Source organism: Eleginops maclovinus, chromosome 5 (genome assembly GCF_036324505.1).
Source record: "Eleginops maclovinus isolate JMC-PN-2008 ecotype Puerto Natales chromosome 5, JC_Emac_rtc_rv5, whole genome shotgun sequence".
NCBI classification, from domain to species: Eukaryota; Metazoa; Chordata; class Actinopteri; order Perciformes; family Eleginopidae; genus Eleginops; species Eleginops maclovinus.
The window spans coordinates 9,546,966-9,672,317 of NC_086353.1; the positions used below are offsets into that span (position 1 = coordinate 9,546,966).

General features: G+C 38.2%; 11 protein-coding genes across 16 annotated transcripts; 6 read left to right on the plus strand and 5 right to left on the minus strand.

The window, feature by feature from the left end:
* Positions 1–229: 229 nt before the first annotated feature.
* Positions 230–2,016, plus strand: helt (helt bHLH transcription factor). Its single transcript, XM_063884598.1, is given in 5 exon segments — positions 230–333; positions 933–1,037; positions 1,209–1,305; positions 1,542–1,661; positions 1,664–2,016. Coding segments are annotated over 5 exon segments (702 nt in total). The 5' UTR covers positions 230–306.
* A 23,383-nt stretch (positions 2,017–25,399) lies between these two features.
* On the plus strand, positions 25,400–27,620 carry slc25a4 (solute carrier family 25 member 4). The gene is made up of 4 exons (XM_063883697.1): positions 25,400–25,632; positions 26,312–26,798; positions 26,889–27,029; positions 27,143–27,620. The coding sequence occupies exons 1-4, from the start codon at positions 25,522–25,524 to the stop codon at positions 27,298–27,300; spliced, it is 897 nt and encodes a 298-aa protein (XP_063739767.1). The 5' UTR covers positions 25,400–25,521; the 3' UTR covers positions 27,301–27,620.
* A 557-nt stretch (positions 27,621–28,177) lies between these two features.
* cfap97 (cilia and flagella associated protein 97) lies at positions 28,178–35,007 on the minus strand. Of its 3 annotated transcripts, XM_063883695.1 has the most exons (6): positions 34,817–35,007; positions 34,271–34,333; positions 33,329–34,188; positions 32,331–32,611; positions 29,345–29,507; positions 28,178–28,437 (listed from the first exon to the last, which is right to left on the minus strand). In XM_063883695.1, exons 3-6 carry the CDS (start codon positions 34,161–34,163, stop codon positions 28,310–28,312), a joined length of 1,407 nt encoding a protein of 468 aa, XP_063739765.1. In that variant the 5' UTR covers positions 34,164–34,188; positions 34,271–34,333; positions 34,817–35,007; the 3' UTR covers positions 28,178–28,309. The 3 variants fall into 3 exon arrangements, with proteins under 3 accessions (XP_063739765.1, XP_063739766.1, XP_063739763.1); XM_063883696.1 differs by lacking the exon at positions 34,271–34,333 and having other exon boundaries at positions 33,341–34,188; positions 34,817–35,004; XM_063883693.1 differs by lacking the exon at positions 34,271–34,333 and having other exon boundaries at positions 34,817–35,004.
* A 1,776-nt stretch (positions 35,008–36,783) lies between these two features.
* On the minus strand, positions 36,784–40,933 carry ufsp2 (ufm1-specific peptidase 2). The gene is given in 13 exon segments (XM_063883692.1): positions 36,784–37,430; positions 37,524–37,648; positions 38,040–38,116; positions 38,216–38,340; positions 38,427–38,591; positions 38,684–38,830; positions 38,964–39,014; positions 39,016–39,157; positions 39,299–39,453; positions 39,750–39,816; positions 39,913–40,096; positions 40,554–40,638; positions 40,820–40,933. Coding segments are annotated over 13 exon segments (1,413 nt in total). The 5' UTR covers positions 40,823–40,933; the 3' UTR covers positions 36,784–37,343.
* A 5,369-nt stretch (positions 40,934–46,302) lies between these two features.
* gucy1a1 (guanylate cyclase 1 soluble subunit alpha 1) lies at positions 46,303–54,289 on the plus strand. The gene is given in 9 exon segments (XM_063884506.1): positions 46,303–46,657; positions 46,660–46,754; positions 47,025–47,092; positions 47,737–47,822; positions 47,934–48,649; positions 49,844–50,329; positions 51,523–51,666; positions 52,682–52,836; positions 53,120–54,289. Coding segments are annotated over 9 exon segments (2,022 nt in total). The 5' UTR covers positions 46,303–46,509; the 3' UTR covers positions 53,244–54,289.
* Positions 54,290–55,169: 880 nt separating this feature from the next.
* Positions 55,170–68,355, plus strand: gucy1b1 (guanylate cyclase 1 soluble subunit beta 1). Its single transcript, XM_063884507.1, has 13 exons — positions 55,170–55,297; positions 55,600–55,673; positions 57,813–57,913; positions 58,030–58,148; positions 58,652–58,849; positions 59,952–60,182; positions 60,395–60,511; positions 61,131–61,264; positions 62,343–62,540; positions 64,015–64,252; positions 64,973–65,113; positions 66,484–66,638; positions 66,978–68,355. Exons 1-13 carry the CDS (start codon positions 55,295–55,297, stop codon positions 67,120–67,122), a joined length of 1,854 nt encoding a protein of 617 aa, XP_063740577.1. The 5' UTR covers positions 55,170–55,294; the 3' UTR covers positions 67,123–68,355.
* A 4,280-nt stretch (positions 68,356–72,635) lies between these two features.
* On the plus strand, positions 72,636–74,439 carry fabp2 (fatty acid binding protein 2, intestinal). Its single transcript, XM_063884444.1, has 4 exons — positions 72,636–72,848; positions 73,365–73,537; positions 73,912–74,019; positions 74,195–74,439. The coding sequence occupies exons 1-4, from the start codon at positions 72,782–72,784 to the stop codon at positions 74,243–74,245; spliced, it is 399 nt and encodes a 132-aa protein (XP_063740514.1). The 5' UTR covers positions 72,636–72,781; the 3' UTR covers positions 74,246–74,439.
* Positions 74,440–74,548: 109 nt separating this feature from the next.
* usp53b (ubiquitin specific peptidase 53b) lies at positions 74,549–93,792 on the minus strand. 2 transcript variants are annotated; one of them, XM_063884441.1, is made up of 18 exons: positions 93,384–93,792; positions 91,694–91,890; positions 91,226–91,386; positions 90,489–90,581; positions 90,147–90,281; positions 89,479–89,592; positions 89,223–89,305; positions 87,945–88,050; positions 87,060–87,206; positions 86,456–86,605; positions 86,181–86,349; positions 83,168–83,290; positions 82,306–83,032; positions 81,266–81,327; positions 79,814–79,892; positions 78,881–79,710; positions 78,364–78,384; positions 74,549–77,938 (listed from the first exon to the last, which is right to left on the minus strand). In XM_063884441.1, exons 2-18 carry the CDS (start codon positions 91,785–91,787, stop codon positions 77,862–77,864), a joined length of 3,171 nt encoding a protein of 1,056 aa, XP_063740511.1. In that variant the 5' UTR covers positions 91,788–91,890; positions 93,384–93,792; the 3' UTR covers positions 74,549–77,861. The 2 variants fall into 2 exon arrangements, with proteins under 2 accessions (XP_063740511.1, XP_063740513.1); XM_063884443.1 differs by lacking the exon at positions 78,364–78,384.
* A 2,276-nt stretch (positions 93,793–96,068) lies between these two features.
* On the minus strand, positions 96,069–101,306 carry myoz2b (myozenin 2b). Of its 2 annotated transcripts, XM_063883815.1 has the most exons (6): positions 100,622–101,306; positions 99,452–99,569; positions 98,256–98,422; positions 97,635–97,728; positions 96,735–96,897; positions 96,069–96,658 (listed from the first exon to the last, which is right to left on the minus strand). In XM_063883815.1, exons 2-6 carry the CDS (start codon positions 99,531–99,533, stop codon positions 96,433–96,435), a joined length of 732 nt encoding a protein of 243 aa, XP_063739885.1. In that variant the 5' UTR covers positions 99,534–99,569; positions 100,622–101,306; the 3' UTR covers positions 96,069–96,432. The 2 variants fall into 2 exon arrangements, with proteins under 2 accessions (XP_063739885.1, XP_063739886.1); XM_063883816.1 differs by lacking the exon at positions 99,452–99,569.
* A 151-nt stretch (positions 101,307–101,457) lies between these two features.
* On the minus strand, positions 101,458–109,292 carry synpo2b (synaptopodin 2b). Its single transcript, XM_063883814.1, has 3 exons — positions 108,617–109,292; positions 105,794–107,889; positions 101,458–103,101 (listed from the first exon to the last, which is right to left on the minus strand). Exons 1-3 carry the CDS (start codon positions 109,290–109,292, stop codon positions 102,619–102,621), a joined length of 3,255 nt encoding a protein of 1,084 aa, XP_063739884.1. The 3' UTR covers positions 101,458–102,618.
* A 4,835-nt stretch (positions 109,293–114,127) lies between these two features.
* Positions 114,128–119,495, plus strand: LOC134864244 (solute carrier family 22 member 7-like). 2 transcript variants are annotated; one of them, XM_063883072.1, is made up of 10 exons: positions 114,128–114,578; positions 114,662–114,765; positions 115,982–116,136; positions 116,456–116,624; positions 116,849–116,972; positions 117,058–117,167; positions 117,781–117,995; positions 118,463–118,571; positions 118,687–118,893; positions 118,978–119,495. In XM_063883072.1, the coding sequence occupies exons 1-10, from the start codon at positions 114,204–114,206 to the stop codon at positions 119,015–119,017; spliced, it is 1,608 nt and encodes a 535-aa protein (XP_063739142.1). In that variant the 5' UTR covers positions 114,128–114,203; the 3' UTR covers positions 119,018–119,495. The 2 variants fall into 2 exon arrangements, with proteins under 2 accessions (XP_063739142.1, XP_063739140.1); XM_063883070.1 differs by having other exon boundaries at positions 114,130–114,578; positions 118,975–119,495.
* Positions 119,496–125,352: the final 5,857 nt, after the last annotated feature.

Sequence of the window (125,352 nt, forward strand, 5' to 3'; positions counted from 1 at the left end):
CAAAAGTAATCACGTGTCTTTTGAACAGCCACGTGGATTAACAAAGCAGGTTTGCCCCCCTGCTAGCCCATGGCTTTAGATTTTAACTATTTCTTTAACTGATCCTAAATGCACACATTTACCAAATGCATGGCTCTAATCCCATGGAATAATTTACACCATGAATGCCAGAGTCCCTTGGATGATCCCTTTATAAGGAACATCTTTCCCCTCAAACCTCAGTCTGCATCATCTCCTTCCAGAGCAACACATCTCTCCAACCTCCAGCTGCACTGATTATTGAAGAAGTTGGTTGGACATTTGTCGATGGCATCTAAAATGAAAGACAGAAAGGTACGCACTGCCTGTGTGCGCACTGCTTTAGGACTGAACTATTTTGGCGATGCTGCACTTTTAACACTTTTGGGTCACTTTATGGAATTTTGTATTTTTATATTTACCTCAAAAATGGTTCAAGTACAACTTGATAGAGTCATTTTGATGCTCCTGGAGGGAAAATATCTTCCACCACCTTTGTGGCACGTATTACTAAGCGCGCAAAACGGACTCAAACTAGCTTATCAGACTTATACTGGTTATTAAGGAATCCTAGTGTTAATATTTGGATTACAAAAAAGTTTGGTTTGCTTAATTTGCTAATTGAGATTTCAAATAGTTCCTATAGGACGTTATAGTCAAAAAAAGAAACGTATTGGAGCGCAGATGTCCTTTGCGCGCTCTGGAGCTGCAAAGCGCGCGGCGCGCAACACTCTGAGGGAGTTATAGTGTAGATCTCAACCTTAAACCTCTAAATATACCTCTTTGCTCCTCTCCTTTGTATACAGATCTTCCACACTGCTTCATTTGTGTCTATTTTTGGTAGAAACTAGCTGTAAATTGTATGTTTTATATCATCTTTGAATGCTCATGTTGTCTCTCCCTGTTTTTTACAGAAAACTCCCATCTCTCACAAAGTCATCGAGAAACGCAGACGGGACCGCATCAACCGGTGCCTTAACGAATTAGGAAAAACTGTACCAATGGCACTAGCAAAACAGGTATTGTAAAATGTCTGATATATATTTTCTTTGAGAGCTATCTTACATATTTTGCAACATTGATACTTTAGCAAGAACATATGCGTTAGTCAATCTTTCACGAAGGATCTGGGCATGTGAGTTTTGTTGTTAACATTTTCTTATCTTGGATTTTTGAAAATATTTTGGTAGAACTCTGGAAAATTGGAGAAAGCTGAAATCTTGGAAATGACAGTTCAGTACCTCCGAGCGCTCCACTCAGCAGATTTCCCCCGTGGGAGAGAAAAAGGTGAGCACTCTTTTCACGGAGCTCCGTCACATTACGCATCCCAACCTCACATTTCTGTTAACAGACTGTGTGGAAATGTTTACAATGCTGATTAGATATATCGCTCACTTATTTGTGTAGTTAAGTATTTTTTGTTTAATCCTATTTATATTCGTAAAATCGTGTTGCAAGTCCAGTTTTACGCACACAGACTATCTTCGGGGTTGTAATCGCTTTCTCGCTCTGATTCATTCCAGGTGAATTGCTGGCTGAGTTTGCAAACTACTTCCACTACGGATACCACGAGTGTATGAAGAACCTGGTGCACTACCTGACCACAGAAGACAGGGCTGAAACCAAAGACATCAAGTACGCACGGATCTCGCCTTCTTACAGTCTAAATCTCGTGTGGTCACCGAGCCTATGTTCGGCTCAGTCGCCTCGATGCCTGAACCGTGCGACTTTCTGAGCCAGCTGCACTCCTCTCCGGATCACCAAAGCCACAGTCCGTCTGACTCCGTGTACCAGCAGAGTCCACCGGGACACTTCTCCTGGCACAGCTCTACCCGCAGCCCGGGCATTTCGTACCCAACAGTTCCACTCTCTGCGCACACACAGCAGCACGGTGGATACTTGTCACCGGTGCAGGGACTCGATCACCACTATTTCAACTTCATTGGCCACACACACGCAAACACGTTTAGTTTGCACAGCGCGCAACACGCCATGTAAATAGTTTTGCTTAAGTTTTTATTTATATATTTGTGAATGATGGAAATGGATTCTGTACATGTTGTGAATAAATATTTCATACTAAAACTCAACTTTCTCTGTCATTCTTTAGACTCAGTTTAGTGGTTACATGTCGGTTTAAGAGCTTAAATCCTGAGATCAGCATGATACACAAAATCCTGTTGTTTTCTTGTAGTAAAAGTGACTAGAAAAGCATAGAGAGAGTGAGAAAATATTTTAAACCTCAACTTAACGTAAATTATCTGAAATGTTCTGAAATTGTGGCTTTACTGACGAATGGAAATATACAGAAAAGAAGTTAATGATACAGGTGCTTAAAGAGGGTTAACTATAGACTACATTTAAAAAACGTGGAGTCATTTTTTATTTTAAATTTGCTTGAGACAAACACTAGTTTCTTGAGTCTGGTCCGCAGACCTGTTTACGGGCTGATCTGTGGGTTTAATGGGTGTCACAGCAGGTTTCCAGGGGGCAGACATGAGCTTGATTCCCACTGATTACCATCCGCTCCTGACTTAAACAAACCTGCAGTTAACTAAACCATTGAGTCACCCAACACTCCCCCTTATTGACATTCAAAACTCTGATTGAATACAAAAAGGAGTTGAATTTATAGATTTGACAGTAAGAGAAATGGTCAAAATAAGACAAAAGTTGTATTTTGTTTTAACTTTAACCAAGTTGTATCTGTTTAAGCTTTAAGTTTTATAATTTATCAAGAGGGATGTTATGCAGGGATGACAGATATACCCATGCTAAATGTTGCTTTTTTATATGTAAATCTGTAGGTCCTTCATTAAAACATGTCTACAGAGCAGCATCAGAATCAGAATCAGAAGTACTTTATTTATACCAAACTGGGAAATGTTTGCGTTGCAGCAGCGAAATACAAACAGAAAAAAAACCAAATACAAATAATGAGAACATTAAAAAGTAAAGTCAAAATAAAAATGAATCAAAATGAATCAAAATGAAATACACAAATGTACAAAAAGGCAATAATAATACAGTGTAAATCATTACATCAAATCTGTGAGATCTGTGGGATCATAAACCTTTTAAAACGATCTCTTTCTCTCTAAAGGAAAGCCATATTGGTAGTTACTGATAGAAAGGGCACTTTGCCTTCAACTGAATCAGAAATTACTCTGATCAAAAGAGAGTTGTTTTTGCCAAGCTTGTGTGGGACCACAAAGTCTCAATGAATGTATTAAACTGCTTCCAGGCTCCTTCTGTCTTTCTTTAAGTAAGTTGTATAGTGTTGGAGAAGTTAAAAAAGGGATCAGGGTGTTTTTTTTTTAACCAAGGAGCCCCATTGTTGTGTATCTGAAAAGGGAACAATCTCTTCGTCTCTTGTGGTTTATCCTTGAGTGATTGCGAAGAAAAATCATCAACACCATGAAATCCAAGTTTCTCTCTGAGAGGAATTCAAGAAAACACCTTTTCCTCCTAGTTTTCTTTCAGAAGCATCTAAATCATTTCTTATACTTCTCCTGGGTCAACCTAAGTGATAATACCTTACCTTTCTACAAGACAACCTGAAAGGTGTGCTGTAGGTGTCCTCGGGTTGTCACGTAGGGACAGATATGATGGGTGGAGGAATCGTCTCTGGGTGGATGGGTACAGATGCATGGATTAGCCCACATTAATCGCCTGGGTGGTTGGATAAACCCACATTAACCAGCCCCTGACCAAAAAGACAAGCAACAAGAGAGCAAATGAAAGAAATGAAAGACAAGTGTCCACGCAGATGGAAAAGTGACAATACAATAAAAGAGAAAAGCCTTTCAGGGAATACTCAGGTCCCTGCAACTCCAATATTGGTTTAAATCCTGACTCTAAACAGGGGAAAAAAGACTCATGTTCAGCCAGATGAGAAAGATTTAGCTGCAGCACATCACATGAATAATAATAAATTGGGCACGGATAAAAAAGAGGACTATAAAGCACATTTATTGTCATGTAAACTGAGCCGCTGTGGTAAGGCTTCACTTTGAGAATGTTTATCTTACGCATTAATATCACATGGTGAACATTAACAATCCGCTCCTTTGATTATTATTAAATTATTCATCACTATAATGTCAAAGGAAACGCAATTTATACTCACAGTCTATACTTCATCTTTGATGAGCGTGAAGTCTGGAAAGTTGTGAGAAAAAAGACAAGTTTCCGCACCGTGTGAAAGAGGGACAACAATGTTTTCTTATAAATGTAAATTAATTCTCAGTGATGAACCCAAATCAGCTGCATTTTTCTTTATTTAAAGCTGCACTTCTATCTGCAGACACAATGCATTTTATACTGCCTGCCAACTTTGTTCAGTTTATAGAATATTTGTAATTATTTCTTCATTAAAACTTTAAACTTTTCAATATTTATATAGAACATTTTCATGAAGTTTATAGTTTTCTAAAGTTTAATAATAGTAGAAGTTTTCTTTTCCTCTGTTGTTGCGCTTACTGAAACACTAACTTTTTTTCTTAAACGGCTCTGAAGGAAGAGGATTTTTTTAGTAAACTAAAATGAAATTTAATGCAAAACCAATTTTGCCTCCATAACGTTTTTAAGTTATGAGACAGTGGTCAAAAGTAAGTAAGCGTACTTACTCAATAAGACATTTAAGGTGCATTCATTTTTACTCTCCATTTCCTTTTAATGTACTAAATGACAGAGGTATTGCACTTATTAATGCACTACATTACAGAGGTATTGTACTTATTAATGCACTACATTACAGAGGTATTGCACTTATTAATGCACTACATTACAGAGGTATTGTACTTATTAATGCACTACATTACAGAGGTATTGCACTTATTAATGCACTACATTACAGAGGTATTGCACTTATTAATGCACTACATTAATGTGACAATATCTGTAATCAAAATGAAATGTTAAAATAAATACCAATGTTAATGGTTCACGTTTCATAAAGAAAATACTTCAATATATTCTCAGTCATATAAAGTATAGATATAAAAAAGAAATCTGAGGACAAAGTCACACATTTACAAGAAAAAAATCATAAAATAATGAGGTTTTCTTTTGTCAAGGAACCAGATCGCTTCACTTTGTAAGGTTGGATAGGCCTCATCACACCATAGAGGCAGCCTTTTACTGTGTCTTATGCCTGCAGTGGAAGACCAAAGCTAGTTGCTATTGGATTTGGCAATAAAAGAAGTGATTTTAGCCTACAACCACTGCTTCCAGTCTTTTATGCTAAGCTAAACACCTGATGGCTGTAGTTTCAATGGACAGACATTATAGTGGCATCAGTCGTCTCATTTATCTCTGATGAAATTAAGAAAGTAGGGGTCAGTAGTCCAACGATTGACTGCTGTCTCCTAAAGGGACACCAAAAAGTGCCCTGTAGGCGTCTGATAGGTGCTGTTCTGATCTTTGCTCCCGCATGAGCCTCAAAGTCAGGCTCAGACAGTTTGCTAAGCTTCTGAGAGTGGAACAGCAAATCTCCTATCATGGTGTAGTGTGTTTGTAGTGTCAGTGTGTGTCTTTGTGTGTGTCTGTGTGTGTGAAGGGGGTACAGTCAAGCTTTGGGATTGGAGCCAAAGAAGAAGTACCCAAGCTGTGAGAAATCCAACAGTCAGAGTCCGTTGGTAATTTAAAGTCCTCCAGTGGCATCAGATCTCTGCCGGCTCACCTCAGGATGGTCGTCTGATCTCGAGCATGAAAAGAGATAGAGAGCAGGGGGGGGAGAGAGACAGAAGAAGAGAGTGAGAGAAACAGAAACAGTGAGCGATAGAGGGAGTGTTAAGAAAAGGGGGTAAAGGGATGAAGATCATTCCCACAACAGATACCACTATCTCACAGGGTTTAAAGGGCCCCCTTTCTGTACACCTCCCCCCACCTCTGCCTCCTCCTCCTCCTCCTCCTCCTCCTCCTCCTCTGTCTTCCCCCTCCCCCCCCTTTCCTCTTACCAATAATGCCAAAACTTGGCAGCCAACCCAGAGCAAATGAGCAACAGTTTCCCATCAGAGAGAGGCAGCCATCCCTCTGCCTTGGCACCAGCGATGTCTGAAGAAAGAAGGGCACTGTAAGAAGAGAGACATGAATGGAGTCTGTTAGGAGAAAGAAAACAGCACATATCAATGCCTTCTGATTGTCTGGGGGTGATTCTGGTGAGAGCACATCACAGAGCTGAGAGTAAACGGGGACAATATTTGACATGATGATGAGCATTTATCAAAGAGAAAGGTATGTTTCTGGACAAAATCACACAAAATAAATATATTTAAATCATCATTTTCAAGACAATTTCGAATTTTGATTTGAAGACAACTTTTGATTTTGTTTTTTGCTCTGACACTCAAATACTGTATGTTAGGCCCAATATAAGAGATGGATATGGAACCTGTCTAAGTTGCATCTTTACAGTGTTTTGCCCCCTGCTAAGCGATGAGGGCTTCACCTTTCTGCACTTGGCACAACCCTCGATGTGCTCACCAGCAATGCCATCAGATTATGCAAATCCATGGTGATGTCCCATTCAACCCTTCTCCATTTAGAACTGAGATTTTTGAGCCAGAAATGAATAGAGTGATAAAAGAAGCAGTGTTTTTAAAAACGAGGGTCAAAGACATCTACGATACAAATGAAAACATAATGAATACTGTACAGAATTCCCCACTGTGGACCATCATTTCTGTCACACCCTCGCTCTTTGTCTTCTTCTGTTGTTTTGTCAACTTTTTCTGTCAAGGGCACAGCCGCCTAAGACAATCTGAGAAATATGGAGGCAGAGAGAGCAGCATGGGAACAGTCCAACAAGCGTGCAACAACACACCATAGAAAAGAGTTAAAGAAACAAAAACAACAAACAAAAAGAAACAAACTGGGACCAAACTCTTTGTTATTCATGGGAAAAAAGAGCAAGCTTGTTAACTTGCACAATTAAGGTATCATTTGCCAAGTTCTTTGTTTTTGGGGGACAAAAGGTTGAGTGAGCGTGTTTTAGATGTGGTGCTGTGAGTTCCAGGGTGGGTTTGGTTATCTGGTGTGCCACAACAAGGGGCACTTTTGTCACGAGCACAGACAGTGTGACATCGGAAAGTGCTCGAGATAAATCAGGTAATTTTGCATGGTGGTTAGACAAAGAGCGCCATACATTCCAGTTCCTGTGAGCGTTTATAAAAGGGAGTATGTGTTAAGAGGAGGCAAATTTAACAATAACACCATGTGAGTAATTTCACAAGACGTCTCCAATAGAGTGGCATAATTTATGATTTAAGGCCTTTTTGTTAAAGACTAATGGCATTAAGTTGGACAACATCAATAAATTATTCATATTTGGAGAACCCTTAATAAAGATATCAGCCTAATATTGCATTCCCTTCCATGTCAAGAAATCAACTCTCGGTGGTTTAACTTTGAGAACACACACAGTAACACGTTGCACAACTCTTCTACAGTTTATCAAGCTTCATTATTGGGTAATGTCTGACATTTATCTATAAATGGAATATTCAATGAATAGAAACATACCATATTGCAACTTCCTTTTCAGATATTTCTTTATATGTTTTTTTATATCAACCCATTGATGGCCTAAGATTGTCTCTTATTTTTCAAAAACAACACTTTTTTATTTCTTCACATTTATTAATAACTACAGTATGTCTTCTTATAGACTAAGATGGCGCAAAGGACGGCTGCGCTCTGTTTTTTCTTGTTTTGTGTGTTAATTTATTACATTTTTAGTTTTTTTCTTTCTTTAACTTTGTTTATGTATGCACCACATAAACCAAGACAAGTTCCTTGTATGTGTTAACCTACTTGACAATAAACCTGTTTCTGATTCTGATATCAATTTGGGATTTATCTGAAACCATACATTTCCTTTAATTCTCAAAGTTTTGAGACACAATTAAAAAGCTTTAAGGAACACAATTAACCCTTTAAACAAATAACGCAGACTGGGTTTTCACTGGAAAGAGATTCAAAGAAAATCGTAAACGTCGGAAGCTAAAAATATTTCTTCTAGTAAAGTTATTCAAGAAAGTTTTGAAATGTTCAATTCAATTTTATGGTACTCATTCTTCCCCTTGAAGAAAATAAACATACATATTTACTAGAAAAGACTAGAACAGAGAGCAGGTGGAGCAGATAAAACCTAAAATATCTTCATTGTTGGACACCACCAGAGTACATGAAAAAATCGGCTTGTTTTTTTTAATGTGAATCTGTACTTTAAAAGATGTAACAAGTGTTCAAAAAATCTGAATTTATATTCCTGATCAAGCATAATTTGAGTGAAGCTGTGCAAGAAGCAAAAGTTTTGTCTTTGCTTCAAAAGGGAAATAATTAAATCATCCTGTTGAGTTGTAAACTGCTCTCGTGTCTGTTGTCAGTTCACTTTTCATTTCCCAGCATCAAACACTCAAGTCCCCTCTTTCTCCTCCATTCTGCAAGTTGAGCTCAAGATCTCCAGCAGAATTCCCGTCTTGGGATTCAATGAGGAGAGCCGTCCTTTCAGCTTCAATCACTCTCGTGCTTGTGAGGCTGCATTCACGTGTGAAGGTTTCTTTTTGAAAACCTTTAGGTTGTACTCCGGCCGGTTTATTCCTGCTAGAAATCTTTCTCAAGCATAACGCTTCAGTGGCGATCGGAGAGTATGAAAACCGACAACATGAATCAGGAGAATGCATCATGAAGCTCTTTGGGAATGTGAAAGACCGTGTGTTTGCGTGATGTGGTCAGACGGTCACAGCTGAGGCACCTGACAAACTTGACGCCCCAGTCGACTCTTTGCAGGGCCAAAAAGAAAGGGTAAATAAAACCCAGAGGTCCTAATGTGCTCCCTGTGCGCTTGGCTGGACTCATGAGGGGCGAGCATGGTATGTTTGCCCTTTTGTCCGGCTAGATGACGGACGTTCCTCTGTATTTATCTGTGTCCGGGGCCAGCGTAGGGCCAGCGAGAGGGGACCCCAGGGCGCCACAGGTCACCCTCTGAGGTCACAATCTGAGTAACCAATCCAAAGAAAGAAGTAAAGCAGAAACAAGATTGGCAGGCAGTGAGGGTCGAAGACGTCATCTCAAGTGACTGCATGTATTAAACTGAATGAGTTGAAGTACATTTTCTCATGTGAATGTTGGTAGTGGGGCTCAATGCTTTATAATTGAGCTTAAAGAGCTTTTTTTTTAAAGGTAAATGAAGATGAATCAGTACCAAAGAAAGACATTCAAACACTGAGAGGAGAGATAATGGCAACATATTTTTGAACTAAGATCAATTTGATAGATTTGAAAAGTGTTTCCTTATGGTTTTACAGTGTTTTAAACAGTCTGATTGGTTGGTATGGCAGTGGTCATTGTGCTGCTGGCCGAAGCGGTCATACCCTAAGTGACCTCAGTGTGACCTTCACAGCAGGGCACCCATGTCGGACACCAAGAACACGATGAAGCACAACACACACCATGGAAAAACAACCACATAAGGCAGAAAATCAGTTTGAAATAATAAAAGAAATTGATCAAATGAGACAGGGGCTTTGAATGATCATTGACGTTTGATTTGTATGTATATATATAGTATACTGCAGGAGTATATACACATACTCTAGAAACCTCACATTGGTTTGTGATCGTTTTAGTATACACATGTTTGTTAAAAGCAGTAAATAAAAAAATAAAAGCAGTTTATGGATGTGAGAGTTTCAGTGTGTTGAGTCAGTTCTCATGCGTCTGAAATGTCTATAAAAAAATGTGAATATTGTTGGACTTCTGTTGACTTTTAGATAACATTAGAGAGATTACATGAAATTAGCAGAGGGAGGGAGTAACATGCAACAAATGTCACCATCCGGACCCAGATAAAATGAGGACAGAAGACTACCTAAACTACTGGGACCCTGGGCTGCAAAAGAATTTCTCCAACCAGAAACTGATATCCATCAGTTGCTACGGTATGTAGACTTCAATTTCAGTGAGATAAGTGCTTGTTGGAGTTTACGTAGTTCAAAAGGTTAATTATAACCTGCATTTGTTTTTGTAGGTTCAAATATTGTTATAATATTATTTTTTTCTTACAACCAACATTTTATTCTCAACAGTGACTGAGATTTTGGTTCATGTTTTCTTCATGTCATCACCTACAATAATAATCTGCAGGGGTTTTTTTTTTTTCATTGAAATTGTTCATTTACTATGGGAATATTAGTATGACAAAATAATATTAATTTTAAAGATCTGAATATTAGCTTTTAATTTGTAACCTAACCCACATAATTAAATACTCCAATTTCCATTTACTGAGAGAGTGAGATGCAGTTGAAAACTCGAGTTAAGCTAATTTTGTCAAACATTGTTTCTATGTGTTGATATATGCCTTTTACAAATCTCACTCCACACTGCTGCCCCTTCTGAACTCGCGCTATCAGCACAGAGCCAACATTCACACAAAGGAGGGTTTTACCCCCCCAACATTAACACCCATTAGGAAAACAAACAACGGCTTGAGAGTGCATTATTCAGAGGTATCTGCAGCACACACAGTTGGCAGCTCTGCCCGACAACATGCCAACATCGGGCTGACTCCCAGGCTCCCGAGGCGGGGTGGGGATCCATTCAAACACTGATAAAACAAACTGCCTCTGTGATTCTCTGACGGACACAGACACATTTAATGTTGTTAGATATCAGACAAAGATCCAGAAAAAGTCAATATAATATCACAACTATTTAGAAGGAAATTAGATCATGTCTGTATGTTAGCTTAGTTCTTATAGCAACGTTTTAATACCTATAAATTAACTTTCGTTTGAGATATTCTCATGTCTGCCCTGTGAATAATATTACATTTCAAGAGGCTCCCATTACATTAAAAGTCTCGAAGACAAATGTTTGATTTCTTAATTATTGCAGCTGATTTTATCATTTGACCCGTTAATGCAGTCAACTTTTACAAGTCTTCATAAATTTATAAAATCCTCGTAAAGTCAGAACAAAGTATAGGAATTTTAACGTTACACATTACTGAGAGAGTGTCTTATTTTTTCATTCTGAATAGTGTTGACAAAAAGGCGTACAGATACATCCATAATATCTACTAAAGGCTGAGCTGAATGCCTGTGGAAACCCCTATCTATAGGGTTGAGTATTCTCTGCTAGAATCCAGCGGTAGAGAGAGAAAAAGGAGGATTAAAAACAGCCACAGAACAAGTCAGCGTTTGTCAGGAGAAGACACCCACAGATAACTTTCTGAATGGCCGCTTACGCTTCTCCTTTTCTCTCCCCATCATAAGATAGGACAGGAGAGAAAAAGGACTAACAAGATGCACATTTTACATTGAAAACTGTTATTGTTCCCCTCCTAATCTGGCCCACCATCTGAGAGGAGGGCTGCGCTAAAGAGCGGGGGCTTTAACGGGAGGACGAGAGCCAACTCAGGGACAGGAGAGGAGAAGGGGAGAGAAAGGGGGGAGGCAGGGGGTTGGTCTTTGGCTTTAAGGAGGGGATCAGTTGGGAAGTGTAGAATGGATGTTTCTTTTTCTCTATGGGGGGAACTTTGTATTTGACTGTTGTTTGTATCTGTCTTTCAGGGGCCTGATCCCCGTGGGCCTGGACAGAGAGATGCCTCTATATGTGTTAGCATGTGTGGAGTAGTGAGTGTGTCTTCACTATGTGTGTGTGTGTGTGTGTGTGTGTGTGTGAGGCAGAGAGAGACTGATGGTGGGATCTACCCCTCTTCTTTCCTACAGCTGCAGCTCAGCGGATTAGCCGTCATCCACAAGGCAACATTACACAACTAGCCTTTGAACAAAAGTCATGGATACTATTAATGATATGGTAATCCGTAATGGAGCTACCTCCCAGTAGTGATTATACTGACATGGGAAGAATGTCCAAGAGTCCTGGACGCAACTACCCAAACAACACTGTGGCTATTGTTGGCAGGCCTGGTCTGAGGCCTGCACCTACATCCACTGGCATCAGCGGACCAACAATCCCTTCCTCTTGCACACACACACACACACACACACACACACACACACACACACACACACACACACACACACACACACACACACACACACACACACACACACACACACACACACACACACACACACACACACACACACACACACATACTGCCTAACACGCACACACACACTGCCCCCTGCTTCTTGACACCCTTCCCTCCACCCCGATCACCCTATGAATAAAAATGAAAACCCAAAAATGGATGGAGCGAAAGAGAGGGAGTGAAGGGGGTGGAAGCGGAGGGGAGAAAAACAAAGTGTCTTGGCCAGGATCAGCCAGGGATTTCTCCCTATGTGGTTCCCACACATTGACTCCCTCTCTCTACCCGCTCCATCTTTTCTCGTCACAGCCAGGGAAGACCACACAAACACTAAATGATTCCATGATTTAATCTCGGACAGTGGTGCAGGGATGAGATGCATGAGAGCTGAGTCTGCTTGTCTTTTTTTGCCACCACAGTGGGTGTGTTTGGGTGGAGGTGGAGATGCGGGGGCTTGGGGAGAGGCCACTGTTTGCCTGGGTAAATGTTCTCCGTAGGGCAGGCTGGGCCACAGCAGGGGTGTTTAACCCTCAAAACTTGTCTCTTTTAAATACAATTACCAGTTTCTCTGTTCACTGCGGTCTCTAATCCACTCTGATGTTAGTCCAGTTCCCGAGGTGACTAGGTAACACTCTGCAGATGAAGTGTGTATGATGTAACAACTGTAATGAATACAAATACAAAACATACCTACGGATTTCTTTTGTAGCTCAATAACTTTTGACATTTTCTAATGTCATAAGAATCCATGCATTGCTTTTAATGGTTCCTAACAGAGTATAAGTTAATTCATTAGGGGAAGTATTGTTCACACTAAGCTCGTGTCAACTGTCCATCACAGGGCTAACTCATTAATAATGGTATATTGTTACCATGGGGAAGTTTGTTCTGTGTTTAAAAAGCATCAATAATAAATGGTTTTAAAAAAGTAAATACTGTCTATGCCTACATGGTAGATCGGTGGTTGAGTAAGTCCAGTATGGACCTGAGAGGGAGTTGAATGCAAATCATTTAACATTGCATTAAGTTTGGAGACTCACAACAGAGTAAGGGTCTAGATCTAAAATATGCATTGTCCACACTTCCTAGATTGCAAACAACAACATTGTTTTGTCAGATCCATGCCGCGAGTCTGCCATGCCAAAGCAAAGACTATAAAAGTCTACAGAGGACATTTACTGTCTTTCACTTGCTGAGCAGTACTCCCTATGATGAAAAAACTGACCTATTGCAAAGGAAATCTTAAATACAACAATTACAAACACATTAATCCTCTATGTGGTGACTCAGAAACTGAGCTTAAAAGAGTTTCACAAAATGAAGCTTTGTAAAGTTATAGAAACGTAGCGTGGAAAAATCGTTTTTTTTTTGCTCAGAATTTGAAGTTACAGAGGCGTACAAGTCTGGTGTGAGGATGTGTGGCCACAACATGTGAGCGCCGCCCACTGAGATAAACCATGCAGATATTATGCCTCCCAAATGCCACACACAGAACACCCCCCACACATCTACACAGACAGACCAGACCAGACAAGATAAGATAAAACAGACTGACAGATTATCAGACTAATAACCACATTTCCACATTAGTGTTTCACTAAGTGTTTAAATGAAACTAAAGGATTTAGTCAAAAAAGAATTATTGAAAGATTGTCGGATATTATTTTTGTGTTGTAAATTAAGTTTGTTAAAGCTGGGGTATGTAACATGTTTTTGTCGACACATGACACAAAGAAATGTCTGTTTTGATTTTTTAGTTGTTTTTCAACGTAGGCAATTGTTGCCATTACTGGAACAGCATCTTTCCATGCTTTTTTTTCAACGTTACATCGGATGTGAATAGCATGCACAACTTGCATTTTTAGAAACGCGTGGGCCCTCTTTCTGAAAAGACCTGTGATTGGCCAAAGCTGAAATTGTAATTTATTTTGATGTACTGTATGTATGTGGCACAGTTTGCAATTTAAACTAAATCTATTGAACTGAAAGTTTAAGATTAATGCTTTGTTCAAAATGCAATCAACAAGTGTTGCCATCTACACTGTCACTGATATGCTGTTTGAAAGTTGCTCAGTCGCTTGTTGTTATGGTTATGTTGTTAAATAGCAATTGGAACTGACTGAAAAGGATTTTTCTTTCATGCAATTGGTTAACACTTCATTGAGCCTTGGATAACTTTAAAATGAGTTCTCAACTAAACTGATTCTCAACTTCCATTCAATTTAAATGTAGGCCTTTGCTTCCTCACTTCTAGTGTGATCATAATTTAGTTAACTGTGTGCATTGTAAACAAATGAAATATAAGTTAGTGTGTAAAGAGTGGCATAAGTGCAATTTCAACATTGAATGAGAATAGGAAATGTTATCAGGTATTAAACAGTTGGTAGAATGGTTGAATTATGTGTTGCTACACGCCCTTAATCCTAACACTGTACCAGTTTTGATAATATGACACACAGTGTTAAAGTGCTGTTTCAGAAACAATAGACACAAAAATATCGTATTAATCCTCAAAAAGGTTTCGCAAAACGTTCTTTAGACAAAGCAAATTTGAAGCCGTTCTTTTCAGGAGGGCCTGTTAATTTATGCAAATTTGCAAACAACATTTAAAATGCCACTTCTTAACCATTAGGCTTACTCTGGATCAGTATTCTTTGCAACAGCCCTCTCCTTACTTGACTGATATGTCAAAGTTGAGGACATGGCGGAAAGAAGAGAATAAAAATGCCACACAAGCACTGACATAGGGATCAATCCGATTGGAATGATTTTGCATTTCTACGTTTTGAATAAAAATGAGTGCGCTAGACGGTGGAGCAGTTTGATTAGTGGGATCCTTAAGTCCCTCGAAGCCTTCACGGCCCTTTCTCTATTCCGTCACTGCAAGAAGAAAAGTCGTCTTTCTCTCTTTTCAGAAGTCCCTTGGTACCCTGGCTTTTTCCTCACTGTTGGTATAACAAAATCCCCATTGAAAACAACCCTTGTCACCTGTCAACTAAGCCAGGCTGGTTTGCTAGGTCTTTATCCCCAGCACATACACTCACACGTACACAGAGGCTGACTCCCAGCCCCCACCCCATTTATGCACATATCCCCTACATTCATAGAAAATACATAGACACAGACACAACTGCAAATCCCTACCACACACACGCACACACACACAAACACACACACACACGCACATACACACACACACACACACACACACACACACACACACACACACACACACACACACACACACACACACACACACACACACACACACACACACACACACACACACACACACACACACACACACACACACACACACACACTCACCCATGCTCACACACTAAAACGACATGTCTGAGAGCTGTTACTATAGCAGTTTAACATTCATTACCCTGTTCACTTTAACAAACGTCCACACTGGGATGGGCTACTTTCAGCTGCTGCCCGGGGCTTCACATGCTCCAAGCAAAGAGCCTGTTGCATCGCCGGCTAGCTGCTGACTGGATAAGACAAATTCATGCAATCAGGAAAAAATTACAAATAAATGGTAAACATTTCTGTGAACTGGTGTGAACTTCCTGATGACAGAGAACACCTTGTTGTGTTAAAAGATAATAATATTATTATAATGCACCTTATTTAATATATTTTCAGGGTTGATTTGTGGTCGTACTTAAATGATATAGGTGTTCATAATAGTTCTTTGTTGTTTGTTCAGAGCTGTTTTATTTTATTGGTTGTTAGGACTCTTTTCTTATTATTTTTTATATATTGTTTTTTTCCCCTTCAATAATTGATTAGGTGACTAAGTTTAAGTGTTAATAAGAAGAAGTAATTTATCTTTAAGGAGGACTGGATTTTTAATGATCATGTGAGCACATTTTTTTAAACCATCCATCAACCTACAAACTATAATGAAGCAGGTCTAAAGATGTTTTAAGTGCTTGAATTCTAATGTGTGCACAAATTACAATATGTTAAGATTCTCACCTGTGAAAATGTTTTATAACTGTTAATATATGTTTTACAGCACATTGTAAATAGTTGTTCATGTGTATTCTGTTGTCAGAATTACAGCCATGATAAACTGTGTAATCAAGTATTGATTAACAGTTTGTGCACATGTAATGAGTTTTTCATAGAAAGAATATATGTTTACATGGACAATATGCATTAGGTGTAAACAGATATATTATGTGTTTGAATACTGCTTTAATGCAAACAAAATGAACTGTTACCGCATGACTGAATACTTAACATTGTGTACTTCAAAAATCCATAGAGTCAGTGATTTAGCATGGCAGTGAAGTTTCATTTTCAAAGGTTGTATTAATTGATTGAGGTTCGTTTTTTTTTTAAATGTGACGTGGTTGTGTGTGTGTGTGTGTGTGTGTGTGTGTGTGTGTGTGTGTGTGTGTGTGTGTGTGTGTGTGTGTGTGTGTGTGTGTGTGTGTGTGTGTGTGCCTGTGTAGGAAGGGGCATTGCTTCATCCCAAACTACCATGATGATGAGGTAGTGAGCGTTTCCGTTGTTGACCTGTGAGAGCTTGTGCAGCAGCTGTACAAACCTGAGCTTAAGTCCTGAGCTTCACTCTGGGAGGGGGAGGAAGGGGGAGGCAGAAGAAACATGGGTGTTGGGTGGTGGTGTCCGAGGGGATGTGTAACTGATGGCCGTAGAGAGACGTAAGGGTCAGAGCAGAGGGTGGTCATCCGGCCCGGTCACTTAGTCGTGGCCCAGCGTGCCCCGAGCAGCCGCCGCTGATTAATCCGCTGACAGGAGCTCGGACATCGAGGAGCTTCGCCCCACACAGAAAGGTCACAGGGTCAATCAGCCCTCTCTCCGGCCATCAAATCAAGATGGACCCACAAGCAGCGACTGATCCCCCAATCAAAGGGTCAGTGCTGCATTGTAACCACATTAACACACACACACACACACAGCCAAACACATACACACACTGACACAGAAACACACATCAAAACAAATTGATTTATCAAAGGTGTTAAGGCTTTTTTAAGTCTAATCTACTTTTAGGGTTTTCAGATTATCTTTCACCGTGTTTTAAGAGAGACAACAAGAATATGACGGTGTAACCTTTGGCTTAATGCGTATGACATTTATAGGGAGGTTTTGTATTTTGAATAATTTAACAGCAGAGGGTGAAACTGTGAAGCCCAATGGAACAGAAATGTAATACTAAAGTTTCCACTCACCTTTGGAAGTTAACATTTCTGGAAAACAAAATCACATTCCAGTTTAATTAGCATTTTATCAGTGTTTGGGAGAATGTACAAGCTGTAAATACTAAAAGTTCCTTACCTGATTTGGGAAACCCAGTCTCGGGCTGCAACTAAACATTATTTGTAGTAATTGGTCAATACTATTGTTGATTCTTCAAATTATACATGTATAAATTCCTTTTACATGTGGCCACAACAAAAAAAAGGGAAATGTTTTTTATTACTTGAGGTTTTAAACAGTTTCAAACCCAAAAACTATTAATAATAATTACAGGCTTTCCTGTTGTTTAATTGTAGAGAATTCCCCTCGCCTGGAAAACACCCAAAGAAATCCTTAATATTGTTATTACTATTTTCTTCAGGATGAAAAGAGATGAGAAGCAAATGCAACACATTATTTTTGAGAGCAGATCGTGTTTAAGCCGTCAGTCACTACAGTTACCAGCAAGATGCTCAAAATCTGGGGGGCTTTCATGGGCTACACTATTTCCCAGGGGAACAGTACATTTATTGATAATTAGCTAATCTATTAACTGACAAATTGTTTCCAGATATGCATTATATTAAATCCTCCAAATAATAACACCGAGGATGAATACAGCAGCGTGTTTTTACCTGCAACCAAGTGGAGTTTTAAAACAAGTTATTTTAAGCATGCACATTACATTTTCTTTATATCTATCTCATAAAATAGTGTCAGGCTTTTCGTCTTTTCTCAATTGCTGCAAGTTTTGAGTAGAAAAGGCGTCTCCTGTTTAGCATCCACTTGGCATACCATTATGGAGGGGTGAACCAGAAAACACATTGCAACTCATTGCAAGCAAAAACAAAAAAGCTGTGTTAAATGTAACTGAAGCTTAGACTATAGGTATCACTGTTTGTTGATTTATCAAAGAAGTATTGATACAAATGTTTAATGTCAAATCTGGAGTCATTGTTACTTGTTTGTATTATTTTGTTGCTTTACTAGCATCCAATTAGCAACTGTTTTCACTTCCTGCCTATTTAAACTCTGTTCAAAAGATGTGTGAAGAATACAACAACCTACATGAATGATTTTTTTTTTCAGGTAATACGTTGTAAAGATAAAAAGAAAACCTGCAACACAGAATTAAACATTTCTGAAGCCTTCCGGTTTAATTGGGTGAAGTCATTCTTTTTTGCTTTTGGTTTGAAGTTTTACTCTGAATACAGGATGAACATAAAAGATGTTCTCTCCACAAGAACAACCTCTCCAAAACATAATGTGCATGATAAAACCAATACATTTACATACCAGCACTTCTACACCAGAGACACTCTACAGGTTAAACTCTTGACAAGCTGTGTGACAAAGTCTTCCTCATTACATACTCCAATTCCAGATGAGATTATTTCACAGCTAAAATGACCCCTCTAATTTGGGACTAAGGGCCTTTAAGAGGGTTTCGAAATCTGTTTTAAATGGACCTTGGGTTTGAAGAGGTTCTTGTATTTCTGAGCAGAAGGAAGAATGAATGAATGGAGTTCACACCCTTATGTAAAAGGGACCATCATCTTGAGGGTGCTACAAATATATTGCTCCTCTGAATTGATTAGCTTTCTTGAGCACCCGCCAGTCCAAGTGGAATTCTTTTATTGTGAGATAAGAGATGAGTGTTGCTATTTAAAATGCTCTATACATTGGTGCAAAGAAAACAAGTTAGAGGAAGGTAATGGGGGACTGAAACACTTCAGCAAAGAAATTAGAGTTTTTGTTCTGTCTTCACATTGTGTTGTGTGGCTTGTTACGAAATCCCAAGGGTGCACTGACATTAATGCACCGGATGCTAATATTAAGTGTTGGCACCATACATTCATTTATATTATTTAATAGTTAAACATCTATGTTCTTGCCTATTTGTTTATAGTTCATTTACTATTATTAAGTGTAATTATTGTAGTTGATACATCAAAGAAGTTATTTATGCTTTTATTCTTAAGGCGGTTATGGGCACCGGATAATTTGGGGCAACTGGTGGTTATGTATATATTGGACAGAGGTGGTTTTGGGATGAGTGCAGCAGAATAAGCAAACGGTTTTTTTCACCAGGAGAAGCCACAGGTAGAAACCATTGTTCTTTATGTGTTAGATTAATGGAATACAAAAAAATAAATGCACAAAAGGATATTCTTGTCTGGACATTGAATACTTTCCTGTGTATGTTTCGCTTACTGGTGCCCCAGCTGCAGTTTCATTGAGAGTGAATTACATTAAGGATAAACAAAATGTATTACCAAACTATAATTCTCAAAGTATTTTGGATCAAGGATTCTTGAAGCACTATCCTATACACTGCATTGAACAATTTAAGCAAAGATCATGTTTTTTCTCAACAGGCTGGATGAAACTTTCCTTAAAAAATTTGAAAAAACTAAACTATAGCGAACTGCAAATATGTTTGTGACTGTTAAAATAACACCATGAATAAATAATGGAGATTACATGTCTGAATTTACCTTATCACATAAACACACAAAGACTCCCCCTCCTAATCCTAATCGTACTCATCCTTTAGACTTGCTAAACCCAGAAAATAGACTGTGAGCAAAGTTTACTTTGTCTAATTTATCCAATTTAGGGAAGTTAATCTGTAAAGGGGCTGTGTGCACTGCTGCTTCTCTTTCCCAACAACACAGCTGAAGAATAAACAGTGTGAACCTGGCTAGTATCAAAACTGAATAGTCCCAAAACCTTAACAACAAAGGCAACTGCAACACTTAGAATAGTGTATGTAATAGTACATGATGTTGATACACAGCTAAAGTTAGATATGATACTGTGTTGACCCTGCAATTTATAAGTAAGAAATAAACACCTTGAAAAAGCTATAATGAGATATACATGGTACATTTAGACTGTATATTTTCTGAGGTGTTGGCTGTAGGTACCTCAAACTGGCTGAAGCAGACACTGTCATGTGATTTGTACGAAGTGAATTGCAAGAAAGATATTGTGTAGTAACAAGGCGGTAAACATGGCCCTGCAACATGGGGGACTCTGTATAAAAGGCTGTGCTTCCCACAGTATATAGAAGGGCTCATATTAAAGTAAGTACAACAAAATAGTTCTTAGTTTCAGGTTATTTAAGCTAAATACCACTATATTGAAGCCTTTGTTATAATATGCTGAACCTTGGCACCACAGTGACCAATTTTGTTGTTAAGAAATAATTAGCTATGATTTCAGAATCCAGTCATATTGGTGAATACTGGTTTTGGACCAGCAGACTGCACTGTGACAAGTCTTGCCCGACGACGAATATTGTTAGATGTAAAAATGATTAATTACAAGGAAAACTGTTGGCTCACATCTGAATAAGGCCCCTGGCAACCCTAGACCTACCATCTCTCCATCTCTCCACCCCAGCACCGGATCTGCTCTCATATTCTCCCAGTCTTAATTTTCACCCCACCCCTCTTTCTCATGAACCTCGCTCCCTCAGCTTCTGAGTCTCTCACCCTCCACCCCCACTCCCGCCATGTCCATCCCTTCGTCCCCCACTGACTGTGTGTCTCCAGGTTTTCCTGATTGGTCATGGGGATTTCCCATCATACTGCATTGCAGTCTGTTTATGTGCGAGTCTGTGTGTGTGACTGTTCACCTTGGCTGCTCTGCCATTGGCTGCGGGTGAGAAATGTCAGCTGCATGACACTGTCTGTCTCTGTTACTTGTTTTTACACACAGACTGACACACATGTGTTTTTCACTCATATTGTCAGCCTGAGCCGTGGAGAGCTCAGTGTCTAAGTCTGCTCAGAAACACTCAGTGTGCATCCCAGCCTGTTGGATTTCAGGCAAAAGGATTGTATTAACATTTGACTTCAAACAGGAGAGCCTTGGGATCTAGCTTTGTGAGAGAATAAACTGCCAACATGATCCTCTTTTAGGAGGGAACTAAGCTTATGTTGCTGCAGAGCCTTGTTGTTATGTGCTTGATAATACTGCTAGCATTATTGTTTATATCACAAAAACACAACGTAATGTTTAATGTTTTGTTTATTTGATTTATATTACTACCAAAAGTCCACATTTCTATTGAGGTTAGTGCTGGCATTTGCAAATCAATAAGTAGTAATAAGTATTGTTTGTGGAGTCTCTGCGGCATAGAGTTCAATTGTTGGCTAAAAATAATACAGATTCTAAAAAACACCAATGCCAAATGTTGGATCGGGTGAGATGTTTTTTCTATATGATGGACATTGGCACTGTGGTTTATAAGTCCCTCATTCACTATCCTGCCGACATAAATACTCAATAAAAAAAATCAAATGTGTATTAGCGGGAAATAGTCCCCTTGTTTTCTAAAAACTTTTTTAAATTACCAAATGTTTTAGGATGTTAGTCAGCATTTTAAATAAATGGAACTACTAAGCTGTTAGCCATTTTTAAACATTAACGTCCTCAGTATGGACAAACAAATTGTTGTTTTAGGTCTGTATGGGCTTTGTTGGCAATACAACAAATATAAAATAACACCAGCCTTTGTTACGCAGCATCTAACTGATGAAAAAAAGAAATAAAAATAGGATATCAAAATAAAGACATTATGGACTATGATCAGTATTCAGAGACAAATCCTAAAGCAAATGATGTAGTATTAAGTATTTGTATTGATCAGACTTGTATTTTAAATGTATTATAAGATGCTGTGCTACATCAATGCAAACTTACTTGATTTAAGTCATTTCTGTGTTTTAACATCAACATTTTTCCGAGTGTGTCTTTTTTTGCAATAATAACAAAGTAGCAGTTTCTCTAATTAATTGTAAGAATTAGTTTAAAGGAAAAATGTAGTCTGAATCACATGCTTGAGTCAGAAGCAACCAGTGGTTCCATGCTGGTGAGTTTTGACCCTAATATCTGCGGTTTTAACCCTTTCTGACACTCATAATCTCCATTATCTTTGAGGCTCTACTGGTCTAAGATCTGAGGTCTAGGACGGCAGGGGTCCAGGGTATAAAATATGCTCGCCACAGTTGCCTCTTAACAGATAAAATCAGTGACTGTATTGGTGTTCGAGCTGTGCGTAACGGCTTTGCATATGCGTTTGTGCATGTTTATGTGTGTGGTGGGGGGGTCTAACTGTCTGACACCTGCAGCTCTTCATACTCAAAATGCAAATCCAAGCCAGCACCCCCTCTACGACCCCTCCTTCAATCTCCGAGATCCAAGGTTACTGAGCAACGACTTTCCACAAATCTAGATCAGATTTAAATAAAAGCACACAAAGAGTTTCAACAGCAATAAACAAGGAGTTAAGTTGTTGTTTTAAAGTAATACGAGAGGCACATTTTGTGATGTGTCTAACATACTGTTCTAATTCACCACCAAGAAAAAAAAGACTATTTGTTGTTGCTTTTTTATGTGTTTTGGAAATAATGTATGAGGCACATTTGCTGATAGAAAACTCCCTTCGACTTAAGTGTTACACTCTTTCTACTTGGTCAAAGTATGTTTTGTTTGTGACAAGTAATGTAATTGGTGTTTAATTAGACATTGCCAACAAAAGAAAGGTTTAAATAATAAATGTAAATTCAACCACAATTTAAAAATTGTTCAAACCAGCTAGAAAGAAAACCGTTTTCTTCTTTTTTTGTTTTCTGGGCACATGGCACTATTTTAATTTATAATTTGTTATATTTTAGTATTTCCATTTGATAAAGACTTAATATTGTATGATACAAAATGTCTGTTACAAGTTCAATATCAAAGTTAATTCATGTGCAGTGTAAAGATTTATTTAATAAGGAAGACGTTTCATAAAACAAGATTTCTCGTGATTTTATCCTGACTTTGACAATTGGTAAATATGTGATGTCTCATGTGACTTTAAAAAGTCAAAGTTTTACTGTTAGATATTTGCCTATTGAAAGTCTGTACAAGATTGTGAGAAATCTGAGAATTAAAATGCTTTAGAGAAAAAAAGACGCGTCTCAGATAAGTCTATGTGCTGCGCAACTCCAACAAAAACTACGACTTTTGCTCGCCCCTAAAGCAGGTGCAAGCCCCCGTTTCAGCAAGCATCTGCCTGACTGAAGTGCTGAAGTGAACAAGATGCTAAATCCCTAACCAGCTCCAAGGGTGCAGCTGAGCATGGCCTTTGACCTGGCTGGTGGGAGCTAAATAAGAATATTTCAGAGTGGGGAACAAGTAAAGTGATGCATTATTTCTATTGTTGTGAATGGAGTGTGGAGTAAATGAGGAGAAGCACCTGTCTGACTGGGTACCACATGCACTCTGGGGTTGTGAGCGATGCCCTTTAAAAGGTACCCAGCTCTCTGGTGCCACCCCCTGATTAAAAAGCACAACACAGCAGCATTGGGATGAAAGAGTAGAACTGCAGGGAATAAAGTTCCAGATAAGAAATTAACCAGTTTTCTTTCAGATTATCAAGTTTAAGTTTGTGATTTTACATCTATGCAAAACAAATTAAGATCCAATGTGTATGAAACCAAGTCTGAGTGTTTTGTTTTATTTCAACCCTGTTAGTGACAGGGTCACCATGCAATTCCACCCACCTCCCTTGGCAAAATGATATATAAAAACAAGGTACAATATTTTTTGCGAATAATTAACGAGATTATACTCATTAGTGACTGATACCACAGAAACGCCAGGTGTGCCTTTAAATAGATCAATAGATGTCTGTAACATATCATAATCACCATTTTTCAAAAGTCTCAACATTGTTTTTTAAATTATTATCATTGTGATTAAGGTTTTATCAATGGTGCTGCTAGTTCAATATTATGCTGTTAAGAAATATTTTGAAACTCTAGGTTTGCCTGTGAATCAACACAGTCAGGCAGCGCCACCAAGTGGTCATGAAGTGGCAGTTAGAATCATGAAGAAGAAATAAAGGCAGAGGAAACTCAAAAACAGTTATTGCATTTTCATTTTAGTTTAATTTAATACATATTTGAGACTTTCTTGAGTTAAATATTTGTCTGGTAGTATTCTAGCTCATGTGTCATTGAAAGCCATACAAGTGATTATATGAATGAAGAAGTCTCGGAGACAAATCCCACTGTAGGAGGCTGTTATTTCTAACGCGTCTCCAGCCAACTTGGCTTCGTTTTGTATCATATGACTTTGGATCATATTGCGTTTTCGTGTCCGATGTGCGTGCACGGGGCGGGACACTGATGAACTCCCTCATGTCAAGTCACTGAGAGTTAGATTTTCGCTACGATATTTCAAATCAAAACTGACAAAGCAAGTGTGTTGCTTTTTGGGGGGTACTGGTGGCATCTTATTTTGAAAGAATATTAGTGTTTTCTGTTTTTGATTCCTGCTTTACCTAATGCTGAATTGACGCCGGTTTTTAACAGGTGCACAAAATGAATGTGCAGCAAAACTGTCACCGAGTGGGAAACATTTTTTTTTTTATTCAAAATAAATTTGATTTTAATAAATGCTTTCTTTCTTTTTCTCTGGGGAACTATTACATACATCCGAACTCTGAAGTAGAATCAAAAAGCTGTATTTGAAGTTACATTCCCACTAGTTTGATACAAATTAGCTTTATATTTTGTATTGGCTGTAATAAAATTAATGCATGTTTAGGTATGGGAATAGTTAGAAAGGAAAGCACTATCCATATGTCTCTGTATTTGTCAGTGACTTATCACACCTTATTGAATGAAATGAATGTCAAAAAAGGATCTGTACTCTGTAGGATGAATGTAAACAGTTTTCAATAGTTAATCCAATCCAAGAGCACTATAAATAGAGCTCATTTATTTATTTTAAGGCTTCTAGAAACCAAACTGACCCATAAGTGTACGATTGGATGGATTAAAATGATGTGGCCAGCAGGACTTACATTATAATACTTTACGTTCATTAGGATACAATTAGATAACTCAAACATCTATGTTTTAAGAATAAACAAATTCCACATATTGTGTCCTTTAAATGTCCCCAGATTGGCCATCCCTTAATTTAGGCAACATGGCGCACGTCTTGATCTTTAACCTCGGAAATGTATTCAGCCTCGTCCAACTATTTGACTAAATGCAAATCCATCACTCAAAATTCTCGCGATAAATGGCCCCCATATATAAAGGGAAGATGGGGGGGCTTCGTCCACTTTGAGGGGCGTTGGGTTTCCTTGAGGACCTCGAGGAAGTTTCAAGCAGTCAGGGGTTGCATATCTGCCCAGCAAAGATCCAACCATGTCGGAAGGTGCGATAAGTTTCCTGAAGGACTTTTTGGCCGGTGGAGTGGCCGCTGCCATCTCCAAAACAGCTGTAGCTCCCATTGAGAGAGTCAAGTTGTTGCTGCAGGTAAAATAATTCGACCAAAAGATGCCCAAAGCATGCCCGCATCCTCATTCTTGTGTGCGTAAAGTGTGCGTAAATATTACATTACTGATAAAGCAAACGTGAAAAAAGTACATTAAGAAGAAGTTTAATAGAAAAAAGTCCAGCTGTGCACTTTGAAATTGGATCTGGTCTGGTGCGTAAAGTTAAGGGGCACGTGAGAGCCTCTGGGTCAGTGTGAAGATGGTTTTAAGCACACGACTTCGCAATGTTGCTGCGTGATATTATAGCGATGACCACACAGACATAAATCATTAAATGTGTCAATAAAAATGACTATAATAGTAGTTTATGAGTTATTGGTGCATTTATTAAGGTAGTCATTGCTTTAATCTAACAGACAACCTCAGCAATATTTAGTTAAATTGTATTGCTAAATTTAACTTGAACTATGTAATGTAATACACAGCTGATTCTCAAATGACAGGAGCATGCATTCATGTAGGCTTCTAGACATACAACTACAATCATTAAAGCCTGGCCAACTAAGATTATGTAAATACAATAAAGTATTTTGATTGGAATACAATACTATTTATTGTATAGTGTCACATTGTCCCGTTTCACACGTCTAAACAAGGTAATCAATCAGATTTCAAAACGGAATGTTTTTTTAATGTGCTTTCATTGTCTTTGCCTTTAGGTCCAACATGCCAGCAAACAGATTACCGTCGACATGCAGTACAAGGGGATCATGGACTGTGTGACAAGGATCCCAAAGGAACAAGGCTTCATTTCCTTCTGGAGAGGCAACCTGGCCAACGTCATCCGTTACTTCCCCACCCAAGCCCTGAACTTCGCCTTCAAAGACAAGTACAAGAAGGTCTTTCTCGGTGGTGTGGATCAGAAAACACAGTTCTGGCGCTACTTCGCTGGCAATCTGGCATCTGGCGGTGCCGCCGGCGCGACTTCGCTCTGCTTCGTCTACCCTCTGGACTTCGCCAGAACAAGACTCGCTGCCGACATCGGCAAGGGTTCGGCTGAGAGAGAGTTTTCCGGTCTTGGAAACTGCCTCACCAAGATCTTCAAAACCGATGGCCTAAAGGGTCTTTACCTCGGATTCAACGTGTCAGTGCAGGGCATTATCATCTACAGAGCCGCATACTTCGGATGCTTCGACACAGCTAAAGGTGTGAAAATCTGCACAATGTGAATTTAATAAGTTTTAAACGATTGTATATTTTGGAACAAGTATGTAACTTAAATCTCCCCTCAAACAGGTATGCTGCCAGATCCCAAGAACACGCACATCGTGATCACCTGGATGATCGCCCAGACTGTCACCGCTGCAGCTGGCATCATCTCATACCCCTTCGACACCGTCAGACGTCGTATGATGATGCAGTCTGGACGTAAAGGAGGTGAGTGTCACTCGTAGAACAATGCCCTCATAGAGATGGATGTGGTTAGTGTGCCACAATTACGCAATTTACGCATGCACCCGCATTGTTTAACCATGTATCTATTTCCACAGCTGACATCATGTACACGGGCACAATCGACTGCTGGAAGAAGATATCGAAGGATGAGGGAGGAAAAGCCTTCTTTAAGGGCGCCTGGTCCAACGTGATCAGAGGCATGGGTGGTGCCTTTGTGTTGGTGCTGTACGATGAGATCAAGAAGCGCACATAAGAGACTTTCTAATCTCCAAGTCCCCAAGGAAACCCTTCACTTTGTTAAGGTCTTATTTCTTGTAACAACTGACAACAGCTTGTGGTGAATTACAATGTGGGCATGTACAGGTATACTATTGACCTGGGTTAACATGCCTCCTCAGAAATCCGTATATATCCCATCTCCAACGCACAGACTGCCTTTCAGTGTGACAAAAGTCAAGCCAGTGTTTCAGTTACTGAGGTCCATGTATTGTTATGTTGTGACCACTCTGACCCATGAATTCAACCTCACTTAATATTTTATTAATAATAAAGATTTCTTAGTCTAATAATCCAGTAGTTGTGATGCTTGTTCTGTTTAACACACCATCTGCAGTTAAATAGGATTCTTTGTAGAGCAGGCCACTGGACATTTAGCCGAATAAGAACCTTAATTAATAACAATAACAATGGATCTGTGTCATAGGACTCAATAAGCCGTGACAGTGTGCCATCATGTAGAACCCTGAGAATAAGACAGCTAAATACAATATAGCCATCATCATGTCAACATTTATTCAGTAAAAAAAACATCCAATCTTTAAATTGGAAGGTCATTGAAGTAATTGCACCCTGATTTACTTTTGGTAGAGAAAGCACAAATCTGCTCATACATCACCACAACAAAACATTAACCACCTGAGAGGTTCGTACCAAAGCATTTTTGTATTTTTGAAGAACTTTTTTATAATATCTAGAGAACCACAGACATATTTTGAGTAGGTTCATGTACAACCAATCTCAAAACATATTGTTTGTGCCAATTTTCTACTGGGTGGGATCAGTTGGTAAAGGTACATCTTTTAAACTAATTGCTGGATCAACCAATTAACAGAATATACATAACACCAAAATAATATTTCAAATAAATATTTAATTATTTTTGAGTGTGCAAATATGAGAAAAAGGGGAAAACAATGAAATACAGATTACATGGCACCATCCCTCACTGGAAAACAAGTTTATTTTTCATCAAGGCTGTGTTCTCAGCTCCACGCTGGTTTGACTGCAGTCGTTCTTTTTGTTCCTGGGTGCGGGTGTTTTACCAGGGTCAGGTGTGCTGGAAACAGGCCGGAACTGTGATGGGCCGAACTCGCCGGCCTGGGTCCTGCTGCTGTGAAGTGCAGAAACATATTTTCAGATTTACCAATTCATATAGAAATCAGAAGACATTTTTATACCAAATTTTTGTTGAGAAAAAATAAAACCTTTTTAATATTTGACCATTTCATCCATAAAGGGCCAGTTCAGTACAGGTAAAGACGCACAAGCACATATATGTTTATCAGAGTCTGTAAAGTAAGCAAGCTGATGATGATTTGAAGTTTAACACATGAACCCAACCAGGATTTATTTATTTTTTTGTCAATTTGACCAAACAAGAAAAAGTTAACAAATATTCAACCAGTACGTTAACTTAAAATACAGAAATATGTTTGATATGAGAAGAGCATTATCAATGAATCTGTAATTAGAGATGTATAAATGGCTTACCAGCGTCACTCATCAGCTGCTTTTTAATGTCTGAGAGTCTTCTTCTGTTAATTACATTTCAGCAGCCATCTGAAGGCAGCAGCACAGACATGCGCCATGAATCTGCAGCTTTCATTCTAGGAGAAGCCTCGCAGCGCAGTGCCACATGCTGATCCTCTTTGTTTACCTTGATTAGTTCATCACATGCAAACACCAGCAGGCTGCTACAAAATCACTCCTGCTGGTGTCAAACTGCCCTTGTGGGATCAAAACACTCAGTGGCAGCAAAGATGTGTCTATGGTGTGCAGCTTCCTCATGAGTATGTCTGTCTTTAAGTGATGAAAAACACCCCCTGTGTTTTAATCCTAGCTACTGTATGATAATCCTAATATGACCAATAAGGCACATCCTTTTTACTGAACAGTTTCAAAGCTGTTTGGCTGCAGAACTTGCATGAGCAGGTACTCAATCACCATGTTCTTATCCTGTTTAAGGTATCTAACATATCATAAAAGCAGTAAAAGCGGCAGATCTGAACATTATCTACCTGAGGGCGTTGTGCTGGTAGACCTCTCTTTCTTGTTGGTGGACGTACATATTGGGTATGATGGAGCTCCCAAGTATGCAGCTTGTCGCTGGAAGTCCTGCAGTTGTTCTGAGCGTTTCAGGCCAGTTGTCGGCTTGGCGGACTGCAGCCTCTTCAGGAAAGCCTGAATCAAAGCACAATGACATTAGTTACCTGGAAAGTGGTGATTCATACATACAGTAACATTTTATTATTTGAGCGAACTGGTAAAACTAAACTAAAATATATTTTATTTATCTCAAATTGGGAAATGTTTTCGTTAATTGCGTTAACCGTGATGGCATATTCAATTAAATATAAATATAAATTGTACAGTAGGAAGTTGTGAAGTTATTAGGTTTAACATGACTATTTCTGGGTATGGGAGAAAAAGATTTTGGCATATTTAAATGTGGCTGTTTTTTTGTGGGGAATTTATTAATGAATGTTTATTTAAAAAAGTGCTTCATTATACATAATTAAACACATTTACATTTTGAAGGATGAAGGGTCCCTCTAAGTTTTGTGCTAGACATAGGCATAAAACGCAGCAGGAGTTTTATGTGAACGATAAAGCCTTTTCTAGCGTTTGATATATTGAGTCACTTGCTCTAATTTAATCACTTTTTTTTTTTCTCTTTCACCTCCCAACATAGATCACTTCAAACAACATTTATGAAGGGTTTAGACCCATCCCAAAAAAAAGTATTTGACTCAGAAATGAAGAACACAATCCTTGTTTTCAAAATCCCAAGCATAATATGAACATATCTGGTGCTTCACAACAACACAACCAAACAGCATGATGCAAAACAGTGTAGGCAAGTGGCTGAATGTCATGCGGGCAGTCACCCTCCCACATGAATGCTGTGCAGAAATCTCCCAGTAAGCAAAAACTCCACATAAAGCAACACACCTAACAATTAGCTCAACACTCAAGAAAATGTTTTTCAAACTTTATAAAGTCCACCTGAGGTGATAAAAAGACACAGAAGTGAAGCCAGACTGGTCCCCTTGTGTATTTGTATGAATTGTTTAAAATCTCCTCAAACTAAATCAATCAACTCTTTTAAAACAAATGAGGAAATATTGTGAATTTGACCAAACTTATACTAGTTTGAGTTGTGCAGGACAAACGTGGTGTCTTACTTGTGTGATGTGTGGGGTAGGGTGGATACACTTATTACAGTGCAGATTTAGTTACTTCACTCTAAGAATAGAGAAGGTGAAAAGCACTTCTGACAACTTTGAGACATGTTGCAAGGGAAAGAACAGTCTGTCCTGAAAATGACTCGAACACATTCCCTGATAAAACATCAATCAGCAACTTTTAATTACTATTTTAATAATAAGATAATAATAGCATGAACCATACGTGAAGAATATAATGGTAGTCTTCTGCCTACACTTGTTAGAGCAGACGATAACACTGTGCTTGATTGTCAATTATAATTCTCAGAATAATCTGAACACTGCAGCTAGTTTGCTTCTATCACAATGTGGTTAAGGAGGTCATTTATGGGGTGAGAGCACAGACTGTCTCGTGAAAGGCCAAAGCTGCAGAGGCTGAACTGTCTTTTAATGTCACTCTGAGGCGCTGCTGCCCTGCCACCTGCTGCCGTCTGTCCATTCCATCAGTGTCTTCTTTCAGGGGGGTGGCACTCTTACTCTGACACTAACTCAACCTAACTTAACTACAATCTATACAATTATATAAACTTCAGGAGAATAGTTTATATTAACAATGTTAAGTGATATAACACATCCACTTAAGCTAAAGGTACAAAAACATGATACTCAAGTGTATGCTTGTGAATAATGACTTAAACTACCGTAATTTCCGGACTATAAGCCGCTACTTTTTGCACAAGCTTTGAACCCTGGGCTTATAGTCCGGTGCGGCTTTTCTATGGATTTTTCATGATTTTTGTGATATCGTAAGAGGTTTTGTTTTGTTTTGTTCCGCTGTTGTACGGCACTACTTTGCCTGGCGGAAGGGCATGTGATCAGACACACAGTCACGGGGGAAAAGAGTGGTATGCTGGTCACATGTCCGTCCGCCAGGCAAAGTAGTGCCGTACGAATTAGCGCGAAAAAGAGACTAGATTAGCAAGAGCAAGACGAGTACTGTAATTTCCGGACTATAAGCCGCTACTTTTTGCACAAGTTTTGAACCCTGCTGCTTATAGTCCGGTGCGGCTAATGTATGAACAAAACTGGATTTCCCCCTAATTTTAGCTTGTGCGGCTAATATTCAGGTGCGCCTTGCAGTCCGGAAAGTACTAAAATGGTTTCCTTTCTGCTTCTACAGTAGTTTAGAATAAACCTTTAGGATATTTCATTACAATTAGTGTATCAGGTAGAGTTGATTCTTACAAAATATGTAAAGAGGCTTTTATAGATTCATTGTGGGGTGTTATGGAAATGAACAACAGACAATTTAAGAAATAACCAGCATTATATTCTCACTGACAGAGGCGAGTGAACAGTTCGGAACAGGAGCTATACGTGTTTCAGCCACTTTAGATAGACGTTATTTTCTAAATGAGAAATTTGGAATTCCTTTCAAGAAACACAACAGTGCCAATGTAACTTACCTAGAGATACTAAAGCACTTTTATTTTCAGAGTTTTTTAAATTCAATAGATTTGTTTTAATTCTTTACTTCAAACTGCTCCAGATTTGACAAAAGCAATAGTGTACACAGTGAATGAGGTTGTAAGCAACTTTAAAACATATCAAGCTACTCAACTGGTACATGAGAATCTGATAAACCATCAACCTCACTGATCTACAGCTAAACCTAAACAAAAACGTTCTTTCAAAACTAACATTATTTTAAAGAGCACTGAATGATGTATCTTGAAAAGCAAAAAGAAGAGGCTTGCCTTATATATTTACATTTACACTAATGCTTAGGGTTGTTTACATTTTGAAATGAGTATTTCTCCACAGAAGCAAAACTCACCAGGTTCTCCCTCTCGATGCGCTGCTGCTCCCGCTCCCTGTTGAGTGCGCTGTGAGAGAGTCGGATAATAGGCGACTTGCTGGCCGTATGGGTGTTCTTCCTCGCGCTGCTTCCTGGTCTTGGTGCTGGAGAATGGCGCGAAATCACCCGAAGAAGTCGATGGTTCTCCCGTTCTATCCGTTGAGCCTCATCATTGCTGAATGAGTAGTTCTTCCTGTTTCTCCTTCCAGGACAGTGGAAGACCAGTTCACCTCCAAGCTTGCTGTCAGACCTGAGGGAGCCTGATCGGTCAAAAGAACTATTGTTACAGTTTTTAATCTGCATTTTAAAATGTTTTATAAATGATTTCAATGTTAAGTTTTATGCAATCTTTTAATAGTAGTGTTACTCAAAGGTGAACAAAGTGTGATGGGTTTGGATTACTAATAAATTACACTGAAAAATCAAATATACCAACGTTTTAAAAAAGACATAATTCAAAGGCTTGCATAGATATGTCTTATGATTAAAGTACAATAACAGGAAATACAGTATAATACTAAGCATGTTTAGTGCAAATTGTTCCAGATGTTACGTTTGGGGAAATATAGTCTTTTGATGTTTAATATAAAACCTATTTCTGTTATGTTATAAGTAGCATAATTACAACAATTTAAGAGTAGCAACAATTTTGTCATACACGGTTCACCACTTTGGTCTTTTAAACTCATCTGAATCAAACTATTTGAGAAATAATATTCAATTATTTTACGAACTGTTCCAAAATCCTTTCCACACTGAGATACTTATTAGCAATACGTTGTCACTTGAAGTGTTATTTAAGGTCTTTGTCATTTGTCAAAAATGTCAGATACTGTGGTTTTTAATCTCTCAAAAGATGACTTTCCTGATGTTCCTGTTTTATAGCATATTAAACTGAACACATTTTTTACAGCTTAATTTAAAAAAGGGAAAAGACAAACACAAAAGCCAGAGCAGTGTGAAAGAGCATAGCAAACCTGATAACTCACACTCGTCTACATCCTGATCTGAGTCCCCATCTTGATGCATGTCGCTGAGGCCACTGGAGGGCACACTCTCCTCCTGCTGCTGCACTTTAAGGCCTCCCTCTTCAACCTCTGTGTTATTCAGGTCCAACGACTGGAGAGGGCTGATGTCAGGAGAGGAAAGAGGGCTAACATCTGTCACTGTATCCTCTGAATCCTCTGTACGGAAAATAGGAACATCCTCAGATTCTGCTGAGCTCACTCGGGTCCCTCTTACTCCAGGGGCTTTGTTGGGCCTGGAAAGGGTGGGGGAATTTGTACTGCTTCTCCCACTGCAACTTCTAGAGGAGCTCTCAGAGTCCGCATCCACACTGCCTTCACTGGAAGTAGGGGATGTATAACCTTTTGAGTGATTGGATGGCGATGCTTCTTCTTCAGACTCATTCGGACTCTGTTTGTACTCCTTGTGATCTTGATTTCTGGCCTCAGCCAACGTAGCCATAATCGTTCCAATGGGCTTTTTTGACAGCGAGGTAGAGCCTTCCTCACTACTCCTGCTATCATTCAGGACTTTATCCAATGTAACAGATGATATGCTGGATTCCCTGCTCCTCTCCTCTCCCATTAAATGAGAGCTGTTGTCTTTTGTTTCATCTCGGCTGGCACCCACTTTTGTATTTTCTATCGGTTTCGGTTGTAGCCTCTCCTGTGCTGGTGGACCCTCCTTCTCAGCCTTGACGCCTTTCTTCAACTTTTCCTCTCCATCTTTGCTGGTACTGTTATCATCACAATCACTGTCGAAAAATGAATGATCCACTTCCCCGTCTAGTTCACCGGGGCTAAACATTGTAGTCCTCCCCAACAAGCTGAACCTGTAAGGTAGTGCAAAATGTTAATAATGAATGTATTGCATTGTATTTGTTGATTTTATGTCAAGCTGCCAAGGGACTTGGCAATGAGCTAGCTGCTAAATCTGGTACATCGCATCTCCTCTCTTTATGATGTTGGAAGTAGCCCCTGAAAAATAAAAACAATAATAAACTAAACTGACTTTGGAAAAAAAGGCCATTCAGGAATGATGCTATTTTTCTTGCAGTGGATTGTATATCACCAACGGGTTTCAATTGCTTTCTTATTGACAAACCATAAATGCAAAACAATGGATGTAGGAATAATACATCTTAGAGCAAACCCCTCCTAACGATGCATCAGCAACAAACAAAAAGAAGAGAAAAACACTACTCACGACTTGTAGGTAAGGTTGTAGCTAAAACTTGCAAACACATGTGCAAGTTACTTCCATGGTGTAGTATATTTGGAGACACACTGAGGTAAAAGTACTGTGACATTCTACACGTTACACCGTAAATCTATTATACTTGGAAACGCATGTTTTAAACCTGCAACACATAACGATATGTTGTGATGCTAACTAATGTAGCTATAGCCCAACTACGGGTAGGTTAGCTAACTTTAACTGTATGACAAACGGCAACTTACCTGGAGAAGGGTCACCCGGTTAACAGGGTTCCGTTTTACAATTGTATTAACCTCGTAAGAGAGGGTGTATTCATATGAGAAGACAAACAAATGACACGCAAAACCCCGTTAAAAACAAATCTTCGTTAGCGGGTTGGCTTTCGTCAGCGTGACATGGTGCCCAGTAACCAGGCAACGTCACTTCCTGGCAACGGCTGCATTGTTGTTGTTTTTTTAATGTGTTTATTTTATGTAATTACTAATTACTTAATATGTATATGTAATATATAAACCACTGACGTGATAGAAAATATATGAAGTTCGTATATCTTCATAAATAAATAAAGGGGAAAAAAAAGGTATAGTCTTTTTAAAACAGATTTCTTACACAGAATATATATTTAATGTAGAAACTAAATATACAAGTATGATGGAATTAATCCCAATGGGCACAATTACTAAACCTGTATATGTATTAGGTTGGAATAATGTGTTTATTGGTATAAAAAAGTATAGTAATGATCTATTAGGCAGTTCAAAAAAGGGGTAGACATTGCACAGGTTTTATCCAGTTAAATGAAAAAAATACAGGCTAAATGTCAAACCTCTTTTTACTTCTTTCACCACAGATGAAAAGACAACTCTTTCAGCGAGCGTAATTTTAAATACTTTGGTTTGTTTGTTTTTGGTGACGAAACGCCTGTTAAGAAAATGTTTTCAAACTTGTTTCCTTTTTAGCAAAATACTATACAATCCAGCAAATTTTAAAAGGAGAAACCGAACCCATACAGTTTTATTTGTAATGATATCCAAACACAATTTTATATTTGAACTATTAGTATGTTCTTATGTTTCTTCATTTTGCTGATTATTTGAAAAGTTTTTCAAAAGTTTACTTGGCAATCAAATGTTTAAGTTATTAATTAAAACGTAAGCAACTTGTAAGCACAGAGTACACTATCTAAAGATACAACACACCCACAGCAGTGATTTGTCTTTGTCAGCTAAAGGTTTAAACTACTTAAACATATCTAGAATCAGACCTAGTAGAGGAACAGACAAGAGGTCATTTAGTTTTTCCTTGGAGATCTATTATGCCAAAGTAACTGCTCCCCCTAGTGCATACCCATTAACAAGAAAGGGGATTATCTGAAGGCGCGTCCCCTGACATTATAATTTGTCACGGGTTTCTCTTAATAACATTGTTAGACCTAGAAGTGACAAACACTAATGAAATTCCAATATCCTAGCACAAAAGGACTTGGGTGAATCTATCGTATAAACCTGTGTCTCGTCACTGTCATATAATTTACATGCCTATGCAGGATGGCTAGAGATGGGAATTGAATGGGGGTTAATTCTGTGGCGTCCCAAACTACAATCAGGCCATGGAAAATAAATCACAAAGACTGACAATACGTCTCTGAAAAATTAACTGTCTGGTCTACGCTCCACAGATTTTAAAGAAAAATTCAACATTTTATTATGTACTGTTGAGAAGAGGAAAGCATCCATTTGACTCTGACAACTGGCTGGTTATGAAAACTCAATTACAGGGACTGATTGTTTTCTAATAATGGGCTGTGTCAGACAAGCTGCATTCAGGCACAGCTTCTTCTCTACTCAAGTAGTTCTTAGAATAACACCAAGGGCGCCTGGGGGTCCTTAATGTTTCCAGAACACAGCTAAATGAGGATTAGTGTAATTTCATTATAATATATTGACTAGAATATATATAATTTATTATACTAATTAATATAAAACAATAATTCTTCAATGTAGGTGTCCATAGAAAAACTGATGTTGGTCAAATTAATGTTTGGGGCTTGCATTATTTGGTTGTCTGTAATAGGGCTGACAAATCACTATTATCTTATGTTGATAAAATACAAAAATAAGTAGAGAATCTTCACAGTATCAAATGTGAAGCTAGAATCAAAGAAAAGTTGTAATTTTGTTGCTTTGAAAAGATAGCCAAAACAATAAAATAGATATATACATTAGCTTCTGATACATTTATTGTTCGATTGATTGGTTCATCATCTCTTGTTTTTACTTTAAAACAACTAAACAATTAAGGAAAATGTAGGACATAATTTAATGTACAGGTAAAATATTCATAAAATCTGTCATTTGTCTACTGTTTTATGCACTGGTACGAAATGATACAACTTTTTTGATCTAAGTTAATTGTATTCCTGAATTAAATGAGTATAGTTACTCAAATACTCCATTATATATTTTACAAGCCTTTTCCATATAATGGCAAGTACAGAAAGTAGAGTACATGATATGATCAATTTGTTGTTTCAATACTCAATAACATCCATCTTAATTTCTGCCATTCGTGATAAGACAATAGTGTATGTAGGATATGAGCCCAAGCCATTAAAGTAAATGACATTACAATTTAACATCATTACAGAAATGGCTCAGACTTGCAAAGCTGGACACATTTCTATAAAACTAGTAGTCTAAAGTGTCACTCTAAAGTTTTGCAGATGCTTTACCAATGTTGGATGATGCCTGTATGAAAAGCTATGACAGGTCAGATGACCTTTGGCCTCTGAGGCAGACACAGATTATAATAAGCAGTTTGATCCCAAAAGTCTGGTCCTTTCCAGCCACACCAGCCCTGGGAAAGATAACATACATACCAAAATTAATACAGCACAGTTTGTGAAATATGTACTTGACAGAGAGGAATGCAGCCAGTGCAGATACTTACCTTGTCAGTGATAACCTGTAAATTCTCCGCTCCTGTGTAATGGGGATCGAGGATAAGATAGCGGATCTGCCCAGTGGTCTCACTCCATGCCACACCTAGAATAGTGTGAGCTAACACTCCCCCTCCTGCAATACAGGAAAAAGAATGTGAAAATATACATTGCAGTTATCTCATGAAAAACAAGATCAGACATAATTTGCATTTCTTGTAACCGGGTATAAAATGTATGTTGCTGAAGAGTAGGAGTTATTATTGTTTAAAAAAGGTAAAAATTCTCTTATTTAAATGAAGTATACAGAAAGTTGTGTAACGGTTTTAAGTTTACATTTAATCAGCCATATAATTCGCTTTTGAGGGTCGATTATTTCTTTATTTCACCAGCTATGAACTCTATGTCGCTAAAGAGTAAGTGTTATAATTGTTAAAGATTCAATTATCTGCCTTTATATGGAAATATATACACAAATTATTTTATGGTTTTCAGTTTTAATAAGCATTATCAGATATACAGCTTACCAATCATGATGGGAGTCCCTTCAGTAAGGAAGTGGTTGGCCAGTTCTCTGCCTTTGGATGCCAATTCAGAGCCTTGACTAGAGAGTACAAACATTTATCATCAGATAAATCCAGTTACGAAGTGAATACAGTATATCATCAAACAAAGGGTTATCCATAGGAAACACACAACACACCTCACAAACATGATCTTGGACGTGACCTCAAGCAGCTGGTTCAGAACAGCCTGAACTTCAATGGAGCCGATCCACTGGCGTGATCCAACGAAGGAGCCCTGTTTGTCTCCAACATCCACTAAAGCCTTGAAAGTTAAAAGCCAATTAAAAGCAGCCATTTAGGACCCTTCAAATATTTTGTGTGTATTATTTAAAAGCCCCACTACAGTACCTTTTGGATTTCCCTGTGGGTGGGCACGGCTCGCTCTACGTAGCCTTGCTGCTGGAACCAGGAGCAGATAGTCTGGAGGGAGCGATAAGCGCAGCCCCAACCATTGTCATCCACATGATCCTGCATGTAGTGGTGATAGCTGTAGATCCCCTGCACCAAGTACACCTTGAGGAAACACACACGAAAGAAAAAGAATATGTTTCAGTATCCATCTTCAAAAGGGGTAGTAACAGATTTTAGTTTCTAATGCGCCTCACCTTTCCATTGTCCAGGGTGGGATGTGTGAGGACCATATGAGGATTTCGGAGGTAGCCATCTTTGTAGAGCTCGTTGGGAAAGTGGAAAGCATTCGCTCTTCTAAAATAGGGCCAGTCACCTTGTAGCTCAAACTGCTGATGCAGTTCCTATTATGACAGGGATATTGTGTCCAATAAAAAACACTCCTGAATTGCAGCCCTATGCTAGAGGGGTTAATATTATAAGCCAGAGAAACAACATTTCACTGTTTGTTTGTATTTTAAAGAATCTCAGTCTTACCTTACGATGTGTCTCTAGTTGGCTGTCAGGCACTCCCGTAGGGTACACCACAGGTCACCAGTCCTTTGGGTTCTGGAAGGAGGAAGTGCAGTGGTTCAGGTACCAGCAGTGTGGTCCCCTTAATGTGTTGCAGGGTCACTTTCTCCATCTCACACAGCTGATGAGTCAGCGCCTCCATCAGGCACTCAAAGGCACTGCAATACCAGAGGAAATATGTTCACAGTGGGCAGAACTATTCATGGTTTGTCAAGTGTCTGATGGTGGGTTTAAGTCTAGTGGCACTGACTGTTTCAAAATTGTTCTATCAAATCAAAGGATTTTAGAATAATGCATACTCTTTGATTGTGTCGCTGCAGGTGATACGGACCACACAGTCCATGGGAAGAGTTGTAGACAGGAAGTGGGATTTCTGCAGTGTTCTCCTGAGGATTGGTGCTGAAAGAGGGCCTGTCTTAGTCGCCTCCATCATCAGGCTAAGGTTAATGACACTCTGAATGACAAGAGTGAAGTCCCATTTGTGCACACACAGACATACAAACAATAAATCAGCATTATTAATTACGCTCATGCAAGCATTTTTACACACCCAACTGAAAATCAACCAAAGACTGTTGGTCAGAAAATACAGGACATGTGTGGTGGTGTCAAAAAAACAGCGCACTTGTCACCTTTTTCAGGCATTTAACAAACACAAAAATAAGAGTGAGTCCCAATTACCCCAATAAGTTGAGTTGATGCTGCAGATCTAAACATACAACTATCTCTATAAATGTAAGGGTTACATACCGCTGCTGAACTTTTTTTGCTTTTCTTTTTAGAAGATCTCTTGCCAGCGCTCTCTTGTTCATCTGTCCTGAAATAAATAAATACATTAAACCACAATTCAGTCAAACAAAAAAAATTAACTTTTCAGATGATAATGAAAGTAAAATGTAAAAAGGGAACTTACTGAATCCATTGATGTATATCTTCACAAAGCGTGTTTGGAGTTATTTCTTCAGGTGTAACATAAACACCTTTATTCGGCCAAATAATAACAGGGCTTTCACAGACTGTCAGAACACAGGATTCAGATTTCACCTGAGAGTGAAGCGTCGCAAATGTTCTTGAGATGACTTTGTGCATGAGCAGTGCTGAAAAATAACACATACACAATATTATCCAATTACTACACTGTTTACATATTCCACTGTGCTGGTCATTTAATATTCTTCCTGCCATATGTATTGTTCATGAGTTTTAAAACACCTTTCAAATGTTGTGCAATATATATATAATATTATATATTGCCAAAATTATAATCTGGCAGTATCTGTATATGGGACAAATTTGTTTTGGGGCCTATTCAGTATTTTAAGGCATGGTTGTAGTCCTGCTTGTTGTGTTAATAACATGGGCTGTGGAGACTTGGAGACAAATTATTGTCAGGGTAGAACGACACAGCAACATCAAGTGCACATTGTAAATACATGTAGGTACGGAATTCATGCTTAATGTTGCTTAGGACCCAATTAACCCTTATGGTATCTAACTTTGATAGCGATTACGTTTTTTTTTTTTAAATGTGCAGTAAAATCTCCATGAATTTACCATCTGTGCTGTCCAGCTGACATCTAAACTCCAGCGGCCCTCTGACACGAAGGATAGTCCCGGAGTCGGAAGAATCTGTAACAACCTGAGGTTAAACCAAGAGAAGTAAATAACCTGAGAGAGAGCCAGCTGACAAGAATTAACAACATGTTGGTGTATGACTGGCAACCACGAAGAGAAGGGTCACTGCCAGCTGACAGTGATATTATAGGATAAAAAGAACAGATGAACCGAAGGGAATATTAAAAATATGTTTGTAAACTTACCATCTTGCTCGAATTGAATCCAGTTCTGTAAAATTACGAAGATATCTACGCGATGGAGGCAGACATGTCTGTTTGTAGGAAGTGTTCAACGTGTCTGTGACTGCTGCATTCTATTGGACAACACTGACCCCGCCCACTTGTGTTGCATTCACGACAACTCGTAATTAGAAGACTTCGCAGGATAACAAAGTGGTTCCAAACATTTTGTATCTGAAGCATCAAGTGATTTCTTTTCTATTACAAAAGAAGGACTTAAATGTCCTGAATAGGTGAACGTATGTGAAAAATCACATTATATCTGAGATAAACAAAAACAAAAAAACATAATTTTGTGTAATTTTCTGGAAACATTGAAGTATAAAAGTAAACTCATTATGAAAACAAAATTGGGCTCTGTCTATTCTAATAATGGTAATACACTAATTAAAGATGCTTTACAAAACAATATACAAAAAAAAAGATGACGTAGTGAATTGGAAACGTTACAAAGAAAGAGATATTTGATATATTTGCAAGTGGGAATTGGTTGAGTTTGCATTATGGGCAAATTCTTAATAAACATATAACAAAGAACACCCTCCTACAGGCACTATAACTTTATCCAGTCTATTGTACTGGTCACTGCTAATGAGCGCACTATAAAGCACTCATGCTGTTTTAAATTATTATATGCATCTCTGATACTGGTTCTGCTTTACTAGGAATGAGTCAGGCATAGTATATCTGATTATCCCAGCATCAGTGCCCATGTCACCCATCTTATGCAACATTTAAATACATGCGTCAACATTTTTATATTTTTGTTACCCTTTTTGTATAGAATTTAAACTGCATTTCTTTGTTCAAGGATAAAGACTGCAATGACAGTGTAAAGAGTCACAAGTAATACATTAAACCCTCCTTATCTGTGTTTTGCTTGTTTACCTCAGGCTATTACATGGCAGCCATGCAGTGCTAGGCCAGGCGGGGTAAGCGTACACAGGGTCAGAGATGCTTTATGCAGTTAATATGTATATCATAGTGGGAGCTTCCATTCTATTATGTATTGCAGCAAATATGACCATGAAACAAATATTTAAACATAACAGAACAAAAAATCATCATCAAAGGCTACACTCCTTTCCCCCAAGCAGAGGAACATTTTTGGTAATCTATGTGAAAACATGCATAAAAAAAGACCTGCTGAAACTGATTCACATGATAGCCCCCTTACACTTAATGCCTCTAAAACTATTAAGTATTATTCATCATTAAACCAAGTCAAATAAAGCACATGCCTGGAAGCAGAGTTGAAAATGGGGTCAGTTTTAGGTCAGTCGTGTTTTGCTCTAACATTGCCTCTGGATAAAATCATCAAGGGTTTGTTAGGAGTACTGGGAGCTGAAATGGCCCATCTCATACACACATTCAGACATCAAATGTCTAAATGCAGCAAATTGTCAGTAAAATGTAATAAACACACTTAACAGGCCTAGTGCACAGGGCTGGTGTGTAGTGTTAGCACTTATGAGCATGCAGACAAAGTGGATGCTTTGTGGAGTACCTTTTTGAAAAGTAACATTTAGGGAAACAACACTTATTTTTAAATTGTGGAAAAGAAAACACAATGTGTTCATTAGATTGGTGGAAATCAAAAATGTCAGCTGTTATATTCACTGCATAAATGCAACATTACAAAATATGTACTGCAAGTATCTTTTAAAGAGCTTTATGTGCCTAGATAGTTGCATTGCACTTCAGTATCTTGTTTTACTGAATGCATCCAAAGTATATACATTGTTACCATCTAGAGTAATGACTGTTGAGTTCCTGTGGACTTGCTGGGCTTGATTTGTGAGTGTGTGCAGGGACTAAATATATGGCAGGCACTATGGAAACTCACATTACAAACAAAGATTCATCATATGGAGATAAGGAATTCATTTGGTTATGTAATATAACCAAATGTAATAAAGCAAAGATGAAAATGTTTTATTGCTTTATCTCTCCTTCCAGCTCATGAGCTCAACACTGGTATTTGTTGTTCCTTAAGAGCAGTTTAACATTTGGGATCATGACAAATGTTTCTACTGCTAACTGTATGTGCACAGGTCTTTCTCAGCAAAAAAACAAAACAATAAACTCTAATAACAATGCTTTTTGTACTTCATACAGCTTGTCTACTGTTTGCAAATAATTATTTACATTTAAAATTAAAATAAATGTAATTCTCTCCACAAACAGGACAATTTACTGCAAAAAGAGGATCAGGCCAGCCCGTGGAAATATCTTGACAAAACGTGCTGTACACATCTTTTGCCTCTGGATATCTAATGACTTCAGCTCCACGTCATTGATCTCCAACTGAGGCAGGAGCTCTGGGTGGTGGTCTGCGGTCATCTCCAATCGCTTACCGATTCACCCCAGGCCAACATCTGAGGGAAAAATAAATGAAAAAATTAGAAAAGAAAACTTTCCAAGACTAGGCCTGATACCTTTGGTCGAATTAAAATAAATATTACTGAAGGATGATTACCTTCAGTAATAAAAACAATCTGAATCAGAAATCCTGTATTTGTGCAAGAGTAGGGAAATGTACAATAATGAGAATAATGTAATGTATAATATTACAAGAGTAAGGGGAAATTATGCAGCATAATGAATGCTTAATACTTTTGAATTCAGCTGAAAAAACTTTTTTACTTTCCATTTAAGACATTGATTTAGAATGCATGGCGTTTAGTTGTAACACTTTTTTTATTTTTTGTTATAGACTTCTATTTATATTTAGATCTATACTTCTCTTACTGTAATTTGGCCTTGAAAGCCTGGTTGAAAGATTCCTCATCATTACCGACATTTCAACATTTAAACTGCAATGGCACAGGCAACCAAATCAAACATCAAGAGCAAAAGTGCAAGGAAATCATGTGCATGACTTCAGCTAAATTCTATAATCAGTAAGCTAATATGGTAAATATTACTCAGAATCAATTGTCTTCTCCTTCGGCTCTCCTCTACAGCTCTGAAAAAACACAACAATGAGACACATAGCAACACATAGCAAACACCTTGTTTATTTGCCATGAAACTTAATTCACTGTCCCATCTTGGCATAAAGCAGAAGGTCCATGTTGTAGATGATCATGAAAAAGAGGTTTGTTCATGCCAGTGCAGCTGGTGCTATCTCCTCTGGGTCCTAATGAGAGGCGGCAGCAACAGCTGCACACTCAGGAGCAGATGGGTCACTCAGACCTGGGGATTGCCTGCAAGATCTGCAATAAGACGTCACTGAAGATTAATTTGCATTAACCTCTAGAATGGCAAAGCACTGTCAGAGGAAATCTCAAGTCTTTACGTCACATAGAATAATTTGTTTGACATGTTGTCGTGCAGCGAAATCATGATTTCATTTTCTAATTCGAATAACCATGCATTTTAAAACTAAATACAAAACTAATTCCAACATAAAATTTAACTTGTCATGACTAAGAATATAGCAACTACATGGTGCCTCTTTAATTTGGCTTGAGAATTAAGAGCATGTGAGCATTTTTAACAACCTCAATTACTGTAAGATCTTAAAGTACAGCTTAGTCATGATTATCTTCCCCTTAATCCCCCCTTCAAAGAAGAATGAACAATGAGGCTACATACAGTAGAGTATATGAATAAGCTTAAAACAGATTAAGCCAGAAGTCAGCAGGTTCAACCAATCTTTTTTTTCAGGTATCTTTTATTAAAGGAGACCTTCTTTCAATTATTGGCATGTTTTGCTTTTTAATATCATCATAAAATAAATGTTGACGGACTATTGTCATGTCTCTCTCTCATTCATTTATTATTAGATGTTACAAAGTCGTATTTACATAATCGAGATTCATATGACCCTTGTATTTACACTGTTGTATAACAGACTTCTGAAAACTAATCTTCATCAAGGGGCCAAATATTTCAGTTTAATGGACAGATTTAGTCATTTGCTTACCATAAGCCGTCCTTTTTCAGACTTTATTGTAATGACCACAATATCTTTATGTAACACATTATGCACCATAAAAGCTTTACTGATTAAATAAGGTGCACATTTCAACATGGCCAGTTAAATGAATTGCATTGAGGGTGGTCACTCTGTAGCCAAAATTAAAGCATTCCCCCTTTAATCTCCAACCTATAAAACTTTTGTCATGTAGCAGAAACATCCCGGCCTTGTGGTTGAAAGAGTGCCAATGTAAGCAGTATGCTTATCCAGTTATCCTTAGAGAAATGAGAAGGCTCCCGAATGACACAGTTGTCCATTATTCAAGCTCTGAAATGGATTTATTATGTTACACTAAGAAAATGCTTTTTTCCGACCAAACAAGGCCAACAAGCAGTGCTGCAGTCGTGATCATGGCCAATGAAATCTATTTTCAACATGAATTTGATTAATGATCACCAAACATGTTTAATCAGCACTGGAACGTTCCTTAATCAAACAAATGGGATTTACAAGTTGCACACATTGCAGTGTTGTCTGTGACATAACAACACACTGATACTAACAGCGACTGTTGTACTGTAGATTTGGAGGTGTTGTGTTAGTAGAAGATGATGTAGCCTCGAGCTACATAGGTTTTTTAACGCCACACTCCTAGACTTATTTCCTTTTTCAAAATGTTTCTTCTGACTCAACCGAAGTGACTTCAGATTTTGCACAGATCCCTCTCAGGCTTCATACTATATCCACATAAGTCCTCCAAACAGATGTGTAAATTGGTTAAATTCGCCTTTAAGTAATTTTAAAGGAAATGTACCCAAACAATTGCTGTTCCTTATTAGCAAATATAATATGTGGATTAGGGGTGTTCGTGTGTCTTATTGTTCACAAGTCAAGAGTTGAGACTATTTGAGAAGCTCTTGAACAGAAAAGCAAGATTGAAAGAGCTGGTCCTGCAGGTGATTGACACAGAGTCCATGTGGATGTTTCTTGAGCTTAAATAAAAGCATTATTCGGTGAAGGAACCTTGCTATTTATAATCTGACACATCAGACAGGCGTCCATTCACAGGTATTTCACAGGGGAAATACAGCAGGGGTTTCCAATACAGGGATATGTGTGTAAGTGTCTGTATGTGTGTAAGGGAAAAACATTAACAAGTTAAGTAGGCTATAAAATATTAGTTAAATTATTACATTAAATTGTAGCAAATAAGGTACAACTATTCTGCAAGAATATAGTTGCAATATCACCATAAACACCACCACTTAGCACTTGAAGCACAATGCGAATACCATAGAAATATGATGAGTCGTTTATGGTCTGGTACGGTGGAAGCCACTCTATACGCTGATCTAAATAAAAAAGTGCACTGCATGAGAGTAAGTCGCCTGGAAATCATTTCTCATTGCTGATAGGTTGTTCAACTACACCAGCCCCACTTGCTCATGGATTGGCCTAGTGCTCTTTTGTCTCCAGTTTCTCATTGGCTTTTGGTAGCGATAGTTCCCTGCCATCATTTGCCCGTGCTGTTCTCAATTAATATTGTATGTGGTCTCTGGCTTTGGTGCTGATCATTTGAATGAGCGCGTCGCGAAGAGGAAGGGATCTTGGATGAGCACGCACACCAGATGATGGAATTTCTCCCAGAGACCGCAGCTGCACGACCAGGACTGTCTCCCTCCGAGATGAGATAAGAAGAGCAGAGACAGCAGATCATACAGCGGGGAAGATGTTCTGCACGAAGCTGAAAGAGCTGAAGATATCAGGAGAGTGTCCGTTCTCCAGCAGCAGCGGTGCCCAAAATAATGAGCTCGGAGACTTTGAGGAACGCTCAACTGACGCTGCGGATTTAATGCCTATTTCTAAGGACGTGCACGGAAAATAGCTGGGGATCTACCTAAACAGAAGACAAGCCGAGGCAAAGTTAACCTGCATACACTTGGGGAGAGCATCCGAAAATTGGCATGTCCCGAGGTGAGTTATCAAAATAATGTATTCATATTCACATCATGCAACTTCTACAATATGTTTTATGATGGAGGAAAAAAGCATCTTGACCTGTTTTGTGTTTTCACATTTCTGCCTTAACACACATAAACATCATTAATACTTAGTTAAAGATATGTTTTTATTTAGCTTTAAACAAATTAATATATATTCTTTTGTGGGCGTTCCTGCAATTAAAGCTGCTGTTTAGCCTTGCCAGACGATGACCTTTAACTCGCTTAACACTTTGTCATACAGTTTCAAAGGCTGCACACTGCCCTCCAACGAATGATGAGACTATCAGAGCAAACCAGGGGCTCTCAAAGGTAACACGTGTGTTGTTTAAATACAGCTGCTATCAATAACAACAGCACTGATCCTCCTATCCTCCTACAATTAACACAACTACTTCTGTAAATTATAGGCATTTACTACCAAAGATTAAAATGAAAACTGTTCGTCAGCGATCGGCTCTCTGTTTACCTCAAAATCCTTTACTAATCTTTATTGCTGCTCTCACTAGACTGATATTTATGGTGATAACAACAATGAGGTGTGGTGCAGGCTGCTATGGATACCAGGAGGTAGAGAGACATCCCTTACAAATCTGCTGAAAGACACATTATTATCGAAAATGGCAAGGAGATAATGACTCATTCTCCAAAAATGTCAAGCATTAGTTGGTTGCAGCTTTCAAATGTGAGAATTTGCAGCTTTTGGGGGGCATATATGGTAGTAAACAGAATATATTTTTGTTCTGGTCTGATAGTCAGACAAGCAAGATAAGATATTAAAGCTTTTGGAAAATGGAACTGCCCTCTTTCACTTTCTTTCTGATAATGAAGAATACGCTAGAATAGAGTTTAACTACCACTTGGGTAGTTAAAACTCTATTCTAGCGTATTGATTTTAAAAAATATGGTCCAGTGAGTAGAATTAGTGTCTGACTTTAATATTTTTCCCCTTGCAGCCCAATAATATGCTGCACAGACTATCAGAGCTGCAGTGAACCAGAGCATTTAGTGGAAATGATGAACTTGTACTCAACCAAAACAGGTAATAATACATCTAACTCTCAGGCTGTAAAACAAAATATAAATTCTATTTTACAATCTGTGTATTCAGGGCATCACAACTTCACCTATTTCCCTTAATTTGTCCTGACAGCAATCCAGATGGAAGCTTTAAAAGTTGCTCTTGGCGAGGAGCTCTTCAACATGTGTTATGAGGAGGACGGACACATTTTGAGGGTGGTTGGGGGTGCTCTCCACGACTTCCTCAACAGCTTCAATGTCTTGTTGAAACAGAGCAGTGTGCCTCCCAACCCGGACAGAGAGGATTGTGTAAACGAACCTTCGGTGCTGTGCTTAGACAAGGATGCAGGTCTGCTAACTGTCTATTTCTTCAACCCCCGTCCGACCACTGAGCTCTTCTTCCCTGGAGTCATCAAAGCTGCTGCCCGCCTTCTGTATCACACCACTGTGGAAGTGTTGATGGACCCCCCCTGTGTTAAAGACAGCATATTGCAGTCCAGCCCGCAGCCTAGTCTTCTGTACACAGTTGTGGTTAAGGATGCTAAAAGTCTGAGCCCCAGTCCGCTGCGGGCTAACTCAGCTGGGACCCTTCCTACCTCTCTGTTCTCCACCATCTTCCCTTTCCATCTTATCCTGGACCAAGACCTGGTTTTGGTACAAATAGGACACGGGCTCAGGAAGAGACTGTTCAGGAAAGATGGGCCGAGGTGGTCTTCTACCTTCCAAGAACACTTCTCTATTATCTCTCCCCAAATCAAATGTACCTTTCAGGGTATTCTGACCATGCTAAACACACAGTTCCTTATTCGGATCGCACATGGAGTCTCCATCGCAGATAACACTGGGAAGGTATGTCGACATGCCTGGGAAATATAACTTGAAAAGTGACGTCAATGACTAATGAGGCAAAAAAGGTCTTTGGGTCATTGTCTTCTTGTTAAGATAGGCAGAAAAATCATGCTATTTATAAGCAGTCCTGCTTATTAGTGTTGTGTACTCTGGTGCGCCTGAGGTAGAGATCAACATTAGACCCCCAACGGAGATCAGAAGCAAATGTCAAACCATTTTATAAATCACAGGCACAGCCATGCTTGTGCTATTTATGTGGGGCTGCAGAGCATTGGACGCCATGACAAGATTTTTCTTATCAGTGAGTAAACATGGCGGTGGTTTAAAGACATTCAGCCAGAGATGATTACTATAACTATAACACTAGTTGCCTGATGGTAGCTTAACTGTTGGTAAAGTCAAATTAAAAAAGGGTTAAAATCCATAAGTGGCTATAAATATTCTTTCTGTTTCCACCCCAAAAAATGCTCCAATAGCTGTATTTTTTATTGATAGGTATATTGTTGTTACAACAGTCAAGAAGACATGTCTAAACTTAGAAATAAAAGCTGAGGTCCAAAGATATTGTTTGATCTTTTGGCAGTCATGGTATAGTAAATGTAAAAAGGGGCAAAAGGGGGGTGTCTATAATATTTATTTAATATAAGTTAGAAGATGATTAGCATCTGCTTCTACGAACATAACTGAAGGCAAAATTAGTGTTGATGCTGTTGTAAAGGTCTTCATTAATCCTATTTTGTAATAAACCACAGTTCTAGATAAATTAAAGGGGTGACTTCATGATGGCAGTCAATAAAAGTCAGTCATTGTTTACTGTTGTGGGTGAAGGTCTGCAGCACCTTCGCGAATACCACACAGGCATGTTGGCTTGTATTTATTTTAAACGTTTAAATGTCTATGTATGTTTACATAGGGGGTTTATGTATGTGTATATTGTATATTTTCAAGGGCACCGGTGTCACATACTGTAGATAAGTAACATTATTGTTCCTTGTTTGGCTGTGGGAATTGTGTACTCTAATAAGAACTCCTTGTACTGATAATAAGAGACTGTTGCTGCAGTATGTGGCCTTCACAGTTATCGTTATTATCAAATTTAGTCATTCGGCCAGAAAGAAAGTCAGGCCCAAATGGTACAGTTTAGCAAATTTCACAAAAATATTACTTTTCTGAACATCTGATTTTTCCTTTCAGCCTATGGACCTTAAAGGTCAGATGATCTACGTTTCAGAGTCAAATGTCATCTTGTTCTTGGGATCTCCATGTGTGGACAAACTGGAGGAGCTAACTGGCCGCGGCCTCTACCTGTCTGACATCCCGATACATAACGCACTGCGTGATGTGGTGCTGGTTGGGGAACAGGCCAAAGCTCAGGACGGTTTGAAGAAGCGTCTGGGGAAGGCCAAGGCAGCCCTGGAGCACGCTCACCAGGCACTGGAGGAGGAGAAGAAGAAGACAGTGGACCTCCTCTTCTCCATCTTCCCTGGCACTGTGGCGCAGCAGCTGTGGCAGGGCCAGACAGTGCAGGCCAAGAAGTTTGACCGCGTGACGATGCTCTTCTCTGACATCGTGGGCTTCACGGCTGTTTGCTCACGCTGTACGCCAATGCAAGTGATAACCATGCTCAGTGAGCTATACACCAGGTTTGACCACGAGTGTGGGGAGCTTGACATCTATAAGGTGGGTAAATGTCATATAAGTGTGTACTGTTGAGCATTACAGTATGTTAAGTTGCATGAGACAAAGACAGGGCTGACACTTTAGACTACACCTGTTTTGATCAATTACAACGGCTGAGCCCAGAATACATTATTATTCAAAGAGATCTCATCTAGATTTAGTTACACTGCTAGCCAATTTGCGTTTCTTTGTTTATGATGGATTTTGATAATAAAAGCCATCAAAATATTCCAAAATGCATTATTAAGGGCCTAACCTCTGTGTCCTCAATGGTACAGTTGTTTTTGTCCTTCCTGTTAATCAGTCGTTGTTCTAAGGGGGAGCTGCAGCTGCTGATATTGGTCGATAAATTTAATTTAATATGTACATTTAAAACTTACAGTGGCACACAGATTGAAAAAAGCATGCAATTTTCTGTATATACTACTACTACTACTACTACTACTACTACTACTACTACTACTACTACTACTACTACTACTACTACTACTACTACTACTACTACTACTACTACTATTACTACTACTACTACTACTACTACTACTACTACTACTGTTTATACCAATAATAACAATAATAACAGGTACTTAAAACATCAGAAACTAGCAGAGGGTGTATGAAGCTAAATATGTGCCTATGTTTCATAGAAATTGTGTTTTACATTTCACAAGATAACGCACTATTCCTCAACAGGTTCAAAAGACAGACTGAGAGTTTAGCTCAACAAACTACCCAGTGTCTGCCAGGGGCTGCTAATCTCCAGGGAGGTTGGATAATGTAATCAAAGTGTCATGAAAGCATAACACAGAGAGCAGCATGTTTGACAAATATCTCGTAAAACGCAAGGAAGTCAGAGGTTCCTTCAGGACCCTGTTTCCACTCCACATGTATGAGTCTAAAAATAGTTTCACTTTGTCTGTGCCACATAGCCGTTGAGTGCTCTCCGGTCCAGAATTACTTGTTCCAAGAAGCTGAAAAAAAAATCCTTGTCGACTTGTTAATATGCTCAGGGATCAAGTACTATTAAAATGTAAGTTTTATTACGCCTGAGTTTTCGGCCCTTTGTCTTCTACTGCAGGATGGAGAGCAAGTCAGATTGTGAAGTGACTTTTATGAATATCCACTTCACATTGTCATTTTGCTAAAGGTTTATGGTTTTCTCTATTATTTTGTTGATCCTCGGCTGTTTTCAGGTGGAGACCATTGGTGATGCGTACTGTGTAGCTGGTGGCTTACACAAAGAGAGCGAGACTCACGCTGTTCAAATTGCACTAATGGCCTTAAGGATGATGGGGCTCTCAGACGAAGTTATGACGCCAACTGGAGAACAAATACAGGTGAGGGTCAAGTATTGATTAGTTGCATACTGATTTTTCAACTGGATGATATATCTTTTAACAATCTATAACAACACGTAGCTGACATTAAAATTGAAATTCTTTCATGTCTTATATTTACCATAATAAACCAGTGAATACATTAAGAAAGCAACTACCTAGGATGTGACTGTTATATGATAAATACAAATCATTAATTAGATGGGAAGTATTAAGATATGTTGACTATATCAAAGGAAAATGAAAAATGGCAAATCCTATTCCATTCAAATATCCAGCTGTACTTATTATAGTGCCTTGGGTTTGGATGTTTGATTCAAATATTTCAAAGCGAAACAAATAATACGTGGCATTTCTTTTGTCACATATTAAGAAGTTTCTCCTCTTCATGTCAGAACGCCTCTAATTCACAGAAGTATTACAATCTACAGTAGCTCCCGTAAATCGGTCAGTAAATTCAGCAGGGTCTAACAAATATTGCGATTGCATTTCTTTCCGAATCAAACATTTACAAAGCTTTCTTTTGTTAGTTTTTGTATTGCTTGTGGTCTTTTCCTTTGTCTTTGTTGGAACATTGCTTAGCTTCTTTGCACCTGACAGCCATCCAATTGACGATGAGTATAAAGCGTAAACTGAAAGGCAGAAATATGCATGTGCAGTTAAATGTGCATGTTCATGTGCGTGCATGATATAAGCAAAACATTATCTAACAAATAATACCACATCTACATAGTGCTATAGTTGTCTCCTTTTAAAATTAGAAAGTCAGGGACAATTTTCAGCCTCAGAATTTGGCACTAGCGAGTACAGCAGTAGGATGGTGCGTATGTGGGATTGCTTGAAGAATCAATATTTTTACTTTTCCTGAAACAATAAGGAAAAAAGTATTTGCCTATGCCTGAATCAGGATCAGTATTCATTCCAGGACCAAAACTATGAGAATATATGGTTAAAAAGTGGAGCAACTTTGATGAACAAAAGCCTGAATCTTACTGAGTGTTGTATTTTCCTACAGATGCGTATTGGCGTGCACACTGGTTCAGTACTGGCTGGTGTAGTTGGAGTGAGAATGCCACGCTACTGTCTTTTCGGAAACAATGTCTCACTGGCTAATAAGTTTGAATCCTGCAGCCTGCCTAGCAAAATCAACATCAGCCCCACAACCCACAGGTGAGGTAACAGGTTGTAAACCACACTTGCATTTACAATTAAAAGTATAATGCTCACTTATAACCCCCCTCTTGGATGACATTTTACTAAAAGTACTGTAAATGAAAGTACTGTTTGAAGTTGTTACTGTAGTTACCAGAACAGATTTTTGTAGAGAGAAAAAACACAAAGTGCTCTGAACAGGAAACCTACATTTTAAAAGAGCACTGTGTTTCCTCTTGTGTCAAATAATTTGCCACATTGTTTTTAGATTCATGTTTTATTTGTGTTCTCTTTGTCTCAGATTGCTGAAGGACCGGCCAGAGTTTGTCTTTGTTCCCAGGAGCAGACAGGAGCTTCCTGCCGACTTCCCAGAAGACATCCCTGGTGTTTGTTACTTTTTGGAGGAGTCCTTCAAAACTTCATAACTGACTATGAAATAAAGTCAAGATGCTGCAGAGCCCAAACATGTTATATTTGACTAAATATAAATGTATCCAGTGAACACAGTGTGAACACATTGTATATTTTGTTTAGGTTTGTTTAGATATTGATGATATTGTCTATTAGTCAAACTCTTGCAGCTGTTAAAACTGACATGTCAGTTTGCTGTCCAACATGAGTCCTGTCTCTGTAAAATGATCCATAGGTAGAGTGTAGCGCAGAGAAAAACTCACTTCCTTCATTTTTCTTCCAGAATGAGTAATATCTGCAAATATGACATATAAAAGTGGCTTTCTTTGACTGTTGTTCATTTCAGAATTTGGGCATACAATCTTTTAAGTCAGTAGCTGCTTCTGGACTGCTGTAAAAAAGTTAAACATATCGCCTTTCATCATATGATATTACATTTTGGATGTTTATTCTCAATGTGAACATATTTCTTTTTTTATCAATATGGTTTTCTGTAAATATCTGATCTTATCCATTCAGATCTGTCCATTAAGCACGTGCTAAACGTTTCTTGGCCTTTTGGTATGGCAGAAAACTTAAGATTAAAACTGTTTAGGTTTTGTGAGTTTCATGGGAGAATTTATTTCCAAATAATTACGAAAAATGTAGGACATTATAATGTTGTCAAATATTAAGGAGACCCCCTTGACTTTTTTAACTGAGATTCAGAGCAGATTCAGGTGCCTTATGGGAAATATACAGGCAGGATCTTATATTTTTCATTTCATTTAACCTGTTTTTCTTTATTTGGATATGGCTCAATATGAATTTACATGTTCATAATTCCTTCCAGAGGTTTATTATTTAAACTAAGTATATATTTGTTATAACATGTAACATAGACTTCCATTTATTAGAGAGAAAGTATTCTAATATAGAGTTTCCTGATATTATTAATGTAACTTGTATTTTTTACCTTTTCCCCACTGCACACATGTTTATACAATATTTATTACATTGGGTTCACAGTCCTCCTTTCCTTTACAGGGGGAATACAAGACAACACAAATACAATGAATGTTCTGCTGTATCCCTTATAATGATGTGCTTTAATCATTCATGTAATGTAATGTTGACAAAGCGCAATAAATATTGAAATTCAAACATGTGACTTTACAGTGTATAAAACATAGAATTCTGTAATCTAAAAATGTGTGATGCTTAATGAGCATTAAGATATAATGTACAATGGTGTGAAGTAGCGAAGTACTTATTTCTAAAGTAATATAAGCCTATTTATATCTGTAATTACACATTTCAGGTACTGGAACATTACTAATGAACTTTTATTTTATACTATACTTCTGCTTCACTACCCTGCAATGAAATGCAACAACTCATTATCTTACAGCTGTAATTAGTTGTTCATTTGGAGATTAACATTTAATAAAAAAACAGCTCAATATACAGACTATAGAGTAATGTAGAGATTGAACAATTCATAAAGAACATAAAGTTGTTAGACATAGCTTCCTTTTAATATTTTACAAAATAGATGTTCTTTAGATGTTCAATCATCAATTATAGTAGTGTCATAATAAAGTTTGCCTATATATTAATGTTGCCTTCTGAAAGGAGTCATTATAAAATAAATATTCCGGTTTTGTCACCTTTTATTGTGGAAGTAGGCCTACTTTTCTAGAAAGTTATATATTTTATCATACATCTTTATACGCTTTTAATGTTATCTATCTATGTTTTGTTTGTGCTACAGTACGCAGATATGATCAATTGTAAAGTTCATAGTGTAAAACATGATGTTTAATGTCAGAAACTATGTAGCTGCCTGCGGTGAATTCAGGTTCACTAGCGTCAATTGGACAACGCAGCTGCATTCTAATTGGTCAGGAGCAGTTTACGTAATCCCGGTTCTGATCTGCTATTGGACAGATTTGCTGTCTGTTACCAGCTGAGGGAAAAAGGGGAATGGACGCAGAGGCACTCAGCATCTGTACCAAACGATGAATGTTGAGTCACATTCTACGGATTTGCTTAAAAATAAGGGAAAAGAACAGCTACTGTCATCATGGTATGTTTACTAGGATTTTGTATTATGTATTATTGCTGGTAAAATAATGTGTTCGTCGCTCGACGTGGTGTGTTTGCTTTTGACATTTCCTGATAGAGACCGCTATGTAGCAGTCATAGCCTACTATAATTTTGTTGATTATACTGAACATACACATGTATTTAAGCTTAAGGTATAGTTTTAGGATACAATATATTGGGTAAAACCATGCATGTATGATTCTAGTTAAGTGACTTTCCATTAGATAATATTGACGTTGCTCGTGGATTTCCATTTATTTCCATTTGTTTATACATTTACAGTATGGTTTTGTGAATCACGCCTTGGAGCTCCTCGTTTTGAGGAATTACGGCCCGGAAATATGGGAAGACATCAAGTGAGTTTCTGGATTGTGTGTTTACTATTCGGCCCTGTTGGTATCATAGGTTACACTGTGGCCAACCAGACCACAACAGGGAGACAACACAGAGCTACTGTACAGTCAGCCCACTGATTCACTGTAATGATTAACCTCCATCCTCTGCAGGCTCACTGAGACTCAGATAAAGTTGGTAAACATCACATTCTGACCCATAAAAACTCTGCTTTTAGTCAAGAGCTTCAGTTAAAGTAGGAAGTTAAATTATGGCCAAACCCAAAATGTTTGATAGTGAACAAAAGGGTTCCAAAATATATGAAAATATATCTTTCGTTTGTAAAAACTATGCAAAAATCATCAGCATAAATACGCACAAGTATCCAAATCAAAAGTACACACTATGCAGAATATGCCCCTGTTAGTGCTATATTATATTATCAATTACAGATATCTTAAAGTTGTTGTTAACATTTTATTGTTGTACCTGGTTGAAGTTAAAACTCAACTGTTTGGCTTTATTTATTTATTCTGGGTCGGTCCACTGAAAAAATGTGTGATATATTTGTATGTAAAAAAAAAGAGAACTTCTAAGTACTAACTCAAGCTGTCAAATAAATGCAGTGGAGTACCGTTGGAAGTACAAAGCAAAATAGAAGCACTCCAGTAAAGTACAAGTACCTCGTAACAGGGCCGTAGACAGGGTTCTATAAATATTGAGGTCATGTGTCAGAAACCTGCCATTCCCCCCAAAAATTTAACCAGGCACCTAAATTAAAAGTTATAATATTTTTAATATTTTATATATGGAATTTAAAATGTTTATTTATACATACAAAAAGTTTTGATAAAATAACTTTTATTCACCAAAAATGACCCCCAGGAAAGATTCATTTGAACTCTTTTATTAAAAACTTGGTGGGTTTTGGAGAACTTTATCAACATGTTTAATAAGTAAATTCTTGTGCTTATGAAAAAATTGAAATCACTTTATTAGGAGACACTGGATAGGGCTGCCAGGATTACAATTCTGGTGGGAAAAAGACAGATCCTATATTTATTCTTTATTTGTCGGACTACAATTATATAAACAATATCCCCAGATGCAGAATGTAAACTCCATCCAAGTCGCAGAAAACCCAAATTCCCAGAAGAAATACAGAGGGCATGACCTCGATGACAGCTGTGTTCCTACTTCAAAGTTTAACTTCAGTTCAATGTTTGAAAAAATCTAACAATGTCCTTACATTCCAACATTGTAAGGCTGTTTATCAACTGCATTCTTCAAACCTTTTGTATAATATAGGAAGCATATGGTACACCCCATTACAACATTTAGATGTACTGTAGGATGAATGTCTTCCACTAAATAGTAACATGTCATTTTTCAGCATGTTGAAATGTTTGGTTATAACTGCCCCAGATGTGACCCTGCCTAAAAAAAAAGGAGAATTAGAAAAAACATTACAAAAAACAGTGGCAGCTGTCTTGTGTAAATGTTTTTAAAATGGTCATTCTTCAGCCATCCAAAAAACACAGGATCTCTCTGCTGCATCTTGTGTTATCTTTGAAAATGTTACTCGTTGTTTTTTAATGCACAATTGATCATTTATGGTCTGTTTTTGGACCTTTGATGAGCTGGATCATTTAAAAATAAAATCTTATTTTCTTTAGAAAAGCTTCCAAGGCTTGGTATGTTTGTTCAGCTGAACACATCCTGATAACATGGAGGCTGCTGCTCAGGCCTGTAAATCACGTTTGTTTTCTCAGTTAAACAGTACTAATCAGAACATCATTAAGTGTACGGACAATTTTGTAAGAAATGGGTTGTAAGATGTATAAATAGCAGATGCACTCTGCGCGCTGAGCAGCATTAGATCGAAACCTTAAAATCTGCACTTGTTCAAAAGTTGAGCTTAACAACCACTTCAAATCAATATGGAAACTTTATTTTATTACGGTAAAACAAATAAAGAAGACTCGTACTGTCCGGCCACACACAAAACAAAAAAGTTGTTATTGTATTATTCCCGTAAAAATACTGTAAGTTCCTCTGGGATATAAGCAACAATATAAAAGCTCTTCTGAAAAGGCAAATGCATGAGTTCAAGGTTTGTTTCTTCTTAGATATTTGCTAATGACTGAATTCTTCATTTTCAGGAGGGAGGCTCAGCTTGATATTGAGGGTCAGTTCCTCGTTAGAATAATTTACGAAGACGGCAAAACATACGATCTTGTTGCTGCTGCAAGTAAAGTTCTCAGTAAGTGACAGCACGGTTGTTGAGTATACAAAATGATATATATGTGAGGTATTAGAACACAATAAAGAATTTGTATTATCTGCCAAGATACTGATGGGATCCTTTATGTATTTCAGAGATCGATGCAGGAGACATCTTGCAGATGTTTGGAAAGATGTTTTTTGAATTTTGCCAAGAGTCGGGATATGACACCATCCTGCGAGTGTTGGGATCCAATGTTCGTGAATTCCTGCAGGTAGGCTCTCTCCTCTTTGCATGTAGAAAAAGTGGATGGTGATACTAGCTTAATGGTTTGTAAATAAGCAATCTTGAAAGGGACACTTCACTGATTTTGGACATGGGAGTCTGTTAACATATCTCCAAGAGTGCTGCTCAGCCAATGGAGAAAATAACCTTTGATGATGTCCTTGGGGTCATCTTAGTTTAGCCGTGAGACTTTGATTTTTTTCACATAAAGCCCTTGTTTATAACTGGGGATGAAAAACATGAAAGACATAAAGATTGACCAGGAAGGTCGAGTGTTGCATTATGGGAATTTAAGGCTCTAGCTTTTTCACCCAAACTCAGGACAAAAGTCATGATGTCTCAACCTCTCCCGCATCATTTTGAACATTCATTAGTCCCATATGTCTTTAATATTTCATGTTTAATGTACCGCCTTCTCATCTAACTTATTATATCTCAGCCAAGCTTTAATCAACTCTGATTGAAAGTTGAATAATTCATCTACATTTTCAGAATTTGGACGCTCTACATGACCACCTGGGTACCATTTATCCTGGTATGAGGGCTCCCTCGTTCCGCTGCACCGACGCAGAGAAGGGGAACAATCTGATTCTTCACTACTACTCTGAGAGAGAAGGCCTGCAAGACATTGTGATTGGCATCATTAAAACTGTCGCTCAACAAATCCATGGGACAGAGATAGAGATGAAGGTGTGCTTGGCTGTTTTCGTTCTCTTCTCTTTGTGCAATGAATCACTTTACTGACGATGATGAAAGAGGATGACTTTATGTTTTTCCTTTTTCCTCTGTTAATTTATGGTTCAACATTTATTGAAGCCTTTTAGTCGTTCTAATTCATTATGTCAGAATGTGTGTTTGTGTCTCAGAGTGTAATTGAAGAGGTTATAATGTCAGGATTAAATAACAGAAACTTCCAAAACAGCCAAACAGGAACAGTGCTGCGCAACTGAGGCTCAGCAGAGAGTTTTTGGCTAATGTCTGTGAGTCAGAGGATATTTTTAGATCCAAGTTATAGAGTGTCTAGCTCGGGAGTCTTTCAGGGAGTTTGTTTCTTTCACAGTTTTATTGTTACACTGTCAAATTGTGGATTAATTCAAATTGGCCATTGACTCCACATTTATTAGACAATTCATCCTGAGGGGAGTTATATGTTTCAGCTCATTTTCTCGACCATGCTAATCAGATTTGGTGAAGCTCCATATCGTAAACTGTCATTGGTACTTCTATTTGTTTGTTATGTGGAGGCCATAAATCACAGCCTGTAATCTATGCCAATATATGCAGCAGGTTATTATCCTCAAACACCCCCTGTACTTTGACTGGAGATTTCTCCTTGTTTCATAAGTGAGTGACATTTTATCCCAAGCCTAATCATATGGTTCAGGCAGTATCATATTTTTCAGCAGTTGTGTGTGTAATGAAAGAACACAAAATGGCAGACGCTCCAAATGTGACACCCAATTTCTGGAAATATTAGCCACTGTTGCTGTGGCAACAGGGTGCAGAGACAGCAGCTTGACGTCATCAGGCCTTATGCCCATAAACCCACTGAATAATGTCACTTTACAATGTCTTCCTTCTATAATAATAGACTTCAGGTCGATGACATCATGAATGATATAGTATAAGTGGCACTAATATTGACCTGGTGAAATACTGAATTGAAAACCTTTAATTGCTGTAACCATTTGCAACAATATAGGCATGTTTAATTGTATTTTAACTTATATATGTCAGTCTTTGCTAGAAGAACGTCCATATTCAACCTATAATTGAACTCCATCTAATGCAGATGATCCAACCAAAAAGTGCAGAGTGTGACCACATCAAGTTTCTGATCGAGGAGAAGGACTCTGAGGAGGAGGCTTTCTACGAGGACCTCGACGGCTTTGAGGAGAACGGCACACAGGAGACGCGGATCAGCCCGTACACATTCTGCAAAGCCTTCCCGTTCCACCTGATGTTTGACAGAGACCTGATGCTCACACAGTGTGGGAACGCCATCTACCGAGTCCTGCCTCAGGTGTGGATTCACATCCAATCATGTTAAAGTCTGTTTCTCTCGCAGCAAACAGTGTTTCATCAAGTGAGCACCTGATTATGTTTAGGTTTTACATGGATTAGTCTCTCTATTAGGTCAGGATTCCCAGCCTGAAGCAGTAATTTATTTTATGGATGAAGCAATAACTTATTATCTCATGTAACTAAATATGCATATTTCATTTTATTCCCCAGCTCCAGCCCGGTACCTGTATCCTCCCTTCAGTTTTTTCTTTGGTCCGTCCTCACATTGACTTCAGCTTTCATGGCATTCTTTCCCACATCAACACCGTCTTCGTTCTGCGAAGCAAGGTACATATGCCACACAATTAGGTTTTTTGTGATCAATCACATCAATAAATCTTATTATATTAGAATACTTTTTACTGAGAAAAAAGCCGAAATCCAATTGATCAAAACAGATGACAGAAGGTGTTTATATTACACAGCATTGAAAATCAAACTGTGCAGAACTTTAAATTGCAGTTTAATGCATGGAGCAAAGATTGAACTAATAACTGGTCTTTTACTCATTACTCAAGCATGCAATGTAGATATTTTTGGTAATTTAGAGAAATGTGAAGCCAAATATATTAAGTAGCAAAGTAAAAGTGTGAGAAATCCTAATTGAAATAAAACAGTTGACATTTTGGTATTAAAATACTAGTTGAAAATGCATGTAGATTGTACTAATTGTGAAAGGACTGCCCCTCCTGAGATGCAGTTCCTTTAGCCATGATTTTTCTTTATATACAGTACATAAGATCTGAACTAATTCTCTCCAATGGAGGAAGATGCATGTGACACTTCAGGCAAAAAGCCCCATACAGATTTAGAACTAAAGAGTGAGCTGAACTGGTGCCCAGTTTTGAAGCAGATTTAGAGGAGAACACATAATGCAATATTCATAAGTGTGATGTAATCCTGACAGGAGGGCCTCCTGAATGTAGAGACTGTGGAGAACGAGGACGAGCTGACGGGGGTGGAGATCAGCTGTCTGAGATTGAAAGGACAGATGATTTACTTGCCTGAGGCGGAGAACATCCTTTTTCTTTGCTCACCCAGGTAAATCCAGTCTGCCCTGACTACACGCATCAAGAAAACGCTGGTTTCCTTTCACCCACTGAATGGGAACACTACAATTTTCGCAAAGATGAAAGACCTGGGATTTAATATTCCAATTGCGAAAATGAATTTTAAAGAATAGCATTACTGTCTAAGCCATTGAAATAAAAACCCACTATATAAACCAGAATTTTAAGTATTTTACCAATGAGCTGGAGGGTGACTTACATGTTTTGGTCCTTCGTTTTATACTTTTAATTCTCTTTTTCTTTTTAATAGTGTTCTGTAGGGACTAATGGCCTTCTGGCTGAAGATTGAAATATAAAAAAGTTGGTCACAAAGAAATTATAAAGTGGGAATAAAAAAGAAGGGGAAAATAGTACATTTGAGAAGGTATATTTTTGATAGACAGATTGATATGTGATAAGAAGTATTTTGGGCAGCAAAGCAGTTTATATGTACTTTACTCAAATTAAAACTACAGTGCACATGTTAATAACATATGTGTTTTAAAAAAAGATATTTCAGGGTATTTTATTAAGCTCAATTTTGCTTCCAAGCTTTCCTAAACAATACATGTTTAGGTTCATGGTCAGAAACCAAACCTGTGAGCATTGGTTCCTCCTTTGTGACCTCCATTAGCCTCTGTAGCGCTTGTATAACCAATCAGACATTTCTAGTTGAATATTGGACGCAGGAGAGCAGGGTTCAATATCTCCTGCCCTCACAGATCATGGACACTTTGCCAAAGAGGTTGCTGCGTAGGTTAGGACAAAAAAGGGGATGAGACATAAAAGCGTGCTTCCTTACCTGACCAAATAAGACTCATACATCACTGACCTCCCCCTCAACAACAGAGACATTTATCTGGACAGGAGGCTCGGCCCTGAAGGAGGATAATGATCTCACTGCCCATCGTCTGTTTAATTTACAGTTATTGAGTTGATGAGCAAGATTCAGAAAAAATAGTGGTTTTCCTTCTTCCCACAGATAGAAATGAGACCTTTTCTGTCATTTTGTTGTAGCGATAACACCGGCAGAGAATATCACTGTGTTCCCCTTTCCATCTTTCATCTAGTGTCATGAACCTGGATGATCTGACACGAAGGGGGCTTTACCTGAGCGACATCCCGCTACATGACGCCACGCGTGACCTGGTGCTGCTGGGTGAGCAGTTTCGCGAGGAGTACAAGCTGACCCAGGAGCTGGAAATATTGACAGATCGTCTGCAGCACACCCTCCGGGCCCTGGAGGACGAGAAGAAAAAGACAGACAGGTTAGGCTATTATTCTCAGGTGTAAACTGCAGCTTTAGGTTTTAGCTAATGGGTTACCAACTTTGGATTTTCACTAGAATAACAGTAGAGGAACGTTTACACTAATGTGTTATGAGAATAGTTTTAGTAATGATTCTCTACATATTTCAAGGTATACTGTTATAGCACTCTAACGATGGCCTTTGTGGTTCTAAAACATTTTGGCTGTTGACTCAGAGGGACTTGATCAAGGAAAGCGTTTTTTATCATGTGAAATAGTTTAATTTAAATCATTTTAGAAGACAAAAGAGGTAAAAAAGATACCTAGAGGCACCACGGAAAATGTAGAATAAGGTCCTGTAAATGTCATAAATATGTATTTTTATTTTCCCCCTTATTTGTTCATTATGTAGATATCCCTTTAACTTAAATCAATGATGTGTCATTTGTGAGTCAAAATCAAATCACACTAGAATAATAGTGCCGTCAGTCTTCACTTTTCTTAAATAAGTGGCAAACATTGTTTATAATTCAGTATTTTAGAGAGATAAAATAGAAGCCTCTCGACTATTCCCTTTTAAGGAAGATTTTGAGACAAAAAACACAGAAGATACAGCAGGGCACTAACAGATGTCACTCCCGTACAGCTATGTTGGGTTTACATGACAGTTGGATGACAGGGGTCAAAATCTATTGTTATACAGAAGTGGATATTTGCCTAAGCTACTTTTCAGTTCCTGTTATGGTGAAGACAGTCGGTGTTGACTCTGGGTTTCAGACAAGGGGCCTGTCATAGTAATAGTATTCAGCACAGCAGTGGGTGACAGCTGGAGGAGCATAGAGGTGCCGCAATGTAAAGCCCTATCTTCTTATAGAAAAATAATTTCACTGCCTCTTTCATCCCTATATTATTATTCTCGCCATTCTCCTGTCTCGAAATGCCTTGGGCCTCCAGCATTGATTCGAAATCATGGCTCCCCTCTAAATATTAAAGGGAACTGCTGCTGCACTGGCGTTGCCTTTTACAAGCTTTAACACACTGTTTTCTGATAATGAAAACATGCATTTATGTTGTTTTAGTTTCTGTTCAGGCATGTACAAAAACAAAGTCTGCCTTTGTATGTCACATGTAAGGGTGAAGAAAATGTAAATATGAATCTGTATAGCTTTGTTTCCTGGGTAAATATACTCCTATTTCCATCTATAGATTTTTGTGTGCTGACCGTTATTTGTTCTGCATGTGTCATGTGTCCACATATCATGATCTATCATGGAAGGTATTTTGCTTTTAACAGGCAGCCATGATCGAAGCAGTTACCATAGAAACACCACCCTCCCATCTGAGAGCAGCTTGTATAGCGAAATGGCCAAAAGGTGGTGGGTGAGCAAATAAAATGCTGATCCACAGGATCAACTCGGTCTGGCAGTCCAAGCTTATTCTGCTGCTCGAGTACACTGCAATTTTGCTCAAAAGAATTCCCTTCTTCCCTTTTAGATTGCTCTATTCTGTTCTGCCACCGTCTGTTGCCAACGAGCTGCGACACAAGCGGCCTGTCCCGGCAAAACGCTACGACAACCTGACCATCCTCTTCAGCGGCATTGTGGGATTCAATGCCTTCTGCAGCAAGCATGCCTCGGCCGAGGGAGCCATCAAGATAGTCAACCTGCTCAACGATGTTTACACACGTTTTGACATCTTGACAGACTCTCGGAATAACCCTTATGTATACAAGGTCGGAAGCAAGAATTTTACCATGACAGTATATCATGCATTTGTGTACATTTCTCTCAGTAAAGGCATGGGAAGAGAGGGATCTATGCAGCAGAGAGACAATAATCCAAGTCTACAGTCTGAAATGAAGAATTTGATGGCTTTTAACTGTGTTCTGTGCTGGTCCTTCAGCTTAAACGCACCAGTGAAGCACATCGACCACTTGTTGAATAATGTTACACAATTAGAGAACACAGTAAGAGTATTTATATCAATTGACATGAGTTTTTCCCCATAAGAAGAGTAGTACTAACTTCTAAACAAAGTATAGTTTTACAGAGACACTGCAGCATTTTATAGGCCTCATGCAGCAGATTTACACTCTAGGCTTTCAGACAAGAATGCACTTTAAGAAGTCAAACAGACCTCGGCACTTCCAGGCGATCGGCTTCAGGCACTGGGTCACCAAAAGAAGTAATATTTACTCTACAAGCAGAATGGCTAGGTGGTCCTCTGGTTTTAGCAGGGCTTAAAGAGGCCCTGCATGTCTTAAAGATGATGTAAGTGTTTAAGTGTTTATTTCAGGGTGTTTCAGTTTATTTCTAGCTGTACAGTGCATTAAAAAAAGAAAGCAATCTTTGTAGTACGGTGGGAAAATATCATTTGTCACAGACTTAAAGGGAAACAAAGCTTAATTGGTTATGATCAAATTCAGAATGACCAAATGTGTGTCTTTATACAGGTGGAAACAGTGGGCGATAAATACATGACAGTGAGCGGCCTCCCAGAGCCGTGCATACACCACGCCAAGTCAATCTGCCACCTCGCTCTTGATATGTTGGAGATTGCTGGACAAGTCAAAGTGGACGATCAACCAGTTCAGGTGAGCCATAATCCTGATGTTTCAGACAGGTTTATGGTGAAATACTTATTCTGTTCTGTATGATGAATGTTCAACTGCTACATTTAGTAATGTGTGTGTATTGTATGCAAGCTAAGCTACACTGAGCACACACCAAAGGAGTTTTATATAGAGTATTTTATACTTCTATAATAAATAAGTCTACTATTCATCGTAGACTCTGATCATTTTGCTGCAAAATTCTCACAATAATATTTTTGGATTGGATGGTTTGTGTGTGCGAATGATCAGGATACCAATTAAAAATATTTCTAATCCTCTATCTTATTCTTCAGGCATTTAATATTTAACCATTTGTTCTTAGCAAAGCATCTGTTGTCGCACAAATACCTTGGGCATTTTTAGAGCTTGTTTTTTCAATACTGTGTATCAGACCTGACAAATACGGCTCACTGGAATTCAAGCAAATTCAACCAAAAATGTTCCACCAATAATATTTAATTGATTTGAACAAAAATGTATATCTGCATGTTTTCACGCTGAAGTAATGCTCTGTGAAAAGTTGGATAAAAAACAGCAGACTTTTGTTTAACGGACTGTTGGAGATTGTTATTGTATCAATGACTGTTGAAACTTAGCTTTGGAAAATCATGTCTGGTTAACAAAAGGCTGTTTATTTCGGGACATGGCACTTGCAGAAGAGGAGTGCGGTTTAGCAGCAGAAACAGACTCAAATCATCTCACGATCCTGTGTCTAAAAATACATTCTCATTTGTCTCAGACGCTCAGAGTGTTCATGCTCTGAAGACAACAGGCACTGAAGTGCAGACAAGTTCAAGTGTAAATATTAGGCTGTAAATTGCCTCAGGCTACTTTTGGAATGGCTAGTGTGCTGCACACCTTAAAGAAATAGATATCTTATCTTGTGCATGGAATGATTTCTGGCAAAGTTACCCTTATATCCACCCACCAAATATTGCACCTTCACAGTTGATAGCTTTAGTAATTTGTTCCAACAAACTAAGAGAAGCATTAGGCTGAATATTTGCTTGACTTCTTTATGTTCCTGTCTGTGGAGCACAGGTCATTTACCTCCTTTATCTAACATTTAGTTTTTTTCAAATGCTTGGAAAGATTTTACACACATAATACAGAAATTGTGCATTTTTGTTAATAAATCAGGTGTCATGCAGTGCTATACGTAATGAATTGCCCGCAGATAACTAATGATCAGCGCTCTTATCATATTATAAACATTTAAGCTTGGTTTTGCCAGTATTTGACAGGAAAAAATGATAACTTGGTCATACGATTTACTGTGATTAAATTATAACTGACATTGTTATTGGAGAGAATGAAGAGTCTCCTTCATCATTCTCCTGTCTTTCCAGATTACTATTGGGATCCACACAGGAGAGGTGGTGACTGGGGTGATCGGCCAGAGGATGCCCAGATACTGCCTTTTTGGAAACACGGTCAACCTCACTAGTCGTACAGAAACTACTGGTGAAAAGGGAAAAATAAATGTCTCAGAATATACCTACCGGTTAGTACAACTACCTCCTCATTTCATACTACTGGCTTTTTGCCATCTGTTTTTTTAGTTGTGTGAAGTTAGGATTTTATCACTGCCAGTAGAGAAACTATGTGGTTCTAAAGGAGCTTTGCAACTTGGTATGTCAGTATTAAAAAATGTAATTTGTTGAGAAAATATAATTATTAGACTTGGAAGTGCAAGCTGGACCCATTTAAATCCTAAACCTGTCTGTTTTGGTCAGTGGATTTCATGTTTTTTGCTGTCAACATGTTATCATAAAGGGAAATTGAGAATCCCCCGGACCATAGAGCATGTGTGATTTATGATGGTATTGATGTTTTTCTCCAGGTGTTTGCAGTCTGCTGAGAACGCTGACCCTCAGTTTAATTTGGAGTATCGAGGCCCCATCACCATGAAAGGAAAGAAGGACCCGATGAAGGTGTGGTTTCTGTCCAGGAAGCCCACCGGCACAGAGTCCTCCACAGCTAGTTAGAGCTTAACAATCTAGATTCAACAATACAACACCACAAGGGTCATCTTACAGAAGCTTCTGTTTGGTGCTGTGAAGTCAAAAAGGTCTTTATAAATGGCACATTTTCAGGGTAGGACTAAGATGGATCAGCTCAGATAGAAAAATCATCTTTCCAAACAGATATTTTAAATATGATGAATCTGAAGAGTTGCTCCTCGTGCTCGGTTCTGCTTGACCATGAGCTGTCATGTCCTCATATATTTTTTTAGCATAGACACAATAGTGAAGTGTTTCATGAATAGTAGCCGTTACTGATATTCAAGTTTGATACATTTTTAGAAAATATTCTCACATTGTTATTGTATATGAAATCACTAAGGGATTTGATAAGAAACACTGTTTTCATCTACCCTAAACATTAAGGTGATCATGTTGTCATATTCTGTATTTCTGTGTTAAGAATTGAAAGTATAACTCTATCAGACCAGTTAGCCAATGTGAGTAAAACCAACTATAGCTGGATATCATGTTTGTGCCAAATCATTACTGTCATTTTTCGAGAGATCCTTTTTTCATTTGCTGTGAGAGTTTTACACTGAATATGAAACACTGGCTTTAAAACCATACAACTAAATAGATATATTAGATATTATAGCTGTTGTATTTTATAGATATATATATATATATATCACCACTTTCACTAGTTCTTGTGCACAAAAGCTGACCGCGAGTCATATATTATAGAAATGTATCCATCACTGATAGTGAAATAAATGATACACTACATTATTTAATTATATTGATTGCACCTCTTTTGTCTAATTCTATAATATTGAGTAATATTTTCAGTTCTACTAAATGTTTAGATGTTCTTAATGATCCTCATATTTATTGTTAACGTGTCATGTATTTATTTAACTGTTTTCATAAAGGACTAACTAAGTATTTTTATTTTAGGTGAAACTGCTGTTGTGCCTCTAGAAGTTAAAATATGTGCTACTGTATACGGTATGCGTTGGAATAATTTCACAGGAGCAAATGTGTCGCACCTTTTTCACCCTATTTTTCCAAAGTCATTCTTATTACTATTAAACTTTATGTTATGTCCTTGCAAGCATCCTCTCCAACCATGCATTTCCTGTGTAATTAACAACCAGATGCCTCTTGTACTGTTAATTGTAATTGTAGGACACGATTGTTATATTTGAACAATGTTTCTGTTTTGAGGTAACTAATAAAATAATTGGTACTTGACAGTTTTTGTGGTCAAGCTTTGTTTTCAACAGCTGATTGTGGATCTGAAATACTTAAATAAACAGATAGAGAAAGTAATGGATGTTTCTTTTCAGTGAAGGTCTTTAATAACAGTGGAGCTCTCTCTGGTGGCCAGTGAGAAGATTACGATCCTGACGAAAAAACATCCATAAATTGGAAGCCTACACCTTGAAAAGTACATTTCTAACAGCTTCTGCTTCATGGTACGCTCAACACTTATTTATATTCCGGGAAATAAGCAGAAAAAGTAGAAAGGCTGAAACTAAAGTCTGTGTGTCCATGTAAATTAAAAATATGTTACGGATTTAGGAGTGATTGTAGACTGATCTTAATTTTACTAGGAATTTTAAAAACTGATTTGCAAAAACATGATGTGAACTGTCTGAAATCGGGGAACAGGGTTACATGATTTAATAGGGTCAGACTGCACTGTTTGGTCAAGCAGTCTATCCTATAATTAAATATTGTATGTGTAAACATCTTGCACATCTTGAATACATTGTCTCTGATGGTTGTAATGATAAATGTATGTATCCTTGTGTTCAGTGTTTGTCTTTGCTGATGTTGCAAATAGAGCAGCTGTGATGCAACAGAAAAATCTTATTTGATTGGGTCATAAAATATCATCATAATTCATGCCACGTCATCTTATCAATATCTGCAAGGGTCTTAAAACAGGTGTTTAATTGCTAGTGTCAACAATATGGTAAGTGAATGAATGACTGAATATTGCTTTTAGTACCTAAGCTTGTTCTTCAAGAGCACAAGCGTTTGTTAATAAGGCTAGTCTTAAAAGGTTATTATTAAGCACAGTCCTTATTTATCGCATTATTGAACCATGAGACTGGTTGAAGTGTACTTTATAGCTACAGCCGGCTGCATTGTAACCAATAAAATCCATAAAACTAATAATCTAAATCTGAAAAATAACTTCTAAAGTAACTAAAACTTTTTAAAAAGGTAGTGGAGAAAGAATTACAATATTTGCCTCAAAAATGTGTTGAAGCTAAAGGTTGAAGTCGCACAAATGGAAATAACGTTACCTAGGTGAAGTACAAGTATCTCAATATTATAAACAGAGTTGGAAAAAGTACTCCGATCTCGTAAAGTAGAAGTACTGTACCAGAGAGTAGGAATACTTTGTTACAAGTAAACGTCCTGTATCAGAATGTTACTCAAGTAAAAGTAGAAAAGTATTGGCATCAAAATATACTTCAAGTACCAGAAGTAAAAGTCCTCATTACAAGCTTGCTTCTATCTTAAACAAAAACCGTATTGTTTGGATCAGTGCTCCAAAGAAACCTTCTAAGTGTGTTAAATGTTTGATCTGCATAGTGCAGGAGCTTTCATAGGCATAGAGCAAATACCAAAACAGTTCATGTGCATGTACTTTTGCGGTTTACACTACAACAAAGTTAAAACATTGTGGGAGATAATTCCGCCAAAGATTAGTTTGACAGAGCTTTCTGAAGTTTTTCTTAAACTCCGGTGTCAATTACATCACACTAAAGGTCTTTAGTTTGATAAGAGGAAGATTCATTCAGTATTAAAGGTCAGGCAAATGTCTCTTTAGCGACATAGTAAGATTAGTTGAGACTGAGATAAGAAAGATAGTTTCCATGTTGTGCATGTTTTATTGATCTCTTTATTGGACTTGACTAGGGTGTTGAAGAAGTACATTTCAATGTTCCTGTTCTTCCTTCTAAGAGTTAAAGAGAACATGATTCTGTACATTCACATTATGTTTCTAAACTGCAAAAAACACACACCCTTAAATTTGCATATGATTTATGTTTACTCAGAACGACCAAAAAGACATCATGTTCAGTTTAGTTTATCTTAATGACAAGCAATAGGTTTGATTATTATTTAATATGAACTTTGAATATCAAAGGTCTCGTTTATACACTTGGCAGTCAAAGAAAGTTCAAAGATTTCTAACTCATTATCAACATTGATCACCGCTGTATTTGTACAAAGCAATAAAATTTTGTGAAGTAGTATCTTGGCTGAGCGATAAGAGGTTTGGAAAGATTACGTCAGAGCACATTTAAAATTGTGGAAAAATTGCCTTCCTCTATTGCTCAATCATGTTTGCCTAGTCTTTTTGTTTTGTCTCAGCTTGGCGTACAGTGAACAAAAAACAGACATAAGTACAGTGGGGCAAAAAAGTATTTAGTCAGCCACCAATTGTGCAAGTTCTCCCATTTAAAAAGATGAGAGAGGCCTGTAATTTTCATCATAGGTATACCTCAACTATGAGAGACAGAATGAGAAAAGAAAATCCAGAAAATCACATTGTAGGATTTTTAAAGAATTTATTTTCTAATTATTGTGGAAAATAAGTATTTGGTCAATAACAAAAGTTCACCTCAATACTTTGTTATGTACCCTTTGTTGGCAATGACAGAGGTCAAACGTTTTCTGTCAGTCTTCACAAGGTTTCCACACACTGTTGCTGGTATTTTGGCCCATTCCTCCATGCAGATCTCCTCTAAAGCAGTGATGTTTTGGGGCTGTCGCTGGGCAACACGGACTTTCAACTCCCTCCAAAGATTTTCTATGGGGTTGAGATCTGGAGACTGGCTAGGCCACTCCAGGACCTTGAAATGCTTCTTACGAAGCCACTCTTTTGTTGCCCTGGCTGCGTTTGGGATCATTGTCATGCTGAAAGACCCAGCCACGCTTCATCTTCAGTGCCCTTGCTGATGGAAGGAGGTTTTCACTCAAAATCTCACGATACATGGCCCCATTCATTCTTTCCTTTACACGGATCAGTCGTTTCAAGGTTTTATTGGTCATATGCACAGCAGATACAGCGTATATGTTGGCAATGAAAATCTTATGTCTTATGTCGTCCTGGTCCCTTTGCAGAAAAACAGCCCCAAAGCATGATGTTTCCACCCCCATGCTTCACAGTAGGTATGGTGTTCTTTGGATGCAACTCTGCATTCTTTCTCCTCCAAACACGACGAGTTGAGTTTTTACCAAAAAGTTCTATTCTGGTTTCATCTGACCATATGACATTCTCCCAATCCTCTTCTGGATCATCCAAATGCCCTCTAGCAAACTTCAGACGGGCCTGGACATGTACTGGCTTAAGCACGGGGACACGTCTGGAACTGCAGGATTTAGCGGATTTAAGCGGTGGTGGCAAAGTCCATAAGGGCTTGGCCTGGGAACTGGAAGGTCACCAGTTCAAGTCCCCGAAAGACCAAGTGCCACCGTGGTGTCCCTGAGCAAGACACTGGTTACCTACACTGCTCCCCGGGCGCCGTACATAATGGCAGCCCACTGCTCCTAACACTAGGATGGGTCAAATGCAGAGACCGCATTTCGTTGTCCTAGTACTTGTACTCTGTGCAATGACAATAAAAGTTGAATCTTAATCTTAATTTAAGTCCCTGGCGACGTAGTGTGTTACTGATGGTAGCCTCTGTTACTTTGGTCCCAGCTCTCTGCAGGTCATTCACTAGGTCCCCCCGTGTGGTTCTGGGATTTTTGCTCACCGTTCTTGTGATCATTTTGACCCCACGGGGTGAGATCTTGCGTGGAGCCCCAGATCGAGGGAGATTAGCAGTGGTCTTGTATGTCTTCCATTTTCTAATAATTGCTCCCACAGTTGATTTCTTCACACCAAGCTGCTTACCTATTGCAGATTCAGTTTTCCCAGCCTGGTGCAGGTCTACAATTTTGTCTCTGGTCTCCTTTGACAGCTCTTTGGTCTTGGCCATAGTGGAGTTTGGAGTATGACTGTTTGAGGTTGTGGACAGGTGTCTTTTATACTGATAACGAGTTCAAAAAGGTGCCATTAATACAGGTAACGAGTGGAGGACAGAGGAGCCTCTTAAAGAAGAATTTACAGGTCTGTGAGAGCCAGAAATCTTGCTTGTTTGTAGGTGACCAAATACTTATTTTACCGAGGAATTTACCAATTCATTCATTAAAAATCCTACAATGTGATTTCCTGGATGTTTTTCCCTATTCTGTCTCTCGTAGTTGAAGTGTACCTATGATGAAAATTACAGGCATCTCTCATCTTTTTAAATGGGAGAACTTGCACAATTGGTGGGTGACTAAATACTTTTTTGCCCCACTGTATATTTCAATTGAAATTTTCAAAATATATTTCAATTCAAATTGTTGCATGCTAAGTTTCTGCAGTTCTGCACTGATGAACTACATATGACATATGGTTCGGTTCAATAGGTGTGGCATGGTTCTGTTCAGCTTGTCCAATCAGCTAGAGTGGGTATAACCTTAAAGAAAATTGAGCTTTAAACAGCCACATCAGCAATGAGATTAGATGATGAGATAAAGCGGGGAGCTCAGTTTAAAAGGAGTGGCAGACTTTGAGTAAGACATTCCTTGCTGCAGAGTTCTCCAGCTCACCCTCAAAGCAACCATGACTTTCAATGGCAACTGGAAAATTGAACGCAATGACAACTATGAGAAATTCATGGAAAAAATGGGTAAGTTATATCAAACCATGCTGATACATTTTATATAATTCAAGCCAATAATTTGAAATATGTGGAATTTGATGCATTTTTTTTTTTTTAAGTCACATGACCGTGTACTCTCTGTGATATGAGATATAATATAATCAAGATCTGATAAAATCAACAAAGCACTGATAATGTTTTAATTTAATCAAGATCGTAGTGTTTCCTTGTGAAAAATGTCAGTTGTGCATCAAACTGTTAGTCATGCATGTGTTTTTTTTATAACATTTAATCACACAAAAAGCAGAAATTATTTGTTAAAGCCTGTCCTTAACTGCTTTAATAAATAAATGGTTAAATACTTGAGCTTAAGTTTTGCATGGAACACATTGTGACCTAATGAACATGTTTGTGGTTTACCCTCTACCCTCTAAATACACAATCAAAGGAACTACATGTGCTTGAAAAGTAATTAAATCCTGACAAACTTCCTCTGATTGTTCAGAGCCCATTGAACATATTTCCATGTGTGTGTGTTTATAGGAATTAACATGGTGAAGAGGAAGCTGGCCGCTCATGACAACCTCAAGATAACCCTCGAACAGACTGGGGACAATTTTCATGTCAAGGAGAGCAGCGCCTTCCGCAACCTGGAATTAGACTTCACCCTGGGTGTCACCTTTGAGTACAGCCTGGCAGATGGAACAGAGCTATCAGTAAGAAAAAGAGGCACCGAGGCAGTGGATGCACCTTTAACACCATTGCACTTCATAGTTAATATAGAAACTGACCATTATAAGAAAATACTTAAATTTGTCTCCTATTACATACGTTTTAGTCATTAAGTCTAATCATTGGTTGAGTTCTTAATACTATAACATACACTTGGTATTCCAATCAATTTGAACTCTTGAGATACAAGTAGGAGTGCATTTGTCAGCTTAAAGCTTGACTTTCATTGTGCAACCCTTGTGCCCTGTTGGTTTTTACTCACTACCGCAAACAGTCCCAGTTATAAAACTGTCAACCCTCTGCAATACTTTTTACACCTAATATTCGTTATGAATAATTTATATGTTTCACCCCGCAGGGTTCATGGACCATGGAGGGAGACATGTTGAAGGGGGTCTTCCTCAGAAAGGACAACGGAAAGCAACTGACAACAACCAGAATCGTCCAAGGAGATGAACTCATACAGGTGGGGTCAATTTATATTATGCATGCAAACTATGACAGAAATCCATATTATTTTACAAAAACTTTGATCAGAAGGGATACCTGTCAGAATCTGATTCTATATATGTTAAACCGATTCCCATGTTATGGATAAGGACCGTTAAATAACAGTATCTGACCTGATCTTTTCTCACCAGAGCTACCACTACGAAGGCGTGGACGCAAAGAGGATTTTCAAGAAGTGTTAGTTCTGATCAACAAACCTTGAAAATGAGATGTTTGACATCAGGATTACATACAGCACTGTGTTGAATTATTATTTTCCTATACCAACACATCCTGTAAAACATGCACTGCTTGTAATACCCAGAAAGTTTATGAAACATATTTAAATGTCATGTGATTTTGATACTTGCAGTAATAAAGCACGACTGTAACTGCCTTTTCTGTGTATTTGTTTTTCCTTCAGTTTTATGTTGAAGTTATAATTATTAGTGGAAAATCTGTGGATGTGTGGAGATGAAAAAGCATAGACAGTGAAGTGACTAATCTGACACAATAATTTAAACTTTATTCAACAACGAATAAAAATAAATATATATTATCTACAAAAATATAAAGTGTAGAGAGATTGTATGTTTCCTTAAAATGATCTGTACGTACACAGGTAATGAAGCATTCACTGAAGCACCAACAACTCAATTTAACACTATGCCATAAATAAGGACTGTGTCAGGCCAAATCCGAACCACACTCAGAGGTATGACACCAGGATTCAGTGATGAATAGTTCTAACACATTAGCTGGTAACTTATTGGATAAAATCAGTGATATGCTGGGCAAAGTTGGCCTTTGTTCTTGAGTGTTGATGCAATACAGCCTAATTAGGTTCTGTCCCTGTGTATTAGATAAAGGAAATGCTTTGATGCAATGCCAACTGTGACGTTATGTGACACAGGACAAAAAAGCTCTCTGCCCCTCGATTATATAACCCTTACTTTGACTGACGACTATGAATCATGGATGCATGAGGAGAAACGATTATCAGCTTCTTTTTCTAAGTTCGCACACAATCAGACACAAACTGACGCAACCCTGGTATACATTGAGGCTCTTTTAAGCGTACAAGCACAGCTTTCCCATTTTCTGCAGCTGCATTTCAACATGTCAAAGTTTTGCTTATTGCACCTGGATGCAGAGTGAACAGTGGGTTTACAGCTGTAGTTGTAGCTTCCAAGTCTAAAAGGGCTTTGAGGAATACTGTAACTGGAACACATCCCTCCCCCCTTCCTTATACTCAAACACACACAGGCACACACAGTACAATGGTGCACACGGAGGGCTGTCATCAGATATGTCACTGTCAGCATTGCATATTTAAAAAGTTTTGCATGAAACCCTTCATCCCTTTCAAAAATCCCCTTCAGTCCCCAACTATGGTTTCACTCACAAATCACATGAAAAATGTCAAGGCACTCTTGATACAACTGACAGACTGTTCGAAATGTAAAATAAAACTTTTGTGAAAACAATCCTAATTATAACTAATATAATCAAAAGTCACATGTGGATAGTAAAATGATTAGTGGACTAATCATTTAGTTTGTTTAAAGAAAAGTAAGTGCCAACTATTTGTTTTAAATGCAAAAATAACAGAAAATGTATTTAGCTTCTCAAATATTGATATTATGTCCTTTCTGTTTTAAATCATATTAAAATGGTTATCTTGAGTGTTTGGCTGTCAAAACCAGACATTTAAAGATGCCACCTTTGACGTTTAAAAACTGGGATTTGTATTTTCGATTATTTCAGATATTTTCCCAAATTATTAGTCTAAAAATGAATCAGCAAAATAAATCATATTAAATTAATCGCTTGTAGAAGCATATACAAAACACATAAAAACACTTGCATGCAAGACAACATATATTCTAATTGAAATTGATCTAAATCAATAGTTTAGCGGTTTCTTTGCCATTGAATGTATTAGATCTGTTATTATAACAGTAAGATCTGTGATTTATTACTACTACAACACTATTTTGTGTAAAGGCATTCTTAAACTGTGTTATTTTATATAAATTGCGGGTGAAGGTGTGGATATACACACCGTCCTTTAGTTTCAGACGGCACTAACTAAACACAAACAAACAGAAGATTTAGTGACCAAATGTGTGGCTGGAATAGTTGAAAATATCTGGACAAAGGTTGTTACGGATAGACAAAAATGCAAAGTTAAAGAATATGCATAAATGGCAGGATGTTGAGGAAAAGACTTGGCAATCTAGTCCGTAAAAAATATATAGATATTAATATCCTAACATTTAACAACACTTGCATTCTCGGGAATGTCAAATGAACAGAATACAAAGCCTAAAAATGCATAATTCTTCAAACGTTATTGGTAATTCTTTAGTGAACGCATACTATGCCTTGATCTGGTAGTTTCCCGATGTATTGTCTTAATATGTTCATATTTACAAGTATGTGTCGTTGCATGAGCAAGAGAGGGGAACAACGTTCAAAGGTTGAAAAAAGTTTTCAAATCCACTGTAGTTACAAATAGGTATTTAATGAATTGATTTTATTACAATTAAATAAAATCCAATAGAATTGATGTTTGTTGGACTTAAAGTCCATTATTATCATGCTCATGCTTATGCTGTACACACAGCTGGTAAGACTTTGTAAAGGCCACATGCAGGTTTCAGAACATTAGTCTTACGAACAAGAATCATTGATGTGTATTATGGTCAATATCAGATAGGCATATTAGTTATAATGGCATCATTATGAAAATACCTGCAAATACAGACCTGTTTAAATCCGTCTACTTTAAAAGGAAGACTGAAAAAATACAATTTGACATCACTGTGAATTACAAAAAAGGATTACAAGAATCAGCACAATTGAAGGTAGAACACACAAGGTGACGTGGTGGTACAGTATACAGTGACCTACTGAATAACACAAAGGCTGCCCCAACTTCAGTACATCAGTCATCAAACTTTAGGATTTGTAGGCTGCAAGAAACTGAACATAGCCACGCATAATCACATGTCAAGAAAAGATGTATACATACTCATGAATGGAGGCAGAAGAAATCTTAAAAGTGACTGCAGTTGGGCAACCTCCAGCCATTCATTAACACAAAAAACGTTGCAAATAACTGACAAAGATAACCATTACAAACAATCAGTAACTGAAGAAACACAAGTGTTGCAATGTCTGTTCCCTGGTGACCTAAAGCCCTCATGTGCATATAACAGGTGATCTACCCAGATATTTCTCCTTACACCCTAAAGCTGCTGCCGATGATGCAAACCTTTGACCTGCAGGTTTTATTTCATTGTGTAGAAGACATCATATTCATATTTTTATTCTTTAACACTTTGCTCGTCAACATGCTGTAATCATCACACATCTTTCACCTGCACAGACCATAATCTCTCAAGCCTTTCTGTAAATACATTAATATATCTGCAGCACGGAAATACTAAACAAATAAAAAAATAAACATTTTAAACTTGACAGAAAATGATTTTAAAGAGTAATAAAGGCTCAAGAACCCTTTGTGCAAACTCAAAACAGTCCAGATTTTGGTTAAAACAAAATCTTCTTGCAGCAATACTGCGGGACAATGGAAGACAGTACTGTATATGTGATAGTTGACAATCCATCACACTATACGCAACAGCATCAAAATTAGGTTTTACTTATGTGACAAGCTTGCATAAATAAATTCCACTCAATTTGGAGAAGACGCACTGCAGGACATGTTTTCATTCTGTAAACTCTTTGGCATCCAGTTAGTACTCTACTGACCACTGTCCATCCTTGTAAACAAACCTTACCAAGTAACACTCATAAAAAACCACGTTCATCCAGTCCTTTGGCTGTCACTGGGTTCCATTTTGCAGTGGGCTTATTGCTATTATGGCCTGTAAAGAAAAAAAAAAGAATAATCTTGTTTAAAAAATGTTTTATGATTCCCCCTGTTCGTACAATAACACCACAACAAAGAAAACAACTGAATACTTTAGGTGGGAGAGGGTTATGTAGATAAAACCTTTTGTCATTTTATATGTTGTTTCATATTGTGGATATATAGTGAAATAGTGCATTTTCTTGAAAATCAATTAAGAAACAGTGAATGGATTCAAAATAACCAGACAGGAATCAAGGTACTTGCTTACATTTAGGGATGCAAAATATATATTAGGCCAATAAATGATCAGCCAGTAATGGAAAATGATATTGTTATGTAATATTTGCATATCAAAATTAAAGCAGCTAAATTATTGGCCTATTAAACAAAGCCACATTGATTTCATTGAATTAACAATAGCAGCGTGGCGGTACGCACCCATAACAGTCGGTTTGTGATCTGCCAATTAAACACAGAGAGGATCAACAAACAAACAGAGCCAGACATGTCGTTACCAATATGGACATTTTTCACAGTTTCAGAGGAGGCGACACAAGTGAAATCTGGAATATGAATTTATCCATCCTCTCCAACTAAATATGTGGCTTGTGCAAAAATGACAGGTTATGAATAAAAAACTAAAACATATTTTATCAATGATGGTCATAAGAAGCCATAAGTAATTAATCATTGGTATTGGCAGAAAAAAATCAATATTGTGCATCCCTAATTACATTGATGCAGAAATCCTAAAAAAAAATCTATATCTGGCCATACAATAGTCCTGATTATTGAATTGCAACATTGTCCTCAATGGCCTGAAATAACCACATATTAAGGGAACAGCTTCTACAGCTGCTAACGGTTGACTGATATAGATATATCTAATCTCACAGTATATACAGTGTATTGTCATAGGGTTAGCCAGTCAGGTTTGCATATTAGAGAGGCTTACTTGTTTCAGGTCTGGCTTTTGGCACATCTTGTGAGTATGTGTCAGTGGGGAGTGTGTGGCTGGTATCTCTGCGCTCAGTCACAACCACTGTCCGCGGCACCGTGGCTGAGAGGACAAGAGGCCTCTGGTTGTGGTACTTGAGACGGTATGTTTCCGTCATACAGTTATCCACAGTGAAGTATGTTGTCAGAGAAACCTCTTGAGCTGGCGTTGCTTGTTCCAATCTGCATCCGGTCAGTCTTTCCTCACTTTCACATGACGATGGTGTACTCCTCTCTGGGTCAGAGCCCGACTTGGAGCTTGCATCTGAGAAGGTTCTGAGGCCTGAAATGTCGGGCCTCCTGTGAAGACTAACAAAAGACGTGGATGAAAGACGAGGACTCGATGGAAAGGGTTCTTGAAGCATCCTTGGACGAAACACTGCGTGGCTTGTTTCTCCCTGGTGAGCAGTGATCCGTGGAGTCGTCCGAAGGTGAGGGGACCCTGTTATGCCGAGCTGGCGCTGAGAGTTCAGTTGGAGAGGTTCAGCAGTCACATTGCTGGGAGGGTGGTAGGGCAGTGTCATGGGAGGACACTGAGATTCAGAGGCCTCGCTGTTGCTGGAGCGATATGAGTTTTCTCTGTCCTCGGGCTCAGAGAGAGCCAGATCATCGGAGCTGTTCCATTCGGAGCTGCTGGTTTTTGTAAAGTGCCTCTGGGCTGTACTTTCTCCAGAGTGCCCTCGACAGTTTGTCAGATCCTGCTGCTCACTCTGCCTGTTATCTGAACCAGCGGAGTCCCTCTCTGAGGATACTGCTTTTCTGGAGGTACTAGTGTTCTTTGATTTCCGTCTACAAGAGAAGGATGGAAATTATAGATCAGGGAAAATGGAAATCCAATTAATGATGTACATATTAGAACAAGTTATATTTCATTTATATCAAAGGGCACTACCTCGAACTTGGACTGCACTTTAGATGTGAATGTGAAACTTGGTCATGGTTCTTTCCCTGAGGTTTGGGTTGATGTTTACCTATAAAATATAAAACAAAAGTGATAAAAAAAACATAGTGACAGAAAAAGAAAAAGAAACAAAGGAAAGGAAAGGTCTGCTTTTGTGGCAAAGTAAACTTTTCACATACTTTGATTTATACAAAAGATAATGTATTTGTATCTTCTGACCTTTCCTACTCTTTTGAGTAACATTTATCAAGACAAAATTAGATGTCAGAAGATAAAAATATCAAATGTACAACAAATGAGAACACATTTGCCTTAAAAAAAGAGTGAAACAGATTTCAGTGCTGAGATTAATGACTCGTTTAACCAGAATTTAGAAAATGATTTTCATATTCTGCCATAAGCAGATTTTAGACTTTAGTATCATCGTTCATATTTTTTTGCTCAGAATAACAAGATTACTGTCAGAGCTCAAACAATTGTATATACTTTTTCCTAACCTTCTTTCCTACTACTTGAACTATGCAGTTAAGTACACACTCAATCAAAATAATATTATAAATCAAAAGTAGAGACCAAGCACAAAATCGTCTGACTTTGAAAACATTATGCTCAGGACACAAGGTGGCAGCAACAGAGCGTAAATCACACTCCTCGACTTTCTCCCAGCTGCAGCTGGATCAGCCATCAGCGAGAGGCAGCATAGTGCTGAATTCCTGCCCTTTAAAAATAGATGTGTCATTTTTTTTCCTTTGCTGTTGCCCTGGAGAGGCCCATGCAAGGATAAAAGCTTTAGCTGTCTGTTGGAAACACTGGCTCTAGATGCACATAGTCTCGATAATGTATCAAGTGCAGCACACTCTAAGAACAGCACGAAACCGAAAAATATTCATGACAATGCCAGCAGCCACGTCCAGCTGTGCTATCAGAGTGAGCTTTGTGGGATTATCATCAGATTAATGCCTGCGCAGGGCTGCCTGGGTGAAGGGGTTAGAGAAGCCAGTCCATGCTCAGAAACCAATCTTCAATTACTCTCACATTATCAGCTCATCTTATCTTCATTCAGTACGAAAGTATTACAATAATTTTGCTTCACAATTACACAGTTTGCACTGACAGAAAACTTGTATATCTTATATTTACAAATGTGATTTACTGAAAAAAAATTCTCATGAAAATTGTTTTCTCAAATTATTGCAGATTATTGAGATCTACCCGACTCTGATTTATATACTCTCAATCAAAGTTTTACTTTTCAACTCATGCTTCTTTTTTCTGCTTTTGGTCTTTTAGCTTTTTGACCAATCTTTTTTTTTTCCTAGCGTTGACTTGATGTGAAGTTTTTGCCAAATATTAATTTAACATTTGGCCAGACACATTGTTAGGCGTCAACAGTGCATTAATCACACATTTATTCCACTCATTATACTCAAATGAGTAACTTACCATTGTGTGAAGGTGAGGACGTTGAACTTGATTTAGCATCGCCTCCTTTTTGGTGCAGCTGACTGAAAATTAAAGACTTAAATTATACTACACCCGTTCTCCAATCAACCATGTTTTCATGATTAGACAGTTAGTATTTTGAACCACAATAAACAAAGAAACATTTGTGGTCTTTTCAGGAAACAAATATTGCAAAGCATCTTAAGAAAGTGACTGGCAGTGACAGAAACAAAGTGTTCACTTTATTCCTTGTACAGAGTCACATGTATTGGTTGATAGTCATTCAGTGATTGATTTAGTGAAAGTTTCATAATTTCAAGAATATAATTTCCATAAAAAATAGTTAAGATATCTCATTGGGCATATTTTTATATTCACCACTAGTGTATTTTCTCCAGTACTTCAGGAACACAATTGAAATAAAAAGTGCCTCTAGCAGGAAGGATGAAACAAACTGGATCATGAATTACATGTCAAAGTTTGCATTAAATGTGAAGTTTTATATGTCTATTTAATGAACAAATATATTTATAGAACAACTTATTTATAACCTTTAGCGGTTCAGTTTTAGTCTTGTTTTCAAAGAAATCATAAGTATTTCTGAGTGATGATGCAAACGGCATTATGGCCCAAAATGAATCTCAGAATAATAACAAACCACTGAAACAAGTGAACTGGGAATTGTTGGAAAAGGACTTAGTATGTTTATCTTTTTTCCATTATGAATGACATAAGAATATTTCATTATTTCCATCTGATGTAGCCAATAACTTATAACTTATCTGTTTAAGGAAATAAGCTGTTAAACTGCTTCACAGCATTCACAAATATTTTAAAAGCAATAGTTAGGCGCCCATATTTACACTAAAACAGTTTTTTCCTCATTTGCATTTTTACACGTAACATTTTGTTCCCAATCACTTCCATTGAAAGTGAAAGTCAAATTTAAAAGGCAAGTGTGAACAGGAGAAATTATTACAGCCAGCATCACCTGTTTTAAGGTTGATACAAAATATCCATTGAACACAGTTGTTTCCTACCTTTGCGACTGTGCCTCTGATGTTGATCTCTGGTCTTTAACCACAAAGCCATCGACGCCAGGTGAGTCGGGATTGGTGGAGCCACTGCTGAGTCTATCGCTGCTCTCATAGCCAGACTCCGTCCTTTGGAATGTCCAGGTGTCGCTACGCAGCAGCGTCTTGGGGCCCCCTTTGAGTCTGCTGCCCCTCTGTTGGTTGGCCCTGCTCTCTGACTCTACAGAGCTGTGGCTCTCAGTCTCATGCCGCTGCTCGTCCTCATATATAGTCATTAAGCACTTCTGCTTCCGCTCTTCTCTGGTTCGCACGTATTCCCGCTCGTGGTCTCTGCTTTGTTCCGTGTGCGCTTTTTCCTGGGATGAAGGCTTGCTGTGTCGCGGGCTGTCGTGCTGCTGCAGACGCCGCTGCTCCAGTTCGTTTAGCACAGTGTCCACATTTAACACCTCCCGGATGGGTCTCCAAGTGGACTTGGACTTATTGCGGGTTCCTTCACCTCCACCTTTTTCCCATTGCTCATGGCAGCCATCCTGATCATTGCGACTTGGGGAGGTGTTGTTCCTGTGGCCATGCCCTCCACCCTGCGTACCGAAGGACTGACCACGCTGCTCCTGAGGTCCTCTGCTTGAATGGTTCGATAACTTTTCAGCTCGTGGATAGCTTTTACATTTTTGGTCCACAGGTGGCCTGGGTCCACTCTCTGGAGGAGATAGAGATCTTGCATGTGCCATCTCTAGAGAGAGTGCATACAAGGATTATTAACCAACATGCTCTGACGTACAGTAGTTATCTACACTAACTTCCTTGCGTGGCTTATCTATTAGCATTGTTTCTTTAAAAGGCATTGCTTCCTATGCAGAAACTCTACCTTTGTGTTGTGATGAGTCTGTTTTCCGATGCCCTCGATCCTTTTTGGACGTTTCACTTGGCCTCTGCAAATGCTCCATGATGGGATCCTGAAGTTTGTTCGGACTGTCAAGGGGATGTTTCGCTGGGGGAAAGAAATATTGAAATGGCATATGAGTGGTTGGTCTTGGATGTTTTTAAGCCAGGTTCCAACAAAAGCACACTGAGCTGTGCACTGGAGGTATTTCGTTTTTAGCAGGATCCACTAACCTACCAGGTCATTTTTTAAATCATTTTTTGGTCATTAATAATACATTTAAATGCAGCTACAATTCTTGTAATTTGATTTGTCTTTCATCTTTGAGCCAAGAGACAAAAACAAAAAACACCAAAGAACAGATGCTAGTGCATCATTAGCAATTTTAAAATACTCTTCTTCTGCCACATTTGCCAACCCTGTGGGGTGTTTCTTTGTTCTGCAGCAAGCAGGTCACTGAAAGAAACAAGAGATGCTGTGAACTGTGAACATCTGCCTCCAAATCATCCCATTCGCCCAACAGCTGCACTGTCTTCCACATTTACCTCTCAATTCCTCCTGTCTGCATGTAGGCATTGTCTCCTCCTAAACTTAGTATTTTTTGTGCTTGGAAAATATGGTCCATATATTTATGCAGATATAGAGTATAACATAGCAGTATAAGAGTCTCTCTGAAACATGAGGTAAAAAAGAAGGAAAGCAAAATGCTGTGTTCATGGCTGCTGGATGTTACCACAGCAGTGAGTAACAGCAGTGAGTAAGCTGTAGAATTATGACTCTCCATATTTGTTCACATAACCATAATGCTGAGATTTGGGTAGTCACACTGAAAACAGATACTAGATTTTAGGAGTACACTCTAACACCCTAAGTAATTAAACAGTCCACACTTCATCATGCTGCCTGAAGTTATACAGAGACTCTTACTCTTAGTGTTAGTAATGCACGTACAGTTAAACACTGAAGTTGTGTGGAGCGAATAAACCCCTCCACCATCTACTGCAGATAAATATACATTAATATAGACTAATTTAACAAAAGACACATCAGGTAATAAGGCATACAAAGCGTATAATAATGAAGAAAAGCTGAGCCATATCTCACACTCAAACTAAAATAATCCATTACTTACGCTTTTCATAAAAACAAGAATCCAGTCCCATGCCAGTCAAAGTCTCTGGGCACGACACTAAAGCAAAACTATCTATCTAAACAAGCAAGGCACCACTGCCAAAATAAGCAAGCAGATAAATGGATGGATGCAAACATCGGAAATGTCTAGGGGAGGAGTGAGAAGCATGGAGCAGGAGTGCGCTGGGCCACAGGAGCAGGGATTAGGGAGGGAGGCGTGGGTGGTAATCTGTGTGCAACAGAGGCATCATCCTCATGTCAAGTTCAAGCCAGCACACAGGGCAGGACAATCTTTCTGCCTGCGGTTTAACAGCACTCTCTCAATCCCAATGCAAACTATATCTGTCATTTGCAGACGAAAATATCATAATGCCTATGGGTATTGACATGGTTTCACGATTAATTTTGCTTAGTGATAAAAAATGTTCCACTGTGCAAACAGTTTGGGACTTATGGAAGTTAAATGATTGGACACATTGAAATTGATGATCATCATGATCCCTATAATGATCTCTTATCGTGGTCAATGGACTGTATTTTACAAAGCTTTGTCTTTATGACCCATTAAAGCACTATTTTATGAACAAGTCGGCATTCACCTATTCACACACATTCATACAAAGGCAGAGACTGCCATACAAGGTGCCTTCTGCTCAGGGAGCACAAACATTCACTTACTTTTGGCCACATCGACCCATCATCTACCCCTAGCCTCAACAGCACCATTGCTATTCATCAATACAAAATACACAATAAATACAGAGCTTTCTGGAAACAACTAATTCGCTTCTCAGGAAAAAAATCTCATTGTATACATTTCAGTGGACAGTACAGTCAGATAATCAAAATAACTTGTATGTTTAGAGAAATTCTAGAAGACAGTAAATACTGCATTTAAGAAAAAGCTAAGGCATGCTCCTTTTAAGGAAAGCATTTGTGAACATGTCGCAAATTTAGTTGCATTCAAAGGCCATTTTTTTGGGAACATAAGGTATTAGGTATTGACTCTTTTTTCTGCTTGCAGACTTTTATGGCCTTTTACAAAGTGTGTAGGAGAACTAAGGTGATAATGCTGGAGTAATGACAATTACTATAACTCTGTTAATGGTAGTGGTTTTCATGATGGTATGGTATCATTGCTAGGTAAATCTTTAATAGCCCTATACCCCGCTGAGGTAAATATCTCTGTCCTAAATGAAATACTTGAAGGTTCATTCTTCATTTGTTTCTAGACTGTAGGTTTTCTACTTGTTAGAGTGTGAAGTAATATTTATTCAGGGCATGAACCTGACACAAAGGCTTAATTATTAATGGGACGTTTTCAGGCTTGTGTCCATCTTGGCTCAGCTCAAATTCTAAATTAATGAATCAATTCCTTGATAAACATTATGCGAGTCTTTGATTTCGGTTGTTAATGTTGTCATGTCATGCATGCAGTCAAAACTATTTGATAAATGGTAGTGAGGGATATTTCTAAAAGATGTTCTTTCTTTTTTAGCAGCTGTCTGTGTGTGAAAACATCATCTTGGATAGTTGGCTTTTCAACAACAAAGCACAACGTTTCACCCCTTGGATTGAATCTCAACCTACAGTCTATCATTGTATCAGAAAGATATAAATATTAATAACTCACTAAAAATAACAGCTTTGTTTGCAGGACTGAAATTGTTTTTAGCAAATGTTAATGACGACATCTCAAAATCTTAACAACTTAATGCCAAAAAAAGCTAAGTTGGCATTTTTACAGATAGATCTAAGAAGGATGATCCATGGTTTAGGTTTAGTAATCACTGATGCCTGATGTTGAGAAAATAATGCATGTGAAAAGTGCAGAGTAGGTATGCTGTTAACTAGAGGATTGTCTTACCTGTCATGTCACCATTTATCTGAGTTTTGTACCGAGGACACATAGTGGTTTGTCTTGGGGCATCTTCATTAGACACTGGAGATCCTTCAGGATTAGTGTAAAATAACAGAAGAGGCTGGAAATGTCCCCTGATACATTTAGAGGCAACATCTTTCCATTTGGATCCAATCTGTAAAAAATGGAAAGTGTGATATAAGAGCATGTAACACACAGTAAGAGCTAGCAGGCTTTTGAAAAGGGATAAAGCAGATCAATAGAATAGTGTATTTCCTAACCTCCTTTACAGTAGCATCATCGAAAAACATCCATTTTGAAGATTTGGTGTGATAGGCGAAGGCTGAGTAATGTTTACTTGAAAAACAGATCATCCCCACCAGATGAAGCTCGCTGCGTTTGGCGTTTTCATCAGTGACACGGTTGAAAAGCTGAAATAGAGCACGTTGAGACAAGTTTGATCTCCACATGTTGCCCTCTGGCAGATGCTAAATCCTACGTGTGTGTATTTGATACACTGTTGGAGATTAAAGCACACTGACCTCATCATTACTATTTTCTGGATAACAAATAAACAGTAACTCAAACACATTTTAGCACAAAAAATATTTCTATACATGTAATATCTTTATAAACATGATGCAGATAAACACTGGATCAGGAATACGCAGTTTATAAACTAAGAGAAGAGGATATCTATCATTCATTGGTCAAATTACAGTTTTTTATGTGAAGCAGGTGTGAATATTTTTATATTTTTTCAAAATAAGTCAAAATGTGACTTTGTAATCGCAAATGTCGTCATTAGGTTAGAAAAATAAAAAAATGCAGGATGCAGACATTCCATTTCTAATTTCAATCTGGTCAATTATCTTCTGCTCTTACCCCACACAGATTCAATCGTGGGCCAAGTGACCGAATGACATCGTCCGTGAGATCAGACTGCTCAGCATCCCATACAAATCCAATGGTGACGATCTCTGGACAGTTCATGAGCACACGGCGGATCTTGATACTTTGACCACAGTTACTCTGCAAAAAAACAATGAACATAGAATCATTATAAATACATAAAAAACTAAATCAAGATTTTAATCTCCATTTAAATTTTGGGTCAAGTTTCAACACAAAAAGAAATACGTGTTTGAAATGAAAGAGGCAAAAACCAATCCTCAACAGTGCATTACTCTACACGTAGAGAAGTAAATCTGGCGACTTATCACTAGAAAATGTTAAAATAAGGATTAAAGATGGAAAAAGAGACAGACTGTATTATCTGCACATCCGTATCATCAAGTCATTTCTGGAGCTTTGATTTGTCTGGAAGAATAATGGGTTAAGGGAACAGAGCACTCAGGTTCACCCGACTGATGCACACTGAAGAGGGAGAAAGCGGTAGCAAATACAGATGAGAGAAAACGTGGATATAAACCCTTACTTCTATTTATATCCTAACACTAGTCTGGCACTGTCTCCTTCCGGCCGCTTCAAGTGCAGAGTCACAGCAGAAAGCACAGAGTGTACTCTGCATAGCTGCAAGAATCATCCTTGTGTCCATGTTACCGTAACATGAGAACTGTTCAGCTGAACGTATAAATTATTCATTAAGAACTTTCTGTAACAAATCAGCATTTACTTTAATTATGGCTGAATTATGATGCTTTCACAAAACAGCAGAGCGGGAAAAGTTATTGAGCTATGACTTCAAGATGTCCGAGCTGTTGAGAAAACCATCACATTAAAAAGAAACAACGATAGTACGTGACATACCGGGCAGCTTCGGAGGTCACCTGTGTTGTTTGCTGCCTGCAGCAATTCTCCAAACATGTCTGACCTGAGTCGCTCGTTCTTCCCCAACATGCGATCAACCTGTTGGCTGTGCATAAAAACATAAACGGTATGAATTGTAGTTGATAACAAGTATTATATTTTTCATTTAAAATTCAATAATTACAGCTGTTGGATGTCTTTTTGTTTGTCTTTTATTAAAAAAAACGTTTTCTTTGCCATTTCTACAGTAGTTGACTATGAATGCTCTTATATCATATTTGTATCTTTTGCATTTATGTATATAATGTGAAAAATGGAATACAAATGTTAATGACAAAAAACAATAACCACAACTATTGTGTATCTTGAACACTCAAAAACACTGTTCTAGTAATTAACGTGAAATCCTTTAGATTGGGATATACATTTATCAGGTACACCTACTGCAAACAATCAATGCAATCCATTACAAAAGATCTGCCACAGGTTTTATAATATTCTGTTTTTGTTGACGCTGTCGAAGAACTGTTCAATCAACTGTGTGTTTAGAGTTGAGCTCGTAGTTATACACTGTCCCCCTCCCCCCTATCTGTGTGAATGAAGTAAAACATTAAAAGCAACTCATAGTAAAAGGAAGTTAAGTTCAATACCACTGAAAACTTCCACTTCTATAAATTAAACAGATACTTAAATGAATACCACTACGACGGTGTCAATAAAGAGTAAACATTATCTTCTCCGTGAAGGTAGAATTTATGGCTGAGACGTAAAGTATATTAATAATTCATTTATCCATAACAAACAATGTAATTAGTCTGAAAGCACAGCCCTTTAAAATAAAGAATACTTTAAACATTAATAGGGTTGTTCCTGTTAACACTCCTTAATTATTGATAACGAACTTTGATACACAAGTACTTTTCTGCAGATTGTGGATTTTTCTAATTGCTCTACTTCTCGAGTTGACAGGACTCAAACATACCAGCAGACAGTGAGGTGAGGAGTAATTGTGCACTTGTTGCATAAATAAAGAGAATAAACCTTTATATAATCATCATTATCAGTCTAAGGGGAAATTAAAAGATAAAATCCCCACTGGGTTTTCAGGCTCTGTTGCTTTCGGACAGTAAGCAAATTGATCTAATATGCTTAGAATACTACCAACAGTTTGTTTGTATTAACCCTATTTCATACTTTGACATTTAAATCGGGATCAGCACTATGGTCTGATTTTCGTATCCCATTTTTTTTAAACATGGCAGTAAATCAAGTACTCACCATAACGCAGTGGTGGAGACATAATGTACGAATTCTGAGAATGGGTGAGGGTCTGACGATGCTCCACAGCAGCGACACACAAACTGCAAAGAAAACATATGATGTTGTTTATATTTTATGTTTACATTTTAGTAAATGACTTGTGCCGTCACCAATTATTACAACTCTAACATTTAGTTTTAGTAGACATTATTATTCTACTTACTACGTAATCACAATAATAAAAATAATACTCTTATTGTTTTTGTGTGGTTACCTGCTCATAAAGCATCATGGCAAACTTCTGATGGGTGATGCAGGATTTGGATGAGCATGCGTCTGTCGACGCGTCTGAAACTATGTGTAAATGAATCCGCTCCAGGATGTTCTCCTAATATAGAAGAAATAACAGCAGATACAGAGCAAATATTGAATACGCAAATATACATGATACATAGACAGCAACATTGCACAGTGCTTCCACACAAACAGTGACTTAATCCGTCAAACCGACTCCAACATGTATGTGAAACACTTAAAATAGCTGTAAATATACAAATAGATAACTATCTATATTTGTCTACTAGATTTACATTTTTAAATGATTGTAAAATATGGTCCATGTTACCGTATATAGCTTGTGATAATGCACTGAGGTCTATAAGGGAATTTTAGAGGCACTACATTAAACACTAAATCCAATATACAATCCTAACAGTGTTTAACTAAACTATGAAAAAGCAAGAGGCTAAAATGTATCATTTACATACAGTAGATAAAACCGCCACGAGCCAAGGCATTTTGTCAGTGGTCTCTGCTTCTTTTTACCGTCAGTGTCACAGAGGAGGAAGTGCCATAATAATGTTTAATACACACAGTTACTGTGGAAAGGTCTTTTACTGGATGTTACTTTGATTAAAAGCCAAATGCACAGTGTCAACGTACAAAGCACTCAGCGGCATCATCCATCAGGCCGAGCTGAAAGCGCTGCTCATCCTTAAAAGTTTCAGCTAGCGCGTTACGCAGGCTGTCAGAGGGGAGCACACGCTCTCTGCTCTGCTGGAACTGGCTGAAGATGCTCTGAAAGAGAAAAACAATGGTTAGCTACTGTCATAATGTTTAACCGTGCTCACAAAACCAAATCAAATTATACTTCATGACTATTTTTGTATATTTTAGACAGTTATTATGACATCAAAATAAACCAATGTCTTAATGTAATAATTACCATTTTAACAATACTACTGACAATGCAATGTGTAACTCAAAGTGCAGTAACACACACACCTTCAAAGCACAGAATATGCAGCTATCACCGAGACAGAAGTGGCCTGAGAGCTGCCTCAAACTCCTCCTGAAGATGTCCAGCTGCCAGAGCACCTGTGAAGGTTAAAACAGCAAAAACATAAAAACACTGACATGCATAGAAATCTATTTCAAAGATTTTAAAAGCTCAAGTTGAAAAGAAAGCGCTCACGAACAATATTTGAAAGATGAAAGAGTTGCAAGTACAGCTAGACCCACTGAAAGTTAACACTCAACTTAGAAGCTTCTTTCAACTTTTACTCATTTTCAGCTCATTATTTTGGTTTGCTGGTCCATGTGGCTGAGTCACGGCATCTCTCAGTTACCCACACATAAGAAAACATGCTCAGCTCACACACACATTATTGAGGCATTGTCAGCGAAAATAGTAAGAAAAAAAAGAGAAGGAAATCTAGCTAAGAGACATATTTAACCCAGAAGTTTAAATTATTATTAAAAAAAGTGAAGGTTGCTGATTCTAACCACTTTGCTGTTTGAACTGACTAAGACATGTTAGAATAGCATTTCCTAAAAGTGGTCACAAACCACTTTATTCAGCTTTCTGGTGTGGTGTTTTAAAACAGTTCATAAGACAACAGTGAAGAAATGTTGGAAAGAGAATGTGTTTTTTTGCGTTGTTTGAGCACCGACACTGGAAGGATGTAACTTCATTGAAGTACATTTCAGAAATTAAGAGCTGGTAGAGAAGGGTGCTTCACCTGAACAGCGCTGTTTAGGAAGCAGCTGTTTTGCCCGGGCTCATTCAGTAGGCCTTTGGTGAGCGCGAGGGACAGCATGCTCCCAGGCTGGTAGGATTTCTTCAGGCCTCCTCCAGGTTTTCTAAACATCTTCACCCATGCCATGGAGTTAGAGCCTGCAGCTGATTAGAAAAGTCATTGGGATTTCACATCCCATCACAGGTGTATCCTAATTGATCTTTTAATATCATTATAACGTTTGCATGTCAACCACTCAAAACATAACAAACATGTTAAATTCCATAGACATCAATTCATTATTTCTTTAAAGTCTCCCTAGTATGTTTCAAAATGTGATTATTATTGGATGGCACTAAGCATTTTAAGCAATCCTGGATGAAAATGCGGTTAATCTTGGACACAGTTTTCATTACATCACTAATCCAAATGACTGATTTGGTTGGTTGCCAGTCAAATCATGTCATCTACCTTCTCCGGAGTTGGGGGGAGACTTGCTGCGGCTCGACATGCTGTGAGGTGGGAGCTGGTGCGCTGGTCTGGCCATGGGCTCCATCCATTTCATCCCCACGCACCCCCGGAGCGGTTAGTTGAAAGCATCATCGGGATCAGCCACAGGGCAGCCTCAGCCACGTGCTACTGGACATTGAATGGCAACTGGACAGTATCTGAGAACATGTGGGAAGAAGAGTGATACCATTACCGTTAACACAAGTTTACAGTACAGCTAGAGCACACTAATGATTAAAAAGAGTTGCAGAAGCTCTTTCCAGCATACTAACTTCAAGAAAAAGGAATACAAACACAATTCCATTTCGAAAGTATTTCTCATTACTTCTCTCCTGAAAGAAAATGCTCAATATAGCAGATAAAATTCATTCCCACACCATACAATTTAATTACTGTTGTATTTCTTTACTTGCTCCACAGTCTGCATAGTGACCACCACCACACCGGCTGATGAAAGAGCGTGGCAACATTTCTTTTAGTATGTTTACACTCATAATGTAAGAAAGACAACCTGATTGGGTCTGAAAACATAATAACATGCTGATTCAAATAAAATGTATTCTAGAATAGATGTTAGGTATGTTATCATTTTGACTTGACTGTCCTATTATTTGATCACTCATGCACAAAAAGCAATTAAACCTAGAGATGGAATAATAATGCAAAGGAAAAAACATTTAAAAAAATAATACACACAATTTGCTCTTTAAAATAAAATTCAAATAAATCCTTAAATGATGCTGTTTTGCTTAAAGTGACATTTGTAAGGATAGTATCGCTGTACTCAGTAGGCCTAACCTTTTATTTTATCAATCAGATAAAGAGATGCATAAGAGGTGCATTAGCAAACTAACAATCCACATAACAGCAGATTGTCTCAGTAGAAATGCAATAACATGAAACTTTAAGCTACTCTTTGTATTATATAAACGAGAGACTCAGCCCACCTCCGAATATCAAACCACAGGACTGCAGCCTGTTTCTATGTCAGCAACAAGGTCCCACATGAGACAATAAGTATTGTTTTGTTTCATCCTGAACTGCTGCACTGCTTTGTTTAAATATGCTATACCAAGAGGGGGAAAATGCATTTGTTTTTAGAGTTACCATTAGATAAAAAAGAGAGAACATTTATATGTTTTAAAGGGACTTGCAACTTACAGGCACATTAAGTTACATGTTGTTATTGCTTATTTTAATATAACTATTTCATAATGTTAATTATTCTTAAAGCGTTTATTGTCAGTGTGTCACAACTGTGTGTGTGTGTGTGTGTGTGTGTGTGTGTGTGTGTGTGTGTGTGTGTGTGTGTGTGTGTGTGTGTGTGTGTGTAGCAGCTCCTAACAACATGTGATGCCCGTATAGGCCTATACGGTCTGACATAAGCGCCCATCTTTGCAGTAGGGTTCATAAAGAGGACGTAAATCCTTCACTGAACGGGATTTTATGACTATCCTGAGCTTTTCTGCATTAAAGAAACCCTAAAGCTTCGACAAGCTCTCTCCCACGGCAGGAGACATGCTGCCAGTGTTGCACCATGCAGCCTCACGGGGAACTAACTGTGTGTTACAGCGCCCGGTCAGCCACAGTAGCACAAATATGCCGCAACTTGCATTCAGGCATAGACAAAACAAGTGCTGAGCAGACTCACCTTAAAGGGAAGCGGGCACTTCACTGCCTCCAATGAAGGTGCAGGGCGGTCCAGCTGTCAACGCGCAAATCGCCACAGTTCTCCTCGATTCCTCCCAATAAAACTGACTAGAAAACACTGCAGATATCTCCGGACGCATTAAACGCACTATCCGTCGTAGTGCAGCATTCCCAATCCCTCCGACACGCACACAGGAGGCAGCTCGAAACGATGTGTGCTGACACACACACCCGGTCAGGACAGTGTTATTTCGCTGAAAAATGCTCCCTTTCTCTGTACTAACGAGGCCAGTGATGGCCTGTGCCAGAATGTCCGACGCGGATTAGTGATGTTTTCAGACTTGAGAGGTCAAACTCCGCCCCTAGTGTAGCCTCAAGTGCACTGCTGCTGTATTGCAATCTTCAATCCCTGCATGGCAAACTGTGTGCTGGCGGAAGGTCAGACTTCCAACTTGTCATGATGATGATGATGATGATGATGATGATGATGATGAGAGAAGCCATCACATGACTGCACTGGTTTCATAATCATGCAGCACTGTGGGGACTAAACCCTGCCTGTGTTTGTTTTTTTTGTGCTAATGCTCTCACTTAAATGTCAAACAGGAGAACAAAATTGCTTTTTTATGATTTTATAATACCAATTGTGTGAATATGCAACAATTGCAAAACACAAAAGGAGTTGTTGTGATTTAATCCTCTTACTTAACATGTGTTAAACTGGTGCAAATAACACATTGTTTTGAGCATGTATTTATATTAACAAATATTCTAAATCTACCATTTCTGCTTCTGTAAATCCACAGCAAACAGGACAAGGAATCACATTAATTGGGGCAGATGGAGGATGTGGAGAGCCTGCAGAGCTGAGCAGGTTTTAAGTGTAGACAGGTCAGGAGGACTGATGGAACAAACAAGCCACAGTCAGCAGAAATCACACTCAGTGATTAGAGGATCTGATTTTTCAGTTAAACTGGGTCTGTCCAAAATAATGCTTGGGTGCATGAAGCTTTAAAAAAGGTGAGAAATAAGGAAAAACTGTAAGATTTTTTGTTATAACGCAAAATAATATGAATGTTCTGAAGACTAATACATCCTCATAAGCTACGTTTTCATCCCTTTGCTTCTCTCATTCTCATTACATACAGTGTGTGTGTGGGGGGGGGGGCAGCCTGTGTAAATAAGCGTTATTCACTCTTAATTAGAGTTACTATACAGAGTGTGATTTTGACACCAATAATTAAATATTTTCGAGAATATGGCACATCTGCTATTTTTGGTTTCACACTATTGACTGACAAATACAGCTCTACTAATATTTTCCTACAGGTCCTGATATATCCAGCACTATTACTGAACCAAATGTACGGGAAAGTGAGGACCATGTGCACTGAGCGGGATGGTACAGTCTTACTGTATTTAGATGTTCTCTGATCCTAACTCGGCTCCAGCAATAGCACTGAAACGTCCCCTGAGACACATGAAGTGTTTTTGGTATTTTTTATTTTAGGCTCAATATTTTCACCCTCAGCACAACTGAGCTCTGTTCAGATGAGCTGTCAAACTCTACTGTTCTTTAGTTTATTTTTGGAGTCTATTTTTTTTAATCTGTTTTGTTCTTCTTTTTTTTGTCAATTTCAAGAGTTTAGTGGTTCAGCCAGAAGTGACTAAAATAGAATCCCAGCAACTATAAATCAGTGACTACAAGGGCAGCCAGAGTTTATAATGTGATTTAAGTTCAGTTATTTCTATTAGTATCAGGATTTTGGACTTCTATAACAAAGAAATGCTCTTAATTTTAAAGTAATGTTAGTGATGCATTCAGTTTGCCCATTCGTTCCACACCAGCCTTAATGCCAGGCCTGTTTTTTGTCCTTTATGTTCCACAGTCTGTTTTCCAGTAAGTATATAACACAGATTTTGTGAATTGTATGTGCATTTTCATTCAAAAGCATGAAATGAAGTGCAATTTGTATAATGTATAATAATCATGAAAAAGCATTACACTTAAACTGAGAAATCAAATCATGCGGCTTGAGTACTTTCAGCCCAATTCTTCAGAAACACATTGATCCAACTTCAAAATATCACTCTCAAACATTCAGTGTATTTTGCATATTGTCACATTATTGCCACTGTAGGTTGCGATGTAGTGAAGTTACAAGATTACAAGAGCACCTATGACAAGGATAAATATAAAACCAACATTTACATTTTCTATTTAGTGCTATTTCTCTCCAAAAAAGACATGCACTACGATAGCCATGTTGTGCAGTTACAGTATCTTTTATCAATCAGTTCCATGCCATCACAGTCCAGGTTTCTCAGTCTTCCTCCCAGATTGATGTGACCTCTGTTTTTTCCTCAAGATAAAATGTTTTTTTCAGTTTCAAAAACAGTAATAAAAATAATAGTGTGTTGTTTTCCAGCACTCAAAAATAATCAGAGCTTCAAAACAGAAACAGATTATTTTTTTGCATTTACTTCTTTAGATTCACTTTAAAAAGTCTGAAAATAAAATGTATTATAATACTTAAATATGTTGTATTTGTATAATCCACATTTGCATGCTCTGACATTAAAAGCAATGAACATTTTTTGTGTATTTTCCGGTACAATAACTCTTTAAAATATATTGAATTGATTGAAATAATAGTAGTAATAACTTAATATAAATGACTGCACGTTCCAGTTGTGTACCATCAATAAATAAGGTACATTCTTTATTTACATTACATATTCAACAGGTCATCGTTACATTTTTAACATTTACAGTTTTGCTTTCACTATGAGTGGAAACCCTTAAACACCTTGAGTTATGTATAGCCCGTTCATTTAGCTATTTACATGATTTACTTTAAATACAGTTTAAGTGCACACCAAACACACAAGTCAACAAATGCATGAAACATCGTGTCTATTGGGGAAAAAAATCCAACACATTGATAGGGAATTGTGACAGTGCTACTAAAATAACATTTTGCCGTCGTTACAGCATGGCCAATATACTACAGCCACATCCTGTTGCCAGGTTACCAACAGAAACACCACTACAGGTCATCCGATTCGGGGACTGGGATGGGCTCCAGTGTGACAGTTGGGAGGATCAGATGGGTGCCCTCAGATATCCACCCCAAGGCCGTCCGGTTGAAGGTGGGTCTCTTCACCCCGGGCTCCTGCAGCTCTGGGTACTTGGGCGGGTTCAGGTCCAACTCTGGGAGCTTGAATGTGATTCCTCTGGGAGCTTTGTCGAAGCCTCCAAAAGGAGTGGCGACCCTGTAATCGACATCAAGTGTGAACTCGTCGTTGAGCTCTCTACTAATTCAGTAACATATGCTTATAGTTTTCTCACCGGTTAAAGCTTTTGAACTCAGGAAGGTCTTGTTTTGGATCTGGTGCTGACATTTCCAGTTTAATAGTTTCGGCGAGGCTGGGGTCCATGAGGATTGCCTGGTCCCATGGGGAGTGGTAGGACTTATGCATAGCTGTGGCACTTGAATTCTCTGCAGACATGTCTGTTAAGGAGACAAAACCACAGAGGCACCAAGAGTTCATATTGGGGAGGATTGTACCAGCATTGGAACATGACCAGTTGACATTTTGGGTTGCAGTTTATGGGTTAATGCTGAGCCGTTTTCTTAAGCCTCAAATGGGAGGAGGCTAAAGATTTGGAGTGGGTCGGATTATGAATAGAGACTGTGCTTAGAGAACACTTACACAGACGGACTGAGTTGTCTGTCATTGAGATCTGAGACCTTAAAATAGCACATAGTTGAAGTGTGCGCTCATCATATAATGTGTCGACATGGGATGACACCCTACTGGAGCATTTTAGAATAAGCATAGGACTCTGTTGGCTTGTCTAAGTACAATGAAATGAAAACAAAGCGTTTAAAGCATCCCAGAGTGTTTAATGAATCAGAGTTACATATCATGAGGGAGTTGCTATAAAACTGGACCAGCTCTTATTACTGTATGATACCAGTTGTTATTTTAATGACAGCATTACATAATCAGTCACTGTTATTTGACTGTGAAGTTTTGGCAGTTTTTTTATAGTTTGACAGTAGAAGAAATAATATATATACAGTAGGATTTTTTTTATCATATCGCAAATCTAATGCCAATGTTAGCACGTGTATTTTAACTCATAATAATGAAAGCTTTTAAGGTTCACATCTTAACTAGTGTTAGTGTATTCTCCATATGGGAATCAACTTCAACATCCTTACTTGCTGAACAGCATATTTACCTGAAATAGTGATTTCTGGTGTAGCACCAGTGCCATCAGTTGGTGCATCCACTTTAATTTCCACAGTGTTTGCATTCAGAGCTAAAATATCATTCTGCAAAACAGGAAAATAAAAGTAAAGTATAAAATATGGATTGACTTTACGGTAGTAATCAACACATGTCAAACTGGCACAACTATAGCTGCTGTCTTCAAAGCACTCAGATACTTTACAAACACACACCCACACACACACACACACACACACACACACACACACACACACACACACACACACACACACACACACACACACACGCACACACACACAGAGACTCACAGAAACACATCAACAGACACTGATAAAGAGGGAAGCAGCTCCTCAGCAAAGTGCCAGTGCAGCCTCTCAGAAGATTGGTCTGGACGATGTAAAAGGCACACGTGTCTGTTTTCATCTATGTAACACTTTTTTTCAAGAGCACATTTCCTGGTACATTTACTTAATGAGTACAATAATAAACAGATAACGTTACAAATGTATGTGTAGACAGAAATCCAGATAAACACAAACATTCAGATTTCAAGCATTCATTTAATTCAGTCATTATTAATTGTCTTAATAACACATGTAGGTTGACTTACATTCAGCAGTGTGTTTGCCTCATTTTGGATACTTTCAAATGTGTATTTTTCAGATCTCCTCTGGCGCATTTTGAAAAGACGGGACCCTCTGTTGGAAAGCAATGACAACTCCTCCAACATAATGTCTTTAGGGGTGCTGAGCTTCTTTCCCAGATCCATAACGTCACCTGTGGAGTAAATATATATAAAGATGAAGAGGAAGATAACAATCTGTAAAACACGCAGCTTTAGTAGAACCCGTAATTAATCAGTGTTCATGTCAAATATCACATAATGGTGAGCCAAAAATGTTTTAAAACTAGTACCTATGCCAACGCATAATATTAAGTCAAGGTACATTTTATACAAACAATAACCAGGCCAATGATTTGTCATTCATATTATTGGGTTGCCAATAATAAGCAAAAGTGGGCAAGTGCCTCAGGTGTCCCAAAGCTTATAGTGTGTCAACAATTATTATTTGAATAATTGCACATTTATTTGGCAATTCTAATAAAGCACACCATAGACTGAAATAAAGAATACCTTTAAGGTAATTCTAAGGCTGTATTAGAGACTTACCCTGGGTCAAAATAGATACCGTTAGTGGGATAAAACTAAACTAACATTGGGTATATGTTTTAATAAACTTCTTATGACTTGATTATCACAAACTAACTTCAAAAGAAGTGGGGGGATAGTGGCAGATGTAGGAAAAGAGGGTAAAGCCGACACCTGGAAAGTGCTTCATACACCATACATACAAACACGGAAATATACCCTGATATCATTTTGTAAGCTGAATTGGTTGGAGGAAGGGTACATGGATGACAATCTGTCAAAAAACTCAAATGTTCCATGATGCAAGCCCTGTCATGGAATATGAGTTATCATTGTACTTGAGAATTAGTTTTGGATGGACATAATACTTCCTCCTCCACCACACAGACGGTATGTACTGCAGCTGTCACAAACCTTCACATCATCCAAATGGCTACACTCAGTTGGCCCTCACAACTTCCCTCCCCTCTCCACAAATAGACTTTTGAAAAGGACATTGACAAAGGATTAGCCGGCATAGGTAGTAAATCATCTCATTAGCTTATTTATGGCAAGTCCAGGAGGGTAGCTCTGACATTTTGAACCCAAATCACAGAGGATATTCTCATTCAGCTCTGTTTTTGCCCACTGAGCCTCAAGTCTAACATTGATCATACCATTGGTGCCATGGACCTCTCGGCAAATAGCTGCTGCGCGCTTCTTCCTCTCCCCAGTTGGCATTGTACAGAATTGTGACATTTTGGCGTTTGGCAAGGTTGGCAGAACGCAGTAGTGCTGGAAATACATACAGGACATCATGTAGTTGTTCTGCCCAAGTCATAAAGAAGTTGTTTTAATCCAAATACTAAGACCCCACTGAACATCGATGCAGCACTGGCCTTACAAACAGCTAAACACAGAGATTACTGTTTATTTATTAAGTGTAAAGTCAACTTTCATCAAATGTCATTTAGAAAAACCGCAAACAATAAATCTGTCTTTTTAATCTCATATCACAGAGTCTCAGTTATTACCTGTTACATAACACCCTACCATAATAGACTTATTATTAATAGTCTTTATCTCCCATTGGCTGTCAGCATTTATTGGACTTTAAAGATTAATGGAAGGCACCCAGGTGATGAAAAATATGCCATATCAGTGTTTGTACTACGAATGTACGAGTAATCTCTCTATAGAGGTAGCATTTAATAATGACCATGCATTGCGTAATCCTAAACCATACTGTTCTTAGAACAATAAATGTAATTCCTAAATCTGGCTTCGTCATTAGACAAATATTTGAGTATGTGAACAAATGTTAGTGGTATCCCCTTTTATTGCTGCTCACATAAATCACCTGTGTAAAGGTCAAGGGTGATTAATGTGCCCTGGGTTTGTATTCGTAGCTGAACAAATGTCCGGCAGTCAACCACATCAAACAAATTATAATCAAAATAACTTTCCTGAGTTACAGTGACTGGTGCAATCATATTATTTTAGCTTTGCTCTGTTGTCAAAAGCAGAACATGATGCTACATGGTAGATCACTCCCGGTGAATGTTTAATATCTGAATTATGCCCATCTGTTGTCTTTGTGGCATTATAACAAGTTTTCTTGGAGGCAATCTTTAGAAATAGTAAAGCAATTGAATACTCAAGATATGAAACATTTTCCATTAACATATTATGCTTAACCAAATGATGATAAGAAAGTGACCACCATAATTCGTAAGAAATACAAGCAACATTTATTTTTAACCCCAAACAATGACTTCTCAAACATTTCAACGTTTTAAATTTAAATATACCAAGAAATACCCTCTGACGAAGTTCTGTATCCGTACCTGTGCTGGTATCCCTAGTGTGCCACCTGTATCCTTGAAGGGGAGACACGGAGCTCAGGGGTCAACCTCCAGGAGGTAGTTTGATCTTCCCTGATCTTCACACTCCCGGACACTAAAGCCAAACTGTGAGTGTGTCCCTGTGTCTGTTGTGAATGGAATGCAGCTTACATCAATAGGCTAAATTTAACCTGCCAAACACTCAAAACCACTCTCTAACACCATGGGGCAAGGATAGCTACCAGAGGGAGAGAAAGAGAGAGAGGGGAGACGATGGACAACACATGCCCACTGATGTACTCTAAGGCGAGGACTCCGCTCAAGAGGCCCATTTCCTTCCTTGTGTTGAATCTTCAAAGTTATTGTGTCTCCGTCGGTGAAAATAACCTCCCAGGGATTGTAACCTCCAAATTGTGAGGTCCTTATTGCAGGGCACAGCTGCTAGGTGTGGTGGCCTCGCTTTAAACTGAGTTTTGTTACAGCTATTATGTGTGATCACTGACTTTGGATAATGATATACAGACAAGTGAGGCGGAGATTAGAGGGGGAGTGGGCTCTCAACCCCCGAAATGGTGGTCATAAAGATGTTTATACAGCAGCATCAAGGACATTACCCTGGCAGCAAAACCTGTTGTCATACGCCAGACTTTACATAGAAGTTCCTGATCTTAGCTAAGAAACATTGCAAACCAGTAGCACCTTAATGTTTAATTTTGATATATTATGTTTTATTTAAATAAAGACTTATATTAGTTAAGAGAATTAATCAAATCCATCCGCACCAAAAATTATGCTTACTTCATGTCAAAGATTTAAAGCCGGAAATAACACTTCAAACATTGAAGCATCTTCAAGTATTTTAATTTTTCAGTTTGTGTTTAAAAGGTGCAAAAATAACATGACTTATAACACACGGGGTATTGCCCAATCCATAATTAGGATAAAACCATGGCTAATCAGTCATTTTGAAAATCCCGACACTCTATATCTTAAACACCACGCAGTGTGTACTCAATATGTCATGAATGTATGCATGCAACATTTACTCCTCTTACATCTCCCTCACACTGAGGTCATCACTTTGAATGAGCCCCATGTTAACTTATAGCACGTTTTCTGTAAAAATGCAGTGTGGCTTCCTCAGAGCAGAGAGAGATATTGTATATGTGACTACTCAAAGTGCTGCATATTAATAGAAATGTTCACTCTTTTAATATAATTGCAACAACTACCACTGCCATGCAAGAAAAGACTGATTGAAACAAGATAAGTAACATATTGTTATCACTGTGTGAAATATTGAGATGAGCAAAAGTGATCACAAAGTGTCAGTGAGTTTTTAAGTTAAGATACATAACTGAAAAGTCACAATTTGATTTCATAAAATGCCTTGTTTCTTACTTATTTGTAACAGAACAATGTCAAAATGAAAATCACAACTCTAAAAAATGAAAATCACAACTCTAAAAAAAAAAGTGATCTACCAAACATTTCTTTCAACTACTGCACGTTCCCTTTGGCGCTCATCATACTTTTCTTCACTGCAGTGCAACCATCCTAAATCAGTCTGAATTGAAACAACATTGTTCTAAAATGATCAATTAGACACAATAACAAAATCACCCATCAATGCGTAGCAGGGTAGTATCTCATCAGCATCACAACACAATGTTTAAATAAGATGTTGTGCTCTTCAAATCATGTGACCACACATAAAGGTAGCTGTTTATCACTTCCTTTAACAATTTAAAACCATCAATATAAATCATCTGAAATATTCCTCATCCTTTATAAGTTTGAACTAACACAGCCAACAACAGCCTTATTCTGAATCACATTTAAGCAAATATAGTTAATGCTTTTAGGCCAAACCATCTATTTTGTCCTCCATGTTTACTATACCATCAGGTATGTTAATATGTGATGCATGTTTGACCTCATCTTAGTAACTTTTCTGGGCAGCACTTTTCAAAGGGGGAGTACTTTGCTCGACCTTAGCCTTATCCCATGTATCCGAAACTGGCCCTGCTGACAGGCCTCAGAGGCTGGGCAGGTCTGAAGGGAGGCCCATAAAATTTTGGTTTCTCAGGTGAAAATGTCTTGCTCGTGAACAGTGCCTGAAAAGCTGGGGCCGTATGATAATGACCCATCCCGACAGCTGCAGGATCAAGGGACACCCTGCGCTTCCATTCATCTGGAGGCTCTGGAAGAGATCTGCGGTGCCCTGCAGCTTTGACATTAGAGGCAACAGATGATGGGAGGCTCTGAAACACAAAGGCATCGTCTACTGAACAAGTGGGGCTTCTGGATGCTGCCTCCCAAGGAGTCAGTGGCTTGTAGACTTTTTCTTGAAAGGATGTTTGCCTCTGTGTGGCTAAATAAGATGCCTGGATTCCAGGTGTGCTGGCAGGAGACAGAAGTCTGGGAGAAGGCATCGAATTCAGTCGTCTGGGTAGACTCAGGGAGCGGCTTCTTCCAAATCCCTGAAAGAAAAGCAGATATTTGACTGGTGGGATGGCAGTGTTGTAGACTTTGCTGCCACCCTCTGGCTTCATGTAAACCTAATAATAACCTAACTAATAATGTGGTTTGTTTACCTTTATTTAACTTTTTCTTTAAACTTAGGGTTGGGGTTGCATAGTGTTGAATCATAGTTTTGCTATAATAACTTTATAGTTCTGTAACATCATCTATGTGAGAGGCTCTTAAGATGCAAAATATTCAACTTATTTCATGTGTAAAAAAAGTCCTCTTTTGGTCCCTATACTTTCTTTACCCAATAAGTTGCACATGGAATACATTTGCATCTTAAAAACTCTTTATATTTTATCTTCAAGATATATTTTATCTTCAACCTTCAGCAACATAGAGATATTAACAAATATTGACAATAAATAAATACTTACCTGCTGTTGGTTCATTGGCAAGACAAATTATGAAAGTTTTTTGGGGAACTTAAAGGGGAAATCCACTTTAAAACACAATTTTCTTGTGTCTGCTCAGCCATAAATCACCTGTGTGGGTTAACCCTGCCTGTGCAGGGCTTTGATACTATCTTCCCATAACCTGACCTTAAGTATTTTCTCAAAAGTACTGCTGTTTGAATGATCAATATTCAGGGGTTCTTGGCAGCTAAATAAAGGCTTTGTTTTCTTCATTTAGAAACAGTAACACCCTGACAGCTAACCACTTAGTAAGTCACTCATTGTTTTTAGCTTGTACTCCGAACGTGAAGTGGGTAGTGTTAGCAAGTATTGATAGCAAGTTCAGAGCTTATATGGACGTGTTTGACTGATCCATTTAGTGAGTGTTGGCTGTGTGGCATCTTGGTATGTGGAGGGAGTGTTTTGTTTTTTGTTCTGAACAACTATGCAGAATCCGTCCTGTCTTTAAGTGTAAAAAAAAAATACTTCATAAATATAATTCAATGCATGCAAAAACATTTCTTAACGTGATATAAAGGTGAATTTTATCTTACTAGACCTCTACAGACACAAACAGTGGGCAGAACATCTTTTGAAGAGGCAAGATCAAAGTTCCAAACTTTTCACATTAGAGTTAAAGGCTGACTGATAAAAAATACTGTGAATAAAAAGAATCATATAAGTCCAGAAACATCATGTCAGTGATTCAGTGACAGTATTAACCTTCAGCAATTTATAATGTTATCTAAATATAAGTAATGAGGTAATACAAATAGCCAAACATGTAGAACATTTTAGAAAAGTTATATTGCTGAAGGTTTAGTAAATATGAGTGATTTCAGTGTGAAAGGGTGAGGCAGTAAGAAAGATAAAGGTAGAAAAAAGTGACTCTGTAGTTCAGGAAAAGTGAAAAGAAGCTCATTACACAAAGTGCACACATAAAGGGAAAGAGACATTTAATTGTGCTGAGGACAAGAAGTGCAATAACATTGATATTTTTGAAAGAGACATAAACATATATAAGACAATTTCACTTTAAGTTGCCACTGACAGTGTGAAGAGATCCATTATCTGGTATAACTCATGTTTGACATCAAGTAGGAGGAGAAAGGTAAATGACTGGCCATAACTGACAACTGCAAGAAACACATCCACATAAATACATTTAAAGTCATCAGGGTTAGTAATCACAACCAAAGTTAACGCTTTTTAGCTGTTGTGATACCGTTAAAGGAATGAGACTGAAGAAATAGCAAGTTGTATGCATCCAAAATAAGAAGTGCATAGACAGTTTCTCTCCAGATAAACTTAATAATTAAGCATATTTGGTAACTATAACATAAGTTATTGTTATATCAGATGGCAGAATTATGAAAAGTATGAATGTAAGTTAAATTAAAAGAGTCAATGTATTAATACATTATATTTTTGGTGTCAGTGATGACTGCTAGATAATAATGCAAGTCAGGCATGATATATCATTTATAAAGATAAAACAACTAAAGAAAAACAACTCAAACTAGAGAGCTCAGTTGAACAAGGCGCTCTCACACAATATTGCACATATAATAGCACTTCCTGAGTATCACTCAACATAGTCTCACATTTTCTTTTTCAAGCAAATATGCACCTCCCTATTTGAGGAAGATAAAATAATGTGCTATTTTTTTCATTGGTACGTTAATCTTCTTTATATTGTATACATTTACTATGTTTAACATTGCTTAGCGTTGCTGTTCATTAACATTCGTTTGCCTTACATTTCCAGCTAAACACAACTCTATACTGCATACTGTAAGTTATTTTAGGATTTGACCTACACTTAGTCTTGAGTCTTTACATTTCCACCTGTTAAATAAGACATTTTAGATGCTGCTGGGTTGCAGTTGATATTATTTTATATCGTTTTAGTAAAGCATGACCATATACAGTATGAGAACTAATGAAGAGCAGCAACAGACTTCCATTGTTTGCCTGTACTCAAAGGCTTCTTAGCAGAAAACATTGGGCGAGGTGCCATTTGACGAGCACCTCTAGCAATAAGGGATGCAGGAGAAAAAGCTGAAGCTATGCTGTCACCCATAGATGAATGCTGAGAGGATGCGCTTGCAGGTCGGGCGCTTGGTGCTTGCTTGTTGGTTATGTGATGGGCTGCGGGAGTGACAGTGGGCTTTTTATTCAAGCGCTTGTCAGATGCAAGAGACTCAGTTGATCTTGTGATTTGGCAGGCAGAAGAATTTTGGGAACTTACCGATACAGGAGACTTAGCGGGGACTTCTGCCTTGCTTTGAACAACAGGCTCAGAGGCATTATAAGGGGAATAAGAAGGGTCAGATCTTTGTTTAAGGTTTTTGGTAAGCTCAAACTTTGACATTTGAGTTGGTTTGGGGCTTTTGGTAACCACTATATTTGATTCTTCAGTTGGTTTTGGGCTCAGACTTTTGACAACAGGGACTGCATTGTACTTGAATAGTGAAGAGTCCAACTGATAGGGCTGATGCTTCATAATTTCTAAGGGGTTAAGGTGCTTTGGGGCTGCATTAGGTTTGGGTTTGGCTTTGGTCTTAGGCTTGATTTTGGGGCTTGTAGACGGGGGTTGCTTGGCTGCAGATTGAGGGTGGAAAGGAGAAAGAAGGGGGTTGTATGATGAAGGCGGTGGAGCACGGACAATGGAAGAATACCTCCAGGAGTTAGGGAGTGACGCGGTTGGGGAAGGGGATCTCGTTTTGTTAGCTTGAACCTTTTCAGCATCGACAACAAACTTCTCCATACGGGACTGTCTTTTGGCAAACAGCTCTGCCCCTTTTCCCGCCCTGGTTGCACCATCCCCAGCCCGAGTAATACCGACTTGACCCTTTGGAGAAGCTTGTGATCCTTTTAAAGTAGGGACGTATGGCTTTTCTGCTTCTGGTGGGTAAGAGGCCAATGAATTTGGAATACTGTCTAAATTATTCCTTGATGGTGAAGGTGGGTGATGTGGGCTATAAGTAGGACTGCGGGCCTGCATACTCACAGAGGACTGTGGCGGCTGTTGACTCCAGCTATTTGTGGTTGGCTGAAGATGAAGCTGAGAAGAGGAGTCGACGGGAGCCCAGGCATTGGCAGGTGTTTGAAGTGTTGCCTGAGTTTGATCTGGTGCCCAATGGTTGGCCATGTGTTGAGGCTGAGCCCAATCTTGTTGCTGTAAGTAACGCTGACTTTGAGGCCCCACAGGATTGTGAGAAGGTTGTGAAATCGGACTTCTTGATGGAATATTGGGCTCACCTAAGGGGCTCTTCATCATCCAAGGTGGGCAGGATGGGTTGATAGTAGGTTTCGGCGCAACGGGAGGGGGATTCTTGAGTTTAATTGTTCTGGGTTGCATAAAGTTACACGCTTCTGCACCTAGACTGAAGAAGTCTTCCTCACTCTCAATATAAGACTTCCTTTCCCCTTTGTTTTGAAGGCGAGGATCCCCACCCTGCGACATCATTGATGGCTGTTTATTATTGGCTTTCCTTTTAGACTCAGGTAGGATACCAACCTTTATTGCTGGCACAGATATTCGCTCATCTCTTGAGGCTATGATGTCTCCGGTTGGGGACCAAACCTGTGGGTTAGTTATAATAGGCACAGGTACTTTGAATCTTGGTTCATGCTTCCTTGGCACTGGAGCGACCCCACCAGGCATGGTAGGAGCAGACGTGCTGATGTGAAATCCAAGGAAAGGCTTCGCAGTTCTGTTTGGCACCAAGGGTTTAGGCACATTGGATTGGTTATTCATCTGGTCAAAACTTTCTTGGTATTCGACATGCTGCTTGAGATTTGCATCCATGTAGTTGGCCTGATCACTATGCATGTACATCTCCTCATTGTCATAAATATTCTGGCCTTCTGTACGCTCAGGTTCTGCTAATGTCTCCACAGGTAATCCTTTGTTCCTCAGTTCTTCCTCTTCTGACACAAGTTGATCCATCCGCTTACGACGTCGCTCAAACATTGAAACACCCTTTCCTGTTGTTTCTGCTTCCATTTTTCGAACACTTGACCAATTCCGATTTAAATTATGCTGCTGGTGATAAACAGAATACTCCTCTTCAAACTCAGATTCACTTGTTGCCACAAAGTTATACCCGGCTGCTCTGACGTCTTTAGTTTCCTCCTCTATTTGGTCTTTGCTTTCAAGCTTGTGCTCACCAGTCCCGTAACTCACTAGTGTATACTTTTTAACCCTCTGGCGGCGTTTTTTAAACAGCAAGGCTCCCTTGTTTTGAGGGTTGGGTGCATCTGTTAGCAGCCGGGCAATTCGCTTACATTTGGACTTGGTCTCCTTGACGTTTCTTTCTGATTGGCTGTCGTGACTGAGCCCTGAGACAAAGAAAGGGAGAGGAAAACAAAGGTTCACAAGATGGAGACATGTACACATTTTAAAATTTATATCTTTGCCTTATGAAGATGAAACCATTATTATTATTATTATTATGAGTTACTTTTAGTTTGTTTGCTTTTTTATAATTATGAATTTAATAATGTTCCCCTGCTTAAGCAAGCATACTAAAAAAAGCATCATATTTACTTACAGCCAACTTAGGGGGTCCATGAGGCAAAAAAAGTGAGGAGCTCACTTTCCATTGCCGTCAGTGTTACGACTGAAAGGGAGTCAGGTAACAGGCCGGGCTGACACATGCTGGTGTCAGTCAAATGTGTTTCTGCCGGCCTCATCATATGGTCATATTTTATTATTATCCTGCTCTGACTATTAAAGCCATGGGAATTCTCCCTTTAAGTCCACCCCAAATAGACCCCACATTACAGCATGTAAATAACTTGCACCCACAGTGCTTTGCACAAGTTATTTATCCACTAAATGCACTCATATAACACCAATAAAAAACACAAGCTAAAATGTTATTTAGGAATATCATATAAATACAATTCATGATATTTGCAGGCAAACACAAAATGATTCCTTATTTTTTACTAAGCCACTCAAATAAATGCAACACAAGAAAAACATTTGATATTTGCTGGACAGTTGGCAACACTAGCTTCCTGTGTCTACTGAAACCTATGAGTGTTGAAGAAAGATACTTACGTGTGGACCTTGCCCTGTGCCTCTGCGGTCTGCACGGATCTGTGTCAGACTCCGAGTTCCACTTCTCTGCATGCTCTGCAGCCTCAGCTGAAATTCCAAAGAAGACAGAAGCAGGAGGTGCTTCACTGCTCCCTCCTTCCTCTGAGGATTCAACCCTCCTGTTCCCAGTCCCTGGGCCCTGCCTATTACTGGCTCCCAGGGGCTGCTCTGTGGTCAGGGTCAAGGCCAGGGTCATATCAGCTGCAACACCGAGTGAGGACGAAGATAAGCGGGAATGCGGCCGTGATATCTGTCTGGCGAAATGCTCAGAGTCGGAGCGATCTGGGTGCGGGGAAAGTGATGTTGGTGAATGTTGCATGTTAGGAGACTCTGCAATGGACTCTCTTGATTCACTAAGGTAGCTGTCATCCTCCTCCTGGTATGAAACATCCTCTTCACTTCCACTATGTTCAGGTAGGGACTGTTGCTCCCCTACAGATACCCATTCCTGTGACTCAAGTTGTTCTGGGGACTCAAGATCAGGCCTCTCGATGTGAGCAGGGAGAGGGTCTAAAGGGTAATCTGCATCACTGATTTCATCTTCATTGTAGGACTCACAAGGTTCCTGGGATCCATCTGAACCGGACCATGGGACCAACTTATCATTGCTGCCTCGGCTTTCAGCTTCTGGGTCCATCTCTACAGCTGGTTCACAATATCCTGGGTATCACCAATAACACCTTCAATAAGAAAAAAAAAACAGGCAAAGGAGCGTTTTAATATCATTAGAATTTTTTGCACACTTCTATTTATTCATGTTATCAATATAAAATCCCCCTGAAGTAATCTCCACCTGGACTAACTTGAGTGTTAACAATAGATTCTAATTCCTACAAATATATCTATAAACTCCTTTTCCTTAACAGTTCATATCTAGATATATCAACATTAGTACACTGTTATATTTTACTATGCATTTGCCTGATTATTCCTATCCCCAATAGGAAGTGCAGCTTTTCTTTGGCAGTCGCATCAGGGCTGCCATTGCTCTAAATGGAATGGTATGTAACATCAAGGGGGAAACGCATCCAAGAGGATAAGCAAAACAAATTTGGTGGCTGTTTTCCGAACTCCTGTTTATACAGGGAGGTTTCGTTCCCTCGGCTGTTCTCATCTATTATTGCAACAAACATCAGCACTGCAATCATTATCTCCATTTAAGAACTGAATCTGAAAGACTATTTGTTTTATACATACTAGAAATACTAGGCATCCTTCTCCTCCCTGAGAGTCAGTGTTTGTTTTGGTACTGAAGGTAAATTATGTCACTGGTTCATCTATCAAATAGGATTCAAAATGATCATTTTTATAATATAATAAATGATTTAAGCCAAACCTGACATCAAATTTTGCAGTTTGGCTGCTTACACAGTTTTTCATATTAGAATATAGATATGATCATTAAACAGTGCATTCACAACTTAACAACAAACTGTCAAATTAAATAGTGACAGAAAAGTGTTTTAGTTCCTACTGAATTTTTAGATTGTGGTTTATAACAAAGGACGTTTAAGCAGGTTGCTACTGTTTGAAAAAACAAGGATGTACAAAACATTTTCAAAAACAACATTTCCTGACATCCACCAGAAGGTAGCGCCATTACACTGCAGCCCATTATATACACTTTTTAAAATTTGGATCATCAGAGTTAGAATAAAATCGTCACATCTACAGTAAAAGCAGCGCAATTTGTAACTTTACAATCTATATTTTACTTTGTCATAGTGTTCACAACAAAATCCTCGATTACAGCTCTGCAATTAACAGATTGTAATGTGTGAGACAAAATGGTTTAATCAGTGTTGGAAGAAGTACACAGATCCTTTACTTAGGTGTAAACACAGATACTACGGTAATAAAATTCTCTACTAAAACTTAAAGTCCAGATTTAGACATTTTACTTCATTATCATTATGCAGAATTGATCAGTATTATATTATTGCTGTTATTATATTATCCTGTTTATATACAAGTAAGACCAATTTAGCATTGTAGTTGGTCATTGTGGACTAATTTACATTGTTTTAAATAGTGAACACGGTGCAGATTACACTAGTACTTGTAATTTTGAGTGTTTAAATAAATGTAGTGAAAAGGAGTAAAAAGCACAATATTTGCCTCTGAAATATAGTGATGTAGAAGTATAAAGAAGCAATAAATAAAAATACTCAAGTAAATCACAAATAACTCAAAAAAGCAAGTACAATACTTGAGTAACTACACTTAGTTACTTTCCACCAACGTTTATAATCCACACGTGCATTAGTTGCATCAGACAATGGTCATTTTTGTTTGCAGCATGTGGCATGGTTTTATGTGGTACAATATAACTGATTTAAAGTTTGTTGAAGCTTCAGAGAAATTACATTTGAGTACTTTATGCATTTTGAATAAATGGCTATAAAAAGGCTTAATGCAGCTCCAGGATTACTTCAATGAAAGACCCTTGGACACGTTGGGCCCACGCTTCCCTTCACACTTGGTTCCACTTCATTTTAACAATCAACCATCATCAAGCCTAACTTTGGTGCTGCACAGGTTTCCGTTTCCTAGTATGGCAGTATCTTCAGTACGATGACTCATTGCCATGGAAACAGGGAGTCAGTATGCCTGACAAACGAGTGATCTCTTGGTCTGTGGGTTGACCCCTGCGAGGATTGAGCCTGAGCGGATTAGATGTTTTTCCACACAATAAGACTGCCTTGTTTCAACCACTAATAACTAACATGCATAAGTTTCTAACAGCCTCCTTTTTAGTATGTATGTAGAGAGTCTTAAGACTGAACAGAAATCTATCAAAAGTACAGTATTGACATCAAATACATGTTTAAATCAGTAAGCAGACACAAGCATTTTGACTAAAATATACTTGAACTCTAATTGAATATGTGCAAGGCAAGTTTATTTATATAGCACCTTTCAACACAAGGCAATTCAAGTGCTTTACAAAAATGTAAGACATTAAGTAACAATTACAATGATGTGTTTAATAGTTTCTCTCACCGGAGACAGCCAGAATCTCAATGAAATGACGAAACATCCTAAGGCTATGTTACTGATATGATACTTAATTTAACCTGTTACTATTATAAAAATATTGTGGTATAAATCAGAGCCTAAAGCAGACAAATTCACAACGGTAGGATCAACGTCACAAAGAGATATGGCCTACGGTAAAAGCAAGTTACTATTACAAGATTGAAGGGGGATCTGAGATTGAGTAAGGAATTACTTGCAAAACATCATCCATACTTACAATATTCATCCCTGAAGCATCCAAAAGAAAGGCCTTGAATCGATATCCAGCGCTGTAGACTTCACATCCTGATGGTGTCAGGGCATGGACGTAGTGAAGACCATCTGAGCACTTGTCGTGGACTGCAGATGTTCGGGTTCAGTTCTTTCCACCTTGCTCATCCATGTATGCCTAAGCATTTAAAGACAAAGAGGAAAAGGTATCCCTGCCCCCAACCCCCGTCCAGACAAGCTCAGTCAGTATAATGCAGCTGCAGCATGTTGACATAATGAACTTATAAAACATTAAATGTATGTTAAATGTAAATTAACACAAATAAAATGAACAAGCTACCTTTTAAAAAATCAGCACGCATCCACTGCATGTTTCTTTTCAACATCTACAGTTCTTGCAATAATAAGCATTTGTTCGTTGCTGTCAAATTAAGTTATGAAACAGGGTTTGTAGAATTCAGGGTAAAATTACATGATAAAGCTGCTGTACAGTAAACAGATGAAGTACGGCTGCTGTTCTTTGACAGTTTGCCCTTACATGGAAATAAAGACTGAATTTGAAATTGAATTTTGCAGAAAAATACAGAAATAGAGAAAACCTCTGCTAAAGCTACAACACAAACATTAATATATACAGTCAGTTATTATTTCCAGTTATATTACAATTCAAAGTCCACTTATGTATTCTGTACCCTGCTTATCATGTGAAGATACATAGATGGTGTGTTACATTCCCAGATAAATGCTTCCAAGAAGACGAAACCATCTCCTCTATTTGAAAGTGTCACTGATTGTTTGCACAGGTTCAGGTCATCACTTGAGGAGGCAATCTTTATGTTGTGCTCAGCATGTAACAGATCATTTAATATGCACTTTTTGAAAGTTGACACAGCTATGCGCTGTTAGTCCTGATGAACATATTAAAGAGGACATACTGTATGATGCTCATTTCCAGGTTCGTGTTTGTATGTTAAAATGCAGACCATTTACGTGCACAAAAACCTATATAATAAATCACAGGAAAGGGAGAACCTAGAAAAAACTACAAACCAAAAAATCATAGCTCTCACATTTCTCTTTGTGTATGGAATATTCAATTTATAAACATTTGTCAACATAACAGAGAATTATCTTGATAAGCATTTTTCTTCAGACAAAGGGGTATATGGTAATGTTGTAGGCATCTTTGGAAAATAGATACAACGGGTGTTGTTAATGTTAAAGCCAAACCTCTGCAGTCTATCTGAGGACATGTAGTATCTCCTCCCTGTAGTCACTTATTGTGCGGAGGTAGTTGGATCTGGTTCAGCAGCATCCTTCCTGCCAGACAGAACGAACATCTGCCAAACACAGAGAGGAACCAATGTAAAGAGGAGAGGAAGATACATGTTATTCAATATTATAGCTCCTGTAAACCATTAGCAACATCAATATACTAAACTACTAAAGAGCAATCCAGGCCGGATAACTTACCTGCTACAGCGGGCAGCCCATTCCATCTGCTGCCTTTTGCTGCATGTTTTACTCTTTCTCTCTCTCTTTGCCCCTTTTCAGTCTATCTGACGTATTTTTGGTGATCAAAGCAAAAGGTAAAAACTGATCTACACAAAAAAGTGATCCAGTAAACCCTGCAGAGGCCGTTTATGGGTAATTTTAGTACATATACAGTTTGTAACATAATCGTTGAATATTTGAAAGCTTTATTATCAAATTGCTTTATCTTTTCTCCCTTGATCCACAGTGATGTTGTTTCTTATTTGCTTATTATGTTCTTGTGAATGTTTCTTCTTCTTTGGTCTCTCTTCAAAAAATGTCCTAATTATCTCAATGAGGCTGCCTGATTAAATGAACAATAAATCAACATTGTTAGATTTGGAGTTACCCCTGTACACGTGATTCTGGACCAGTTTTAATGGGCCATGTTCCCAATTCTATTATAAGACTATTTGATAACAGTTTGAGCTGCTAGCAATGTTCGGGCCTAGTTTTTCATTGCCCAAACGTGGTTGTTGTTACCCCGATTGCTCCGGAATAGCACCAGACTGAATAAGCAGGAAGGAGATCTCAACTTATTTGCCTTCCCTTGACAACAGGCATGTTCTTTCGAAATATTACAGATCATTAATTTGCTAAAATATGTTACTTGTCAGACAAACTTTCACTGAGCTGACCATTAACTAACAGCATTATACAGTGTTAAAAAGGCTTGTGCCTCAATTCAAAACAAACATACTTTGTGCTTGGTGATATTATTCGGAGCTTCTCTCCAAATTGAAGTGTTGGAGCGGTTATTCTCAAGATGAAGTTTGAGAATGTGCTGGCAGAGGTGGACGGCTTTGGGAGATTCCAACTAATGATAATCCTCATGACTGTAATACCTCGTATGACTTTGCCTTTTCACTTTCTGCTGAATAATTTCATTGCGGTTATTCCTTCTCACCACTGCAACATCAGCTCTCTGGATGATGGAGGATACTTTGGGAATTTATCACAGGAAGAGAGGCTTATTGTTGGTATTCCAGTCCAGGAGGATGGGACGCCTGACTCCTGTCAGATGTTTGCACAGCCTCATTATCATCTGCTGCTGAACTCCTCCAGCATGAGTGAACTACCGACAGTGCCGTGCCAAGATGGATGGGTGTACGATACCTTCAGGTCTTCTCTGGGCACTGAGGTGAATTGTTTTTCGGTCTAAAATTAATATAAACAATTGATATTCACTTTAACCTTCACTGTGTTATCTGTTTCCGCTAATAGTGGGATCTGGTCTGTGATAAAAGAAGACTGAACAGAGCCACAGTCACTATCTTCTTCTTGGGGGTCATGTGTGGAGCAGCAGCATTTGGCTATATTAGTGACAGGTGGTTATGGCTTTATAATTCTCAATTCAGACACATTTCAGTCTCTGTGGTTAAATTGCAATACTTTACAAGAGAAAAGGTAAACATTGATGACTTATACTTTTAAAGAGACCCTATTATGGGCATTTTTATGTTTCATATTTGTATTTTTGCCTCCATTGAGTCATGTTTACATGCTTTAATTTTCAAAAAGGTCTTTATTCTACTCAAACTGCCTGTGTATCTGATACAAGTGCCCAGTCTGCTCTGGTTGGTTTTTTTGGGTTTTTTTTAATCGTTTATTTGGTAGGGACAGATACAATATACATTGACAGACTGAAAACAGCTATCCGATGCAAGTATCATAATGTTTATAGCGAATGCTAGTTTGCAACACTCGTCCCTAGAAGGGCTTTTATCTGTCCAGCTCTGTTGTGATTGGTAAAAACTTAGAGATGTCCCACCCATAAGTCTATCACGTACAATGTGGTGGAACTAGCCAATTGAAACAAGAGTGTTGTGTAGTGATGTCATGATGTTACTGAAGTCAACAGAGGAGTCCAATCAAGACATTTCAGGCTGGGGGGAAGGAGTGTGTGGGAGAGAAACTCCCCCTGGAACTTTGGGATTTTTCCTTTGCAGACTCTTTACATGCACAAAAACCTATATAACACACCACAGGAAAGGGAAAACATCAAAAGCATAATAGGGATTTTCGTTGCAGTATAATTTGTTGTTATAGTTTTAGTTTGTGTTGGTCACTGTGTATGGTGTGGTGTCCAATGTCTGTACAACAACTCTATGTAGTCAAGAGGTGTGTTCAAAAGTTGAGGTATCAATGATGATTAAAAAAGTCTGCATTAGAGCCAGTTGAGCTTGGGCCAAGGGTCTGATGAGGACTGATGCAAATTGACTGAGGAGCCTTATTTGCCTCGTCTCCTGAAAACAAAGATGAACTAAGCAAAGAAGCTTAACTTGTACTTAGTTGGAAAGTCCAAAGTTAATACTCAACTATTGGCTAACTAAATGTTAATGTACAGCAACATGTTTAATGACATGCTTTACAACTCTTGACCTAATGTAAACCTGAACGCCAAACATAGTATTAACCCTAACACACACATTACCAGAGACGATGAAGAAGGAATATAGGTCTGTTGTTTTGCCTTTAAGTAAACAAATATTTGTGTGCTTTGATCAATTCTACAGATTTATCCATAATTATTTTGTCTCCCAGGTTTGGCAGGAAACCCAGTCTTCTGCTGTCCTATGTAACAACGGCTCTCTTTGGATTTACAAGTGCTCTCTCAGCTAATTTCACCATGTTTGCTGTCATGAGATTCCTCACTGGATTTGGAATTTCCGGCATAAGTATTAACAGCATCGTCCTTTGTGAGTTCTGATGTCATGGTATCTGTGAAAGAACATTTTGAATTGTACATTTCAGAAAACAAAAGATAATAATAATAATAATAATAATGATAATAATAATAATAATAATAATAATAATAATAATAGTAATAATAATAATAATAATATAATAATAATAATAATAATAATAATATAATAATAATAATAATAATAATAATAATAATAATAATAATAATAATAATAATAATAATATTAATAATATTTATGAATGATGTCTTGATAAAAGGTTATTGAGTCTCTGTATTTAATTGACTTGATGTATTATCATTGCTCTATATAGGTATTGAATGGGTGGACATCAAACATCGAACTGCAGTTGGCGTTTTAATGAGTCTGGACTGGAGTATTTTTACTACTCTGCTTCCTGTTATTGCATATTTTGTGAATCACTGGAGGGTCCTTACTGCCACAGCAACCTCCCCGCTGATTCTGGCAATGATTTCTTGGTGGTAAGGAAATTACAATATTTGAACTATCAACAAAAACTAGCATGTTGTTTTCCTTTCAATGTGTACAGTACATGTACAAGTCATGTGAACATATTTTAAGGGTCATTTTCAGCATCTGATTAATAGCATGGCTATATGTTTTTGCTGAGGTAGGCGTGTTCCTCATGAGTTTGTCTGAAATGTTTTTTATATTCTGTGATTATTCAAATCAAATTGTGTTGCAGGTGGCTCCCTGAGTCTGCCCGATGGCTAATAAGTAATGGAAAGGTAAAAGCTGCTCATTTTTACTTGAGCAAGTGTGCAAAAGTCAACGGCAGAGAGCAGTTCATGGCAGACATAAAACCAGAGGTACAAGAGTTTACATTTTCTGATCACTTCTAATCAGAAATACGTTCACACTACAACTCCAACTCTGAACTTTTCTTCTCTGCAGACTCTGTCAAAAGTCATATTTGTGGAAAGTCAAAACAGAAAATACTCCTATTTGGACCTTGTGAGGACGCCCAAAATGAGGCGACTGGCTCTCCTCACTGGCATTGTCTGGTATATTTATTTTATTTTCCCTTTAAAGGTGCAGTGTGTAAGATATTAGCCAAAATAAAACTTTAAAACATTTTCAACAGAATGTGAAGCCTTTACAGTGTTGCCGTTATGTCAAAGACAACCAAGTATTGTGTTGCAGGGATATCTGAAATGAGCATGCTAACTAGCCCTGACTCGTGCTGCCTTGTAATACCACTTATTCCTCAAGATGTGAGATGTGAGAAGCCTTCAATGGTCCCACAAACTATTTATGAACAGAAAATCCAAACCAAATTCTCCACACAGTTATTACCTTCAAGTAGAAGATTCAGGTTTCCCAAGAGCAGGCTCCACCACTACAAACACTCCTGTTTGTGTCCATTAAGCTTTCAACACATGGATGTAAATGTTGTCCCTAGAGAGATGTGCAATAAGTTGTATTTATCTGTGCAGTATGTCTGATTATTCTATATTTTGTGGAATTTCTGCAAAACAAATTTCCCTGCAGGAACAATAAAGAATATCTAATCATATGATTAATGTTACACAAAGTACTACTAAAATATGTTTTTTTTTGTGGCAAATGTGTAACTCAAATGGTATTTTTGATCAAATTTGCTCTCTCTTTTGACAGGTTTGGAGTGGCCTGCCCTTATTACGGAATCAGCTTCAATATCACTGGATTTGGTTTGAACATCTATCTCACACAGTTGATCTACGGCTTGATTGAACTTCCAGCCAAAGCATTTATCTATTTCACTTTGAAAAAAATAGGCCGAAGGTCAAGTCAGAGTGGAGCGCTTGTTCTGACTGGACTGTGTATATTTTGCAACATGTTTGTACCTCAAGGTAAATTATCAACAGGGTGACTACAACAGCTACTGCAATAATGATAGAAAACAACATTAGAGAAAAGAGAAAAAACCTTAAATATCTTAAAAAGTAAAAAGAAAGATTTAAAATTCATGTTTAATTATAAAGCAGGTATAAGGGCTTTACAATTATTGTGAATATAACAGTAACTTTCCTCAAATAAATGAATCTTAATACAGTTGTTTTTTTTCTTAAGATGACATAATCAAATATCTCATTTTGTTTTAAAAACAAGCGAATATTTTACAAGGATGGTTGTTCTATGGTCTCCTTGTATGGTAAATAAGTTGGTAGCAAGAGGGTTAACACACTAGATTTTTGAAGACCATAGTAAATAGGTAACAATGGTATTTGACGAATAGTCAAATACTGCACATAGCAAGCAGCTTTAAATACAATAAAACGTGGGCTTAAAATGTTCTTTGACTATTTTTTCTTTTCAGATATGGGGCTTTTTCGGACAGCTGTGGGAGCTTTGGGCAAGATGTTTGCAGAGGCATCTTTCACATGCGTATATCTGTACACAACAGAGCTTTACCCCACAGTAATGAGGTCATTAAACTATCTTATATAGAGCTTACTATGCACATGAACAAACAGTATCTGTATCTAGAAGTCTAGAAGTAAGAGACATCGGGATACTGAACCTGTATTTTTGCTTATACAGGCAAAATGGATTGGGTTACAGCTCCTTTGTGGCCCGTATAGGCGTGTCTGTTTCTCCCCTCATCATCCTCCTTGAAGAAGTGTGGGGCCATTTACCAAGTACCATATTCTCTCTGGTGGCTATTTCTGCAGGGCTGTCATGTTATTTTCTTCCTGAGACACAAAATGTCCGTTTACCAGAGACCATTGAAGAGGTGGAACACCCAAGGTAATGGGCCTTCATTTGTATTTAGTCTAAACATTTAAACAAAAGTTGTGTTTTATCACAAACATGTATTTTGTGTTTCAGAAGAAGATCAATCGCCACATATGATGAAAAATCTCAACCCTGAACAATTTTGCAGTGTAAACCATGGCCAATTAGTTGAGTTGCAGGGCATATACTGTATGTAAGTGGTGGCAGTGTGTGTTTTTAATAATACAAGAAAAAACAAGCAAGTGTTTTTTTTGTTCTTATAATAATAACCTATAAAACTTTCTTAAAATGTATATTTTAATAAATGTGCTGTTCTTCATCGATAAATATATTCAACATTAACTCATAAGTAGTGTATGAATCATTAGCAAACATTTCATTGATAAAAAACTTGATTATGTTGTTATGTGTGAACATATTAAGGTCACTTTATTATTTTTGAAAGTCCTTTGTGTGCAAACACTCTATATCATCAAATTAAGATATAAAATGCCAAATATATATAGAATAAATGTGGAATTCCAGAATGAATGTCTTAAATGTTGAATAAGGAATAGTTGTATCTTATTTTATTGATTATTTGTTTTGAAATTAAAATCTTTTCTTTAAGGAAACTGGAACTCTTGTGTCATTTCTAAATAGCACATGTGAAAATCCACCAACAGTAACCCATGATCACACTTAACTTAATGAATGACATTTCACACAAATCAAACTTTATATCCATCATATAGTTGTTTATTTTCTAGTCTTGCTTTACCATGAGTTGTAAAAAAAACACATTTGCATTACATTTGCACCCTGTCAGAAAGCCACCACCCTACACTCCCCCTCCAAACCTATAGACATGTAGCCTACTATTCACACTAACACTTTGCCTAGAACTAGTTTTGTTGGCTTGTGTAATAAAAGAACATTTCCTGCACTTGCTTGTTCTATTTGTTTGTTACTTTACTGTATGCCCTTTATGACGATATGCTGTTTAACTGAGATAAAGAAAAGGAAAAGAAAGAGAAAAGGAAGAAAGATAAATGGCCTCGGGTCAACAAAGCCTGTCCCTCGCATGCTGCCCACAAGCCTCCATTTTGGGCTCTCCCTCCACTTCTTCCCTGAACAGATTTATGAGGAGATAAAGCAGGGTTGCCAACTCTCACGCATCTGGCGTGTGACACACGCTTTCACTATCAATCTCACGCTCTCACGCTGCCCAAACTATTCTCACGCCAATAACAAGATGAACCGGCGATCGTTTTTGGTTGGCTATTACAGTGTTGAGTTGACAGCTGCTCAAGCTGTCAATCCACTCCTTTCCCGCCCCAACCACTCTTAACAACGCTAACAGACCGCAGAGCAGTGGGAGCCGGTTGGTCAATCCCCGCGTTTTGCGCATGCGCAGAATCCGTCTTAACGCCAGGAGTTTCATCATTCGAAGGTGAACAGTGATTATGTTTAAAAACATGATTAGAGTACGATAACCTATTGTATAAAAGCCACATATATAATGCTTATGTCTACGGACAAGATAGCAGTCATTTAGTGCGTATATGTGTAATTAAGCCCATGATATCAAAATCTCACTCCAGCCAGGGACCCAAAATTGGGAACCGAGTTTATCATCGCTCCCATGTAGTTGTAGCGGATTTTGACTATAAAAAGCGATTGGAATCATAGAGAAATCACATTTACAACACAGATAGTGGAGACATTTTATTATTATTATAACTTTTTTAAGTTTTTCGTTACATTGGTGGGTACAGTGGCCCTGAAGTGAAAGTCTAAACGGCATTTCACGAAACACTACAACATTTCATAAAACCCTACAACATTTCACGAAACACAACGACGTTTCAAAAAACACTGAAACATTTCAAAGATTACAGAAAGGGTATTCATTTTAGGGAGAACACTCCTTGTTTGTGATTGGACAGAGCTAGCCGGAGAAACACTGCTGTGATTGGTTGTTTGATAGCGCTACTATGCACAAATGACCAAACTCTTTCCACCCTTTATATATACTACTGCGGTGACACATTGAAGGACATAATTCACCATTGTAGTGTTGTGGGTGGGGAACGTGTTAGAGTGTTTCCGCACCATTCATTGGCTCTACACTATATAGATTGTAGTCTATTGAACCACACTTTTCAGGGTTTGTAGGATGAACTGTCTTCTGTCTTGTGTATTAAATGCCATCTACTGTACTCAACTAAATTAATGTCTTCTAATAACATATTTCTTAAATGCATTCAAATTAACTCCTTTATGGAACTATTTTCTCCCATAATTTAAATAATCACGTCGGGGTCACCAAATTGTAGGAAATGTTCTTTTATTCGAAGCCCAGGAGTCGATTTTAAAAAAAACAAAGTGAAGCTTCTCATATAAGTTTTAAAAGGAGTATTTAATAAAAGGATGCAGCAGTAGGTTTTACAAAAGTTTCACAGCTGTGGCTCAATAGCACGGTACACACGTCCACAGGCCGCTGAATGAGTGGAGCTTATCAGTAGTTACTGTCTGGCGGTCCGGAACAAAAGAGAGATCGATTTCACAACACCAACATGTTTTATAGAACCACCCCTTTCCGGTCATAAAATAAACAACTTCAAAATAAGACGAGCTCCGGTCTGGTGCTCTCATTGGTTGGTAGCGGGGGGCTGGATCCTGTTGGCCGCTTGTCACATGGGGTTCTCCGGACTCTTCTATTGGCTGAAGTCGTCAGGGGCGGGTCCTCCTATGACGTCACTGTCGCCATCTTGTTAGGGATGTCCTGAAGCTCTCACCACGATATTCTATTATGCAATCCTTCTGAGGTTTATCAGTTATTAAACACGCAATAGTACTATTGCAGCATCAATGAGTGAGCGGTAGAGGCGGTGTGTTTAGTATGTAACTCCACGCGTCCTTCTCCCTCTACTCATATATACAATACAATATTAGCTATATGCTATCTGAGGCCAAAAGCAGCATCCGGTAATAATACTGGAATTGGACAAATATGGTCCGTCCAGAAACAGTGAATTATCTTTTAATGTTCCGTTTAAATATATTGATTATTTCTAACAGGTTCTAACATTTTTTTGCGCTACGGACCGGTTTCATTTAAGACTATATTTTCACGGACATGCCTTCAAAGTAAGGGGGGATACTGGGTTGTAGCACTTTTTTACTGAGGAACATTAACATTTGCCACAACCATAAGGCGCCACTTATGGCTGCGTCCTTAATTGAAAGTAGTTTCACTTGCGAGTAGAACCGGCACCGCTTCAGAAGTACAGCCGGAATATACCTTTCCGGTCTTTCGTAAACATCAGGCTTCGGTTTACATTTCATGAGCTCGCTACTAATATCACAATCAAAATATCTTCTTGAAACGAGTACCGGTGTCCAGCAGACAAACATAAGCCAACAAACACACAGAGTTCAGCAGAGAGAACACATTTCTCCACACAGACACACATATCACGTGAATGAGACGAGCGTCTTGACCTATGGTATTGACGTGTTGATGTGTCAAGAGACACACACGGTGTATCCGGTCATTTTTCAAAGTAAAACATCTTTCAGATAATCACTTAAATATGTTTTTATTCAATCTTTCTGTGTGGCCCGGTACCAAATGTCCCTTGCACTTCAGGGCCACCGTATATGTGACAGGGGCCTCCCCTGCCTCCCCTGACTGCACGTCGCTGCTTTGTATCAATTTAAAAGGGAAGATCAACCTTATCTTTTTAATTGTTTGAGCTGTAGGATAATAGAACAACGAGCTGCTGTAGAACAATCATAACTTCAACATTATAATCATTTTTTTAAAAGTACAATAAACACAGAACACATGGTCAAAATTGTTATTTAATGTTCTTAACACCTGTGCCATTTCTTAATTTCAATGTTCTGCAGTGACTGACATCCAGCAAACGCAAACAGGCTTATCAGATCGTGCATCATAACAGATGTTAAAAATAGACACCAGAGAAATTACATTTCATGAACCTGAAATGTAGGTTGTCTGCCAGGAAGGCAGGCTGACACAGCAGTCACACACTTGACTCAACAAGACAGAAGCAGGAGGGAGTTGGAATTTTGGTTAAATAATACGACAATGAAATGTATACAAAGATGTTTCTATAATTCCATTGAGAAGAATACTAGACTAAAGTAAAAGCGTTGTTGAACATAGAAAAAAGGCACAACCTCATAAGGGCACTTTTCAAATATATGATGGAACAAGAAACACCTCAGGACCAACCATACTCTATCGACCCCACAAACTAGGCCTTGTTGATAGTCGTAGAATGCCAATCTTAAAAGCCAACCTTGTTTGATGCTGTTACCTAACAGACAAAACAGGTTTGTTGTAGAGTAAAATCGGCTTTCAAAATATGGGGCACTCAAAACCGGCACTGGGGTTACAGTAATCTAGGCCTAGTGACTACAATATAAAAAGGGCTTATTCCAATTCAGTTACCTGTCATGACACCTACAGTACTCATCTAAAGATTAATGTTTGCATCCTTCAGATCACAATAACAGTTATTTATGTGACTCCTATTTGGCTCCTTAGTGGAGGATAATATAATCAGTAGAAAGATTCCAACTTCATGCAACAACAATACAACAATTATTCCACACAAAAATAAAACCAGGTTAAGTAAATAAAAAATCTTCACAGGAGATTGGAGTTTCTTCTCACATTCATACTTTACAGACCAGACGTTCATGCAAGATGGATCAAAACTGAACACAGTGCAAAAGTGACAGCTTTTTAATTTACTTGTGTTCTGGAAACTGCTTCTATAATCACGTACAGCTCATGCTGCCTGAAATAATCAGGGGGAGATGAATTTATCATTTGTTGATAAGAGAAATGTGATCCTGGTACCCTGTCCACCATGTGTAATGCGTAACAGGGGCAAAGGCAGACTATTTGAAACATGTCCATACATAAAGTGCTTATGTCAAAACAAACAAACAATTAAAACAGTACAAAACGACCTTAATAAAAGAATGCAGTAAAAGGTGGAGATCAACAGCTTAACATTCAAAGACAAAAACTAAACCAATGTGTTGGTTTTAACAAAGGAAGATGTTATCCAGAGCAACAGTGTGGCTTACGTTGTGTGTTTTTAAAGGTCTTTAGACAATAATAGAGTGCTATGGCACAGAGGAATAAACTGGATTAGGCTTTAGTGAAATAGAAAGCAATTGTTAGCAGTAGCAATACATTTCTGTTTTGGTTGTATTAATACACCGCACAAGTAGGACCCATCTCTTTTATTGGGATTTAGTGCTTCTTCTATACTATACCAAATGAAAGTCAGTTAACATTTTGTTAAATAGCTTCCATGTCATGTTACCCAGTGACCTCAAATTAATTTACTATTACTACAACAAACAGGGCCCACCTCTTTTTATTTGGTTTTAATTCAACTTCTATTTTGGGACGAATATGATTATTATTAATAATAAAAAATATACAACATAAGAATTGATAATATCATAAATGAATAACATGAAAAGAATATTTGCGTTCAGCAAAAATCTTAAAACATAATAGACTCCTGTTTTTGTCATAACATAAGAAGAGATGTGTCCTACTTGTCCAGTGTAGTGATACTATACTTAGGGTGACCAGATTTGAGGTGGCGAAAAAGAGGACACTTGCGATTGTTGGGGGGTGGGGAGAAGCGCCAGTCAATTTAAGTACACGCTTAATGGTCCCAACAGTGAAAACCGGGCGTTTTCATGAATTTATAAACCCCCCCCCCACCCGGACGCTCCGGACACTGTTTGTTTGTTTACAAGAAAGGGATGAGCTGACTCTATATCCTGAGGAAGTTGAGATCCTTCAACGTGTGCAGCAAGATGTTGGAGATCTTCTACCAGTCTGTTGTTGCTAGTGCACTCTTCTTTGCTGCCATCTGCTGGGGGGCAGCATCAGGGCCGGTGACACCAGCAGACCGAATAAACTGATCAGGAAAACTGGCTCTGTCATCGGCAACAAACTGGACAACTTTGAGGCTCCATCATGGATAACCCCACCCATCCTCTCCAACTGCCACTGGACAGACAGCGGAGCTCCTTCTCCAACAGACTGCTCGCGCTGCGCTGTCAAAAGGACAGGTACAGGAGAACATTCCTGCCCACTGCAATAACCCTGTACAACAATTCACCTCTGGCTGGTAGAGAACTCTCTGCTCCATAGCCTGTCTGTTAACGGGAACACTTCACTCTCACTTGTTACTTTACACTTACATTGTACATTTATACTTTATTTAATAATCCTTACTCTGCACTATAATGTAAATAGTATCATGCGTTACTTTTTGTAAATTAAATAGTCTACTTTAGTCTACTACATTTTACCTGTTATTTATGTTCATATTCAACTGCATATATATATAATGCCGGTTTATTTTTATTTATATTTGTTCTGTAAGATGTTCATACTTTAGAATTGTTTATTTCTTATTT

Bases quoted from the DNA above. Each gene is read 5' to 3' on its own strand.
- synpo2b (XM_063883814.1), bottom strand. From the start codon at position 109,292: ATGGACCCAGAAGCTGAAAGCCGAGGCAGCAATGATAAGTTGGTCCCA. The intron at 107,890-108,616 runs GTAAGTATCTTT...TCTTTGTCTCAG, and splicing joins GCACAGGGCAAGGTCCACAC to GGCTCAGTCACGACAGCCAA. The intron at 103,102-105,793 runs GTAAGTTCCCAA...CTTTTCTTTCAG, and splicing joins CCGCTAAGTCTCCTGTATCG to GGATTTGGAAGAAGCCGCTC.
- myoz2b (XM_063883815.1), bottom strand. From the start codon at position 99,533: ATGTCACAATTCTGTACAATGCCAACTGGGGAGAGGAAGAAGCGCGCA. The intron at 97,729-98,255 runs GTAAGTCAACCT...CCTGTTTTGCAG, and splicing joins AGGCAAACACACTGCTGAAT to AATGATATTTTAGCTCTGAA. The intron at 96,898-97,634 runs GTAAATATGCTG...TCTCCTTAACAG, and splicing joins ACCAGAAATCACTATTTCAG to ACATGTCTGCAGAGAATTCA.
- usp53b (XM_063884441.1), bottom strand. From the start codon at position 91,787: ATGAAATGGATGGAGCCCATGGCCAGACCAGCGCACCAGCTCCCACCT. The intron at 83,033-83,167 runs GTAGAGTTTCTG...CACTCTCTCTAG, and splicing joins AGACTCATCACAACACAAAG to AGATGGCACATGCAAGATCT. The intron at 81,328-82,305 runs GTAGGAAACAAC...TTTAATTTTCAG, and splicing joins TCAGAGGCACAGTCGCAAAG to TCAGCTGCACCAAAAAGGAG.
- LOC134864244 (XM_063883070.1), top strand. From the start codon at position 114,204: ATGAAGTTTGAGAATGTGCTGGCAGAGGTGGACGGCTTTGGGAGATTC. The intron at 117,168-117,780 runs GTATATTTATTT...CTCTTTTGACAG, and splicing joins CTCCTCACTGGCATTGTCTG to GTTTGGAGTGGCCTGCCCTT. The intron at 117,996-118,462 runs GTAAATTATCAA...TTTTCTTTTCAG, and splicing joins CAACATGTTTGTACCTCAAG to ATATGGGGCTTTTTCGGACA.
- cfap97 (XM_063883695.1), bottom strand. From the start codon at position 34,163: ATGTTTAGCCCCGGTGAACTAGACGGGGAAGTGGATCATTCATTTTTC. The intron at 32,612-33,328 runs GTTTGCTATGCT...TTGACCGATCAG, and splicing joins AGACGAGTGTGAGTTATCAG to GCTCCCTCAGGTCTGACAGC. The intron at 28,438-29,344 runs GTAGATAATGTT...TGCACTTCACAG, and splicing joins TACCAGCACAACGCCCTCAG to CAGCAGGACCCAGGCCGGCG.
- fabp2 (XM_063884444.1), top strand. From the start codon at position 72,782: ATGACTTTCAATGGCAACTGGAAAATTGAACGCAATGACAACTATGAG. The intron at 73,538-73,911 runs GTAAGAAAAAGA...TTCACCCCGCAG, and splicing joins CAGATGGAACAGAGCTATCA to GGTTCATGGACCATGGAGGG. The intron at 74,020-74,194 runs GTGGGGTCAATT...TTTTCTCACCAG, and splicing joins AAGGAGATGAACTCATACAG to AGCTACCACTACGAAGGCGT.
- gucy1b1 (XM_063884507.1), top strand. The intron at 55,674-57,812 runs GTGAGTTTCTGG...CTTCATTTTCAG, and splicing joins GAAATATGGGAAGACATCAA to GAGGGAGGCTCAGCTTGATA. The intron at 58,149-58,651 runs GTAGGCTCTCTC...CTACATTTTCAG, and splicing joins ATGTTCGTGAATTCCTGCAG to AATTTGGACGCTCTACATGA.
- slc25a4 (XM_063883697.1), top strand. From the start codon at position 25,522: ATGTCGGAAGGTGCGATAAGTTTCCTGAAGGACTTTTTGGCCGGTGGA. The intron at 25,633-26,311 runs GTAAAATAATTC...CTTTGCCTTTAG, and splicing joins GAGTCAAGTTGTTGCTGCAG to GTCCAACATGCCAGCAAACA. The intron at 26,799-26,888 runs GTGTGAAAATCT...CCCCTCAAACAG, and splicing joins ATGCTTCGACACAGCTAAAG to GTATGCTGCCAGATCCCAAG.